The sequence below is a fragment of the Puma concolor genome, chromosome A3 (assembly GCF_028749965.1).
Source record: "Puma concolor isolate L17-30 chromosome A3, mPumCon1.1.hap2, whole genome shotgun sequence".
NCBI lineage: Eukaryota > Metazoa > Chordata > Mammalia > Carnivora > Felidae > Puma > Puma concolor.
The window spans coordinates 137,017,885-137,148,988 of record NC_141669.1 but is presented as its reverse complement, the minus strand read 5'-3'; the positions used below and the strand labels follow the sequence as shown (position 1 = coordinate 137,148,988).

The 131,104-nt window shown below is 48.5% G+C and overlaps 5 protein-coding genes and 1 long non-coding RNA gene across 11 annotated transcripts; 4 read left to right on the top strand and 2 right to left on the bottom strand.

Moving 5' to 3' along the window:
• Positions 1-19,074: 19,074 nt before the first annotated feature.
• Positions 19,075-28,667, top strand: PRELID3B (PRELI domain containing 3B). The gene is made up of 6 exons (XM_086702601.1): positions 19,075-19,227; positions 23,058-23,226; positions 24,430-24,519; positions 24,954-25,024; positions 25,147-25,249; positions 26,902-28,667. Exons 1-6 carry the CDS (start codon positions 19,196-19,198, stop codon positions 27,019-27,021), a joined length of 585 nt encoding a protein of 194 aa, XP_086558727.1. The 5' UTR covers positions 19,075-19,195; the 3' UTR covers positions 27,022-28,667.
• An 804-nt stretch (positions 28,668-29,471) lies between these two features.
• ATP5F1E (ATP synthase F1 subunit epsilon) lies at positions 29,472-32,983 on the top strand. Its single transcript, XM_086702600.1, has 3 exons — positions 29,472-29,631; positions 31,228-31,354; positions 32,828-32,983. Exons 1-2 carry the CDS (start codon positions 29,600-29,602, stop codon positions 31,349-31,351), a joined length of 156 nt encoding a protein of 51 aa, XP_086558726.1. The 5' UTR covers positions 29,472-29,599; the 3' UTR covers positions 31,352-31,354; positions 32,828-32,983.
• Positions 32,984-34,810: 1,827 nt separating this feature from the next.
• Positions 34,811-42,277, bottom strand: TUBB1 (tubulin beta 1 class VI). Of its 3 annotated transcripts, XM_025931850.2 has the most exons (4): positions 42,083-42,277; positions 38,457-38,565; positions 37,835-37,945; positions 34,811-37,716 (listed from the first exon to the last, which is right to left on the bottom strand). In XM_025931850.2, the coding sequence occupies exons 1-4, from the start codon at positions 42,137-42,139 to the stop codon at positions 36,620-36,622; spliced, it is 1,374 nt and encodes a 457-aa protein (XP_025787635.1). In that variant the 5' UTR covers positions 42,140-42,277; the 3' UTR covers positions 34,811-36,619. The 3 variants fall into 3 exon arrangements, with proteins under 3 accessions (XP_025787635.1, XP_025787638.1, XP_086558725.1); XM_025931853.2 differs by lacking the exon at positions 38,457-38,565 and having other exon boundaries at positions 42,083-42,220; XM_086702599.1 differs by lacking the exons at positions 38,457-38,565; positions 42,083-42,277 and adding an exon at positions 38,130-38,154.
• A 4,694-nt stretch (positions 42,278-46,971) lies between these two features.
• On the top strand, positions 46,972-51,189 carry LOC147582850 (uncharacterized). 3 transcript variants are annotated; one of them, XR_015249575.1, is made up of 4 exons: positions 46,972-47,695; positions 48,417-48,521; positions 50,153-50,249; positions 51,017-51,189. It is a non-coding gene; the product is annotated as an uncharacterized LOC147582850 (long non-coding RNA). The 3 variants fall into 3 exon arrangements; XR_015249574.1 differs by having other exon boundaries at positions 48,414-48,521; XR_015249573.1 differs by lacking the exon at positions 46,972-47,695 and having other exon boundaries at positions 47,711-48,521.
• Positions 51,190-55,285: 4,096 nt separating this feature from the next.
• On the top strand, positions 55,286-63,985 carry CTSZ (cathepsin Z). The gene is made up of 6 exons (XM_086702597.1): positions 55,286-55,454; positions 55,835-55,998; positions 60,117-60,296; positions 62,051-62,201; positions 62,487-62,649; positions 63,461-63,985. Exons 1-6 carry the CDS (start codon positions 55,324-55,326, stop codon positions 63,569-63,571), a joined length of 900 nt encoding a protein of 299 aa, XP_086558723.1. The 5' UTR covers positions 55,286-55,323; the 3' UTR covers positions 63,572-63,985.
• Positions 63,986-64,045: 60 nt separating this feature from the next.
• Positions 64,046-76,656, bottom strand: NELFCD (negative elongation factor complex member C/D). Of its 2 annotated transcripts, none has more exons than XM_086702595.1 (15): positions 76,506-76,656; positions 72,749-72,864; positions 72,399-72,508; positions 71,447-71,556; positions 70,246-70,353; positions 69,489-69,641; positions 69,143-69,273; positions 68,324-68,489; positions 67,954-68,088; positions 67,384-67,523; positions 66,562-66,676; positions 65,265-65,360; positions 65,045-65,185; positions 64,542-64,671; positions 64,046-64,448 (listed from the first exon to the last, which is right to left on the bottom strand). In XM_086702595.1, the coding sequence occupies exons 1-15, from the start codon at positions 76,623-76,625 to the stop codon at positions 64,414-64,416; spliced, it is 1,806 nt and encodes a 601-aa protein (XP_086558721.1). In that variant the 5' UTR covers positions 76,626-76,656; the 3' UTR covers positions 64,046-64,413. The 2 variants fall into 2 exon arrangements, with proteins under 2 accessions (XP_086558721.1, XP_086558722.1); XM_086702596.1 differs by having other exon boundaries at positions 72,749-72,861; positions 76,506-76,640.
• Positions 76,657-131,104: the final 54,448 nt, after the last annotated feature.

Here is a 131,104-nt window from a genome sequence, read left to right as displayed (position 1 = left end):
TGTCTTTCGTGATCCTCATAATTTTCCATTTTAATGGCTGCAGACTCTTCTGCTGAATGATTGCAACACCGTTTGCTCAGCCACTCGTCTTCTGTTGGGCATTTAGGGGACTTCAGATTATTCATTAAAACAATCACCTTCCTGTAAACATGTATGCATGCATTTGCCCCTCCATCCAATTGGTGGAACATTAATTTGAGCCCCCGTTCTATGCCGAGGACGCAAATAAGGATTGCAAATGCGAGATCTCCTTGGAGGAGCTCTGAGTGCACCACACTCCCAGAACGGCTAATGATAGCACGTTTGTGTTTGTTGAGACCCACAGCATGATCACCACCGGACAAGCTTGTCCCTGGACTCAAGTCCAGTTGGATCACCCCAGTGTGGCCAGCACCTAGGTCAGCACCCCCATGACTACTGGATCCTGGCGGTTGAATGAAAGAATGCATGCATTATCCCAAGGAACTCGCGAAATAGGTATCATCGTCCCCATGTGACAGATAAGGAAACTGAGGCTTGTGGACAAAGGTGCAAAGTGTCACGGAAATGCAGCACTTTTCAATTTCCATGCACACCATTGCATTTAACCCTCCCTGCAATCCTCTGAGATACATATGATAATTTCACCTTTGCAAATGAGGAAACTGAGGAGGAAAAAGTAAACAGCATTCCCAGGATCACGCAGCTTGAAAATACTAGAATCCAGATTCAAACCTAAAATTCCCAACTCAACATTCCATATCCTCTTCGTGAACTGTGATTTTTCTCAGATGTATGATTATAAAGAGGCAGAAACATTTTTATTATTCTATTTTTCATATTGCAAATATATTCCTTTTATTTCTGTTTGAAAGAAAACTACTACATGTAACGTACACAGTTGCCAGTGTAACTGCAGCTGTACCAGCAATAGGCATTATCTTTTTTTTAAGATTTTTTTTTTTTTTTTAAGTAATCTCGACACCCAACCTGGGGCTGGAACTCACAACCCCAAGATCCAGAGTAGCACGCTCCACTTACCAAAACAGCCAGACGCCCCAAAGATTTTATTTTTGAGTAATCTGTACACCCAATGTGAGACTAGAACTCACAACCCCAAGATCTAGAGTCACACGCTCTACCGACTAAGCCAGCCAGGCACCCAATGTTTTAAAACATTTTGCTGGGGTGCCTGAGTGGCTTAGTCGGTTAAGGGTCAGACTCTTGGTTTCAGCTCAGGTCACGATCTGAAGGTTTGTGGGTTTGAGCCCCGCAACAGGCTCTGTGCTAACAGTGCAGAACCTGCTTGGGATTCTCTGTCTCCCTCTCTCTCTCCCCTCGCCCCCCATGTGCTCTCTATCTCTCTCTCAAAATAAATACTCTTAAAAAAAAAAAAACATTTTTCTGATGTGAACTGTTTTAACAGCACCTATAGCTATCTTGCTTAGCATTTCTTTCATTCGTGTGGAAGGCCAACACCTTTTCTTATGTTTGTTTCATCTCCACACTTGTGTACATTGCTCACTTATGAACTTGGTCTCTTTGGTTTGTTTTGTTTTTTACTTTTTTATGTTTATTTATTTTTGAGAGAGAGACAGACAGAGCACGAGCAAGGGAGGGGCAGAGAGAGAGGGAGACACAATCCACAAAGCAGGCTCTAAGATGTCAGCACAGAGCCCGACGTGGGCTCGAACCCATGAACAGTGGGACCATGACCTGAGCTCAAGTCAGACACTCAACCGACTGAGCCACCCAGGCGCCCCCGAACTGTGTCTCTTTGTTTATTGGACTCTTCATCGTATTGACGTATTTAAGTGGCTTCTTTCAACATTAACCCTTTGTTATATTTGACTCCCACATTTTTTCCCAGGTAATTGTTTCCTTTTTTATTTCGTTAATTTTCATTTTATGAAAGTGGCATACAATCCAATAGTCACATGTTCAGTTTCCTGTTTTGCTCAGCCCTTAGAAAGTTGTATCCCTCTTCTAAATAACTAGTTAGAAGCCAAACCTCAGGGCGCCTGGGTGGCTCAGTCGGTTAAGCATCTGACTTCGGCTCAGGTCATGATCTCCACAGTTAGTGAGCTCAGGTCTGCATTGGGCTCTCCGCTGTCAGCACAGAACCCACTTTGTATCCTGTCACCCTCTTTCTCTGCCCCTCCCCCACTCTCTCTCAAAAATAAGTAAACATTTTTTAAAAAGGAAAAAAAAAAAGAACCCAAACCTTATGTTTAATGTGCTAATCCATCCAGAGTTCAACATAGTGTGGAATATGGATCTAAAGTGTATTTTTCCCAATTTCCTAATTTAAGACAGAGCTAAATCAAGTTCACACCCACCTGTAGAGTGACACCGGGTAGGAACGGCCAACATGTGTTCCCATGCACATCCCATACTGTTGCCAATATTTTGGACATCACCTGAGTTGTTACCCAACACCTTATATTAAATTATTCATCCGCTCATCACATTTTTGTGACACTTTCTCATATAGCTAAAATTTACATATCAGTGGACTTATTTCTAGCTTTTTCTTTTTCCCATTCTATTGATTTGTTTTTCTACTTGGGTAAACTTTTAATTATTGTAGATTTATAACATAATATTTTATCTGGCATGGTAGAATGAAATATTGTGGCATCTTCTACAATTTGAGGGAGCTTAACCAATTTGGAGGATGGAGAAATATAATGGAAACACGCTTACTTTTGTAAAATTTACAGAAACTATAAGAACTTAGCTTTCATATCTACTTCTGCCAGCGGGACTAGTTACCACTTATTTAAATTGTTTATATTTTTTGTGGTCTTTTTTTTTTCCTTCTTTTCTTTTCTTTTATTTATTTGTTTGTTTATTTTATTTTATTTTATTTTATTTTATTTTATTTTATTTTAATATGAAATTTATTGTCAAATTGGTTTCCATACAACACCCAGTGCTCATCCCAACAGGTGCCCTCCTCAATGCCCAGCACCCACCCTCCCCTCCCTCCCACCCCCCATCAACCCTCAGTTTATTCTCAGTTTTTAAGAGTCTCTTATGTTTTGGCTCCCTCCCTCTCTAACCTCTTTTTTTTTTTCCTTCCCCTCCCCCATGGTCTTCTGTTAAGTTTCTCAGGATCCACATAAGAGTGAAAACATATGGTATTGTGGTCTTTTTATCCTCATGAATTTTATAATTATTTTCTTTGGTGGTTTTCATTTGTTTGTTCTGTTTAACATTATCTAGGAATTTTTATTCAACTTGGGGAGAATTATCATCCTTGGAAAATTTCTTCTCTTCTAGAACACAGCGTTGGTCTACATCCCATTGTCTGTACTTACCAGGAAATTGTTCATTGCTTTCCATAGTCTGTTTTCCTAAGTAAGAAATGCATAATTTTCTTGTAGTAATTTCTTTATTGTTATAATTAATGAGATGTTAATGCTGGAACGTTAGAATACTATTGATTTTAGACATTTCGTGTATCTGACAACATGGCAAAGCTTATTTGCACTTTTTATCACCTGACATTGAATATTTTGTCTCTATGGGCCCAACATGAATTCTTCTTATGTCTTAATTTTGGTTCTTAATTTATTGAACAGACATTACAAAACAATGTTAAATTAAGGCAGCACCTTAATTTTATTCTGCTTTTAAAGAAATGGCTCTGGGGCTGTCCATTGACTAAATCATTGTCACTTAACATTATTGAAAAAAATAATTTCATAATATATTAATAAAATATACTTTTAGGGGTGCCTGGCTGGCTCAATCACTAGAGCATGTGACTCCTGATCTCAGGGTTGTGAGTTCCATCCCCATGTTGGGTATAGAGATTATTTTAAAAATAAAATCTTGGGGCGCCTGGGTGGCTCAGTTGGTTAAGCGTCCAACTTCGGCTCAGGTCATGATCTCGCGGTCCACGAGTTCGAGCCCCGCGTCGGGCTCTGGGCTGATGGCTCAGAGCCTGGAGCCTGCTTCTGGTTCTGTGTTTCCCTCTCTCTCTGCCCCTCCCCCGTTCATGCTGTGTCTCTCTCTGTCTCAAAAATAAATAAACGTTAAAAAAAATTTTTTTAAATAAAATCTTTAAAAAAAATAAGAAAGAAAGAAAGAAAGAGAGAGAGAGAGAAAGAAAGAAAGAAAGAGAGAGAGAGAGAGAGAGAGAAAGAAAGAAAGAAAGAAAGAAAGAAAGAAAGAAAGAAAGAAAGACTTTTAATCCTCTTGAAAAAAAGTGTGTACTTGGACTATGTGTTGAATTTTTTAAATTACTTTTTAGCATCTATGGAAACGCCTATATATATGGATTTTTATTTAATTCACCGATGTCTTATAAGATGTTGCAATTGAACCATCCTTGCATTTCAGGGATACATTTAACTTTATATTGCAATGCCCACTTTACAGGTTTTATTTAAGATTTTCCCATTTATATTCATTGCATTTACTAGTTGTTTGGGTTGTTTATACTTATCAGAAGTGTATTCTCTGCAGGAATACTCTTTGTAACATAGTATTATCTATTTCTTAAAATATTTTTTAAAGTTGCCTCAGAATTCAGAGTTTTTTCCTTGACATTGTAATAATTTTTTATGACTTTCTGATTTTTCCCCTCTCATCAATCTATGAAGATTTTCTTTGTCTTGTATCAACTTTAGGAATTTTTATTTTGAATGAAATTACCCATGTTTTTAGAGTTACAAGTACAATAGCATACTTATAGATAGTTATTTCTTACAGTTATTTCAATACATTTCTATTTCTGTTCTAATTTCTATTTTTATGTGTTGTTTAGTTTTTTCCTATTAGGCTTATCAGAAGCTTGTCCATATTAATAAAAGTTAAGGAATCATCTGTTGCTTTTGTTGACTTTATTTTTTACTTTCCAATTTATGACTTTATCTTTTTATTTCTTTTATTGTGTCTTTTATTCTCTGAGATACTAAGTTGAATAATTTATTTACGTTCTTTTTAATTTAACAATAAAACATTTAAAACTTTCACTAACATTTTCTCTAACCACTGATTTTGGTATGTAGTGTATTATTCTTATTTTCTAAATCGTTATTGAGTTCTTGACTTTCCCATTGTCCCATTTGCTCTTCAGGAGATTATTTCAAAGTATCAGAATAACTTACAATTTTGTCTGTTTATTCTTAAGACTTCTAATTTCAATTTTTAATTGTATTTTGGTTAGAATGTAGCCTATAAAACCTCTGGTGAAGTTTATTCACTCAATTTTATACAAACTAGCAAGGGATAAGATTAATAAGTGTTCTTCAAGTAATTCTGAAGACACTTTACCTCATGTATAGACTACAGAATTTTGTCTACTTTACTTGTTCTGGTCTTGATTATAAGGAACTTAATGCTCCCCTGTAACTGAATTTTTCCTAGTTTCTACAGGAAGTTCTTACATTCTTTGCTTTGTGTGTTTTGTTGCTATGTTATTAGGTGCATATAAATTGACAATTATTATTTCCTAAGTATGTACTTAAGTGTTTATCTTTCTATAACTACCCATTTATTTCACTTAATAGTTTTTATCATGACTTATTTGATATGGTTATTGCAAGCTTTGCTTTCCTGTATTTATTATCATTGCCATATCTTTATGAAAACTTTTGATTTTAGGTTGTCTGTACAACTTTTTATAAGTATGTCATTCTTGAACTGCACAATGTTGAAATATCTTTTAGAATCCCCTTTGAGCATCTTTGCCTTTTAGAGCAATTTCCACACAGTGTTTGTCTTCTTATTTTAGTTTTATTCTTTTTCCTTCTACAAAAGTTTTTTAACTTTTGGTTGAATTTGATGCATCTGAATAATCATTTCCATTGCGATTTTTTCCTTTCTTCTAAACCACATTGTTAGCATTTTAAGAGAATTAAAGGGGAGAGGATCCCTGGTCCTCTATATAGCATCATTCCAAAAGATCACAGCATTGTCTAATGAAATGTAAGCATCTTTAAGTTTCCAAACTTCCCACCACTACAAATAGCTCTTTTTCTACTTGGGTTGTGTTTTCTTGAGTTCTATACCTGTTCATTTGTCTTCCATCAAATGCTGATTTCTACTTCTTAGGTTTTGATATCAACACTAATTATTCTGGTACAGTATTTTTAGTTATCATCTTCCTATTATGAATTTACCATTCAAGTTCCTTTCTGTCCCCAAAAATGCCATATACAAAATCATCTTACTTTCCCCTCAATTCTTCTACACAACTCCACAGTTTTCTGTCCTTTTTTTTTTTTAATTTCAATAAACCATAGCATTTTATTAATTCTGTTTCATGAAGAACTTTAAGGGGAAAAAATGTTCCAAACGCCAAATCCTTCTTGTTAATGAACCCTTTGTAAAATATCCATTCTCTAAAGGTCACTATTATTCTTGCTCCAATTATAGTATTAGTGTTCCCATAAATCATCAAATTATCGCCTCCATTTTTTTCTAGTCCTTTCTCACCTATTCTGATGGAAAATTTGTCCTGAGTAAATGACAAGCACAATTTAAGCCCTCCTCCTTTTACCACAATTTCTTAAAAATGTCACATTTACTTTTAACAACTGTAACAAGTAACAATATTAGATTAACTCTTTTTAAAACCAGTTTCATAACTGGTTGTTTTGAGGCATTACATATCCACTAGCAATGTGTGTGGCAGCGAGAAATGAAAAATTGTGGGGGATAGATAGCAAGGAGAAGGGTGCAAAGGAGGTAAATAGTACCCAGGACGAAAAACCATAAGATTAATAAACAAGCATTCTTCTTTATTAGTATTGGAATTTCCAGCATTGGTGCACCCCCTACTGACTGAAGTCCAAATGAGTCTGTTTTAAAATATCATTTAAAGCATGCCATAAAAAAAAATGAATCAACCCAGTTACTCAGGAAGAATCTTTATTACTTTTCTTCCTAAGAAACCCTGCTGGATCTTCACTGGCTCTAGAGTAACCCCAGAACTCAATAACATGTAACTCAAAGCCACTCAAGATCTGAAAGAAATCTATTTATTTATTAACTTACAGACGTTTATTCAGCACCTAGTAGAAACTGGGGAGGATGTATAAATGACCAACACAGAATCCCTGCACCTTAAATTCTCATGGGGGAGGTGGACAATTCCAGAGGAGCTTCTGAGCCTCACTTTCTCCCACTCCCCCTACACGCCCCACCTCAGCCATGTCCAAGCACGCTGCCATCTCCAAATTGGCCACACAGTGAATTTTCACACACCCATGTGAAAATTTCACACACACCTCACCCCTGCTCTTCTTTTTCCTGGAACTTTCTTTCACCTCCTCCCTCCCCTCAAAAGACTACTTCTTTTCCTTCATGACCCAACCAGTAAATCCTTCTCTGAGCACTCGAGTTTTTCCAGTTTTACATTACTGCAAATAATTCTGAGATCTAGATCTTTGTCCAGATCCCTGGATATTTGGCAACAGTAGATTTCTGCCTTGGGAATCACCAGGGCAAAGAGGAATGCTTAAGGTTCGGGATAATATTGCTAAATTGCTCTCCAGAAAGATTGGACCAATTTGCACTTGCAACAGAAGTGTATGAAAGTGCCTTTCTCACTTCACACTCACCAACTCTGAATAAGAGCTATATTTTAGTTGTTGCTAATTTAATAGGCCAAACAGGGCATACCGTTTTGATTTACATACGTTGGATCACCAATACAGTTGAGCATTTTTCAGACCTATTAACCATTTGCACCTCTTCTATGAATTGTCTGTGCATGGTATTCTTATTTTCTAAAGAGTTTTGAGTGACTTTTTAATAGTTCTATGGGTCTTTAATGCATTAGGAAAATTAGCTCTTCATCATATTTGTGATAAATATTTTCCTACATTTTCTTCCTAATTTTGTTTTTGATGCTTTTCAGTGTTTGTGAATCAGTCCTACTTATTCAGTTGAATCCGTATGAATAATTAGATTTTTAACATTTATCTCTTTAGTTCACCTAGAATTGGTTTAGGTATATAGCCTGAGATGATACAACTTTCTGGTTTGTTTGTTTTTTTTTTCACCCAAATACTTAAGGGACTATCCTACCACCATTTATTTGCTAATCTATCCTGTCCCCTTGGATTTGAAGTGCTAATTTAAATCAAATGACTAAATATCATATATCCTAAGATTAATTTTAAGACTATCCATTTCCTTCTCTCCATTTTTGTCCAGTATCTACTTTTTAAGTACTTTTATACTTTTATATTCTATTTTCCCAGTATACTATTTTAGCTACCGTAGCTGGATAATATGTTGTAATATTTGGTAGATCAAATTTTCCTCCTTTCCTTTTCAAACCTTCTCGGATATTCTCACCTATTTATTGTTGCAAGTGAACATTGGAATCACTCTATGAGGTGTGATTGTGGCAAAAAAGCATCCTGTTGGGATTTTGATCGCAATTCCACTAAACTAATTTGAGGGAAATTGACATCAAAACATTCCGTCTTCCAACTCAAGAGCACGGTCTTCCTTTATTCAAGTTTCCTGTTATATTCCTCTAAATGTTTACGATTCTCTTCATATAGGTCCTATATACCTCTTGTTAAGGTTTCTTCCTAGGGGGGCACCTGGGTGGCTCAGTCAGTTAACCTTCTGACTCTTGACTTCAGCTCAGGTCATGATCTCACTGTTAGCAGCATGGAGCCTGCCCGGGATTCTCTCTCTCCCTCTCTCTCTCTGCCCCTTCTCTGCTCTCTCTCCCTTTCTCTCTCTCAAAATAAATAAACATTTTTTAAGAATTCTTCCTGGGTTGGGGCGCCTGGGTGGCGCAGTCGGTTAAGCGTCCGACTTCAGCCAGGTCACGATCTCGCGGTCCGTGAGTTCGAGCCCCGAGTCAGGCTCTGGGCTGATGGCTCAGAGCCTGGAGCCTGTTTCCGATTCTGTGTCTCCCTCTCTCTCTGCCCCTCCCCCGTTCATGCTCTGTCTCTCTCTGTCCCAAAAATAAATAAACGTTGAAAAAAAAAAAAAAAGAATTCTTCCTGGGTATCCCATATTTGGGGTAATTTTGAGTGAAAATTCTCCATTATTGCTAATAAATGATCTTTGCTGGTGTGAAGGAAAGCTGCTGATTTTTGTATTTTTCAATTAATTTTAGGTAAAACTTAAAAGGGTCTGTATTAGGTTTTCAGGGTATTGCCCAAAGTAAAATTTGAGTGGATATACAACCAGTGCTATGTGCTGATAAATCCTGTTAAAAATGTAAATATCTGAATGTGCTGAGACACCAGTTGGCTGATGTAAATAACTGAAATGATTTGAGGATTTTGTCTTATTCAGAGCTATAGTCAATGCCATTTGAAGAAACAGGAAACTTCAGAAATTACCTCTCACAGAAGGCTTTTTCAACACTATTACTCTCAGTGATGAGACAGCTCAGAAAAGGAAAAAGCCTGGATACACAGATAGGGTTTTCCTTCACCGCATCCCCAAAATTGTCAACACGTGAGTTCTGGTGCCTCTGTTTCCCCATCTGCTAGGTGTCTGAAATGTTTGGAAGAAAGGCCAACGTGAATTGCAGGGGCTGACTGGCCACCTTCTCATTGATCATTCGGGCACATCTTCTAACAGGGCCACGCACTGATTTACTAAGGACATATGGCTCAGCGGTTTTTCCCCAGCCTTAGGTCCAGGCAAACAGCTGTTCTTTCAAATGAAGGCAGTTTCGGCTGTGGGCACATCCCTCCCTCCAGACCTGCTCTGAGCCACCAGCTGGGCTCCTGTCCCTGCTTCTCTCTGCTCTGGCCTCCAAGACCAGTCTCCGAGACTGACCCATAGCTCTGCTGGGGGTACTGCTCAGACTGAGGCACTTGCTCAGTACCCTTTCGGTGTTCTTTCTGGCTTACGGACCTTCAGGTTGTGCCTTGCGAGTTCCCGATTCTGTTTTATAAGTCTGTCTATACTTGCGGTGGCCCCACTGATAAATAAGACATTGAATCATGGCTTCCTATCATCCCTTTATATCAACAAATGCTTACTGAACAGCGAAGCGATGTCTGGCACTGTGCTTGGTCGTAGGCACTGGAGATTCAGCTGTGACTGACACAGGCCATCTCTTCAGAATGCTCCTTCTGTCCGGTGCTCTCACCAGAACCAAGATCAAACCCCTGCATTCTTGCAAGCCTCTGGCCCCCTCCCATCTTAAATACTGGGGTTTGGTCTGCTTCATCATCTACGTTGGTATGTGTTCATCTCACACTTCATGGAAAACTCACTTGGCAAATTTCCAACATGATGCCGGAGCATCGAGATGTGAATAGACCTTCTGTTCTCTCAGTCAGTCAGGAAGCAGGCCATAAAGATAGAAAGGACACGTGCTTTTGTTTTGTCTGGTTTTGTTTGGTTTTGTCTGGGAGGCGGCAGAACATATGATAGGAATGGAAGTCGATATGTCATCTCTCCCTAAAGGTTTTCCAACATGGTGCTCAGCTGCATAGAGGCTATGCCTACACACTGCCAGCAAGCCTGGCCCCCAGTGTTCTGGTTTCCATCTTGGATGCCAATAATCCAGTTTAGTCATCCTTTCATTAACTGCCTGGAGTAACCAGTCTGGGTATCGTGGCATCACAAAAGGCAACAGACTCACAGGTGAGTAGAGGAGGGGCCCCTGCTGGGCCCATAGGTACTTGCTGTTTGTATTGTTGACCCCCAAGGCTTTGTTAAAGTACCATCTGAGGGGCGCCTGGGTGGCTCAGTCGGTTGAGCGCCAACTTCGACTCAGGTCACGATCTCGCGGTCCGTGAGTTCGAGCCCCGCATCGGGCCCCTGTGCTGACAGCTCAGAGCCCGGAGCCTGTTTCAGATTCTGTGTCTCCCTCTCGCTGACCCTCCCCCGTTCATGCTCTGTCTCTCTCTGTCTCAAAAATAAATAAATAAACGTTAAAAAAAAAAATTTTAAGTACCACCTGAATATTCCCGTTGGAGCCACATTCAAGAACCTTCTACCCGCGTGCTCTTAAGCTCTTCAGCGCACTCCACACCATTATGCTACCTTCCTGTACCAGGAACTGAGTCTTGATAAGGAAATAATGTATTTTTTTTTTTGAAAGGGCCAGATCAGCGCTTACGAGACGGTTCGTGGCAAACCACTGACTTCTCTTCCGCCTTTCCATCCTGTTGTGTTTGGTTTTCATTACAATTTTTACAATGTACACGAAACGTCACATTGCTGCAGAACGGACCTCTTAAGACCATAATAAAGGAAAAGTTGCCTCTCCCCCCCCTTGCTCTGAATAGAATCCACGGGGTATTTTGTGCACTGCCGCTCAGGTTTACAACATTCGAGCGCAGCCACCTTCTCACAGCGGGAATGAGGGTGACCTGGGCACGTCGTATTCTGACTGCAAACGTTTGCGCTCTCCCGTGGCCGGACCCAGACAACGAGGAAGTGCGGTACACAAGTTCTGTCCCCACGCCGTAATGTAACGACGAGAGAGTTGGGCTGGGGAGAAGAAGGCACCTGTGACGGGACAGACGGGGCTGTCTCTCGGCTTCCATCTCCCAGCTGGAACAATGGCCCCCGTCTCCTCCCTGCGCAAGGTGTCACCCTGGCCAGTGAGAGAATACGTGTGATGTGCCCTAAGCTCAGAGCTTGGAGAAAGACCTTGGAGAAAGACCAGATATTTCTCCAACCTCACAATACGGCCTGGCACTCATTATTGAATGGGACGGACCCCAGGGGGCTGGTCTTTTGAAACCGTAGGCAGCTGAACGGCTTTCAGGACTCTGGCTGTAATCGTTCTCTCCCTCGGTGTTCACGCTGCTGGCCACCGAAACGTTACATCTGAAAGGCCATCGAGATGAAGTCAAGCCAGAATAGGCCGTACAAAAAAAGGAGCCGTCTGAATCCGACCCCAGCCAATATGCAGCTGCATTTGTAATTCCTTGCTTCCCGGGTCCCCTGTGGATGGGGGTACTTGGCAGGGGAGCCCCCTACAGGGCCTCATCTGTCTCTGGATTGGTCCATTGGCCTCCAGCAAAGCTAGAGAACTAATTTGCCTCCAGCAAAACGCGGGAGATTGCCAAGCTCCGCAGACAACAGAAAGCCAGGCTGTCTCCCTTCGCAAACCTAATCATGCCTCTCAGAGAGACTGTGCCTCTCAGCACAGACCGTAGGCCCTCTCCCTTTCTGATACAACAGGCGAGGAATTGGTTTGCCATTTTTTGTCGTGGTCATCAAACGACAGACCACCGTCTGGGTGACTTCAGATAAAAAAAAAGGTCTTTCACGAGGGTTAAAAAAAAAAAAAGGAAAAAGCTCGTAAGTCTGCCCGTGAAGATGCTACTTTGGGGCTTCTTTGGCCTCCAGAACCTCGACTCATGGCCAGCGCACCCCCTCCACCTTCCCGCCTCCCGGCGTGGTAACAGGGGCCAAACAAAGTACACCTGGCGAATGCCAAAGGACTGCAGAAGCTGCTTGTGTCCGGGCACACGTGCGATGGTGACATTTCTGTTCTCCCGGGAAGGACCCCGGGCCAGGCTTTAGACCTTTGTGCGAGGGTCTGTGCAAGGAAGTCTCTCCAAGGCAGAGGTGCTGCGCACGGAGTTATGCTAATTTCGATAGGGACTGCCTGGTGAGGGGACGACCGCAAAGAGGACAAATCGATTCAGCTTGAAGAAATGACCTTTAATTTCTCAGGATGAGGAGTTACTGGAATAGTCAAAGTCCTCCTGGGAGAGATTCATTTCTTATGAGAGATTCATTTCTTGTGCTAGGAATGTAGGCAGAGCTCAGTGAGACACTGGGGTGAATAAGAGGCGGGGGTGAATCACGTGGGTAGGAAGTTCAGAGCAATTACCCGAAATCTTCAGTCGCTAATGGGAATGCAATTGAATTTGACTCGAGACACTTGTCCAATTACAAGTAACGTGAGATCCCTGAAGGGGAGGAGGGTGCTGGGCTCCTCCTGCTCTCTCTCCTCTCCCTTTCCAGCGCCAGGGGAACCATCAACCCCACCCCCCAACACCTAACCCTGCACCGGAGAGGCCGTGGGACATCGTAGTCTTCAGCTTGAGTTTTGCAGGCCACATGCAGACCCTGGCTCTCCATTTTGTGAGGGTTGTTCAGGTCACTACGTGGAAAGCTGAGAGTCTGTGCAAGGCCTCGGGCAACAGCGCTTCCCCAAAATGCCACCCGCCCCACCCCACCTCTGCCCCCGCTGCTTGTCACCCCGTGGACTTCTGCATCTTTTTCCTAGCCACACCCCTCTGTCAGGCCCAGACCTGAGGGTTTGAGAAGGCTCTCCTTTTTAGTGTATAATTGGCGCCTAACAAGCCCACTGACTCCACTTAAAACCAACACCAAATTTCATAGTAACTAATGAAAAACGAAGTGTGTGGCTGAGACTTTATCCTGAAAAAGGAAATATAAAATGATGAAAGCAAGTTTTTACACATACACACATGCACATGCATATATGCAGTGATACATATACATATGATTATATATTCATATGATATATCTGTGGTGATACATACACATATGATTATATATTCATAGATGAGATATATATACACACATATACACATGCATATATGCGGTGATATATATATATATACATATGATTATATATTCATATATGAGATACACACATATACACATGCATATATGTGGTGATACATATACATATGATTATATATTCATAGATGAGATATATATACACACATATACACATGCATATATGCAGTGATATATGTATACATATGATTATATATTCATAGATAAGATACACATACATATACACATGCATATATGTGGTGATACATATACATATAATTATATATTTATATATGAGATATATACACACAGATACACATGCATATATGTGGTGATACATATACATATGATTATATATTCATAGATGAGATATACACATATACACATGCATATATGCAGTGATACTTATATGTATGATTATATATTCATAGATGAGATACACACACATATACACATGCATATATGTGGTGATACATATACATATGATTATATATTCATGTATGAAATACATATACACACACACAACTTAAGCTAAAATTGTGAGTCTATGCAAATTCTTATTACACAGAATGAATCAAGCGCTGGTTTTTACCACAATCTTCCCCACCAAACGGTAAGAGCACTACCCAACCCATCCGGACTTCACAGCTCAATCACAGGAACAGAGCTCTTTGCAGAAATAGTCAATGAGTTGATTAGCTTCCCCATGGGTGTCTCCCAGGCTCTAGCTATTTAAATTACTCCCTTAGGATGTGCTTTTGCTTTGAGTTCCATCCCTCGTCAGCTTTCTCTTCTCAGTTGTTAGCTGCCTTCATTCACATGAAGTCGTCCCTCGGCGGTTTCATGTACGATGGAGGAGGGAGGTCTCAAGCATCGCCCTCTGCTATCTGCTGAGACCATGCATATTCTCCAAGAGTTTCCTTTTTACTTTCCAGTCATTTGTGGTACACTTTTAGCCATGGACAGCCAGTGAGAGACTGACCAGCAAACCCTGGGGCCCAACAGGTGAGGCTCCAGGCTAGCGTTTTCACACGGCATCACGTCTGTAAGTACTTGGTTTGGTAGTGAATGTTTTCATGTTTTGATGATTCTTGCTTCCGTCTGCAGCCACGTTACAGCAAGTACTCAAAAAATGGAAAGTTAAATAAGAGGTTCCCAGTCCCTCTAACACAGAAGTTACTATAGTTTGAATGGTTGTACCCCCCCAAAATTCGCGTGCTGAAATCTTTTTTTTTTTTTATGTTTTTTATTTATTTTTGAAAGAGATAGAGACAGAGCACAAGCCAGGGAGGGGCAGAGAGAGAGGGAGACCCAGAATCCGAAGCAGGCTCCGAGCTGTCAGCACAGAGCCTGACGCGGGGCTCGAACTCACGAACGGCGAGATCATGACTTAAGATCATGAGCGGGAGTTGGACGCTCAACCACCCAGGCACCCCTCATGTGCTGAAATCTTAATGCCCAGTGTGATGGTGTGAGGAGGTGGGCCTTCGGGAGCTGCTTACATCACGAGTCCTCGGAAATGGGATTAGCGCTCTTACAAAAGACACCCGAGAGACCTCCTCACCTCTTCCACCGCTGGAGGACACAGCAAGAAGTCAGCGACCGGAACCCGCTGACGTCTGGTCTCGAACTTCCGGAGAAATGTGAGAATAAACTGTTGTCTATAAGCCACCCACTCTGTGCTACTTTGTTCCAGCAGCCCGAACAAACTAAGTTGTAGACACACACACACACACACACACACACACACACACACACTACAATCTGAGGTGCCTGTGCCAACAGGAACCCCAAAGCAGAAGCAAAGCGCTGTGCTGAGCCGGGGAAGAGGCGTATCAGTGAGGCCCTCGGGGCAGTGGAGTATTTGCACAGTCTCAAGACGTGAGTAAGACTCTTCAGGACAGGCAGGGGGAAAGTGCATTCTGGACAGAGAACACCATGCACAAAGTTCAAGGGTGTGGAAATGCACGGCCTGCTGTGAACAGCAAGGAACGGAAGCAGCCACAGGGTTCGGTGGAGTTGAGGGATGGAAGGACAAAAGATTGAGTCCAGATGGGAGGCCTGGACCAGATTCTAAGAGCCTGTTAGGGACGGCACAGGCTTTCCACACTGCAACACTGTGGACATTTGGGGCCAGCTACTTCTTTGTTGCAGGGCACGGTCTCCGTCCCGGGCACTGTAGGGTCTTAGCAGCATCCCTGGCCTCTACCCACTAGCTGCCAGCGGCAGCCCCTCCCTGTATGTGACAACCAATAAGGTCTCCAGACATTGTCACACATCTCCTGGAGGAAATCGCCCCTGGTCGAGAACCCGCTGATGTAGGATAAACTCCGCCTGGATAGGGATGGCCTCCAATGGGTGATCTGGGGCTATTTGTTAAATGAATAAAGGAAGGGAGCAAAGGCAAAACGATGAGAGAGAGAAAGAATACATTCGGAGTCCAGAAGACATACGGAAGAACACAAACCATTTTAAAGAGAAGTGGAGGAGGGGCGCCTGGGTGGCGCAGTCGGTTAAGCGTCCGACTTCAGCCAGGTCACGATCTCGCGGTCCGGGAGTTCGAGCCCCGCGTCAGGCTCTGGGCTGATGGCTCAGAGCCTGGAGCCTGCTTCCGATTCTGTGTCTCCCTCTCTCTCTGCCCCTCCCCCGTTCATGCTCTGTCTCTCTCTGTCCCAAAAATAAATAAACGTTGAAAAAAAAAAAAAAAAAAGAGAAGTGGAGGAAAGCGACAGGAGCTCTCATTGAATTCGGAGATAAAGGTCATTGCTGAGAGGTTCAGAAGAAAAGGTGGGTTTGGAGTTTTCAGAGGATGGATGAGAGTCACAAAAGTATAGAGAAAGCTTTAAGGGAGACACACAGTCCTGGGATGTATGAAAGACAGCGGAAGCCCACAGGCTTACTGTTTTACATTAATAGTAAGGCGTTTAGGGTAGATATTAAAAAATACCCATTCTGTTGACAGTAGTAGCCATTCAAGGCTTCGTTTAAATGTACTCGCAAAGAAGCTGATACAAAACATTAAGTCATCATGGGACAGGTTAGGCAGGCAAACTGTGAAGATGGCACTGTGAAGGACTGAGGTTTGGAAGGACATAAAAGGAGCTGGGGCCCAGCTGAAGCTGAGATGTGTGACTTCATCCACCTGTCCTGCCGGCCCTGTCTCTGCGTGCCCACACCACCAGTCCCCAGGAGCCTGGTGCTCTGCCCACCGTCCTCCACGACGCCTGCCCCCGGGACTGCGGTTCACGGCCATGATCTCTTCGCTCCAAACTCCTAACCTTCACTTTAGGTATCTTCTAGTCATCTCTTGACTTGTGTTTTGGATCCTCAGCCAGAAGCACCTTGACGGTTGGAATTACACTCACATTCCTCCCTCCCTGGGCCCACCCTCCAGCCCCAGACACAGGGAAGGGTGTGGAGACCTGGGGATTGGCTGTCACCCTGGGGCAACTGCCGTGAGGGCCAGTCACCTACTTAATTTCAAGTTAAAGTTATGACCTGCTAATAGTTTCCCTGTTTCTGTGACAGGCACAGTCAGTGATGCAATGCTTAGGTATCTAAAAACCAATCATTTGTTTCCTCCGGGGAGATAATACGTGTAAAGGTCTTGCTCTCTAAATCCAAGTGCAAGGTGATATTATTTGTACCTTGGGGAAGTGCACAGAAAAGACCATCGGATCCTAAAGTCCCACTCTCCCATGCCCCTGTCCCCATAACTCACTCCAGAGGCAGCAAGTAACATCAATAGACTGATACCGTGTGAGTGGGAGATCGGTGTACATTAATTTTCCTAACTTTGAAGAACAGAAATCTCGAACGAGGGGGAAGAATGGTGTTCTTTCAAATAAACAGAATAGGAATCCTGGATGGCGAAGAGCTCCGTGGAGCTCCAGGAATAGCAGGGACAGGTTGTTCTGTGCTCTCGGGTCCTGAACCAGTGTTTTAAACACCCGGCAACATTAACTTTGCATCTTAATCAAGGTTGAGCCACTCTGGGCCGCCTTCAAAGCATTACCTCCCCAAGAATTCACTCCAAGTACCACAGAGCTTTTTTTTTTTTACGTCCTAGGCACCACAAATTGCACTTAGCAACTACCCAACCATATTATTTCCTTCCTGCCTAATGTAATTTTTCTGTTTTTCTATATAAAGGACTTGAGCTATTTTTAAAAAATTATCCTCCCTCCTAAATGAACCTGGCTTTTATTTGTTTTTAACAATCAAACGAGCTAAGAACGAGAATGAGGCACTGCTTCCAACCGGCTTCTAAGTAACCAGATGTAAAGATTTTGTCCACAGCCATCATTTAAAATGGCAAGCTGTACCTTTAGGGACAGGGGCAGGAGGGGCAGGGGGGAAGGGAGGGCTTAGCCTTTTGTTCACTGGGCAAGGCTCACCTGTGTATGACATCACAGGCCATTCCTGCCTGGCGCTTGCTTCTTAGTGACTCACTCGCTTAGGCAGCCAATAATTATTACGTAGGGATGAGGGAATCATGGAACAAGTCTGGCAAGAGCCTCACCCTCAAGGGCTTACAGTCTAGTGGAAGTTAAACAGATACACCCGATGATCTCAGTAATTCGTTCATTCCACAAATTATTATTTCATTTTTCAATAAATAATCATTGAACCTTTACTATATACGAGGTGCTGAGAATCATTTATTGGGCAAAACAGGCAAGATCCTTGCCTTCAAGGGCTTGCATTCAAGTGGGAGTTAAACAAATAAGACAGTCTCATAGAGTGATGCATGCTAAGAAAAATGTAGTGGGATGTTGTGATGGAGGAACTAAGGGTTGGAGGATGTCTAAGGAAGGGTGATGAGAGAAGGTGTCCCTCAGGGGTGACATCTGAGATAAGACCCATCTATAAACCCAGGGCCATGAAGTTTTCTCATCTGTTCCAACTAGGACCCATTCTTCCTAAATGCACCTTTCATTTGGGCATCAATCACACTGTCTGATGTTAGTTTCTCCGTGTCTATATATCTTCTGCCCACCTGGGGGTCCTAACCGCGTGGAGGGCAAGAAGCATAAGCACAGAGCTGATTGGCTGGTGGGTTGGTGGGATTACTTTGGGGCCCCCACAGTCCGGGTAGAGACAGGAGGCGGCTGGTTGTTTGGTTGGATGACTTTGGAGACCCACAGTCCGGGTTAAGAGAAGAGTTGGTTGGAATTATCTAACGAGGTGCCATGACAATTTGCTCACGCGCACACCACAGGACCGTCCGCGTGTGCGGGTTTACTGGACCCGTCTACAGGCCTGGCAGCATAAGGCGAGCCAGGAGCCGGGCGGGAAACCGCAGGCGAGGCGGGCAGGGCCAGGGCGCCCAGGCACCCGCTGGGCCCGGCCCAACTCTGTCCAGAGGTCAGCGCTCCCGGCGACGCCCGCGAGGGGGCAGCCGGCCGGTCGCATGCCGCGCCTGCGCAGCACAGCGCCTACGCCGGCGGCCCCGGGCGCTGCCCCCGGAACTGCGCCGGCGCGTTGCGCCCGGCGCTAAGGGGCGGGGTTTCGTTGCGCCGCGCGCAAGACTGGGGCAAAACCCGGGCCGGGATAGGGCGTGGGGCAGCGCGTCGGGACGTCCCTCGCGTCGGGCCCGACGGCGCGTGCGCGCTGCGCGGCCGGCGGTGAGGCCTGGGGGGCGGGGCGGGGGCAAGTGTGGCTTTTTTGCCTCATTGTCCCCTAGCGCCGCCCGGACATCGCGCAGGCTGCCGGCACCATGAAGATCTGGACGTCAGAGCACGTCTTTGAGTAAGTTTGAGGAAATTGGGCCGGTCGGCGGGGCGCACGGGGCAACTGCAGGGTGGGGAGGGCAGGTTGGGCCGGGAGTGGTGGCGAGGCCGGGCGCCCCTCAGGAAGCTTCCAGGCGTCGGGCCTAGTTGGGGGAGCTGGGCCCGAGCCCCGAGGGGCCCCGGGGGCGGGGACTCTCGGTCTGCCGTCCCGGAGCGGGTCCCCCGAGGAGGGAGCCCTCGGACGCCCAGTCCCCGCGGCCGCCCGGGCTGTGGGGGAGGCCCGGGATGGGCACTAGCGGCCCGCCCCCCAGGGAGGCCCCCTCCCCCCCCCCCCAGGCTGGTGGGGGCGTCGCCGGGCACGAAGTCCTCGACTGCACTCGGGTGGCAGAGGGCCCTGCTTGTCACATCGGCCTTGCCAAACCCGGTGGGACGGGTCCCCCCACCCCGGCGGAACCCAGCGGGAAGGCGTGGGCGAGTCTCCTCGCCGGGCCACCTCGCCCGGCCACCTTTCGGGAGGAGGATGGTACCGGGTGAGGTCGGACGACCAGGAGGCGAAACTTTTCCGGCAGCTCGAGACCTGAGGAACAGAGCCTGAAAATTGGAGTCCAAGGTCCAGCTCTGGTTCCAGCAAACTGCGTGACCTTGGGTTCCCGTTTGCACCGGAGACACGGAAGATGACGGTGCCGTCAGGGCCTGCCACCAAGAGATGTGTTTGAGGCCACGCTCAGGGACATCTCTTGGTTGGAAAAAGTTCTTAGTAACAAAATAGGCCTTGACCCCACGTGGATGTTGGGAATGAAATTCCCTTTTGGTCCCGCGATTCCATATACAAACGAAGCAGGCGTTTAAGCAGCTATTATCATTTTTTGGGAAAAGAAACAATGCTAGTAGTTAATCCAGGGAAGCACTCCTCAGCAGGCTAATGCGTCTTGTCACTCTTCTGAAATGCCACCGTTGTCCTACACACTGTTGTGATTTTACATTTGAATCCACTGCTGAGCTCTCTGCTCTCTGTTCCTCTGATCTTGTTATTGCCGCCACACCGTTTTAATTTTCATAGCTTCAAAGTATGTTTTAGTTCAGCCATTTGATTGTTTAAACCATGATTCCGAGGGCAGTTTTAAAAGAAGTTGTAAACTTTTTGCATCCGCGGTGACCCACACCCATCCAAGAGTCCACCGGGTCCTGGAATGTATAGAATGTTAGAATCAGAGGGGAGATTTCCTCTTTCCCCAGTGCTGGCTCTCCTGGGTAAAAAAGACCCTAGATTTGTGGCCTTTCTGCTGCTCCCTACCTGGTAACAGCCTTTACTACTCTGTTTCAGCCCTTGGCATCACGGATGGTGTTCGTTTGACGGTCTGCTTCTGGATGTCAGTGCTTCAGAAGTTCTTTGAAATTTGGAGTCCCCGCGTCTCCTTAGAACTTTCTTCTCTCTGTCTTCCCTAACACTCCTCTCTGCTACCGTTTCTACTCTTTCTGCTCTTCTCGCCAGTGTTTCCCCCTCTTCCCCTAAATGTTCAAGGAGGTTCTGTTATTGGCCTTCTCGTCTTGCCATTTCAGCGATTCCAATCTTTGTGCCACAGACCTCTCTGAGATTTGATGAGAGTGCTGGGACTCTCCTCCCAGAAGATAGACGTGTGCAAATAAAGGCTGTACGTGTCCTGGGAGCAGCAGCCCCGTCCCTGATTCTCCCCAAATAATCCAGGCTTTTCGGTCAGGGTCCCAGCCGATACATCCATACTTAGGACGCCCAGATCTGTACCTTGGGCTCCAGCCTCTCTTGAACCTCAAATCCTCATCTTCAGGTCTTCACCAGGCATCTCTGCTCACACGTCCTGTGGGCTCGCCAAACTCCGCCCTGAACTGGAAGTTACCATCTTCCCGCACAGATCTTACGTTGCCGTGTTTCCCATCTTGAGGGCTCTACTGTCTACAGTATCGAAAGTCATCATTCCATGTCTTGCCCATATTTGTCCAGCACTTCCTTCTGAGACTTCACCTATAGTTGGCATCCAGGTGAAGCCATCCATTGACTCCTTCAACAGATAGGAATGTCTCCTATGTGCCTGGGCTGTTCTTTGGTTACATTTTGGTAGATGAATCAAGACATCGTTGCTGCCTGGCTGGAGTTTTGTGTGTCCTTAAGTGTCTGCCCACCTCATTTTATAGGTGAAGGACCTGGGCAGGTGGGTAAGGTTCTGCCTGCCCTCTGGTGCCATTCTGAGTGTCTTTTCACATAATTATTGGTAGGGTTCAGATTAATTGCTAGAAGACTGCTAGCATGCATCCTTTGTAATGTTTGAGCTGATTATGTTCCATAAAGCAGTCTCAGTTCAAGTTAAGTCAACATCGATGTTTTCAGGTTGGCTCACGGAAGAGAAGGACTATATTACACATAATACGTAACCACCCTGAAGCCATGCAATTATTAATTTTTTGGAGGGAATCGGGGGAAGAGATAAGTGCAAGGAAGCCAGCTAACCGTGGTATATGACTAGATGGAGACAGGGACAGGGTTCATCTGATTTTCATTTTAGATAGTTGCCTTGGTAACCATCTGAGTGCTCGGCCTGTATCACTTCTGTGTGTGCGGACCGTTGAGATTTATGAAGTAGCTCCCCTTATATACCTGCACTGTTTGCCAAATACAGCTTGAGATTAAAAACAGAGTGGGGTTCATTTATACAATGGCAAAGATGAAAACGTTAGAAGTAATGTCACCGGTTGTCCAGGGTTCTGGGAAATGCATGTTGACGACATTTCCCTTCTGTTGGCAGGGAGGCGGCATCAGGCTTGGTTGTCTGAAAAGCTGAACCAGATTAATGGCCTCCCTCCCTCTTCTGCTTTTAGAGAGAGAAAAAGTAATGCTGTGTGGTTTATGGGTAAATGTGGTGAAACATCATCTCCAGGCCTCTTTTTCCTTTCAGCGAAGACAAGCGCACAGATAGGGTAGCATCAGACTGCCGGTGGGCCCGGTCACCTCTCACTCCCCCCCCGCTTGTCCTTAATAAGGGGCTCCTTGGAGGAGGATGGCTCCTGTAGCAGCATCACCTTCGTACAGGTTGTGAAGCGAACACGTGTACATCACATTTTGAATCATCCAAGCACGTGTGCTTTTTCAAGAAGACAATAACAGAGAGAATATTAGAAGAGAGTGTGTTAGGAGTACCTTAAAAACACTTTGTGGTATTGTGTGACCTTTTCAAAACAAATCAGAATCACTCCTTTGAGGAAGGCAATAAAGAAAGATTGACTGGAGGGGCCACTATTTTTTATTACCTTAATCTAGAGAAGAATACGTTTTTTTTAATATTACGGTATTCAAATCCATAAGGCTCTGGATCTTCTTGTAATCCCTAAAAGAACTTATGGCGTCTATAAGTTCGTTAACTTTTGTTAACTTCTTTATAACTTTGGGGACTTGGGACCAGGCAAAAGAATAAATGGTATGATAACAATTTTTGCTGCTTGTTTTCATAGAACACATTTTGTAAATACATTGTTATGAATCAGTGGTTCTTAGCAACAGGATTCGCGTGTGAAAGTGAACACGGGTAAATAGGAAAGATTGTGTGCGAAACTGTACTGTAATGCATCATCGGCTCTGTTTATGGACATCACTTGTACCATGTAGCAGCCCGTGTGCTCAAAAAATACTGATTTCCGTACATGTTTAAAATGTAGATTGAGCTCCCCAAATCATCTTTCGCTCGGTGTTTCAGAAAATAATTTTCCCTAGTTAAATTAATTAAACTTCAACTGTAAAGAATGATTTGCTGGGTTATGAAAATGGTTTAGCTTATATGCATATGTTTTCAAGCATTTGGTTTTCTTGGTTCCTGTCCACAGCCACCCTTGGGAAACCGTTACAACAGCTGCAATGCAGAAATACCCAAACCCTATGAACCCGAGTGTGGTTGGGGTGGACGTACTGGACAGACATATAGATCCCTCTGGAAAGTTGCACAGCCATAGACTTCTCAGCACAGAGTGGGGACTGCCTTCCATTGTGAAATCTGTAAGTGCGTCTTTATTCCTGTGGAAATGTGACTGCTGTAGAGAAGTTTTCTAAACCACATTATAATTTCAAATAGGTTGTGGGAGCCGATTCTGAGTGTCATTTTCGCATCAGTTCAAATTGTATTATAATAAACTTGAGTTATGAGTATATAATGAATTGGAAATATTATTACAGTTTTCATGAAGGCACCCGATAAAACCTTCTGAAGGAAGCCGGCTAATGCTCTGTAATCTAAAAGGAGTTCTGCTCTGCTCCTCCTGCATTGGCCGGCAGCTCCAGGCCCGTAGTAAGGTCTGGAAGCGGTGGGCTGGTGGTGGTGGTTAGCTGTGCTCGCCGTGGTCAGTGGTGGCTCGTGCACATTGAACGAAGAGCCTATCCTCAGACTTTGCTCTCGCCACCTTTCTTCCAAGGTCTGACACTCCTCCCCGTATGTTTAAAAACAGAATTCTATTCCTTTACTTGTGAGCAGGCTTTCAGTAAGAAACCGGAATGCCAGATCATTACAGTGTGAAAGAGTTCTGGCATAATGAATGGACTCTGTTTCCTTTAGAGTTTCTCCTTATGGAAGATAGATCCACTCAGAAAACCGAAGGACCCATTTTTAAACAGGAATGTACTGATGGCTTCCTTGGTACGAACCACCGTGTTCGGTAGTGAGGACACAGAAATGAGCAAGGTCGGGGGGTGGTCTGGGGTCTCAGCCCAGCGGGTGATGTCGGATGTGATGCGTTCTCCTCCGTCACAAAATGGCCATTTTTCTCCCTGGAGAACCAAGCCACGGCACCATCTCCCTCAGACTGCTCTAGCAAAGCCTCGACAGAGACTCTTGAGCTCTCTTGTTTCTAGACGCCGTGTTTACCCAGATATTCTGATTTCCATGTTTCGGGCTCAGTGCTCCGTTGTCACACCTTGGTGGTTTCAGGGTCTGCTTTATACTGAGTGCATTCTCCCTGGGCTGGTCGCTAATTGCCTCTGGGAAGGGTTTTGTGTGTCTGTTAGTCCCCTCTCATTCATGGCGCATGAACTCTCGTGACCCTCAAACGGGCCTCCTTTCTGACCTTTGTCTGATTCCTCCTGTTGTTTAGGAAGCAGATTTTTCAGTTCGAGATGTTAACAGGTCTCTGCCTTGAAATAAAACATTGGTTTACTTGTTAAGAAACCCTTCCTCCTCTGATTACTAATTGTGAATGTTCTTTTTAGCTTATTGGTGCAGCAAGAACAAAAACATACGTGCAAGAACATTCTGTAGTTGATCCTGTAGACAGAACAATGGAACTTAAATCTACTAATGTAAGCTTGAGCTCCCTTTTAATTTAAAACTATTCGGCTTAATGTGGGGGGGGCGGTGGTCTCTGTTATAGTTGATACACAGGCGCATGTATACTCTTCAACAGGAAATCAGTGCTCATGTGCTGCATTGTCTTTCCTGTTTGCAGCCTCGAGCTTTCCTGCTCCCATGAGCCCACTGATTATTTCTAGGGGTCAGCACTCAATAAATTGAATTTGGGATCATGTGCATATTGTGACGATAATACTTTTGTTATATTATTTTTTTAATGAAAAGAAAGCAGTGAATGGTGAAATTTAAGTTCCGGATTTGCAGTATATCAGAGTGATTTATTTGTGTATTTACCTAGCAAGATTTGGGCTTGTGAGTTAATTTGGGGAATGTTTTTAATCTTGGTTTCCAAAATGGTTTGATTTTTTTCTTTTTCATTCTGTAGATTTCATTTACAAATATGGTTTCAGTAGATGAGAGACTCATATACAAACCACATCCTCAGGACCCAGGAAAGTGAGTAAAAAAATGTTATGACAAACTTATTTTACAGGGTGTTTGAATTTTTTATTCAAGTCATATATTTCTTTGAAAAATGCAAGGTCATCCTGAAGCTGTGTGGATGTGTTTTGTTCCAGAACTGTTTTGACTCAAGAAGCCATAATCACCGTGAAAGGAGTCAGTCTCAGCAGTTACCTTGAAGGACTAATGGCGAGTACGATATCTTCAAATGCTAATAAAGTAAGTCAGGCTGCTCCCTAGTTGCTGTTACTCCTGGGTTTGGGTTTCCTTTCTTGGAAGAGCTTGGTACCGAACGTGTGTCTGTCCTGGAAAACGGATTCTGAACCATGATGCGGTGAGCATCCGTAAAGGCCGTTTTTTGCACAGTAGGGTCTAGCCGCACTGGGCTTACGTGCAGGCTGTAACTCTTACCAGCCTTTCAACCTTGGACAATTAGGTTAACCTTCCTGTGCCTCAGTTTCCCATCTGTGAAGTGGAGGTCAGTTAGCCATCTTAACCGGGTTGGGCATGAAGAGTAAATGAGATGAGACAACATATGGAAAGCGCATGTGGCCCAGGGCCCAGCGTGTGGGAAGTGCTTGATGATGTGTCACTGTGTGCCATTGTTTAAAACACCCAGTTCTCAACCCTTTTCATTATTGTCTCCGCCCAACAACCCCCAGGTCCATCACAGACCTTTTTTTCTCTAACAGCCACCAGCTCATGAAAGTATTTAACACTCAACACCATGGATAGATGGATATGCTGTGTACCTAAAAAGAGTGAGATTTTTCCACCTCCCCCAACCCCCAACTGATTTTTGCCCCTTGGAGAATGCATGATTTAAAACAAAATAAGTTTAGAGAAAGAGGTACATAATGCACTCTTCTATAACACATGTTTACTATACTTACTTGGCAGTCAAAAGACATTTCTAGCTGCATTCTCCGTGCCAGGCAGAGGGCTAGGCTAGACTAGGGATACAGCAGGGGAGAAAACAAGTATGGTCCCTGCCCTCATGGAACTAAGAAGAAGTCAACATTAATCACACGTCATTAGGAAAGGAAAGGTACAAAAAGACATGAGTATTTAATGAGTGTTGTGTTGAGTGCTGAAGGAGGAGCATGTTGGTTGTGAGGGGGATGCTAGGAAGCATCTCCAGCAGAGGAACTGCATGTGCAAAGGGCCTGAGACAGAGGAAGCATGAAGTGCCCCCTCTTTTTCTCAAGGAACTGCATCAAGCACCAGGAGAGAATGGTTGAAGAAAAAGTCAGGGACCAGCTCTTTCAGGGCCTCTTGCAGGATTTTGGTTTAAAATAATGGACATAAAAAGAAAAACCGAGTTTGACCTTTTGGCCCCCAAGAAAGGGACCGCTCTAATCAGAAATAAGTAAACCATCACTATCATTTAATTGTAGGTTCTTTTGAGAACATCTTTTGCATGCAAAAGAAAAAGCAGTTTATAGATCAATCTAGTTGCCCAAAGCATTCGATAATTTGGTAAATAATATTAAAGAACAAAAAGTAAGGACGGGGCGCCTGAGTGGCTCAGTCGCTTAAGCCTCCGGCTTCCACTCAGGTCACAATCTCACGGTCCATGAGTTCAAGCTCTGCATCAGGCTCTGCTGACAGCTCGGAGCCTGCTTCGGATTCTGTGTCTCCCTCTCTCTCTGCCCCTCCCCTGCTCATGCTCTGTCTCTCTCTCTCTCTCCAGAATAAATAAACATTAAAAAAAAAAAAAAAAAAAAAAAAAGCAAGGACAAAAACGGTCCATCCCGGTGAGGTTTAGTTACATTTGTAATGCTCCTTGTTACTTCCTGATGTGCCATTTATGTGATACGTGCCTTCGCTCTCACTTGGTGAGAATAGATGTATTGAATTTTTTTTTTAAGGGCCGAGAAGCGATGGAGTGGGTAATACATAAGTTAAATGCCGAGATTGAAGAATTGGCGGCTTCGGCGAGAGGGAGCATAAGGACACCGATGGCAGCGGCGGCATTTGTAGAGAAGTGAGGATCGAAGCCCCCACGCTCCCCCCAGGTCTCTGCAAGCTGGCAATGTATTTATTTGTTATTTAAAAAAATAAAACTATATTTTAGGTAGGATTTTTTTTTTTTTTTATTAAGCTGAAGGAAAGCTATGTGACTTTGGATCAAAACAAAGAGGTGCGGGGTTTCTAAATACAAGGGATCATCCAGGACTAGTACGTACGGTTTGAAGTGACCATCTAATTGTGAAGATTCTAGTATTTATGTGAAAATTTAACAATTTTTGAAAAGTACTTGGAAAATCTCATTGGCGCGTTAAATCTCCCTTAAGGTAGTATTTTAAAGCTTTTTGTGCGTTGGAACTCTACCTAGCTTTGGACCAACCCCAGAACAAAGCAGAGCCGTCTAAGTTCACGCAGTTACCCCGCTGCGGTAAACTTCGCGAGCTGGCGTGAGGGGGTGCGCTTTAAAAGGAGAAATTACATAGTTTTAAAAGGACATGCTAATTTGTGTAAAATAACTTGCTCTGCTATAAACCATCATTAAAAAATCACAGTGTTTGGTTTTGGTACTTCAATGACATTTTCGGAGTGAAAATTATCACTAAAAGAATACATGACTCCCAACAGCAACAGAAAGGATTTCATCGTATTAAAGAGTACTGTGTTAATTTGCCAAAGTTTTGTAACTTAGGGAAAGGTATTACCTCCCTTGGATTTGTACTTTATGACTTGGCGTGCTCTCCCGTGGGCTGGTGATGTTCACTGAAAAAATAAAGTCATTACCGAAATCCTGCAGCACTCCAAACTGAAACAGAACAGCTGTACACATCTTCTAGCATTTCACATTTGCCTAACTTACAAATTGCCGTGTGTCAAAATCCTGGCTCCGTAATTGCTAAAGCATGATATGTCAGGTTATTTGAATATAATTACTTTTTGAAGTACTTGTGACCACAAAACATCTTTTTTACATGAAGAGCTGTACGTCATTTGAAATTACTCAAACCGATGTCTTCCTGAAGCATAAATCCCGGGTACTCAGTGTTTTTAGTAATATGGTGGGGGCGGAGGGGAAGAAAAAAAGAATAATAATGAGAAAAGAAGCATTGACCTAAACCAACCACTATGTGAATTGCTTTGCAGCTTTTATTTATGGGAAATCCTTACTTTGGATACCACGGGGCAGCTGCGGTCTGAAAATGTATTTCCCATTTTGTAGGCAGGCAGTTCCCAACCAGTAAATAATATCTTTGATACGTGCAGTTGTTGCATACAGAGTATTTTTCTTAGAAGGTGATTAGCTCTTGTCTTTATTTTACAATGCTTAATGTAATAAACTCCTCAGGTTTCCTGGAAAAGAAACCAGTTAATATATGTACATAAACCACAGAAATACTATAGCAAACTATTTAAAAATTAGTGTTTTTCTACTCAAAGTATTGTTTAGCTTAAGACTTCTTAGGACTTTTGTAAAAGCAACTGAAATCCAATAAGGTTTTTGATTATTTTTTGTAACCGGAGATGATTTTTACAATTGAAATAACATTTCAGTTAAACAAAACATTGGAAAATATTGATATTTGATTTAAAAGTTGCCTTGTATAATTTCTGTAAATTATGCTTGTAAAAAAGGTGTAATGCCCTAATGATAAAACGATTTCTGAACAAATTTTTTTCCTGTTTGATTTTTTTTTTAACTCTGACCTAATGATAAAATTCTAGAAATTTTCATTTTCCAGTGTAGTTACTTTCAGTGAAATAGCTGGTGGTTTGTGGCTTTTACCTTTTAAAATACAAATATACAGCAAGTAGATGTGTTTGAGAGACTAAACTGGACGGTGTTCGCAGATTAGACTCGGGGACCATGGAGCATCTTATCCTATTTAATATTAAAAATGGAAGTTATATTAAGAAAAACCTTTCTTCCTGAAAACTTTTAACTATGATGTGTTTCCTGATGATAATTTCTTTTTAATCACTGTGAAGCGCAAGAGAGATTTTGTTCCTCCTGCGAATGCACTGGGTCACCTGCCCCCACCCCCCCCCCCACCTCCGTCCCCGCGCGCCGCCAGCAAGGCCCTGGGCCGGACCACCCCGAAAGCCAAGGCTGTGTCAGGGCCGAGGTTCGCTTTTGATCCCTGCCTCTCGGGGGTGGGGGCTTAAGGGTTCCGTGCCGACGTCCGGGCGGGGCCGTGACCCCGGCGGGGGGGGGGATGTTGAGGTGGGGGCCGTGTCCCGCGCTGCCCCCAGCTGCCCTCTTCACCCGGCCGCGTCGGCCGGGGCACTACGGAAGCCCGCGGGGAACACGCTCGGGACTCCCGCGGAGCCAATCGGGGGGCGCTGCCGGCCGTCCCGCCCAGGGATTGGCACGCGAGGCCCCGGCCGCGCGTCCCCATTGGCTCCCGGCGTCGGGGGGATTCCGCGGCGGGGCAGCAGGGGCTGCTCGGGCCGGCGGGCGGGGCAAGAGGAGGCGGGATTGGCAGGTCCGGAGTCCCGCCTCTTCCGGTTCACAGGCTTGACCTTCCTGCAGCTGGGCCGCGCACCGGGCCGACATTGAGGCGTCCTCGCGACTTGGCCCGACTCGCCCACTCTCGCGACATCATGGTGGCGTACTGGCGACAGGCTGGACTCAGGTAGGCCCGCGCCTGGGGGGCGGGGGCCGGCGGCGCGGCCGGGGGTCGGAGGTCGCGCCAGCGCGGCGGGGGTCGCGGCCGGGGGAGCGCGGCTCCAAGATGGCGGCCGGGACGGCCTCGAGCGTGCGGGGCGCGTGGCCTGTGCCGCGGGCCGAGCACCTACGCTCGTCCCCTTGGGGGTGCGGCCGCGCCCCCACGAGCGCCCCGGGTGAATGCGAGGCGCGCCGACGCCGGGACCCGCGTGCAGGGTCCTCGTGCCCCTACCCGACGCTGCCAGCGCCCCGGCCCTGTGCCCAGCACGCACATGCCTGTGCTTCCTGCCCGGTGAAAAGGGGGAAGGCCCCTGTACACTGGAGAGCGCTGCACGCAGGGGGGCGGTGCTCCTGCGAGGCTCACGTACTGACGCGACTGAAGACACGACCTCTAGTGACATGGGGGCACCAGCGGTGCGGCCTTCGCACCTGAGCTCTTTGTGCCCTCGATGGAGCTAGCGCTTGTGACTTGCCCAGAGGGATACCTTCTAGTGGGCCCATGACTGGGACAGCTGAGCAGCCCAGCAGGTGCCTGACCTGGGGGGGGGGGGGAGGGGGGTGAGCACGGATCTGTGGCCTTGGAAGGATGATAGTCCCAGTAACGGGTGCCATTGAATCAAGCACCTACTCTGTGACAGGTGTGCTGGGCCCTGCCCTTCACACTTGTGTCTCCTCCCATCCACCAGTGGGGCCAGTAATATTAGTCTTCTAGTTTATTCTCGTTTCTACAGGTGGATAAAGTAGCCGGAAAGATTAAGCAGCCCGAAGGTCAGCCCAATTAGTCACAGTGCAGACAGGCGTTGGAACGCCTGCTTCTGGCCCAGAAAACAAATCTGAAACATGAGAAAATAGCAGCAGCCCCCCCCCTCCCCCTGCCTTCCTGTTTTCAAAAAGTATAAAGACTGAACTGACATCTTTTGGAAAATAAGATGTTGATGGGAGTCCATCTACCAAACAGGAAGCAGGCTGTTAGATCTTTTGTTAGAATTGGTGATGTTCTCAAAGAGCTTTTAGGTTTAATTTAGAAACCTTGATTGGGAAGTATCTTCAATGGCAGACTTATGAAACAAAATCCAGTATTCTCCAGAAAACCTTTAAATAATTACTCCGAGGAAGAACTGCTGAATTCAAAATAGTTTTTTAATTTTACGTATTTTACCTTGTAAGAATAACATGCGTAAAGAAAAAATCTCGAGTAGAGACATGGGGGGAAATGCCCCTTCTATCAGAGCCTCTCATAACATTTTAGTCTATTTCCTCTGCTATAGGATTTTTTAAAATACCTGTGAGTCTTTTATTTTAAATGAACAGGTATTAAATGGGTACAAAGAAGAGAAACCAAGATTACCCATCCAAACACCAAGATTAAGACTTTAGTACATTTCTTTCTAGTCCTTTACTCTGTATAGATTCCTTCTGGCACTAGTGAATTTTAAATCCAGTTCCACTATACTGTACAACCAAACCAAAAGTTAACGTATGGGAAGAAAAAAATCACAGTAACACAGCCAGTCCGGCTGGATCATTGGTAATTAATTGTATGTTGTCTCTGATTTCCTCCCAGCTACATCCGATACTCCCAGATCTGTGCAAAAGCAGTGAGAGATGCGCTGAAGACAGAATTCAAAGCAAATGCCGAGAAGACTTCTGGCAGCACCGTAAAAATTGTGAAAGTGAAGAAGGAGTAATCTGTAAGTTACTGACTTATTAGAAGACCTGCATCTTAAGTTCTTAGAGCACTTGAAACAACAGTAATTTTAGTTTTTCAATTCTGCCCATTTTTTGTCCAACCAGTACATTTAGGTGTTAGTTCGTGGGGTAGTAATTTAAAGCACAGAGGTGATACAAGTGCCGCGGCATCATAAAAGAATCTCGTTTCAGGCCCTGACAAGCAGAAGTAATTGGCACATTGATTTTCAGCTCATTTAGCCATGCTTAGGTAGAGAGCCATCTTATTTTAATTAAGCCTGTTTCATTTGTCTGCACAACATCAAATAATTTGGAGGATAAACTCCCCGCTTTTGTAATTGCCGTCAGAGTTATGTAACAGTTCAGGGGCATGACAAATTACAGTGCTCTGCGTCTTTATTTCCCCCACGTCTGCCAGCGTTCTCACAAAGGACTGCTTCCTGAACATCAGGGCTGCAGGTACAGGCCAGGGTCCTGCTAAGTTATCGAGCAGCAGAATCCAAGACCCTGCAGTGAAAACTGCTTTTGCTGAATGTATTATTCTTTCTGAGTGCTTGGTTCGTTTTACTTTTCCAGAGATGTCGGTCATGTAGAGTTACATCCTGTGCAGTAAAAGACAGTTTCGTACACTTGATAAGTTCTGACTCTTCGCTCCAAACTGCTAAAGTGACGTGATCTCTCAACCTTTTTCTTGACGTTGTTATTTCAAAGATAAACAAGGCAAATAACCAGAGAGCTGTTTTTCAGACTTAATTTTCTTGTTTTGCTTTAAAAAAGGCTTCAGACCTGCAGTAGCAGAGAAATGTGATAAATATTCATCCTTTGGCAGCTTGTGGTTATGAGCAATTTTACTTATTGGAACGGTCTCCCCTAAGCACTTTTCATTTTCATTTTGAATTAGTAAATATTTTATCATGAGTCTGGAGATGCGGTGTTTTAGCCCTTCTTCTAAGCCCTTCTTCTAGGGGCTTTCTGTCTCCCCTCATAATTCTAAGTAATGAGACCTGGTCTTATGTTGGGTTGTTCTGTCTTAAAAGTGACCTGGCTGCCAAAGTCACTGAGCCTCTGCAGCATGGCCAAGCCACGCTGCGCATCACGCTCCCTTGACCTTGTGGTGTCCTTGGGGTCAGAAAGTAGTATCCAGATCCAGTAGAACAAAACAGCTCTCCCGAGGTCCTGCAGGGGATGACCCCAGCCCATCAGCACAGGGGGCTTTTAGTGTCTTTTGAAAGGCCGAGTAGTTTCTTTATTGCTAGGAGAGAACTTGGTTCTACTTAGAAGGGAAGTTCCTGTGCAGCTGAGGCAGTGCACGTGAACCAGCACTTTCTACAGCCAAGAGCCAAGGGTCAGCATTAGCCACGTGAAGTGACGCCAGAGTTATCTTAGCTCATGACAAGGAAGTCACTGCCACGGTCGTGCCGGACAGTTAAAACACAAAGAACTCGCAACTGTTGCATTTTCTTTTTTCCTCCCAGACCCGCCCAGAGCTTGAAATGCTGCATTTTCAAGGTGAAGATGTGTGGGTATATGCTATGGCCGACTGGAAACCACCTCCCTTCGTCAAAAAACAAAACAAAAAAAACCCTGTCTTGTTCTAGATGGACGATGCCAATAAATTGAAGTATGGTCCACTCCTGCTGTTGGTGTTTGTTTTCCTTCAGGCTTTTTCTTCAGAGGGACTCTGCGTACCTGCAGCATATGACCTCACGAGCCAGAGTCTCTTAAGTTGGGGCAAGCAGCTGTGGTATCTAGTGAGCTGAGGGATGCCGGAACCATGTTTTAAATGTCTCGGGATAGAAAGTTCTCTTTTTGGTGATGTCACTTAACAAAAGGAGCCTCTTGGTGAGGCTTTCACCGTCCCTTATCTTTGAACTACGAACTACGAAATCACGTCAGAGTGGCGGATGGGTTATAATGAAAATAATTGCTAAAAGCATAGATTAGAAGAGAAAACACTACAGTGTGGTCTTTTTTTTTTTTTTTTTTATTGTACACTTAACACCTGTGGAGAAGAATTACTAATGTCGGGATTTAAGCAAGAAACGTGCTTCACATGGTCTTGTGGGTGAATCTGTGTCCTGGGAGCACTTCGCACGGGGAGTGGGGCAGAGCCTTTCAGTAACTCGCTCCTCAGAGCTGAAGTTAAATCTTGTAAGATTCTTGCCTGCAGGTCTCGGGGCGCGGGGATGACGACAGCTCGGTGGCGTTTGCGTGGTGACTGGCTTACTCATTAAATACTCAGGCATGAAGACTTGTTGCAAATGTTTTGTTTTTATCTTCCTTTGAAACTTGGAAGCACTTGGCTGAGTAAAACACCCACTGCAAAGTTCATTGCTTGATTTTCACTGTTTTTGGAGAACGGAGAAATCAAATGTGAACGGGAAATTTTGAAACACTGTTCAGCTTCTCTGCCAGGACCGGTTCTCACCACGGTACTTAAGCTGACAATAAGTTTTCGGGGCCACTGAGCAGGGCCGAGGAGGAGCCCGAGAAAATGTCTTTGTTCTCGGCCTTCTGGATGCAGTTTCCTGCCCCCGCCCCGGGACACTTGACCTGTAGGTTTTATTTCATTCTTGGCCCAGGGCACTCAAGGAAGAGCTCCAGGATGAATGGGGGGGGGGGGGTGGCCGCGGGGCAGTAGCCACTCCAAGCACCCCCCCCCCATTCGTGAGCTTTTTCCCTCAGGGCTGTTGTGCTGTTCTAAAGTCAGGGCACCCCAGTTCCCAGCGCTGAGGTCCCCAAGGTCAAGGCACTAGGAAGCATCTCTCATTACAGGGACAGGAATAAATGAATCTCAAGGCCATCAGGCCTTTTTCATAGACGAAGCTGATGGTCAAAGGGCTGAATTCTTTGCAGCTGAGTAACTAGAGAGAAGTCCTCGGTCAGCTTGGGAGGTAATGAAGGTGAGACTCGGGGCCAGGGCTGCTTCTAGGGAAAGGGGGAAAGTAAAAATAGCCAGGTTACCACCCAGCAAAGAGTCTTTAAACCTCTTTCTCTGTAGTTAAAAATCCTGAACTGATCACCGTGATAAAGTAAACTTCCTGCATCCAGACCTGGGGGCTGGGGGTCAGCTGGCAGGACTACTGTGTCCAGATGACCAGGGGACCCTGATCAGACCTAGTGGTGGGTATTTCACTAACCATGTGAGTGATTTCTGAGGGACTCATCAATCTCTGCTCGCGCAGCATTCTTGGGAGTGAAGTGAAGGAACCGGACAAGCTCTCAAATTCTGATCCCGGGTCTCTCGTCTCTGAGACCATTGTTGCCATGGCAACTGTACCACTGAAGGACTAGGCTCCTCCAAATCTGAGGGGACAGATTTCTTTTGGTTTCTGGTGGGCTTGTGTGTGTGTGTGTGTGTGTTGTGTGTTTTAATCTATTCCTACCATAGAAAAGAGTAGGATGGTGAGATACATTTTGAAATATTTTTAACTACTCAAATTAATCAGTCTGGGCGGTTAGGCTCCAAGAAAAGGAATTTATTTAGTCTGAAATAAAGCAATTTAGCCATTTAAAATTGAATTTCCTTGTATTTTAATGATTACTATTGAGCAACAAAAATCTTGACAGTAAGATAAATCAGCAGGTTTTTTGGGTTTTGGTTTTTTTAATTTGGGTCTGTATCCTTCCTTGCATCTACTTGATTGCCTTTTCGGATTTGAGAAGGAAAGTGCTTGCCAGAGGAAGTGTGTGTATAAATTCTTGTAAACTCAGAGGTCGTAAGTCTTTTCTGGCTTCTAAGAAGTTATGAACTTCTGAGAGTGGATAGGTAACAGCTTATTAAATCGGCTTTTGTTTTTAGTGCTTGAACCACAAGGAGAAAGTGTATACAACTTTTTTTTTTTTAAGTTTTGTAAATAGAAGGCTTGTCATGATACTGACAGCAAGACTTAGTTTTCTCTCCGTACGTGTCTTCGTTATTTCCTTACAATGCATATGGGAAGGAGTGAAGTTTTTCTGAAGGAGGTACTGTCATCCGTCCACCTGCTACTGTAGTATTGCAGGTGACAAAAACGAATCGGGAGAGGAGAACCTGGTGGCCTGCAAGTAAATATTTCCTGCAGTGAAGGTCGGAGCATCTTCCCATTGCTGACTGACCACGGATCATATAGTATAGCTCAGTGGTCGTTCCAGAAGGCCATTAAAGCCCTTATGGGCCCGGAAGGGATGGCTGTGCTGTATGTCAGAAATAGGTAAACCTTAATTAAAAAGTTATGGATGATTCGATTGCACTCTTGTGTATTGCGTCCTGTTGTAACGTGAGCAGATGAAAATCGTGTAACGGTGAAAGCTGTCTCGTCGTGCCGACGTTTATGGCGACTTCGGCAAATTAATTTGAACTGTGAAAGTTCCCTAATGAGACGGCGTCCTCCTAGAACCGAGAAGGACACCGGCCAGCCCGGTGCTGCCTCCTTCCTGCATGGGAATGGCTGCCCAGCGCACCACGCCGTGTGCCCTTTCTGAAAGAGCAGAGGCCACAGAGCATTTTCAGAAGGTGATTACTGACTGAAAGTGAAAAGGGCATTTTGAAATAGCCTTTACAAGGGAAACCGAAGACAGTGATTCATGAATTCCCAGAACCCAGCACTAAGAAGGAACCGACAGTGTAACCGTGTATGTTAAAAGCCAGCTGTGCAGCAGTAAAGAGCAGAGGTTTGGAGTTGGTGGGTCTTGCTTGCTTGGGGGTGTCTTTGGCCAGGTGTCTCAGTGGATCAGGCACTGCCACTCGTTCTGGTCCTTCCCTTTTCCCTTTGCGGCTAGTACTCTGACAGGCACACACGAGGTCTGCACTATTCGCTAGTGGATGCTGACTCACATTTTGCCTTGGCTGCAGAGCTCCCCACGCACCAATTAGTCACCTGGCTTTTCCGGAGGCCAGCAAGTACCAGGAGGTAGGGTGCTGGGCAGAGTGCATGGCAGAGAAGCCGAGGTAAGACACCTGGCAAGGATGCCGGGCAAGGGCTCCCGGGTGCCGATGGGCGACCCGAGGGGGTCGAAGGCGAGCGTGGGCTGCAGAGGCCGCACACGAGACCCAGGCGGGGGGTCTCGATGCCTGGCACGGGGCCGTGCGCCCAGCAACGGCCCAAAGGGAGCAATTCCCCCACGAATTCGCTTTGCTATTTCAAACCAGCTAATAGAGGGTGGGTGCACTGAACGTCGGAGTCTGGAAGGTCAGCAGATGCCAGGCGGAAGGCCCTGAGGTCCCTGCGGTCGCGCGGCCCCGGGGCGGCCCCCGGCGAGAGGGGGGGGCTCCCTGCGGCCGCCGCTCATACGGCCCCGCCAGGTGCCCGGGGCCCGTCTTCCGGTTCCATCTCTGCCTCCCCCACGACGTCTCCGTCTTCCTCGGGAACCGCTCTGGCGTCTTGAAGCTGCTGGTACTCGGACACCAGGTCGTGGATGTCGCTCTCGGCCTCGGCAAACTCGCCGACGTCCATGCCCTCGCAGGTGTACCAGTGCACAAACGCCCTCCTCCGGAACATGGCCGAGAAGTGCTCGGACACGCGGCCGAACAGCTCCTGCACCGCCGTGCTGTTGCCCACGAAGGTGGCGGCCATGCCGAGCCCCGGCGGCGGGATGTCGCAGACGGCCACCTTGACGTTGTTGGGGATCCAGTCCACGAAGCAGGCGCTGTGGCGCGTCTGCACGGCGAGCATCTGCTCGTCCACTTCCTTGGTGGACATGCGCCCGCGGAAGAAGCAGGCCACCGTCAGGTAGCGGCCGCGGCGCGGGTCGCAGGCGGCCATGGCGTTGCGCGCGTCGAACACCTGCTGCGTGAGCTCGGCCACCGTGAGCGCGCGGTACTGGCGGCCGTCGCGGCTGGTGAGCGGCGCGAAGCCGGGCGTGAAAAAGTGCAGGCGCGGGAAGGGCACCATGTTCACGGCCAGCTTGCGCAGGTCGGCGTTGAGCTGGCCCGGGAAGCGCAGGGACGTGGTGACGCCGCTCATGGTCAGGGACACCAGGTGGTTGAGGTCGCCGTAGCTGGGCGCGGCCAGCTTGAGCGTGCGGAAGCAGATGTCGTACAGGGCCTCGTTGTCGATGCAGAAGCAGGCGTCGGCGTGCCGCGCCAGCTGCCGCAGGGACAGCACGGCGTTGTAGGGCTCCACCACCGTGTCCGACACCTTGGGCGACGGCAGGACGCTGAAGGCGTTCAGGATGCGGTCGGGGAAGTCCTCGCGGATCCGGCTCAGCAGCAGCGTGCCCATGCCCGCGCCCGTGCCGCCGCCCAGCGAGTGCACCAGCTGGAAGCCTTGCAGGCAGTCGCAGGCCTCGCTGGCGCTGCGCACGGCGTCCAGCACGCTCTCGGCCAGCTCGGCGCCCTCCGTGTAGTGGCCCTTGGCCCAGTTGTTGCCGGCCCCAGAGTTACCTGTGCGGGAGGGGGGGGATGGGGAGGAGGCCGGTTGCCTGGCCCCCGGGGGGAGGGGGACGGGACGCCCGCCAGGGGGCACCCTCACGGGTCCCGGGGGCCTTGCAGGAAAACCTACCGTAGATGAAGCCGTCCGGGTGAAAGAGGGCTCCCAGTTGGCTGGAGCGGATGCTGTCCATCGTCCCCGGCTCCAGATCCACCAGCAGGGCCCGCGGCACGTACTTCCCACCTGTGGAGGAAGGTCGGAAGAAGTGGGCAGACTGCCGCGTTTCTAGAAGTTAATGTTCCGTCAAAATAGAACCCTGTGACACCGGCCAAAGGAAATGGCATTCTTCTAGAAGGTGTCTCTGGCAAAAAGACATTTGAAATAACGTCCTTGATGCCTACGGCGAGGGCACACATCTCTCAAATACCTCAGAACTGCTTTTCCCATCGTGCTCTCTTTTGCCGTCTCGCCAACCACAGAGATGCTGTCCCTCGTGGAAGGGACTCCGGTTTTTATTTAAAAACTAAAAAGGAAACTTGGTGCCTTAACCTGCTGGTGTTGAGACGCGCCCTTCCCCCCCCCCCCCCCGCTACCCCCCCCACCCCCCACCTCCCCCCCAGTGACTTCTTCCCGGGTCCTTGCCCTGCACAAGGCCTGGGGACCTGTCACCCTCGGGATCCTGCTGCTCTGCAGACCTTGCTGCGACCGTGCACCTGGGGCTGGTGACCACGGCCACCCGTGCACAGCGTCCTACCGTGGGCCTCGTTGTAGTACACGCTGATCCTCTCCAGCTGCAAGGCACAGTCACCAAAGTAGCCCCCCGCCGCGTCGATCCCATGCTCCTTGCCAATCACCTCCCAGAACTGAAAACGGCAGGAGGGGAGGTCAGTGTACGGAGGGACCCCAAAAAAAGGTCCAGAGAGGCACCCGTGAGCCAGCAGATTGGCCAGAGACGGACAGTGAGCGCCCTTGGGCCTGCTTGGTGGGGTCTGTCTGGCCGCCCTTTCTCTCCCCGGATGTTTTTGGGCCCGTCTTATGCCCGCTCCACCACTGTATAATTTCCTCTTGCCCCCACTAAACAGGAGTATGAAGACTGTGTTTTCTCCCCACCCGAACCCCTTAAATAAAATGCCAACGCATAAAATATTAAAATGGATTTTGCTCCTATTAAGTGGAGGCCATTGTATACATTAAAGCTGTTAATTTACAATTTCACATCCGACAGTGAGTGTATCTCTAATTTCACCGTATAGTGCTTCAAGCTAGTAAAGTATAGATCCCATTAAATGAAAATAGACTGAATTCTTATCTGATTTCACAGTAATATCTCCTTTCACTTGGGGATTTATTTTCATGCAGTGTTCCCAAAAAGCCCATAACTAGGACATCTAGGCTTGGTTTTTAGCAATGTGCATTTTTCATGATCAGGTATGCATACAATTCAAAATTACGTACAGCTCTTGTAACTGTTTGAAACATATGACAATTTCAATCACATATACAGTATTTATTAATATAGCAACGCGCACAGCTCTTAATATGGAAACAGTTACTGAAATGGCCCCTTTCATTGCCCTGGAGAAGCACATATGTGCAATGAAAATATATTCATTTATGTTAAAATCCTCAAGGGTGTTTTCCCAGCCATGTCTTATAAGCGATGGCTCTGCTCGGGCCTTGGTCTCATTAACCAGACTCTATTTCATAGTAAATTACCTGCACTGTTCTGGGTCTGAAAGAATAAATAAATTTAAGTCTCTTACAGTTCTTATGACCCCAAGTAATCAGTAGTCGGTGCGGCTGGAACTGCCAGACAACATGATTGTGGAGTAAGTGCTCAGACCCTATCTGGACCCCGCAATTCCTCTCCCGAGCCTCCCTCCGGATTATCTCCCCATTTCAGAGCAGTGGGGCTGGGCCTCCCACCTCTCCGCGTGCTTGACTCAGGAACAGCTCATCGCTGTGGCACGGGAAGGTGGCAACTCCTTTCCAAGCAGTGATATTCTTTGCCCCGGGTTTTAAACACCCACATGAGAAGACTTTCATTTTTCGTAGCTGCATTACTCGCCATAGCCAAAAGTTGGAAACGACCCGTGAGTCCATCGACGGATAAACCGGATGAACCAAACGTGGTGTATCCACGCAATGGACTATTATTCGGCCTTAAAAAGGAAGGCGATTCTGACGCAGGCTTCAACATGGTTGAACCCTGAAGACGTTATGCTGAGACAAATAAGCCAGACACAGGAGGGCCGATACTGTGTGATGTCACTTTTGTGAGGTCCCGAGAAGAGTTCAAATTCTTAGAGACAGAAAGTGGAAGGGTGGGTGCCAGGGGCTGGGGAAGGGGGTGTGGGGGATTAGTATTTACTGGGGACCGAGTTTCAGTTTTGCAAACGGAAAAGCACTTTGGAGATTAGATGCACAACACGGTGAATATACTTAACACTATGGAACTGTGCACTTAAAAATGGTTAAGATGGATGGGGCGCCTGGGTGGCTCAGTCGGTTAACTGTCTGACTCAGCTCGGGTCATGATCTCACGGCTCATGAGTTGGAGCCCCGCATCGGGCTCTGTGCTGACAGCTCGGAGCCTGGAACCTGCTTCGGGTTCTGTGTCTCCCTCTCTCTCTGACCCTCCCCCACTCATGCTCTCTCTCTCTCTCTCTCTCTCTCTCTCTCTCTCTCTCTTTCTTTCTCTCTCTCTCTCTCTCTCTCTCTCAAAAATAAACATTTAGGGGCGCCTGGGTGGCTCAGTCGGTTGAGCCTCTGACTTCGGCTCAGGTCATGATCTCACAGTTCGTGAGTTTGGGCCCCGCAATGGGCTCTGTGCTGACAGCTCAGAGCCTGGAACCTGCTTCGGATTCTGTGTCTCCCTCTCTCCCTGCCACTCACCCACTCGTACTCTGTCTCTCAAAAATAAATAAACATTAAAAAAAATTTTTTTGAATGGTTAAGATGGATGGGGCCCCTGGGTGGTTCAGTGGGTCAAGCATCTGACTTCAGTTCAAGTCATGATCTCACAGTTTGTGAGCTTGAGCCACTTTGAGTGAGCCCTGCTTCTCCCTCTCTGTCGCTCTACCCCTCATGCGATTTTCTCCCTCTCTCTGTTTCTCTCACCCTCACTCACTTGTGCCCTCTCAGACAGACAGTGCCAGAAAAAAAAAAAGTGGTTAAATGATAAAAAAGGTGGCTAGATGATAAATTGTACACCGTATTTTACCACAATTTTTAAATTTTTTTAATGTTTTATTTATTTTTGAGAGACAGAGCATGAGCAGGGAAGGGGCAGAGAGAGAGGAAGACACAGAATCCGAAGCAGGCTCCAGGCTCCGAGCTGTCAGCACAGAGCCCGGCACGGGGCTCGAGCTCACAAACCGTGAGATCGTGACCTGAGCCGAAGTCAGATGCTCAACTAACTGAACCACCCAGGCACCCCAGTTTCACCACAATTGTTTAAGAACTTAACGCTTCATGCAATTACATTTTTAATGCAGTTCATACTAGTGAAAGTAATTTCGGAATGGCAAAGGGAACAATCAGCTGTTACACAGTACAGTTGTGTAAGATTAGGATTCAAATTCAGGTTAGAGACCTGTTAGGCTGTATCATCTGTTTTCATAGTGTCAGCCATTGAACCAGGCACTTTGTACAAAAATTTAGGTGGGGAGAACAAACACGCATTCGTATTCATTCCAGAGACTGTATTTTAATTGTTTCTGCTACTACACCCCAAAACTTCTAGGTTTGCCTCCTTAGTTTTCTATTTCATACTAAATCAAACATGTTGATTTTTTTAAACTTTGTAGTATAAACATGAGAGAAGGAAGGCATCTTAGTAATATGCTGTAAAAAGTTGCCCAACAAACTGGAAAACTGTTTTGAGAAAATTACTCTTTTTTTTTTTTTTTTTTTTTTTTTAATTCTGAGAGAGACAGATGTGAGCAGGGGAGAGGCAGAGAGACGGAGAGAGAATCCCAAGCAGGCTCTGCACCGTCAGCCCAGAGCCCGACGCGGGGCTCAGACTCATGAGCCGTGAGATCATAACCTGAGCTGAAACCAAGAGTCCCGGACGCTTAACCAAGTGAGCCCAGCATTTTCATATCTTTAGATATGAAAAATTCATTGCTAAAGTCATAAAGGTAAACATGGGTGGCATGTAACCGATGACGAAATTAACATGAATTAAATTGACGCTTTAAGCCTTTACTACTTCCTGTGTCTCTTTAACGAAGGGTGTGGTTTAAGGAGGCAAGTATTCAGCAAGTGCTTCCTTCCATCTGCTGACTTGTTGTCTCACCTGCTGACTTAAGATATTTCTTTGTCGGCTACACCTAGGGGCAGTAGGCAAGCTGGTCCTAGGAATAGAACTTTCCTTACCTTGGCTCCGATCTGGTTACCACACTGGCCGATCTGAATGTGTACAATTTCACGCATCCTCGCTTCCCGTCCAAGTGTAAGATCTTCGCAGAACCTTCCGTCTCTGGAGCCGCCCTTCACTGGTGTGACCCCCACACACTCTGGGCACTGCGGTGATGGGACCAGCTGACCCAAGCCCGTCCCAGTGTGACTGCTCCAAGGGTGTGTCCAGCCCAGGGACCCAGCCCCCACTCTGCTATCATCCTGGTGAGAGGGGTGTTTCTTCCTCTCCCAACACAGAATATTACCCAGTCACTTCCTAGAGTTTAAGACCAGAGGCTGTCTTTGTGCACAGCGCCCGGTGGTCTAACAGCAGGTGTGGGTCTTGCCATGGTGGACTCGGGGCACCAGCGCTGGCCCCGGGCTCACGCTATGACAAGCTCCCAGCTCCCAGATCGGGGGGTGACCGGACCACCTGTAGGGAGCTTTCCCTGACCAAGCCAGTTGTGTTATTAAAAATCCTTTTGTCCAGGGGCTCCCGGGTGGCTCAGTTGGTGAAGCGTCCAACTTCGGCTCAGGTCATGATCTCGCGGCTCATGGGTTCGAGCCCCGCGTCAGGCTCTGTGCTGACAGCTCGGAGCCTGGAGCCTGCTTCGGATTCTGTGTCTCCGTCTCTCTCTGCCCCTCCCCTGCTCACGCTCTGTCTCTCTCAAAAAATAAAACGTTAAAAAAAAAAGAAAAGAAAAGAAGAAAGAAATCCTTTTGTCTAAGCCCATCACATGACAGATGAGGCCACAACATCCCAGAGCATGAAGTGACTTCACCGTAGCCACAGGACTGGTGAGACATGCCCCTACTTTGCCTTAGGAACTGGCCATGGCTCCCAGGCTCTTCAGCTGTGATTCCTAAGGACTGGTCTGACAGCCACTGGCAGCACAGAGGGGCCCTCGGGGGTGGACCACGAAGGGACAGTTTTTTATTCTTACTTGGTCTACTTTAATGTTAATAGAAAAAAATAACCAGTATTTATAATAATAAAATGGTAAGAAGAGAAAGTGTCCTTTTGAACTTGGCCAAAGTTGTGAAGGCAACATGTGATTCTTCGGAGTTGGGGAAACTATCAAGAGATGAAATCTAAGGGTGCCTGGGTGGCTCAGTCGGTTAAGCATCCGACTCTTGGTTTTGGCTCAGGTCATGATCTCACGGTTTGTGGGATCGAGCCCCACATTGGGCTCTGCACCCATAGTGCAGAGCCTGGTTGGGATTTTCTCTTTCTCTCTCTGTCTCTCTGCCCCTCTCCCGCTTGCGATCTTTGTCTCTCTCTCTCTCCAAATAAATAAATAAACTTTTTAAGAGAGAGAGAGAGAGAGATTAAATCGAAACTCCGTGGTTCTCCACCGAGGCCTTTCTCCACGTAGCCCCAAACTTCCTTTCCAGCCCCTTTCCTGGACTTCACTCCTTGGCAAGGATGCCGTCAGAGCTCTGGATGCCTCCATGTGGGGCCATCGGCTTTGTGGCCACCTCCCTCTCCCGCCACGCTGGTTCACGCCCTGCCTTACACGCCAATCCCTGCCCTTCTGAGGACTGTAGAACTTCTCCCAAGCCGGGGCCTCTCTCCTCAAGCCCCCGGGAAGCAGGTAACCACCCCGGGCGAGCACCTGCTTCTCCAGGCCTCTCTCCAGTGTTTGCCAGGCTCCCCAGGCCCCCATTCTCTGAACAGCTACAGACAGGGACCTGCCATATGCCGGGCACACATTGGGAACCAGGGATATGGAAATGACGGAGACAGATGTGGGCAGTCCCTGAACTGGTGGAGGAACTCTCCATGGAAGCCACAGGCCCCTGGACGTGAATTCAAAGGCAGAACTGAAAACCGGTCCCCGGGCCCTCCTGCCCTTACCCCTGCCCCTGCCCCTGCCTCTGACAGGTGACCTTGACCAAGGGGTCTGCCTTGCCTCGGCCCAAGCCCCACCCTGACAGTCAGCTCCTAAACCCTGTGCACTTTCTAGGAGCCAGGTGAGGCCCAAGAAGGGAGGTCAGTGATACGCTCGGGAAAGTCATTAACTGCTTTTTCGTGGCCTTTTTGCTGGAAAATAGCTTCTCTTTCTCCCAAGGAATTCAGCCACAAAGTAAGAGCAGCTGAACAGCACCCTAGGAGAGAAAAGCCACATGGGAAACAAGGACTTTGTCCTGCGGATGCCGGCACCGCACTCCTGTCCTCCGCTGTCCAGTGACCTCACAGGCAACGTGCCAGCCAAGAGCACCCAGTGCCCCTGGGTCTGGTCTCGGGCCAGGAGAGAAGTTGCCGTAAGGGACGGTCCCAGGACAACTATGAGATTTGAATACAGACTGTGTGGCTTGGAGAATCACAGTGTATCCGCGTTACAGGTCCTGAATTTGATCATGGCCAGGGTTACACAAATGAAAATTCTTGCTTTCAAAAGATACTATGTAATATTCAGGGTCCAGGGTCTTCTCACACAGTTGGGCAACAGCAGCAACAATGTGGTAAATGGAGAGAGACAAGTTCAGCGCATGCGGCCAAATGTTAACAGTCGGTGAATCTTTGCAAACCGAGTGCAAGATGAATACTCTTGCAACATTTCTAAGTTTGGAATCTTTTCCTACTCAAATCCGAATGACCGCCTGATTACGGACGCTTCTGGTCCAAACCCCGCCAGCCGCAAACAGAAGAAGTGTGGTGCAGAGAAGTACAGAGAAGAAAGTGTAAATTCAAGAGGAGGAAATTTGCATGGAACTAGCAGTCTTTTTTCACAAGGTACAAAATGCAGGCAGAATGAGCCTTTCAGCTCCCATAGAAGTCACCCCCCCATCCCCCGCCGGCCCCGAGTTTGCCTTTGCTCGACCCTTTGCTTTTCCTGGTGACCCCTCACCGGCCTTCCCCGCCCTCCCCCTGTTCATCAGAGCGCAAAAGCCCAAGGCAGCCCGTGGGCTGTGCCCCAGGAGCCCGTCGTCCCGCTCGCAGCTCCCTGGGTCAGGGACCCCGCGGCCTCGCCAGCACTGAGCGGACAGTGTCTGCACGTGGCTGTGTTTGCTAATTACTTATGCCCCTGCCTCATCTCCCCGCCGGCCCTGTCACCTCACCTCTGAGTCCCCAAAGTGCCCGATCCATGAGGGGGCCTCAGTAAATGTTAGAGCGCACACCGACAGCTGGGCAGGGCTGAGGCCATGCTCAGAATGGCAAGTTTCCTTTTTTCCTTTTTTTAATTTTTTTTTTTTTTTTTTTTAACGTTTGTTCCCTTCTGAGAGAGACAGAGACAGAGCACACACGGGGGAGGGGCAGAGAGAGAGGGAGACACGGAATCCGAGGCAGGCTCCAGGCTCGGAGCTGTCGGCACAGAGCCCGACGCCGGGCTCGAACTCAGAGTTGCAAGATCATGACCCGAGCCGAAGTCGGATGCTTCACCCACCGAGCCACCCAGGCGCCCCAGAATGGCGAATTTTCTTAAAGCCCATGATGTATTTCTTCACCAGTATGTCCTGGTGGGCCAGGTGGGGGCGTGGTGCCTGAGGACCTCTCTCTCTGGCCCCTAAGAGGTGGTCTAGACTGGAAGTAGAAACTGTTCCAAGAAAACTGGGTGCCAGTAGCAGATCGTGGAAGGAGCGACCGCACGAGCTATTACGGGAAGCAGAGGCCGGCAGGGCTGCTGAAAGAGCCCGTGTTGGCTGCCGCAGGGACCGCCGGGCCGGGCCAGGGGGGCATTTTTGATCTTCCTGTGTTCATTCTTTGCTGTATGAGCAGGAGCCAGTGTGTTGGGGTCCCCCCCCGCCCCCCGCCGCCAAACCTACACCCTGGAGCACATTCCCCTTGGTCATCTCAGTTTGCTCAGGGAGGGAAAAGGCCAGCTTTCCAGATGGGCGCTTAAAAGGTTTTTCTGTTAATGGGGCAGTTGGCAAAAAGGGGAGGGGGGCAGAGGAGCCCTGTTTGCTTTGATTCTGGGCTCCACCGGCAGTGTTGACTCAGTCTGGGTGGCTGTCTGAGCTTCGGATGCTGTGAGGGGCACGGCAGATCTGGGCAGGGACACTTTGCGGCCAGGGGTGGGGGGAGGGACCGGCCCTGCCGCTCGAAAGGGGGGCCCACCTCCTCCCCAGATCTGAATTTTCTCAGCTGTGAAATGGGATGATGGTCCTGAGTCCCGGGTCTGCAAGGAAGACAGAGTAGGCAGGGGCGGCCCCCCAACACCCCTTTGCAGGCAGTGTTTTTCACACGGGCGTCACAGGCTGGAGGCAGATGCGTGGACGACGCCCTTCATTCGGCACCTAGGAACTGCGGGCCTACTGTGTGTCAGGGGCACAGACAGACGGCTCCGCGCTGGGCTTGAACCGTGTGGAGGGAGCCCAGGGGAAAGCGGTAGGTCTGATGCACAGACCCCACCGCCTCCGCTCTGGGGTCCTTCTTTACCAAGGTACCTGTTCCCCCGAGGAAAGAGCTCTCCTCGGACGCCCGCTTAGCAAAAAGCCAGGGAAATGGCGGATGTGTGTGCCTTTCTCAGACTAACAGAAATGGTCCCTTCCCGGGACGCAGGTGAACAGTGGCCCTTGAGAGGCCACCATTCCCCGTGGTCCGTTCTCCAGCCCGGCTGAAGGCGCCCCCCGCCCCCCCCCCCCCCAGCCCTGAACAGCAGCAGGGATTCAGAGCGACGGTCTGTGATGAAGGAGAAAGTCATTTTCTGCCCACGAAGAAGGGCTGTGGCAGAGGCTGGTTAGAGCACCGCCCGAGAAGGCAGAGGACAGGAGCAAAAGCCTCCCTGCGACTGCGCGGTGGGCGATGCCACAGGACAGGGACGCCGAGAGGGCAAAGTACGACCAGGCCGGCCCTGAGCCGTGACACCTTCTCCCTGGCAGGCCGAGGCCATCAGTCCACGAGAAGAGGCAGTGGTAGCCGGCCTTTTCCTGGATGACACTTGACTCTATTATGGGAACAGCGCTAAGACGATAAGGAAAACCAAGTGTCACCCAGAAACCCCCAATCGGCCGCTTCCAGACTTCCCCCGGGACATGCCCCTCAGTGGTCAGATCCAGCCCCACCCCCACCCCCGCCTCCATCTGGCGAACGAAGTTGAGTTAAGAGAAAAGCACGGTACTCAGAGATTTCATCGATTTCATCCCCCCCTGATCCTTCCACCTCTGAGCGCATTGAAGTTCCTTGAATAACTCAGAGAAGATTGTTGAATTATAGTGTTTGCTTGTGATTCAGAAGCAGAAATTTTTCCAAATGTCTTCGCAAGAAACTGACATCTGAGGGGCCATTATGAGTGAGTCAGCGGGTGTGGGCAGATCATCAGATGAACTGAGTTCTACTTTTCTTGTACTCCGCTTCTCTGCGTGTTCTCTTACTGTGAAAGAAAGTTCTGGGAGGATGAATAAGTCAGTGGAAGAGGAGAGAACCGGGAAGACATCGCTGGTTTCCACCAAAGCCGGGCTGCCCCGCTGCACGGAGGAGGGCAGCCCGTCGCCCCCACCGCCGCACCTCGTGGGACTCGCCTGGCTGCCCTCCACCCCCGTCCAGCCTCTGGGCCCGGGTAGAGTCAACGCTGTGCTGCGGGTTTGCAGGAGGAGACGCACACGCAGGTGCACGCACATCACGTCCCCTGGGCCGCAGTGACCCTGGAGGTGGGTGGCCACGCTAACCTCAGACGAATGTCTCCCGTCTCCCAAGGCATGCAGCTCCTGGTCAGCGTTATGCCGTGGCAGGAGCAGAGATAAGCACCGTGTGTATGGCCCAGTACCCGGAGCCAAAATCAAACAAGAACACGTACGGCTCAAGGCCCCATATTTGCCCAAGAAACCTCTGCTGTAAAGTCTCAGAAATCCATCCGTTTACCCAACAAATATTGGCCGAGCACCACGTGGGGGCTTGAGGGACCTCCGGGAAGAGGAAGGTTTGGGCCCCACACCCCAGAGACGGCACAGCACCACCCCCTTCCTGCTGGCCTTCGCCCAGCTCTCTGGCATCTTGGGCCCGCCTTGGAGCAAGGTGCTCTCCACATGCGGTAGAAACAGGCTTGGAGAGGGAGCCTCCCAGGAGAACATGGCAGAAACGGAGATGGGGCCCGGGTCTTTGGACCCTGACATCTAGGGATACGCTTCGAGGTCGGGAAGGAGGCCGGCTGGGGCGCCTGCGTGGCTCCGTCAGTTATGTGTCCGACTCTCGATTTCGGCTCAGGTCACGATCTCACAGTTCAAGCCCCACGCTGGGCTCTGTGCGAACAGTGCGCAGCCTGCTTGGGAATTCTCCCTCTCCCTCTCTGTCTGCTCCTCCCCTGCTTGTGCTAGCTCTCTCTCTCTCTCTCTCTCTCTCTCTCAAAATAAATAAACATTACAAAAAAAGAAGAAGAAGAAGGAGAAGAAGAAGAAGGCTGGCCAGACGGCCTCCAGCTGGGCATCTGAGGCATCTGGACCGTTCAGCTCAGCTCACCTTCCTCCTCGCCTCTGGTCGGTAAGTGGGTCTGTCCACCTCCCAGGTGCGTGGTCGTATGCGTCCACTGTCACCACCTCTCCGGGAGCACCCACCCCCAATCGCCACCAGCTCCACCATCCACGACCACAGGACCCCTGGACCTCCCCATCCCCCCCCCCCCCCGTTCCTGCCTCTTTCCTTTCACCCTCCCCATGGTCACAAGATCTCATAAAACAGAAATCAAACCTCGCCCACTGCCTTCCGGGAAACTAGCAGCAACCAGCGTAAAACCAACCTTCTTCACCCTCGTGCCACAGTTGATGTGTCGTCATTCTGATCCCTGATGGGAGACACCTGTCAGGGGCCTGTGGGGGGAGCCGGAGCAGAGCCAGGTGCAGGCCTGCCCTGAGAGGGGGGCAGAACCGGGCAGGCTCTCGTGGGAGCATCGCCCGGGGTGCAAGGTCGAAGCTGGGGTCCCTGTGGCTGTGAGGTCTGGGAGGTGCGCAGAGGGTCCCATTTGCTCTCCAGTGACTTCACCCCTGCCTACCTCCGGGCCACTCACGACCCCCACTGGATTCTTCCAGTTGGTCACGCTTACCAGTGTGTTTGTATTTCAAGGCCTTTGCATACATCCTTCTGTTTTAAGAGTCCAGCACTTTCCATGGCTATGTCCTCATCGTTCAATCCCAACAACCCCTTGGATAGCTAAAAGAACCGTCCCAGACCAAACTCCCCAGAGGACCCCTGTCTCCAGCATGCCCCAAGGACTTTACCTCTGCTGTATCCCCAGGGCTGGGACGGTGACCTGCCACAAACCACTGACGGCCTGACTGTAGGGAGGCCGCAGGCTTGATCAGTCCTTCAGTGTCCGGGACCCCTCTGGTCACGGGCCAGCTCCCGAGTGGGCTGTATGTGGCCTGCCCAGCTGTGCCCCGTGCATTCTGAAGGTGATGCTGGGGTCAGCCTGCCGGTGGGGCCCCAGGGAGCCGCGTTCCCTCCCGGGCGGACGGGTGCAGCCAGGAGAGGGTGTGGTGACGAAGGCACTTGGGGGCAGGGGCAGGATGGCCTGTGCACCTGGCCGCCCCTCGGAAAGGCCTTCGCTGCAAAGGTGCCTGGGAAGTGAGCGTGAGTGTGGATGTGCAAGGAGGCCGCGGTGCCCCGCAAAGCCAGGCTTGCCTACTGAGCACCGAGCACCGTCGGCACCCAGCAAAACAGACGCCGGGAGCCAGGATGTGGCCACACTCGGGAAAGTGGAATGATGGGAAATGTCCGCAGCTCGGCGGGCGGGAACCAGACAACGCGGCACAAAAGGAGGAAAGAAAGGATTTTGAGGCAACCCCAGATTAAACGAAAGCTCATCCTGTGTCCTTCTTCAGGTTGCGAGGGCAGGCCAGCCCGGGCCTAACTGTAAGGTTGCGTGCTATTCGTCACAATGAGGGGGGGAAAAAATCACCCTTATTTTTAGAAATGAGCAGGCTTTTGTGTTGGGGTCTTGGGTCACGTGTTTGCCGGGAGATTTTTTTTTTTTTAATGGGGTTAAAAAAAAAACCAAAAAGGGTTCTCAAACCTGCCAGCGACAGGCCTCACGCTGACCGTGGGTCTCTCGACCTCCTGGAGCCCATCTTCCCACCTGTGAAATGGGACGATGGCCTCTGACCCCCACCTCCCAGGACTGTGCCAAGAATCAAGTGAGGACAGACACTTCCCAAACTGTAGAGTCTTCTGGAATGCCAGCACCCCTGCCTTTAAGCACCACCGGGGGAACAGGTATGACTCTGGTCTCATCCAGGAAGAAGGGCCTCGGGCGCCCAGTCAGTTCCCAGGAAGGCCACTTTGTAGCGGTTTCAGGGGAGGCTCTGAGCTCTCACATAGCTTCTAGACGCTGCCCCAGACTCCTTGCCGGTGGCTTAACCACAGCTGAGAGGGCAGCGGCCAGAGCCAAGCCCAGGCAGCGGGGGGCCCAGAGATGAGCTGGGCTTGGGGCCCTGCCCTGAGCCTCCTCCAGCCCAGGCGGGTAGAGTAGAGGAATCATTATCTCGATGATGCCCTCAGGCAAGCCGAGTGGAGTCGAAACCGAATGGAGTCCGGTTTGCCGAGTCCCCAAAGCTGCTGGTCCGGTGGCTCTGCTCTGAAGAGAGCAGATCCTGAGGGTAGATTCCACCGGGACCCAGGGCAGCCACTGGGGGAGGTGGCCAGTTCAGGCAGGTGCCTTCCTCTGGGTCCGAGTTGATCTGCGTGCCCTTCCGAGGGCTCCGGGGCCAAACCCGCTTCACCAGCAGCAGTTCATCCCAACACTGCTCTCGGCACAGCCGCTGGGCCGAAATGGGGTTCGCCTGTGTCCACAGCCACCCCCTCAATGGAACGTGTTTTGGAAGCGTCGGCGGAAAGGAGTCCCCCACCCAGTGGCTGCAGGATTCAGTGGGCAGAGAGGGAAAGATTAGGGCCTGAGGTCCCTGGCGGGAGTGGGGGAGGGGGAAGACACCTATCTTGGAACTTAAGAATGGAACAGACCCCACTTCCTCCCCTGCCTCCAGGTTGCCCTCGGGAATTTGACAAAAGACCTAAGGCCACAGACCACCCTTTGTACAATGGAAACGAGCCAATCTGGAAGGACAATCCAGTGCCCAGAGCTGTCAAGCCAGTAAGGGTAGAACCTGAGAAGGAACCAGGAGGCAGGGAAGGGGGCGCTGACCAGAACGTTATAAAACGAGGACCCTGGGTGCCTCATTGGGTTGGGCGTCTGACCTCGGCTCGGGTCATGCTCTCACGGCTCGTGAGTTCAAGCCCTGCATCAGGCTCTGTGCTGACGGCTCAGAGCCTGGAGCTGCTTCGGATTCTGTGTCTCCCTTTCTCTCTGCCCCTCCCCTGCTCACGCTCTGTCTCTGAAAAATGAATAAACCTTAAAAAAGTAAAATAAAGAAAAAAACAACCAAGGATCCTCGCCTATAGTCCTCAGGCATTCACTTTCGGAACATCCCTTCTCTGTAGAGAGAGCTTTCCTACCTACTATTCTGTTTCTGATCTTACAGTCTAAGAAACTTCTGGCTGCTGCTCATTTTGGGTTCACCTCTTCATTCTTCGAAGCAGCAATGAATCCCGGGTATTGTGGTAAAAAATCCTGCCACACCAGTAACCCCCAAAGTGATGCAGCCAGTCTGCTCTGATAGCGGTCAGCCAGGCACACAGGCGCCCACAGACCACAGCCAAGTTCAGAGGTGAGAGAGAGCCCCCACGTCCGCTTGGCTCCCCGGGTTTGAGACATCACAGGGGCCGAGGCGACAGGGTGATCACATGAGACCTCACTTCCTTCTCCTTGCCTTGAAACTTGTGGTTTTAATTTTTTTGAATGTTTTAGTTATTTTTGAGAGCGAGAGATAAAGAGAGAGAGACACGGAGTGTTAGTGGGAGGGGCAGAGAGAGGGGGACACACAGAACCCAAAGCAGGCTCCAGGCTCCGAGCCGTCAGCACAGAGGCCCACGCGGGGCTCGAACCCACAAGTCTCGAGATCATAACCTGAGCCGAAGTCAGACCTTAACCGACTGAGCCACCCAGGCGGCCTGAAAGTTGTGATTTGAAATGTCCGAACTCCCTACCCCTCCTCCCGTCCGGTTTTCCGTCATTTTCCGAGCGTGAGCTGCTTCTTTGTCAGGAAGATCCTGGGGTGTCCCAACTTGCCACCTCCTGAGGTCCTGTTCGTTACCCTGCAACCTGCCTTCCACAGGGCTGATGCTTCCAGACCTTTCCACCTGACTTTCCACCTGCAATGTCGTGATTTATAGGAACTTCATATTTGGTCACTTGGATGACCAAAATCTGTTTATCCCAGGTATTCGGTCTTTGTCCACAGTTTCTAGCTCACAGCAATTTAAAGCCTTGGAATTGTGAAAGCGTTCAGGGCGATAAAAGTCTTTTGTTATGTTAATGGAGGCGGGGCGGGGAGGGAGGCCTCTGGAGGGGACCTGGAAGCCCCGCCCCCTTCCTGGGTACCTCGCCCTCCGTATCTCTTCATCTGGCCATTGATTCTTATCCTTTAATAAGCTGGTAAATGTAAGTATTTCCCCGAGTGCTGTGAGCTGCTCTGGCAAATTAATCGAATGTAAGGTCAGGGGGGGGTGCGGTCTTTGGAACCGCCAATCTGTAGTCGATGGGCCAGAAGCACAGGTGACTGCCTGGGGCTCACAAGTGGCCTCTGATGGGGGCGGGGGGGTGGGGTGGGGGCAGTCTTGTAGGACTGGAATCCGGCACCAGACCATGTCAGGATTTGAACTGAAAAATCAGACACCCAACTGGTGTCTGAGAACTGCTTGGTGTTTGGGGGGGGTAGCGGGAAGGGGACCCACGTCTCAGGCTAGAATTGGGTCAGGGAACCTTAAAACACCACCCCTCTGTCTGACCCTGACCACCCAGGGAGGCCTAGTGAGCAGTCAGGCCCAGCAAAGAATTTGCAGGGCCTGGAGCAAAATAAAACCCGGGCCTGGTGCAAAAGCCAGTGTCACACCGAGCGGGGCACCGGCTGAGCACGGGGTCACATGCTTGCGTCCGCAGTGTCTACACCCAGCGCATCTTCAGAGCAGCCAGCTCGCCCACTGCGGTATGAGTGATGTTGGGAAGCAAGAACTCCCGTCCCCTTTGGGGCACCCGGGTGGCTCAGTCGGTTAAGCATCTGGCTTCGGCCCAGCTCATGATCTCGCAGTTCGTGAGTTCGAGCCCCGCGTTGGGCTCTGCGCTGATGGCTCGGAGCCTGGAGCCTGCTCCGGATTCTGTGTCTCCCTCTCTCTCTGCCCCTCCCCCGCTCACTCTCTGTCTCTCTTTCTCTCAAAAGTAAATAAACATTAAAAAAAAAAAAGGTCCCCTTCAAAGGTTGTTCTAGTTGGAGTAAGAATCGAATTGACATGAGGCAGAGTAACAGGAGAAAATCACATTTAATGGCGTGCGTACCGGGAATCCACGCAGACAGAAACTCCAAAGATAGTCAGGCAAAATGAGGCATACGTGACCTGAACTAGGGGGACGGGGTCTGGGACTTGAGAGGGAAGCAGTGCCCTTCACGCGGAGATAAGAGCAGAGCAGGGAACTAGACGTCGACAGTCCTGCCACACAGATGTGTCGCCCAGATAAAATGTATCTCTGCCAGTAACCTTTCTTCCGGGAAAGACCCGCAATTTGGATTCTTTGATGGAGTTAAGGGAGGGGCAGATGTTCCTTCTGAGCCCGCAGGGTCTCAGCTGCCTTCCACTGAGAGTAACCTTCACGCCAAAGCGGCCACTTCGGGTGACCTGCCCTCAGCCCCTGCGGTGGAAAAACTTACAGGTCAGCACATTTTCACCCATTATTAGGGATGAGGCCTCAGACCTCACAGCCTAGCCATCAGAGGGGAAGCACTGAGTGAGCCTTCCCCATCCTGGACCTTCGGATCTGATGTTGTAAAACACGTGACTGGCGTCTGGACCGTGACCGTCTGTCGCGATAAGGGTCTCCACGATATTTGTCACCCGCCATGTGAGCACTCTGGCTGTCCCGAAGCAGCGATGAACTTCTAGCTTTCTCTTTAGAAGGTACCAGAAGTCCACCTTTCAGGAATACCCCACCCGGTGACATGACAGGGACAGCCACTGGCTTTCTTCCCCCACGTGGGTGACCTGATTCACCTCAGTGGATGTGACGCGGCACGGGAAGCCTGTGCGACACATTTCCTACCCAGAGTGGAGCAAAGGGCTCTGAGGCCAGGCCTCGGGACACGTGCTGGGGCAAACCAGCATCTGGAGGCCGGGTTTCAGTTGCCCCCTCCCCCCAGTGCAGTCTTGAGCGTGATCTCGAAGAACCAGGAGGCAGCCCCATCCCACCCCCACCCCACCTCCCAACCAGGAGCCGACTTCGCAAGAAGCTAAAGGACACGTCAGTGGTTAGAGCCCAGGTCCGCACGGTGCCTCAGCGAACGGCTTTTCAGGAGCAGGGACTAAACTTCTGGACGGGTAAAGCCGGGCGGACGTTGCCTCTGCGGCCCGCCGGGCTCCGACAGGCTCTGCCAGACAGGCTTCCCGGCTCTGCCGGGATTCCCCGACCACCTCAGCGCTTCCGAGGGTGGTCTGGGAAGTTGCTGGAAGCCCACGAGGCACGCGTGTTCACGTCTGATGGCCGGCCTGGCGCGGGCAGAGGGAGGGGCCGCGGGGAGGCCACGGAATGCCCATTGGAGCCCCGCAAGAGCAGCGTGAGCTCGTCCGTGGCCCCCACGGCCCGTGAGGCCCCTGGCGTGAAGCGCCTGGACCTCTTCTTCCCGGAGGAAGGCGGCCGCCAGTGGGCCTGCTCAAGTGACTGCCACCCACGAGGAGCAGGAGGGAGGGAGGCACTGTTAGGTCGTAAAACCAGGGCCTCGGGGACCCACTTCTGCTTTCGGTTCCCCTTTGACCCACGACGCGTTTTGTTAGCAGGAGAGCTTTCCAAGCATCTTTGGAAGTTGGAATGTAGAGGTAATGATTTCTGGGCCGGGTGGAATTTCTCCTCGGGGCGGGTGGGGGGGGGCGGGGATCTTCTAGACGGATCTCTCGTTCCTTCTCTGCATACGGGGAGCGCCTCTCCGGGGAGAGCCCGGGCCTCCGGGGAACGGGGCCGGGAAGGCCAGGCCCGGGGCGCAGACCTGGGGCCGCGCGCGGGCCTAGCGGTGGGATGCGCGCGCGGGATGCGGGGGCGGCTGCACCTGCCGGGCCGCGGGCCGGGCGGCGGGGCGGCGGGCGGGGTCGGGGCCAGCGGCCGGCCCCGCCCCGGGGGTGTGTCGCCGGGCGCGGCCGGCTTAAGGCCCGGGCGGGGCGGGGAGGGCTGGGAGAGGCCGGCGGGCCGGGAGCCATGGCGCCGTCCGGGCCGCTGCTGCTGCTGCTGCTGCTGCTGGCGGGCGCGCGGGCCGGGCCCTACTTCCGAGCGGGTCACAGCTGCCGCCTGCCCCTGCGGGGGGACCAGCTGTCCAAGCTGGGGCGCAGGTCGGCCGCGCGCGGGGCCGGGCCCCCCACCCCGGGCTCCCCCGGGTTCCAGGAACCTGGCGTGCTGCCTGCCTCCCGTGACCTTTGAGGGTCAAATCCAGATCCTGTGTTTTTTGGGGGGGATCGCTCTTTTTCTTTACCTTTGGAAGGTGGGACAAGCCTCACCTGGGGGCCTGGGTGGGGGCGGGGGCTTGCCGGGGAAGCCATGTGGTTCCCGCATGTGGGGTTGCGCTGCCTCCTTCACGACCCCCGGGGGGGGGGGGGGCTGGGGTGCCCCCTGGGAGAGGGGCTCCCCTGGGGGTTCGGGCGCCGACTCCCACAGCCTGTCATTCTGGGGAGGGGAGCGGGCGCTGAATCTGTTCGTGCTGGTCTCTTCCCAGGACATACCCCCGGCCTCACGAGTATCTGTCCCCGAGGGACCTGCCCAAGAGCTGGGACTGGCGGAACGTGAACGGCGTCAACTACGCCAGTGTCACCAGGAACCAGCACATCCCCCAGTACTGCGGCTCCTGCTGGGCCCACGGCAGCACCAGCGCCATGGCGGGTAGGTGGGCTTCTGCAGCCCCTCCGGACCGCGGGCCACGAAGGCCTGTCCACACTGCCTCCTGGGCGGCACAGGCAGCCACCGGGATTCTGCGCCAGGGCTCAGCGTGGGGCGGGAGGTGGCCGAGCCGCTCCAGCCTAGGGGAGCTGACCTGTGACCTCTGCGGTTCCTCCCCGTGGAGGGAAGTCCAAAGTACTGCAGGCTGGACTGTGCGTCCGCCGGGGGCCCGTGGGTGGCAGACAGGACGAGGGCCAGCCGCCCCGTGACATGCGGCTCCCAGGTGCCGTTTCTCCCCCACAGCTTGTGACCCCGGCCCTTTGGGATCAGACCAGAGGTGAGACTCACCCAAAATCCCCTGCCAGTATTTGGGGACGAGGAAGTGAAACTGCTTTGCAGCAGCAGTTAATATTTGAGCTGACGCCCATCCTGGGTTTGGAATATTGAGCAAGGCTGGCCGGTTTTCTCTTCTGGCCCCTGGCCCCGGTGAGGGGACGAAGGAGGGGAAGCTGAGGGCCACACCACCCACGAGGGCTGCTGGGCCTTGCCTTGGGAGAGCAGGGAGCAGAGACCTCCCCCAGCCTCCATTCAGCCCCAGGCTGGCTTGGGAGGTGTGGGAGGGGCTCCGCCATCTCCAGTGGTGGCCCAGGAGCCTCTAGTGACGGGAGAGTTCCGCTGCAGAAGGGACTGTCTGGCTGGGGGGGGGCAGGGGACCACTGCCTCGTCCCCGCGGGGCAGCTCACTGGGCAGGCCTGGTGTACTCGTGGCCTTGTGTTAACTTGATTAAGAACAGGGAGGCTGCTGCCGCTTCTGAGGCTTGGTGGCTCCATTGAAGCCTCCGAGCTGCCCTGGGACTGTTCCCACTTTGCAGGTGAGGAAGCTGAGGTCCCTGGCAAGGAGGTCAGGAGACCCGGGTGTGGTGTGAGTGGCAGCTGGGAGTAGAGCCCAGAAGCCTGGCCTTTGGGCCAGGACTTCTGCTGGGTGTCTTTGGGTCGAGGAGTGGAGGCGGTGGTCTGGGGCATCCTTCTGGCCCTGCCGGAAGGAGGAGGAAAGGGGGGCAGATAGGCTGCGGCACCATTGCAAGGTGTGGGAGGCTTGGGAGGCCCCCTGATTGGGATGTGGAGCCAGAGGCTTAACCCCTGCAGCCCCTGCAAGGCCTTGGGCCGGGCGGGCAGGGTGTGGGCAGGCCCCAGGCGGAGGGTCGGGGCAAAGGCCTCGGCGGGCATGGTGCTCACAGCGTGGAACTGAAAGAGGGCCTTTGTGGTGGCCCTCGGGGTGGGGGATGGACAGAAGAGCCACAAAGGTCACCAGGGCGAGCCCTCGACCTGGTTCCATTTTCAGAGGGTCAGCCCTGCCGCATCTCCGGAGCGGACTCTCCGGGGCAACCGTCTCCTCCAATGACGCTCTCCCCCAGCAGCAGGACCCTTCTTCCTCTTTCACTGAGAAAACAGAAGCCCTCAAAAGGGGACTTCCAGGGGCGCCGGCCCGGCTGGCTGCCACCTAACACAGCCGGTCGTGGTCTGCCTCTCCTCCTGTCCCCGGGTCCTTTGCCCTGTGCTTGGACCCGGCCATCGCCAGGAGCACATGAGCAGGAGGCCTGGAGCCCATGCCGCCCCAGCCACTGCCCCACTTGCGGGCCCCTTCATCCGTCCTCAGACCCCGTCCAGCCTCACTTCACCTCCCACTCGGCGCGAGGGGCCGCCACGCCGGCAGGTGCAGCCGTCAGCCGCCGGGCCTCGCCCTCCGTGGTCGCGCTTGATCACCTGTCCCTGGCGCGCTGTCCCCGCCTTTCACCGCACACTACGGCTCTTCCTGCTTCCTGGCTGCGCCTCCATATCCTCTGCCAGCTCCTCCCCCTCCCCCTGAGCACTGGGTTCCCCGGGTCTCAGCCTTCACCTGCGCCTCCGTGACGCCAGCTGTCCGTTGCCCTCCCTCTGCCCGGACACCTCACGCCTCAATCCCCCCACCCCCCACCCCCCACCCCACCTGGCTGAGCCACTCATCCTTCCCGTCGCTCCCGTGGAAGCCTAGCGCCGCCCCTCGTACGATCCTGGGACGGATCTTGTCCGTTTCACCTTCAGGGTATGTTCTGAACCCCTCTGCTTTTTGCAGCCCCCATCGCTGCACCCCTACTCTGAGCCCCAGGTGCTGGCACCGCCTGGTCTCTGCCCCCTCGCCCCCCTGCCGTCCCGTCTCAGCCTAGACCCGTCTACTGAGCCCCAGGTCGGACTGTACTTCCCTCCCACTGGAAACCCTCCGCGATTGCACGCAGAGCGAGCACAGAATGCTTGCTTGACCTACGAGAGCCTCTGTACGCGGGCTCCCTGTCCTGTGTGGGGACCCCACGGGTCGGGGCTTTGACTGTTTTTGTGTCCAGCGCTGGGTTCCCAGCGCGGAGAACAGCCGGGAGCACAGCAGGTGTGGACAAGCACCTGTGGGTGATGGAGGAAGACAAGCGGGTGGAGAGGAACTTCCAGTTACGTTCGGGCCACGCGGGGAGCGTCTTTGACCCCCCCCTCCCCGGGGTTGGGTCAGGGAGGGAGGGGACGCCTGATCCGGGGGCAGGGGAGGCCAGACCGGGCCGCGGATGGAGCAGCCTTGCTGCCCACCGCTGCCGGGCAGGGGCCGGAGGAGACGAGGCTGGGGAAGTAGGCCTCAGAGTTGGCAGCATGGAGGTCCTCGGCCTTCCAAGAGCAGCTTCCTCAGTGGGGAGGAGACCCCAGCCAGGTTGGCCCGGCACCGAAGGGACAGCGGGGCTGGGAATGGAGACCCGGAGGGCTGCCGGGAGCCTCACGAGGCAGCAGAGAACTGCGGTGTGTGGGGAGGCGCGTGCGGGGCTCAGGGGCCCTTTGCCGATGTCGGGGGCACCTGGGTGGCTTTAGCATCAGAGTCAGTTAAGCTCAGGTCATGACCTTACAGCTCACGGGATCCAGCCCCACGTCAGGCTCTGCGCTGACAGCATGGAGCCTGCTTGGGATGTTCTCTGCCTCTCCTCCTCAGTCTCTCAAGATAAACATTAAAAAAAAGAAAGAAGGACGAGAGAGAAGGGAGGGAGGGAGGAAGGAGAGGCAGGTCCACATGTGTGTGCAGGTACTGATGGGGGAGAGAGGGCCCAGGGCCCACTTGGGCCTCGGGTGGGCGGGCAGGGATGTGCCACAGAAGGTGGGTGGGGGGTGCAGAAAGCCTGTACACTGGGTGGCAGGGAGTCGAGGGACCTGCCTTGGAGTTTTCCAGTGGAATCTGGAGAGCCCTCAGATGGGTGGGGGTTGGGGCTGAGCCTGAGGGCAAACCCTCCCGTGCACCAGCAGGCATCAACCCAAGAACGGGGACACCCTTACCGCGGTGTGGAAGGAAACCGAGAGGCAAAATGGCTTGGAGAGGGCAGTAGGGCGAAGGGGGCCCTCACCTGGCCCGCAGGACCTGCACCGTGGGGTGTGAGGCTGGGGAACCTCCATCAGGAGCTGCCAGGGGCGTGACCTCCCGGGGTCAGCAGCCAGGGCCGGGCTCGGGTCAGGAAAAGAAAATTCGTCCCCTCATTTACGCGGCTGGTACTTCGTGAGCCCCTGCTGCGTGTCAGGCGGCATGCTTGGGGTCTGGAGCTGAGCCCTGCGGGACACGGGCCCAGGGAAGTACGTGCAGTCGTCAGCAGGTGAGGTGGCGGCAGCTGCTTGGAGCCGGAGCGGCCGGGGAGGCCCGGGAGCTGCACAGGGGTTCCCCAGGGACAGCTCTCTGGGCCAAGGAGCGGCCAGGGAGCACGGAGGAAGGGGCAGCGGGCACAGATTGACGGCGGGTTTCTGAAGGCATGGGGCTGGTCAGATGAGTGGAGGTCTGCGCAGTGACACCAGGGAGGTGAGGGGGCCCCGGGGCTGCTGTGGGGGTGGCGCCTCAAGGGGCAGGACTGTCCTGTCCCGCGCTCTTGTCTTGGGGGCTGGCGGGCCCTTCAGCAGGCCCTTCTGAGGCGCGGGCAGCGGGGCAGACGGACCTGGCCCTGCCCGCGTGGCACCGGGTGGCCAGTGGTATGGACAGATATCTCCGTGCCCAGAAGGGCTGGGGCGGGGGGCCCTGGAGTGCGGAGACCCTGAGGGGCGGGCGCTGACCAGGTGCGCGTGCTGCCCTCGCAGACCGGATCAACATCAAGAGGAAGGGGGCCTGGCCCTCCACCCTGCTGTCCGTGCAGCACGTCATCGACTGTGGCGACGCGGGCTCCTGCGAGGGGGGCAACGACCTGCCGGTGTGGGGGTATGCCCACGAGCACGGCATCCCCGACGAGACCTGCAACAACTACCAGGCTAAGGACCAAGGTAGGTGCCCGCCCGCCCCCACCGTCCCCCTGGGGAGAGCGCGGCTGGGGCGCTGGGGGAGGGCAGGACGGAGCGGGGAGCCCCCCCGCCACCTTGAAATTGAACCCCATGGGGCTGGGGGAGCGGGCAGCTGGAGTCCACGGTCCTTCCTGAGGAGACCCCCAGAAAAAACCTGGGGCGGGTGTCTCCAGCCTCGTGTCCCCTGTGGCCAGGACTGGCCACGGTGCTTGGGTTCTGCCATGTTGGCATTTTGGGGGTTTCCTGGGCATCTGTAAGGTGAGCCCTGCAGAGGGAAGAGAAGGTTTTCCAGGAGTGGGTGAGGAAAGCAGGCCTGCAGGTAGGTTGCGGCCCCAAACTGGAGGCACGAGGGCCCAGCTGGAACACAGCATCAGCTCGTTCCCCGGCCTGGGCTGTGAGCACACGGGCAGGGGTGGGGCCGAGTGGTCCTGCAGGGACCAGCAGAGCCAGCCTGCCTGGAGTCTCGGGAGCTGGCACAGCCCTAGGCTGCTTTCCTTGGAAGCCGAAGGAAAGAAGGTCCAGCCCGTAATTGGCCGTTAAGTCACCTGTCGCTGTCAGAGCTCCCTCTTGGCCAGGGCGGAGAACTGGGATGAACTTAATGGGACATTTGAGACCGCAGTGTTGGAGGAAGGGGGAGCCCGAGTGCGTTTCCGCCCCTGCCCTCTCCCTCCATAAAAGGGTGAGTTCCGGCAGCACCCAGTGCCCTCTCAGGGCCCGAGCATACTCTGGGCCACACCCACGGTGCCCTCACGTCGCCTCCGGAGCCGTAGTGCCCAGCCAGAACGAATTCCCCCAGACTGGTTGGGTGAGTCTTGTTGAAGTGGTAAATACAACAGGGGTCAGAGAACCAAGGAGAGGGCAGGTGAAGGGGAGAAGGCTCTGCAGAATGGGGGGATCAGGTGGTCCCTGGGGCCCTGCCCTCCCTCACCCTGCACTGGTCTCGTCCAGCCTAGGCCAGGCCCCTCCAACCCACCAGTGCCACTGAGCAGAGCCGACTGTTTGCGGTACACAGTCCGCTCTTTGTATTAGCAAATGTGGCCACGGATCTGTCCCTTGCCAGTGATACTGGGCTTGGGGCACTTGGTGTCCTGGGGACAAACGAAACCAGCAGGTTAGGCCTCAAGGAGTCTGTGGTCCTGGGGGAGGAATCTGGACGGCTGGGAAATTGTAACGAGTAGGTAACACGAGAGCCGTAACAAGGCAGGGTGGAGGGGTGCAAAGTGGGATGTTGAGGGCCCGGGGACAGCGCAGGGGATGGTGTCTTCTTACACAACTAAGAGCCACACTTGGTCTTTTTTTTTTTTTTAGCCTACTTCTTGAAACCTCCTCAAACCAAAAAAAAAATAAATAAGTAAGAAAATGCTTGATTTTTTCCAAATGTATTGGCCTGTTCACTAGCCAGCAATACAATTATCTTATTAAAAGCTAATAATTTAATTCCACTCCCTTCAGCTGTATTGTGAAAAGACCCTGCTCTTGGCCTTTAAAGGAGAACAGGCTCGCTCTTGAGTGCCTACTATGAGCTGATTAACCTGCGTGCTCCTTCCCTGCCGAAGCCTGGGGACGGGGTCCTCCCCGCTCCCTCGCAGCCGGAGGAAGAGCCTAGTTCGGCAGCACCTGTCGGCAAGATGCTTCCCGGTTGTTAGTTCAGCGTGGAGAGGGCGTGTGCACGTGCTTCTTTGTTCGCGGGTCCCCGAGGAGCCCGTCTCACGCCGACTTCGCGTGCTGTCCCGCAGAGTGCGACAAGTTTAACCAGTGTGGAACCTGTACTGAATTCAAAGAGTGCCATGCCATCCAGAACTACACCCTCTGGAAAGTCGGCGACTATGGCTCCCTCTCCGGGCGGGAGAAGATGATGGCAGAAATCTACGCCAACGGCCCCATCAGGTGAGGAGCCGGAGCCCCCTGCCAGCTGGGCACAGGGGCCCCAGTCAGTGTCACCCCCCCCCGCCCCCTCCCTGGGGCCAACTTCCCTGTCTGGGCGTGTGAGGGATCGTAGGGCGTCTGGGATCGTAGCGAGGGTGAAGCGCACGCACACGTGCGCACACTCAAGTGAGGGACAGAAGTTCGGGCAGGGTCGTCCCGATGCACGACCGGGTTGGGTCCACGGGACCGTCTGTAAGGGGGGTGAGTCCTTCCCGCCCGAGTGCTGATACAAGTGCTTGCGCTCAGCTGCGGTATCATGGCGACGGAGAAGATGGTCAACTACACGGGAGGCATCTATGCAGAGTACCACGACAAGGCCTACATAAACCATGTCATTTCTGTGGCCGGCTGGGGTGTCAGTGACGGCACGGAGTACTGGATCGTCCGCAACTCCTGGGGAGAACCGTGGGTAAGCGCCCTCCCCCCACCCTCCCCCAGGCTCCGCAGCCGGGAACTGCAGCGCTGAGCGGGGGCTGGGGGGCTCCTTGCTCCGGCCCAGGAGTACTGGTGACATCTAGGGTCAGATCCTTCGTGGGGGGAGGGTTGTCATTCCCCCTTACCCCTTAGACGCCAGTGGCTCCTCCCCGCCCCACGTGGCCACCAACAATGTCTCTGGACTTTGCCAAGTGTCTCCTGGGGACCCCGCCCTGGGTGCAAAGCACTGTTTTGGAACTTTTGGTTCAGCCCGATTGTTCCTCTACAACCATCTCATCCTTTCTGCCGGCACAGTTTCGGCTCTCTTAGGAGATACGCCCCAATACGGCGGCATTTTTTCAAAACTACTTTTGAGTTGGCTCAAAAATCCAGGGGAGATAAATTAACTGCCAGAATTTTCATTTCTAAGGCCTAGTATTAACCATTAACAGCTGAAGACACAAATTCATTACTATGAAGTGGGGGAGAGTGATTAATGTCGAAGTGATGAACTCAGTGTTTTTATTAAAAGACCATAAACCGGGGATATTAATAGGTAGTTAACTCATCCGGCTTGAAGAGTCAACATTTTAGTTACATTAATTTTCTTTGGGCTCACAGGGCCATGTACCTCGCTTGTTAAATATTAACCAAGCCAAAGTATTTCACAGAAGGTATTTCTGAGTAGGGGTCCCGGGAAGGGCAGGCACGGTGCCCGAGACGGTGGCGGGGCGGCGCACGGGCAGCGGGGGGCACAGGAGACGGGGATGAGCGAACGTGTGGTGCCCCCCCCACCCCCCCAACAGGGTGAGCGAGGCTGGATGCGGATAGTGACTAGCACCTACAAAGACGGGAAGGGTGCCGACTACAACCTCGCTATCGAGGAGAACTGCACGTTCGGGGACCCCATCGTCTAAGACCCAGGCCTCTGGAAGAGCGGGGGTTTAAGAGATGGTATCGTGAGCCCTCGTCGGGGGGGGGGGATCCCGTCGCCGAGGGCGCTGGGCCGGGAGTGCCGCCGTCTGCAGGAACTCGGGGCTGACCCGAGCGGACGGCTGCTGGGCTGGCGGGGAAGCCATCCTTCAAGGGTCGGAAATGGGAGGGCGGAGACCCCGGGGCCGGCAGCACGGTGTGCCCGGCCAGAGTGTGGTCTCCATTCTCCTCAGTACGTGATTTGGTGTTTTCTATTTGGCAACGGTGGCCTATAATGTGGTAACCGAGGTCAGACTGATCACCAGTTGCTCTGTCACCTGGAATCCGTGGTGGGGGTGGAGAAGGCCATCTCAGATCACCCGAGTGGTAATGAATAAAATACACGACTCCCCACGGGAGTGGAGCCTGAGCGTGCCTTATTTACACACGAGAACACCACCAGGATCTACACCTGCCGATCCAGCAGAAAGACTTTTTAATTTGTTCTTGGAAAATTAACATGACAAAATGTCAACCAATCGGGTTCTTGTGAGAAAAGTCACCTCGGAAGGTAGTTCATCTCCGAGTCTCTGGTCCCGAGCTCGCTGCAGCCCGCGGGAGGGACTCCGTTCCTCCGCCAGGGGGAGAACACGGGCAGCAGGGTCTGGGGGCAGCGCGAGCCCCTAGGAGAGGGGGCCGCCCGTAGTAGCGGCTCCACAGTCCCCACCTCCTCCCCCAGGGCCCGGTCCCAAGATGTGGACGGGGCCTCTTCGGCAACGGCTCCTGGGAGGGCTTTCCCACAACTGGTCTCGGAACGTTCTGCGTCAGCTCCGGAGGGTGCACTGAATTAGTTCACCAGGATGAAGTTAGACTTGCAGTGAGCTTTAACACAGAAGGAAAACAGGCACGGGGTTAGAAACAGGAGGTGAACGGTGACAAGGTCGCGGCAGAGGGACACGTACGCCCCAACCCTACCTATAAATTCCGTCACGGGGTCATGTTCGCCCTCTGTTTTAATGGTGCCTGCGATGCTGTCGTTTTCCAAGATGGGGAGGAAGAGCTGCACGAAGTCAGAGGTGTACGGGGGAGCGATAACGTCCAGCACCTAGGACGAGAGAGCACCAGGTCGTTCCCCACACAGCCCACGAGCGGCGTCCCACCATCATCCGATGAAATGGCAGACAGTTTGGGGACAGTCACCCTCCCCTCCCCGCTCTTTGCTCCCTGGTGACAATACGAGCCTCCAACGTTAAGACCCCAGGTGGTTCTATGGGCAAAACGTAATATGGCTCCTGAAGGTGGGATGTGCTAGGTAAATGGTATGTAACCATTGTCACCACCAGTAGCAGAGAGCACAGTTCTCAGAGCTGGGCACAAAATAAACTAATTAAGCCAAAAGGCGCCGCTAGCGTTAACAGTAGAAACGTGAAACAAACAAACAAACAAACAAACAAACAAACAAACGGTGTATTGCTGACCTCAGTTACAAAATAGCGAATGAGCGAAATGTCAGTGTCCAGCTTCTCCAGACACTTTCGGATGTAACTGACAACAGGAAGTACGTAACCTCGACTCAGTAGGTGAACCATCCTGTCCAACAGGGTCTTCTTCAACTCAAGCTACAAGGGCGGGGGCAGACAAATCCGTCACAACGGGTCCTCTCCCCAGCCTCCAGAAGCCCGTGGGCCGCCTGCTCACCTGCTCCATCACGTCCAGCTGGGAGTGCTCCGTCTCAAAAAGCTTAACAAGCAGCTGCAGGACCTGGGGGTGCAGGAGCTGGTGGCAGGTGCTGATCTACAAACATGCCAAAGGGGGCCTCGCTGAGCACCGCGGCCGGGCCCCCGGGCTCACCGTCGCGGCCGGCAGACAGCGGGGGGCTAATGACGGCAGCCCTCGCCCAAAGCCGGTCAGCTTCCGTGCCTTTGCTCGCCCTTTCGGGACACTTGCTGAAAACTGAGAAATCTATGGAGCCGATGAAACAAGTTCCTTCTTTAAGTTTTCTTTTTATTTGGGACCCTCGGGAAGCTCAGTGGTTAAGCGTCCAACTCTTGATTTCAGTTCAGGGCACGGTTTCATGGTTCCCGAGTTCGAGTCCCTCACCGGGCTCTCTGATGGGAGCACAGAGCCTGCTTCAGATCCTCTGTCCCCTTAACTCTCTGTCCCTCCCCAGCTTGTGCTCCCTCTCTCAAAAATAGGGGCGCCCGGGTGGCTCAGTCGGTTGAGCATCCAACGTTGGTTCAGGTCATCTCGTGGCTCACAAGTTTGAGCCCCACATCGGGCTCTGTGCTGACAGCTCGGAGCCTGGAGCCTGCTTCCGATTCTGTGTCTCCCCCTCTGCCCCTCCCTCTCTCTGCCCCTCCCCTGCTCGTGCTGTCTAACTCAAGAATAAATAATAGGGGCGCCTGGGTGGCGCAGTCGGTTAAGCGTCCGACTTCAGCCAGGTCACGATCTCGCGGTCCGTGAGTTCGAGCCCCGCGTCAGGCTCTGGGCTGATGGCTCGGAGCCTGGAGCCTGTTTCTGATTCTGTGTCTCCCTCTTTCTCTGCCCCTCCCCCGTTCATGCTCTCTCTCTGTCCCAAAAATAAATAAACGTTTAAAAAAAAAAAAAAGAATAAATAATAAACATTAAAAAAATTAAAATAGATCAGGAAACATTAAAAATTTTTTTCTGGGGGCAGGGGGAGGAGCAGAGAGGGAGAGAGAAAATCCCAAGCGGGCTGCATGCTGTCAGTGGAGAGAGCCTGGTGGGGGGCTCAATCTCATGAATGGTGAGATCACGACCTGAGCCAAAATCAAGAGTCAGACGCTTAACAGACTGAGCCATCTGGGCACCCCAAAACCAGTTCCTTAAAAGGAAAATCCTCCCTGAGGATAAAAAGTCACTAGCTCTGTACCGAGTAGCCTGTGGATTCAGTGACAGATGTACTGGCAGGACAGGCACGAGCAGGATAAGGCACGGACACGGAGTGCCGCCCAAGGCCCCGCAGCCCCCGTACCTCGTCCAGCAAGGCCAGGTGTACTGGGGTGTGGTCGGTCTGTAGCTGGAAGTATCTCGGCTCTGACACAGTCCAGTCCACCCACTTGAGCACACCCATGGCCACCACTGGGAACCTATGGGAAAATGGGGCACAATGCTTCCTTTAAATGAAGTTAAAAAAAGAAACGCCACCACCCCATCTATCCCAGCAAGTGGCTCTCCCTCTGCTCTGCCAAGGAGATGCTGGTCAGAGAGACGGTCTCAGGAGGCCAGGATCCTCTCAACGTGTGCTACAGGGACCCAAACTCAGTTACTGGCTTATTTTCAACCACTATTGGTTTAAAAGAAGATCGTTAAGGCAGAACTCTCAGGGAGCCTGGACTGGGCTGAAGTTTTATTTGGCAAACCCTCTCTCTGTCCCTAGTAGAGACTACCAGGGGAAAGCCTCAAACACCTAAGAGGACCACCCTATCTGTAAGCCTGTCTGATCAACGCAGGCGTCTGTATCCTTGCTGTGATCACGTCACTTCTACACAAGCAACACTTCGTTGGCCTGATTTTTACGGTAAATAGACCCTTCCCTTCAAAGCAGCTTTTGTAATTCTGGTTGGTCTTCCGTTTCCTTAGGCTAATTCATGAACAGACTTCTGGCAGATAAGCACCTGAGAAGTACTCGTGCTGCTGAAACAATTTAAAGTCCTCTATATACATTTTACAAAAAAACTGAAATCAGTAAGTGTCTCTGAAGCTTTTGTTAAATACATAAGCTTTTAATAAAATGAAAATTCAACCAACTTCCTCCAGAAGGATCAAGTTCAGAACTAAAGTTTAATTTGCTCACCTAATGCACTGATAAAGTGTACTGAGCTCGGCCACTAGCTCGGAGGCCCCTTTGTTTTCATTACAGCACAAGTTGTGAACAGTCTCCACGGCTTTTGACGTTGACTTCAGCTCATCTTTGTTGATGCCCACGCGCTTGTTCTGAACACACACACACACACACACAGAGTTAGTGAGTCCCGGTGGCCTTGCAGTTGGGGTCATCTGCTACAGGCTACCCCTCTCTGCAAACCCCCTTCCCTGTCCCTGGAGTCGAGTCCATTCGGCTGCCACCCGTCAGAGTCGCCCAGGGTGCAGGAACAAGCCAGTGAGGCTGGGCCTGTGGCAGAGAGGGACCTGCTTATTTCTGTAGTCGCACTTCAAATTCCAGTGTGAAAAGTATCAACAGATGCTATGCACGTTCTCTTGAGACATTCAGCACTTTGACTATTTCATGCACGAACACTACAAACAGGTTTCTGACACTAGTTGGGATCACGACTTCTTACACAGCCCAAATTCCCAAATAATACCAAAGAGAGGAGGTTACTTGTCCCCCTAAAAGTGCATCGATCCTCAGAACTGATGGTACCTTTTTCCAGGTCTCAACCACGCTGGCAGCATACGCCAAGATGTGGATGTACTTGTGCTTGTGGTCCTGGTTGATCCGGGCCCCTGGTTTAAAGAGCGACTGCATGAACAGGTCCAGGAAGGCCGGCACCCGGATCTGAGGAGACACACACGGCTCGATGAAAAGGAACGCGCGGAGGAGACGTCAGGTCAGTCCATATGCGCTTACGGCAGGAGTGAGGGCACGCCGAGGACGTGACGGGGGAGGATGAGGAAAAGGACAGAAACGAATTTGTATTCAGGGACTTAGGAGAAACACAGGTTTTCCAAAATAACCCTTCTAATCGGCATGGAGGGGGTCCCACCTTATTATTAAAATGAAAGCAACTTACAAGTTCAACAGGAGGCGGGTCCATGCTTGTGAACATCTTGAAGAGGACTGTGATGTCGGCCGGATTCAGGGCTCCTTTGGACAACATGGCCCCAAGAGCCTGACAAGCCCTGGGGTAGGAGGCAGCTGTGCCCAGCGCAAGTGTGATCTGACTGGCATCATGACCTCTGGGTGAGGGAAAGCACAGATCCCACTGTTAGGAAGGTGGCTCCCTGCCGTCTCCTTCCTTCTCTGCCTCTTTCCTTCCTTTTTTTCCACACCTCATTCTTGGAATTGTTTGGGTCCCTTTTTTTTCATATGTCTGTCATTCACTGGTATCTTGACTGACCCACAAAAACAGCATTTAGAGCTAACTGGGAAAGAAGGGTTGGATACAGCTTGCAGACTTTCCAAGAGGAGCCACTCACTTTTCATGTCTTATTAAGACTCCGTTAGGAGAGAATAAAGCCAGCAAGGGCTAATTTTATTCCGTAAGATATGGACCGCAACAGAACAATTAAACTACTGAACACCTATTTCAGGACCGCTATCATTTGCTATTGATGAATCCTAATATATGAAAACACAGGTTCACAGATCCAGTGAACTGCACAATAATCAAGTACCTTATAAAATACTCATCAAAGCCAAACTTCAGAAAGCAAGCTCTCTCCGTGTATCTAAAACTACCCTGACCTTTCTAGCTCTACTAGACAGAAGGGAGTCAATCTGTCTGTCAAGAGGAGGGCCTAGAGTCTCTGCCAGTGGACACAGGGTGAAGGGGGAACTTTGCGGGGAGCACCTAGTCAGGACCAGGACGAGCACAAACACTGTCTCTCACTTCTCCTGGGCGAAGCGCTGCACCTCCTGTGCGATCCTGCGCACGGCGGAGCCTCCTTGCTCTTCCTGGGCCAGCACGGACATCATGGCCTGGGCAAACAGGTACGTGTGCTCCCCATGACACACCATCTTCTGGAACGTTGCAGGGGGAGAGAGTTTGGGGTTCCATAACTGCGGCAGTGACAGATGTCGACAAAAGAGCCAAACCCCCAACCACTCTGCATGCAAGTTATTATGCTGGAACTGGCCTTCTGACCTGGACATTCTCTCCAGGGAAGAAGCAGTTCACGTTTGAAAACGCATGACCCCGATGCACGGCCACCTTCTGAGACACACAAAGAACTTACGGCAAACTCAGGGAGGTTTTTTTCAAGGTTTTCCTCTCCTCCGTCCAAAATTGTAGCTAGAGAGGTACGGAGCACTCTAGAGAACACTTCCAGCTGCTGGCAGGCTGTGGACACACTCGTTATCTCCCCTTGGTACCCTGCGTCAGAAATCAGCTACCATACAAAAACGAGAGGCCACAGTGTCAACAGGTAGTGACCACACGTTTCACAGAAAGTTGGCTTGTCGTCAGTGTCGTGGGAAGGTGGGACAAGCAAACACCGGTCTCAGGCCTCAAACGCTTATTCTGATCCCCGCCTCACCACTGACTAGGCTTGTGGCCCCGGCTAACCATCCCATCTCGGTCTCTTCGTGTGTAGCATGAAGTGGACGAACGAGGCCTTCTTTTTTTTTTTTTAAACTAATTTCTGTGTCCAACGTAGGGCTCGAACTCACGACCCCGAGATCAAGAGTCACATGCTCCGACTAAGCCAGCCAAGCGCCCCAAACCAGGCCTTCTTAAAGGGTCCTCTCAGCACACGATGGACTCTAAAAATACGTTCCTGCCAAATCCTAAAACACAGTCCACGTTGATCCAAAAACACACATACATATTCTATGCTTTTCTTTCTCACTGTTCAGATTTACAGAGGCGAAGTGAGGGAGACCTTTACCAAAAAGCAAATATGACCTTTCAAAAGAAACAGACCACTTCCCAACTAACATAACTCTCACTCATAAATGCCTTCGCCTTTTCTGTGACACTAGTCCCCTGCCTACCTTAACAGTGAAGTTCAGCATCAAGCAGTCTGGATGGGCTTCAGCCAGTTTGTAAAAAAGATCTCTCCACGTGGTATGTGCAATCATTTGTTCAAGCCAAGCTGGGGTCTGCCAACAAACAAATGGACGGCGAGATAAAAGGCCTCGCTTGAGCTTTAGTGAAGACGGTATCGTATAAACAACCACTGGACATTCCAGTTGGAAGAGCCCCCGTGAGCGTCGAGCTCCAGCCCTGTGGTCCCGGCACAGGAAGCAGACCAGAGCTGGCGATGCCACAGGGCCAGCTGAGCGGCAGCGCTGGAGCCCTGAAAGCCCACTCACGGCTTCTGGAGACTCAACCGCACACCAGAGTCACTGAAAGGCGCTTCTTGGAGCCACTCGAGTCTAGGGAAGTACACGTAGTGTGGCCGCAGCGTAGGCACAAGTAACACATATGCCACATCTTGCCCTTGGCAAGACGAAAAGGCCGTTTGATAGGGCAGAGGTTTTGGCCATCGCCATGTGTGGTGGCCGCGAACACGTGTCTCTCAGCTCCCCTACTGTGTGACTGACAGACCCTCTGAGTCCACCTCCCACCTGTGCCAAGGCCAGCTGCCCGCAGGATACTCCCAGCCACCAATCGAGTACGGCAGGGCTCCCGGCAGGCTGGTTCCCAGGAGACACGGGGCTCCAGTGACAGGGGACTGTGGCCTGAAGATACCCACTGACACTGCTGGAACTTTCTGAAAACTGCCCGGTCGCCTAAGGCTCTTCACCCCCAACCTTCCTTCCTCCCTTCTGCCTTCTGAGCCCAGACCTGCATCGTGGCTCCCCAGCCCCCGCCCATCTTCTCTCACAGGCGTGTTGTTCGTATCTCCTGCACACAGAATCCCGTCCTGGCGTCTGCTTCCTGGGGGACCCGGACGAGTACCCCACACCACTCCCAGGACCGGTGCTCGAGAGTCGACAGAAGTGGGAGGTGTGAGTCTGCCAGTCCTCCTCTCTAGTTCACCACCCGTGTGCCTCTCAGTGTGCAAGAGCTCACTACCCTGCAGAGAGCATTTTGAGGGCAACTCTGACTCTACACAATTTCTGTCTCACACCTTGATTTTAGGACCCAACTTTTTGCCTTACTTACCTAATACGCCACGTTCCACTGTACACGTGGAATGAGCAAAAGATCCTAGGAACTGGCATTAGAAAAAGAAGACAGACTCCTCACCTCTCCTTCTTCGGTAAAAATAGAATCTGCTTTGCGGGGGTCAAAATGTTTGATCAATAAACTCTTCAAGTGATTTTCCACAGTTTCCTGAACTTGCACTGGTTCAACACCTGAAAGAAAATGAAAACAGCCAGATGGAAAATGGCCATCTCTCAATTTGTTATACTACTTTGGAAAAAATAGACAGGTCAAAAGTCTGTATGTGAACCAAAGATCACAGAATTGCTTCTGACCACTTGGAATTCGGGACCTCTCATAAAAATTCAGATTTATTAACCTTGGTCAACGGTAAGACCCAAAAAAGGAGCCCAAGGCAGAACACAGAAGGCCGTCTGCCTTCACGGAAAGTACAGCAGCATCTTGGACGCCTCGGTAAAGACAAGGACAAACTGCCAAAACAGACAGGCAGGAGGACAGAAAGACATACCCGACAGGGTGGAAAGAGAGCAGATGCCAGCCATGAGAGGTGCACTGTGTTCAGGAGCTGGGGCAGCAGGGAACCCACTGCCTTCCAGCAGCACCTACTCCATGACGTCATCTGCACCCAGCTCAGTGGCCTTACAGTGAGGCTCTACCCTGATCAGATTAGCTAAAAGCCACAATCATACCCAGGCCTAAATTATCCATCATCCACCGCTTGCTATAACAGACCTCTTAGAAATGACGCAGTGAGGGTATACAGTCTGACCCCATAATTCTACAACATGGTAGGGAAAACAGCTCCATGAGAATCCCATTTGCAGGCTACCCGTAAACCTCAAATTAGTGAATCAAAGATAGGAATCAAGCAGATGAACATGGGTAAGAAGTTCAGTTCCCACTTACAGAAGTCTTAAAAACCAGGAAAACAAACAAGGCCTTTCTGGTTTATCAGCATTATAATGATCCAAAGGTCTATTAAAAAAAGGTGGGGGGGCGGTGACCAGGCAGGACGGGGCCACCCACAAAGCACCTGTCTGAATGAGCCACTCAGCCAGCAGGTTGACGGTCTGGGCCACGGCAGTGTAGTTCTCAGACAGTAGCTGGATAACATTCTCCGGAGACCCACCTGCCTGAAAATACCTAGAAAAGGTAACGAAAAAAGCTAGGACACTCATAGGAATGTAGGCGGGCATGGGGATCAATGACAAGATAGTCAGGATATTAAGATTTTTAAAGCGGGGGTGGGGTGGGGTGGGGTCTAGAAGCTTTCCATTCCCAAATCACATTATTCTGGCTTTTGCAGATCACCCTCTGGGTCCATTACACACTGTCTCTAAGTTCCCCAGCTTCCTCCCCACACACACGACCTTTCTCACACACCTCTTCAGAGTGTTAAAGATGGAGGGCTCCATTATATAATCCCGGGTAGAAAATTTATGTAGGCATTCTTGCTGGACCTCCGCATCGTCTTCTCCTTCTCCATAATCATCCTCCTGCTGGTGATAAAAAGAGCCAGGCTACTTTTTCATCAACGCAAGTATCCTGCAATCTCACCTTAAATCTGCAGAACCCTGTCCATTTCAAAAGCGTTCCACATACGTTACTTCATTTGACTTCTGTGATCATCTCAGGAAGTGGGCTGGACAAGTAACGAGTGGCTAAGAAAATGGAATCCAGAACCACACCAAGGGGGTTTACATCGCAACTACATGCTGGGGTATCCACTTCCTCCTCTGTTAAAGATCATACCAGTGGCTGCTCCCATTGGACTTTTGGAAGGATTCTGTAATCTAATTTCTGGACGAACCAAGCCTAGCGCCTGACGTTCAGTGAGAGTTCAACAGATGTCAGTTATTGTTTTCATTATTATTATTTCACATGTGCCATTTAATGCTTTCCAACAAAGACTGATGGAGTGATTCTCGAAGGCACAAGCCATCAATACGCTGTTAGGAAGCAGAGATCACAGACTTGCCTCCAATCAGCAGGACTGGCTGGATACTAGGCCCTGTTCTGTGTGGAAACAACCTTAGGCAAGTCACTGAATCTAAGAACAAAGCAGGATGATGTGTGACATCAAGGTCCATCCGGTGTTAACACGGTCATCCCAACTACTAGGCAGATGCTTTTTAGATGCTTACTCTGTACTGAGCACCGTACTTGCCTCTAGAAATCCCCGGAAATAGAAGACAGGATCTAGCTTTTTCTGCCAAAGGACTTTACAAACGAGGAGAGACCAACCTTCCATGCAAGTGACTAACATGATGGTGTAAGAGCTGGACCAGGGATCAGCAAACCACGGCTCAGGGCCAAATCCAGCCCTTCTGTTTCTCTAAGTAGAGTTTTGTTGGAACACAGCCACACCCATTTGAGAATTTTTTGGAATTTTACATATTGTCTATGGCTGCTTTCTCCCCATCATGGCAGAGTTAAGTAGTCGTGACAGGGACCGGCAAAGCCTAAAATGTTTAGTATGTGGTCCTTTACCAAAAAGTCTGCCCACCCCTGGGCAATTCTGTAAGCAAAGCTTTGGGAGCAGATTCCTTCTGCGGGGACTGGGGAGTCTTTCAGACCTGCCTTGTGCGGGGAGCCTGGAGCAAGGCCGTGAAGGAAGGCTGGCCTTCACCCCGAGACTCGTCCTTGTGGGTCTGTTTTCTGGGGCCTCTGTCCTCAGCCCTGCTCTCTCCTGCTACCTCTTCTCTTGGGTGATGCCACCTCCCTGCTCATAAATCTAGAATTTGGCCTGGATCTCTTTCTCTCGAGCTCCAGACTCAAGTGTCGGCAGTTTATTCTCACTGCCCCTCGGATGCCGGCTACTTCTCCAAACTCATTAGGTCCACAACTGACCTCTGAACAGATCTTTGTCCTGCCACCTATGTTTTAGTAAAGGATTCCGTCATCCACCGGGTACCCCAAACTCACAAAGGTGTGAGTCACCCTCAGTTTCTGCTCCCTCACGCCACCGCGCGTCCTGTCGTGAGGACCCGCCCATTCTGCTTCCCACAGGTCTCTCCGTCGGCCCTTCCTCCCGCCTTTCCCATTCCTTATTTTGTGCGTGCCTGCAGGAGCAGTATGTCCCGGGCGGCTCAGCCTCACGCCTCCCTTTCGGTCACCTTCCACGTTGACGCCACCACGGTCTTCACAGGCCGCACGCCTGATGCTTCCCTCTTGCGTCAAGTTTCCAGTCTCCCTCAGAAAGGCTCTCCAACCTCTAGCGTGACTTTAACCCTTCACTTGCCACCTGGCCGGTCTCGTCTCCTGCCAGCCCCCACCGGCAACCCGAAGCCAGACTGCACTACCGGCATTCAGCAGCTCTTAATCGTCATCACCTGGACTTAACGTCACCGTGGCCTCCGTGCGCGTCTTCCGCCTCTCAGGTCCAGTAACGTGGCGTCAAGCGAGCAGACCTGGCGTCACGAAAACTGACCCGCCCCCATCGTTCAAAATCCAGCTCATGTCACCCCTTCGGTCACCTTGCTGGACTTCCTCTTCCTCCTCTGAGCAGTCAGCATGTACGTGAAGGGAACATCTGGTCCACCCCTCTCATCACCGAGAGCCTCTGAGGGTCGGTGCACTGAATGGGGGTCACGACGAAAGTTCCCCAAACGCGAGACTCCCCAGCCTCCTGTCGGCGGGGTCTACGCTTGGCTCTGCCGTTCCTAGCGGCACACACTAGGGCACAAGGTGGACTGTCGGGTTATGAAACGAGGGCCCTGGTCTAGACGGCCCCTGGATATGCCTCAGTGGTAAGGTCATGACTGGAAGGCCCAGAGTGACCAGTGCTGTGACCTTTTGAACAGGACGCTCGGAACACGAAGCCACCACTAAGCTCATTCACGTCCCATTGGTTGTCCAGCGGTGTGATAAAGTGGCGGTGGAGACAAAGGACCTGGGCTGGGTCCGCATTCCTTCGCCAGCTCGCAATCCTGCGAGAGGAGTGAGACAGCGCGAGCACGGGCCGTCCGCTGAAGCTGCCTCCAAACACACGAACCTTGTGCTGTCACTCCCTGCCCCAAACTCTTGAACAAGTCACGTTCAGCAGCCGTCAAAGGCCCTTCAGACCTGGTTCCCTCGCAGACCTCGGGCTGCCGCACCCACCAGACGGCTCACCACCGAGGACTCCTTTCTGCTCCACAAACACAGCACCTGTCTTCGCATCTCCGATCCTCAGCTCCCAAGCCCTCCTTGCACCCCTGCCCCCTTCAACCACCTGCGCCCCACTCCGTCCTTCCTTCAAAGCGCTCGGTATTTCCCACACCTGATGTGCACTCTTGCTAAAGGGCAAATCCCCGGGCTCCCCTCCAGGCCAACCTATCTGTCTCCAGGGGAGGGACCTGAGAAGCTGCATGTTAAACAAGCACTTCGGGTGGGTTTTCAGATTAGAATAAACTTGGACTACACTGGCAGGGCTGGGGCTACCAGGTCGGAGTTCCCAACCCTCCTGGGGCGGGGGGGGGGGGGGGGGGGGGGGAGGGGGGGATGGGGGGACAAGGGAAGACCCCTCCAGGTCAACGATGGAAGGATTGACTGGATCAGACCAAAGCACCGAAAAGTACGTTTTACAAACAGCAAAACACGTGTTACGAAAGCCCAAAGTTGCACTTTCCCCCTCATGATGCTGGTTTGGACTTTCTAAGCGACTTAGTTGTTCAAATTTGGCGCTCTGAGCCCGATCCGCCGTCGAGTTCGTGCCTTGTATGCCTGGCGGGCCGGTAGGCCGAGGCCGGCCCCAAGGGAGTGGCCCCTGGGACTCCGTCGTGACACCACGGGGTGGTCGGCCCCTCCGCGGCCCAGACCCCAGCGAGGCGGCCGCGGCGCCGGGGGACCTCACACCCGGGTCTCCCGCCCCGTCCCCGCCCCCACACGTTTGCAAGGGAGGAAACGGAGACGCACAGAGGCCGCGTGCTCGCCCCTCGACGGGCAGCGGCGCTCTGGGCGGGCCCCGCTGGCCCGGGGACGAAGGCGGGTGGCGGGCGCTCTGGGGGCGCGGGGAGCGCGCCCCGGGCGGGGAGGGGGCGGGGCGGGCTGTGCTTGAACCACTCGGTGACCGCGGGGCCCGGCGCGGCGGGGGCGGGGCCGGCCCGCCGGCGACGGAGACCAACGGTCCTCGTCGGGGGCACCCGGCGCCCCCCCTCACCTGGCCGCCGTCCGCTTCGTCGCCCCACTCGGCCGCGCTCCCGAAGTAGTCCTCCTCCATGATGGCGCCCGGCGCGGCCCCCGCCATCCTCTCCCGCGAGCGCGCGCGAAGACGGCGCATGCGCACGGGCAGAGGCGGGCGAGCGCACGCGCGGTCCCGCGGCTCCGCCCCCCCCGCGGCCGCGCGCCTAGGCCCGGGGAAGGGGCGGGGCACAGAGAGCTGCCCTTCAGTCGTGGCTCCAGGCGCCCGGACCCCGGCGGGAGCCGGCGGGAGGCGGGGCCTGAGCGAGGGGGCGGGGCACAAAGGCTGTCCTGGGCTGGTGGCTCTGGGCCCCCGGGGAGGACAGAGCGCCCCGAAGGGATCCTGGAGCACAGCCTGGGTGGGTCCCAGGGGTTTTAACTCCGGATAGAAGTTAAAGACCAGACTCGCTCTTGTCCTGGGTTCGGGTCCCGGCTCCACTCCTTCTTCGCCGTGACTTTCGGTCCTGAGAGCATCAGTTTTCTCACCTGACAACGGGGCACAAGAGCAGGGCTGACCTATTGGGCCTAGTGTCCAGGGCCCACGAAAACGTTCCCATTTCCTTTAAAATCAGAATAACAATGCATATTGTAATAATGAATCCAGCCTGGATTGTATTAGTATAATTGGTATACCAATCCTACCAGTGGATGCAGTGTAATATATAACATGAAATACCTCTTTATGGAAGAAGGGCCCGCGAAGGCCAAACTGCTCTCAAATGCCCTGGAAACGAGAGTCTACCTCGTGGGGTGGTCGGTAAGGATAACTGAGATGATGCTTTTTTTTTTTTTTTTTTAATTTTTTTTTTCAATGTTTTTTATTTATTTTTGGGACAGAGAGAGACAGAGCATGAACGGGGGAGGGGCAGAGAGAGAGGGAGACACAGAATCGGAAACAGGCTCCAGGCTCTGAGCCATCAGCCCAGAGCCCGACGCGGGGCTCGAACTCGCGGACCGCGAGATCGTGACCTGGCTGAAGTCGGACGCTTAACCGACTGCGCCACCCAGGCGCCCCGAGATGATGCTTTTTAAGCCCACATCATGGTTCCCTGCACGTAGTAGGAGATACCAAAGTGATAGGCTTGTGATCATCATAGAAAGATCTGAGCAGGGACGTCAACACTGTCAGATCTGGGTGCTTGGAGAGAAAGCCCGGGTCGGTGAGGAAGAGCACTAGAGATGTGAGCTCGAGGATATTGATGATAGCGACCATTTCCAGAGTGCTTACCGGGAACTGTGATTTCGTTCATTCCTTCTCTTATTCATTCGACTCCTGTTTATGGAGCGCCCCAATCATCTGGCCCCATGCTACTCCTCCAGCTCACTGGTGAACAAATCAGACCTGGGCTTTGTCCTGGAGGAGCCTACCTTCTACTGAGGGAGCTGAACAGGGAACAAACAAAAGTAATGACAGAAGGTAACAAATGCTGGTGTTCTATGATAATAGGAGGGGCCGACTTTGGACCATCAGACAAGGCTTCTTTGTGAAACTTACATTTGAGCTGAGAGTCATAGGACGAAAGAAGTCAAGCGAGCTTGGACCAAGCAGAGAGCATTTGAGGAGCCACGGCTTGCCATGTGTCCTGGCAACGCAAAGCCCACTGCCACTGGCACCTGGCGAGCCAGGGAGAAGCCTGGTGGAGGTGCCATCAGAACAGCCATGTGGAGAGGTCTTTCAGGTGGCTGGGGGTGGAAGTCTGCAGCTCCAGATTCCATGATTCAAGCTCTAGTTTCTATTCACAAGATTAAAGTGCATTAAGTTAATGAGTGCCCCTGCTGTTGGCTGGTTTCAGCGTTCATTTTCGTTTGCTTTCTGAAAACGTTGCAAAGAATGGATGGCTGTTAAACTCCTACTACGTCTCCCTTTGGATTTTTTTTGTTTTAATAGTGCCTGAATTGAAAGCAGGCAAATTAATATATGGATAACTAATCACTCCTACAGAATCCGGGATTGTTTCACTCACCTCTCGTTCAACCTCAACAGGTGACTCATTATTAACTGGATTAACAAACAACCCTTTAATGAAAGCATTACATTCGATCCGTAAGTCGCAATGATGTAGAATAATGGAGTCTGTAGGTCTTGCCTCCTGAGATATTGTTGACCTGTTGATTTTTGAAAAGCCTCATCTAAAATGTCCACATTAGCTTACATTGCTGAAAGTAAATAAAGCCATTTAAGATATTTTCCCATTGAAGAAAGATTCTGGCGGAGCATTACCATGGAAATGAGAAGTTGGTTCCCCTTAATCCACTCAAGAAATATTTACTGAGCGCCTACTTTGTGTTAAGTGCTGTGACACGGTCGTAAAGCACAGACACAGCCTGCCTGGTGCAAATGGCAGAGAAAAGCAAAGCCATCTCAGATGATAGTGTAGAGGGGAGGGGGTTCAAGGAGAGGTGAAGGAAGGTCTTTCTAGGGAAACTGTGTTTAAGCTAAGACTTCAGACTTGAACCTGGAGGACGACGACCGTGGGGCACAGTTGGAAAAATGAAGGTGACCGTGAAAGAAAAGGACTGGAGGGCAGATGTGGGAAAGGGGGGAGAGAGAGGGAGGGAGGGAGGCCGGAGCCAGATGACCTAGAAACTCGCAAGTGGTTTGGACTTCATCCCCAGGGTAATGGGTGACCATTGAACGCTTTGAAACACAGGAGTGATGCGATCAGACGTAGGGTTTTCCGAAGGTCGTTCTGGCTGCCGTGGAGAAAGGATGTGAAGGACCAAAGTAGAGGCGGGGATGCTGTTAGTGGACTTGACCAGGCGAGACCTGGTGGTAACTGAGAATGAGGCAGGCGTCAGGATGAAGCCAGGACACGTGGGAGAGGCTTAGGAGGCCACACAGTGCGGTTTGCAGGGTCTTACTGGGTGAGTGTAGACCAAATACCCAAGTGTTTAAATTCTCCATCCTCCCATCCCATTCCACCACACTGCTCTCATTCTTCTGTCTCCTTCCTGCTGCTGAACTACACCTGCCAACGCCAGAAGTTTTCCATATCCAAAAACACTTCCCTGTTTTCATCTATTCAATGATGCAAGAGAAACGGGCACAGACAGCTGCAATCCTCTTTTTTTTTTTTTAATGTTTTTATTTATTTTTGAGACAGAGAGACAGAGCATGAGCAGGGGAGGGGCAGAGAGAGAGAGGGAGACACAGAATCCGAAGCAGGCTCCAGGCTCTGAACTGTCAGCACAGGGCCCGACGCGGGGCTCGAACCCACAGACCGTGAGATCATGACCTGAGCTGAAGTCGTTCGCTCCACCGACCGAGCCACCCGGGCGCCCCTGCAACCTCCTTGGAATATTATCCTTTCTCTGCATCCAAGGCACACACTTTCCTGGCTCTCTCCCTACCCCTTCAGCTCTTCCTTCTCAGACTTCTCCCTCTGAGCTGTCCCTCTGCTTGTTCTCTAGATCCTGCAGGTCCCCAGGCACTAGGTGTGGACCCTCCTCTTCTTCCGCTCTCTTCCTGGGGGGCTCCCGCCCATGCCCCATCCTAAAACCATCTGTATGCTGAGCACTCTCAAGTGTGTCTTCTCTGATCTCCAGACCCATGTTTCTAATTGACCTAACTGTCCCTTGACCTTACCATAGGTTTCCCGGTGGGCATCTCCACATCGGCATGAGCACCCCAAATGTGGTCCTCTCACAGGAAATAGGGCTACCAGCTCCACAATGAGCAATGCCAAACACCTGGAAGTCATCCCTGATTCCATGGTGCTGCACACCCACGCGGTGCTAAGGCAAATCCCGTATCAGTTCCACTGTAAGAGCATACAGGCAATCTATCCACTTCTGTCTCCACTGCTCCCACTCGGTTCAGGTCTCCACTAGCCCTCACTCACGTGTCTGCAATAGCCTTGAACAAACCCGACTACGTCTATCCTTGCTCTATTACAGTCCATTCTCCGAACATCCACAAAGCATTTTCTTTTTGAATTTTGCTAAGTCACTTTATCAGAAAGAAAGAAACCCAAAGATAGCAAGGCAGGTACTGAAAGGATTTGGGCAAGTTGAGATTGGAGGAAAGAACATTTTAGGGAGGAGGAACAAGAAGGAAAGGCGTGGGGAAGAAGAATGTCTCCGTTCGGTCGATCCACGGGAAAGGGAGAGGGGCAGCTGGGCCCTGAATTACACGCTACAAGTTTTAAGCTCCGTCCCGTCGGGTGTAGGCAATGGAAAAGTATGAAGACTTTTGAGCAGGAAAATCACGTGGACAGACCTTCATATGATGAGAATAATCTGGCAGCTGTGTCTATAATGATTTAGAGTGTATGGTTTCCACCCCTTAATTTCCTTCTGTTTCTCTAAGGTGACTCATTTGCCATCATAAAGTTCTCGAGTGCTTCTTTCTTCAAGAGATGGTGTTTAATTTTCCCGCTGAGTGGGGGCTGAACTTAGCTATTCACTTCTAATGAGCGCAGTGAAGCAGGGCCACCGTGAGGCTTCTCAGACTAGGTCATAAAAAGACCCTGTGACTTCCATCTCAGTTACACTGTCTTTTGCATTACTCGCTTTGGAGGAAGACCGATGCCACGTCATGGGCAACCCTCTGGGGAGACTCACATGGTGAGGAACTGAGGCCTCCTACGACAGCCAAGGAAGCGAACCTGGAAATGGATTTTGACCCCCAGTCGGGACCCAGGTGACAACTTGACTGCAACCCCATGAGAGAACGTGAATCAGAAGCATGAAGGTAAACTGCTTCTAAATTTCTGACCTATGGAAACTATGAGATAATAAATATGTGTTGTTTTAAGCCAATACATTTGGGGTATTTCTTACGAGCAATACTTAACTAATTGCTTTCTTATCAGCAATACTTAACTATACAAGTATCCAGGGTGTTTTTAAAAATGTAAGTTGGGGGGCGCCTGGGTGGCGCAGTCGGTTAAGCGTCCGACTTCAGCCAGGTCACGATCTCGCGGTCCGTGAGTTCGAGCCCCGCGTCGGGCTCTGGGCTGATGGCTCAGAGCCTGGAGCCTGTTTCCGATTCTGTGTCTCCCTCTCTCTCTGTCCCTCCCCCGTTCATGCTCTGTCTCTCTCTGTCCCAAAAATAAATAAACGTTGAAAAAAAAATTAAAAAAAAAAAAAATAAATAAAAATAAAAATGTAAGTTGGAGGGGGTCACCTGAGTGGCTCAGTCGGTTAAGCGTCCAACTTCACCTCAGGTCACGATCTCACAGTTTGTGAGTTCGAGCCCCGAGCCGGGCTCTGTGCTGACAGTTCTGCTTCGGATTCTGTCTCCATCTCTCTGCCCCTCTCCTGCTTGCACACTGTCTCTCTCTCTCTCTCTCTCTCTCAAATATAAATAAACATTTAAAAAATATTCAAAAAGAAAGTAAGTTGGGGCGCCTGGGTGGTCCAGTTGGTTGAGCATCTGACTTTGGCTTAAGTCATGATCTCACAGTTCGTGACTTGGAGCCCCACATGGGGCTCTCTGCTGTCAGCACCGAACCTGCTTAGCATTCTCTCTCCCTCCCTCTCTCCCCTCCCCATGCACTCTCTCTCTCTCTCTCAATAAATAAGCTTAAAAAATAAAAAAGCTAGACAGGGGCGCCTGGGTGGCTCCGTTGGTTAAGTGTCGTGACTTCGGCTCAGGTCATGATCTCATGGTTCATGGGTTCGAGCCCCACATCAGGCTCTGTGCTGACAGCTCAGAGCCTGGAGCCTGCTTCAGATTCTGTTTCCTTCTCTTTCTGTCCCTCCCCCATTTTCCATGTTCCCTCTCTCTTTCTCTCCCTCTCTCTCTCTCTCCCCATCTCTCAAAAATAAATAAACATTAAAATTTTTTTTTAAAAAGCTGGATAAAACTGTCAAACATAGCCATCATAACCCGCTGGACATTGGTCAAAGTCATACAATAAACTGAGATTTATTAATGAAAATTATAGAACTTCAGTTAAGTATGAAATCTGTGACGTTTTCGCCTGTGGATGTTCCTATTCTTTTTTCTTTTTTTTAAGATTTTAAGTAATCTCTGAACCCAGTGGACTTGAACTCACAACCCGGAGATCAAGAGTTGTAACGCTCCACCAACTGAGCCAGCTGGGCACTCCTGGATGCCCTTACTCTTGAAAGCAATAAGAGAAAGACCAAAAGTGACAAAGACAAGAAAAGAACAGAGAAAATCTCCAGAAACAACAAAAAAACCAAGTAATAAAATGGCACTAAGTACATATTCATCAATAATGACTCTGAAAAAAAAAATGACTCTGAATGTAAATGGACTAAATGCTCCAATCCAAAGAAACAGGGTGTCCGAATGGATTTAAAACAAACAAACAAACAAGCAAACAACCAAGACCCATCCATATGCTGCCTACAAGAGACTCACTTCAGACCTAAAGACATTTGCCGGTTGAAAGCAAGGGGACGGAGTACTATTTATCGTACAGATGGATGTCAAATGAAAGCGACAAGGGAAATACGATTGGTGACTGACTTCTCATCAGAAATAATGGATCCAAGAGCAGTAGAATGACATACTCAACACGCTGAAATAAAACACACTGTCAAGCACGAATTCCATACCTAGCAAATATAAAAAGTGAAGGTGAAACAAATACTTTTGCAGATAAACAAAGACTGAAAGAATTTGTTGATAGGAGATCTGCCTTCCAAGAAATACTACAGGAAGCTCTTCAAGTTGAAATTAGCACCAGACGGTAGTAACTTGAATTCATGGGAAGATATGAAGAGGAGCAGAAACGGTAAATGTAACAGATTCTATAAGTAAATTCCGTCTCTTCTCTTGCCTTTTAACACAATATGAGATTGGGCAAAGCAATAATCCTAACACTGTATGGTTGCGTTTATAATGACGCCAAGGACGGGAAGAAAAATGAGACATGCTGGAGAAAGTTCCTGTATGTAACTGAAATTTAGTATTCTGAAGCAGATTGTGCTAAATTAAAATGCATGTTGGAATCCTTAGAGCAACCACTAATAAAATAACTCAAAAGATAGTACAAAAAAAAAAAATAGACAAGTCAAAGTGATTCATGAAAACATATTTAACATAAAATAAGACAGCAAAGGAGAACAAAAGAGAGACATACGACAGATAAAAAATAAACAGTAAAATGACAGGCATAAATCTAATCATATCCAGTCTTGAATAGACTAAATATTTCAAAAGACAGAAACTGTCAGAACGGATGAAAAAGCAAGACCCAACTATGTGCTATCTATACATGGAAACACCATAGATTGAAAGACACAAATGGATTGAAAGCAAAGGGATAGAAAAAAAGATATACCATGCAAATAGTAACATTAAAAAGCTGGAGTCGGGGCGCCTGGGTGGCGCAGTCGGTTAAGCGTCCGACTTCAGCCAGGTCACGATCTCGCGGTCCGTGAGTTCGAGCCCCGCATCGGGCTCTGGGCTGATGGCTCAGAGCCTGGAGCCTGCTTCCGATTCTGTGTCTCCCTCTCTCTCTGCCCCTCCCCCGTTCATGCTCTGTCTCTCTCTGTCCCAAAAATAAATAAAAAACGTTGGAAAAAAAAAAAATTTAAAAAAAAAAAAAAAAAAAAAAAAAGCTGGAGTTTCTGGGGCGCCTGGGTGGCTCAGTCAGTTGAGCGTCCGACTTCTGCTCAGGTCATGATCTCACGGTTCCTGAGTTTGAGCCCCGCATCGGGCTCTGTGCTGATGGCTCGGAGCCTGGAGCCTGCTTCCGATTCTGTGTCTCCCTCTCTCTCTCTGTCCCTCCACCGCTCATGCTCTGACTCTCTCTCTCAAAAATAAATAAACATTAAAAAAAAAGCTGGAGTTGCTATATTAATATCAGATAAATAGACTTTTAGACAGCTCATGATGATAAACAGTCAATATGTGAGTTACATATAACAATTATAAATGTATATGGATATTATCAACCTCCGTCGATTAACCCAAAGAAATAAAGGAAAGGTTGACTTAACCGAAAGGAAAAATAGACAATCCAATACCGGTAGGTAGAGATTTCAATACCTCACTCTCAACAATTCGTGAACAACTGGACAAAAAAAGTCAGCAAGGGTAAGACTGTGAAACGGTAAGCCAGCTATAGAAAACAATATGGCGGTTCTTCAGAAAATTAAAAATAGTATTACCGTATGGCCCAGCAATTCCATTTCTGAGTATATACCCCAAAGAACTGAAAGCTGGGTCTCAAAGAGGTATCTGTACACTCTTGTTCATAGCAGCACTATTGACAATAGCCAAGAGGTGGAATTAACCCAAATGCCCACGGATGGATAACGGAGTAGACAGAATGTGGTGTATGCATACAGGGCAATGGTATTCAGGCTTTAAAAGGATGAACATAGTACACGCTACCTGCTACAACATGGATGAGCCGGTGGCCATTATGTTAAGTGAAACAAGCCAGTCACAAAGAGATACATACTGTATGAGTCCACTTATATGAGGTGTCTAAAATACTTAAATTCACAGAGGGGCGCCTGGGTGGCTCAGTCGGTTGGGCGTCCGACTTCAGCTCGGGCCACGATCTCTCAGTGTGTGAGTTCGAGCCCCGCGTCGGGCTCTGTGCCGACAGCTCGGAGCCTGGAGCCTGCTTCAGATTCTGTGTCTCTCTCTCTCTCTCTCTCTCTCTCTCTGCCCCTGCCCTGCTCATGCCTCTGTCTCTCTCTCTCTCTCAAAAGTAAATAAACATTAAAAAAAATTAAAATACTTAAATTCACAGAAACAAAGTAGGACGGCGGTTATGAGGGGCTAAGGGTAGTTGCTTTTTAGTGGGTGTAGAGTTTCAGTTTTGCAAGATGAGAAAGTTCTGGAGATCCCTATCTCAACAATGGGAACATATTTAGCATTACTAAACTGTACATTTAACCATAGTTAAGATGGTACATTTTATGGGGTTTTTTTTTTGAGAGAGAGAGAGGAGGAGAGGGAGAGAGAATCTCAAGTGGGCGTCCCGTCATGTTATGTGTTTTTATCACAGTTTCCAAAAATCAACAGGGATACAGAAGATTTGAATAACACTCTCAACCAACTTGACCTAACGTTTATAGGAAAGACCCAAAGGCTAAAGAATACACATTCTTTTCAAGAGCGCATGGAACATTCTCCAGGATAGACCATCAGCTGGACCACAAAACAAGGCTCAAATTCTTAAAGATTAAAACCATACAAAGTACATTCTCTGGTCACAGCAGAATTAAAATGGAAACCCCCACTTGAAAGACACCTAGGAAAACCTGAAGATTTTCAAAATTGAGGAACACTTCTAAATAACTTACAGAGCCAAAAAGAAATCACAAGAGAAGTTAAAAAAAACAACATTGAGGAGAATTAAAAACACAACGTAAGGAAATGTACGGGATGTGACTAAGCAGTCACATATAAATTACGGTGGAATTTATAGCTGTAGGTGCCTATCTTGGAAAAGAAGGCAGGTCTCAAATCAATAATCTAATACAACACATTAATAAAAGAGAAGACAAACCTCCCACTCCTCCAGCTTTCCAGGGTTTCTCCCACTGGTCTCTGGCCTCTCTCGCCAACCCCTCCTTCTCCTCCTCTTGGCCATTAGATGTTGGAGATTCATTTTTTTTTTCCTTTTTTCCAAAACATGTTTATGTATTTTGAGGGGGGGGAGGGACAAAGAGAGAAAGAATCCCAGGCAGGCTCCACGGTTAGCGTAGAGCCTGACACGGGGTTTGAACTCACAAACCTTGAGGTCATGACCTGAGACGAAATCAGGCGTCAGACACTCAACTGACCGAGCCCCCCAGGCGGCCCCTAAAGGTAGGTTCTTAGGGCTCTCTTTAGACCTTCCCTCTCGCTCTGTATTTGCACCCCCACCCACAGATTCCGTCGCCCTTTTGCCCCGTGACTCCCAAATGTAGCTCCCCAGCCCTAAGTCCTTCTCTGTGCTCCAGGCCATTACACATCCACCTCTCTGTCAACAGCTCCTGGGGTCTCTTAAGGCATTTCTTTTTTATTAAAAAAAAAAAAAAAAAAAAAAAAAAAATTCTTTTTTTAACATTTATTTATTTTTGAGACAGAGAGAGAGCATGAACAGGGGAGGGTCAGAGAAAGAGGGAGACACAGAATCTGAAACAGGCTCAGGCTCTAAGCTGTCAGCACAGAGCCCGATGCGGGGCTCGAACCCACAGACCACAAGATCATGACCTGAGCCGAAGTCGGACGCTTAACCGACTGAGCCACCCAGGCGCCCCTCTTAGGGCATTTCAAATGCAACCTGGGCAAAGTTGACAGCATGGGCTCCCTCCACCCATACGAATCTTCGCCCCTGTCCTCTTTCAGCCCTTTGGCGAATGCTTATCGCCGCTTCTGGTCAGGTAAGAAACCTAAAAGGCATGCCTGAAACTTGTCCATTTCACCCCATTTGCAATTCATCACCTAATGCCCCTGACCTTGAATCCTTTTACTTTTCTCCGTCTTCAACGCCACCAACTGGCCTGGCCTGTCTCATCTAGAACGTGCCTCTTCTTGCTGGCTTTTGTTCTACCGCCACGGGAGTTTTGTTCTTGTAGCTGCTTTGTTTCCTTTGTTTTAGTTATCTTACTGTCGCTGATTTGCTAAAATATCGCGGTGGCTTCGCACAGAGCCGAACTCCGCGTGGCTGGGTCTAGCCTTGCCATTCCCTTTTCGGTTCCTCAGCTTGCCGCCGCTGTCTCCAGCCACAGAGCCTTTGCATTTGCCGTGTTCTCTCAATTTGGGTTGTGACGCCCTCTTCCTGGTCCAGGTGACTTCTAGTCATCCTTCATTTCCCCAGGGTAGCCTTTCTGACTCCCCAGCAGAGAGCAGGTTCCCCTAGTGTATTTTCTTGTAGACCAGTGGTCCTCAACCAGGCACATTTTTGCCCCCCCCCCCCCCGCCCCGCACCCAAGGGGACATTTGGCAGAGTCTGGAGATCTTTTTAGTTGTCACAACTGAGAGGTAGGTGGGGTTTGATACTTGCATCTAGTGGATAGAGTCCAAGTGTGCTACTAGATGTCCTACGGCGCACAGGACAGCCCCCACAACAAAGATTTATCCAGCCCCAAATGTCCGTGGTGCTGAGATTGAAGCACCCTGTGGTGGACCTATGTTCCTCTCCTCTGGAGTGTGCATCTCTGTCTATTACTCCACAATCACGTATGCTTTGGGCTTCGTGAGAGCTACAGTCATGATGCCTCGTGTTCATACAGGGCCCTCCGTGCCTGGCACGTCCCGCATTCTGCATAGGTCTAGATACTAGGATGCTGGCCGTACCTTTTTCTCCCTTTTTTTGGTAATAGCATCTCGGTTTTCCTGTGGGCAACAAACTCTTCAATTTCACTCGTTTTTGGTGGGTCCATCTATTGGCTGTTCCCCACCTTACCTAAGTCCCAGTAATGATGTGGGCATGTGACCACCGTGCGCTAATGAGACGCTCTCCTGCTTTTGAAAACCAAGTTGGAATTTTTTTTTAAGTTTATTTATTTTTGAGAGAGAGACCGAGAGCAGCAGGGGAGGGACTCAGAGAGAGAGACAGAGAGAGAGAGAGAGAGAGAGAGAGAGAGAGAGAGAGAGAGACTTCCAAGCAGGCTCCATGTTGACAGCATGGATCCCGACACAGGGCTCGAACCCATGAACCGTGAGATCACGACCTAAGCCGAAACCAAGCGTTGGACGCTTAACTAACTGTACCACCCAGGTGCCCCAAGTTGGAAAATTTCATAAATAAACAAGGAATAACGATTGGAAAACAGCCATGCTCATTCCTTTGTATCTGTCCGTGGCTGCTTTCGTGTACAATAGCAGAGTTGAGCAGTTCCAATAGAGACTCTACGGTCTGCAAAGCTGAAAATATTTACAATCTGGTCATTTGTACAAAATATTTGCCAACCCCTGATCTAAAGTAGTAACTCGTGATTTTTTTTACTGCTGGGACTGCCCTGGACCTTTCTAAAGCCAGCTAGTTCACTTTTCCTTCAATTTTGTCACCTTCCCAGTGATATTCCAGTAACCCCCATGTGTCCCCTCCCCTGCCTTTTTGGCTTACCGTGGCCAGAGTAGGTTGCAAATGTCACCTAAAGAGGCTTAACTAATGCAGCCACCCAATAGATGTGTGTTAAGTAGCTTAACATTGTAGCAGGTTGAAGGGTGGTCCCCCAAAAGAGATGTCCATGTCCTAACCCCCAGAATCTGTGAATGTGACCTTATTTGGGAAAAGGGTCTTTGTAGTTGTAACTCAGTTAAGGATCTCAAAATGAGATCATCCTGGATTATCTGGGTGAGCCCTAAATCCAATGATAAGTGTCTTTGTAAGAGACACAGAGGAGAAGGCCATGTGAAAATAGGGGCAGATATTAGAGTGATTCTTCGGTGGACACAGCCAGGGAATATCAGAGCCAGGTGAGCGTAGAAGAGGAAGGAGTGAGAAAGAAAGGGAGGGAGAGAGGGAAGGAGGGAGGGAGGGAGGGAGAGAGGGAGGAAGGACGGATTCCCTTAAAGTCTTCAAGAGAAGCATGGGGACCACTGGCACCCTGATTTTGGACTTTTGGCCTCCAGAACCGTGAGGAAATAAATTTCTCTTCTTTTAAATCCCTGATTTCTGATTATTTGTTACAGAAGCCATGGAAAATGAATACAACAGCCATCCCATTTCCTAATGCTCTTGGGATAAGCTGCAGTCTCCTTAAATGTTTACAAGGCTTTTCACGGACTGTCTTTTTCTCCCCTGCCCTCCTCTGCCCTCTCCAGCCCTTCCCCTTCCCTCCTTCCTTCCAACCACTTTCTTTCATTTTTAAATAAATTAATTGTTTTAGGTTCCCAGCAGCATTGGAGATACAGAGATTTCTCATAGACCTCCTGCCTCTACTCATGCACAGAGCCCCCGAACATCAACATCCCCCCTCACGTGGTGCATTTATTAAAATGGATGATCCTATGTGGACACATCATTATCCAAAGTCTGTATTACCTTAGGGTTGACTCTCGGTGTTATATATTCTAAAGGTTTGAACAAATTTATAATTACATATCCATCTTTACGGTGTAATAAAGAGTGGTTTCTCTGCCCTGAAGATCATCTGTACTCTGCCTCTACATCTCCCCTGACCCTTGGCAACCACTGATCTTTATACTGTCTCCATAGTTTTGCCTTTCCCAGAATGCCATATATTTGGAGTCACACAATATGTAACTTCTTATACTTAGTAATATGCATTGTGTTTTTTTTTTTTTAACCCACTGATAGGATGGATCACATTAATTGATTTTTGAATGTTGAACCAGCTTTGCATATCTGGGATCAATCTCACTTGGTCGTGATGTTACTTCATATTATTAGATTTAATGTGCTAATATATAGTACACTTATGTTCATGAGAGATGTAGGTCTGTAGTTTTCTCTTGTACTGTCTTTGTCTGGTTTTGGTATTAGGGTAGTAACACTGGCCTCAGAGGCATGAGTTAGAGTATTCCTTCAGCTTCTCTCCATTGAAAGAGATGGGTGAGAATCGGTATGATTTCTTTCTCAAAAGTTTAGTAGAATCGATCAGTGAACCAAACTGGGCCTGTTGCTTTCTGTTTTGGAAGGTGTTTAATTATTGATTAAATTTCTTGAATAGCTATAGGCCCATTCAGTTGTCTGTTTCTTTTTGTGTGAGTTTTGGCTGATCCTATCTTTCAAGGAACTAGCCCATCCACTTCTTCTACGTTATTGAATTTGTTGGCATAGAGTTGTTGATAATATTCCCTGAGTATAATTTTAATATCCATGGGATCTGTAGTGACATCCTCTTTTTCTTTTCTGATATTAGTAGTAATTTATGGCTTCTCTTTTTTTCTTCTTTTTCTTTTCTATTTTTTAGTGTTTTATTTTTGAGAGAGAGAGAGTGAGCGAGCACGGGGGAGGGGAAGTGAGAGAGGGGGACACGGAATCTGAAGCAGGCTTCGGGCTCCAAGCTGTCAGCACAGAGCCCGACGCGGGGCTCGAACCCACGAACCACGAGACCATGACCTGAGCCAAAGTTGAGACACTTAACTGACTGAGCCACCCAGGCACCCCTGGGTCTTCTCTTTTTTTCTTAGTTATCCTGGCTAAAGCTTATTGATTTTATTGGTCTTTGCAAAGAATCAGTTTTTGGTTTTGTTGATTTTCTCTACTGGTTTCCTGTTTTCAATTTCTTTGATTTCTGCACTAATTTTTACATATTTCTTCATCTTACTTTGGATTTAATTTTAATTTCTTTTTCTAGTTCCTCAAGTGGAACCTTAGATGATTGAGTTTAGATCTTTCTTCTCTTCAATATATGTACTCAGTGCTATAAATTTCCCTGTAAGCTCTGCTTTCAGTACATCCCACAAAATTTGAAAGGTTGTATTTTAATTTAGTTCAGCATATTTTATTTATTTTACATTTTAATTAAATTTTAGAGAGAGAGAGAGCAAGCGAGCACAAGCGGGGGAGAGGGGCAGAGGGAGAGAGAGAGAATCTCAAGTAGGCTCTACACCCAGTGGACCCAGACATGGGGCTCAATCCCATGACCCTGGATCATAACCTGAGCCAAAATCAAGAGTCATTCACTCAACCAACTAAGCCACACCGGCGCCCCTCATTTAATTCAAAATATTTTAAAATTTCTCTTGTGATTTCTTCTTTGACCTATGTGTTATTTAATCTGCATATATTTGGAGCTTTCCAACGGTTTCTCTGTTAATGCTTTCTGCTTTAATTCCATTGTGGTCTGACAGAAGATACTGTATGCTTCTATCTTTTATATTCTGGTTTATGACCCAGAGTGTGGTCTATTTTGGTAAATGTTCCATGTGAGCTTGAGAAGAGTCTGCTCTTGTTGGATGAAGCATTCTACGGACATCAATGATATCCAGTTGATGGGCAGGATTATTAACTTTAACGATATCCTTACTGGTTTTCTGCCTGCTGAATCTACCCATTTGTGAGAGAGGGGGTTTGAAGTCTCCTACTTGGACAGTGGGTTCATCGTTTCTTTTTGCAGTTCCTCCAGTGTTTGCCTCAAGCATTTTGATCCTCTGTTGTTAGATGCACACACATTAAGGGCTGTTGTGTCTTCCTGGAGAACTGACCCCTTTCTCATGATGTAAGGGCCGTCTTTCTCCCTGACAATTTTCTTTGCTCTGAAGTCTGCTGTGTCTGAAATCAATGTAGCTACTCCCATTTTTAAAATGAGCATTAGCATTATCTTTATTTACTTTTTAAAATTTTATTTTAGAGAGAGAGAGAGAGAGTGAGTGAGAGTGGGGGAGAGGGGCAAAGGGAGAGAGAGAATCTTAAGGAGATTCATGCTTGGTGCAGAGCCCAATGCAGGGCTCGATCCCAGGACCCTAGGATCATGACCTGAGCAGAAATCAGAGTCAGAGCCAGATGCTCATCTGACTGAGCCACTCAGGTGCACCTCTATCCATTTACTTTTACTCTGTATGTGTCCAAGTGTAAATGGGTTTCTTGTAGACAACATATGGATGAGTCTTTTTTTTTTTTTATCCACAGTGACAATTTCTGTCTTTTAATTGATGTGCTTACATTTACATTTAAACTGATCATTAAGGGGCATCTGGGGGGCTCAGTCAGTTGAGCATCCGACTCTTGATTTCGGCCCAGGTCACCATCTCGTGGTTCCTGAGTTCAAGCCCACATCGGGCTCTGGACTGACACTGCAGAATCTGCTTGAGAATCTCTCTCCCTCTCTCTGCCCTGCCCCTGCTCGTGCTCTATCTCTCATTCAAAATAAATAAATAAATAAACTTAAAAAAATAAAGGGATCATTAGTATTACTGGATTAATACCTATCATATTTGTTCCTGTTTTCTATTTGTTGCCTTTATTCTTTGTTCCTATTTTTCCACTGCCATTCTTTCTGCTCTTTGCAATTTAATTGAGCTTTTTATGTGATTCCATTTTTTTTTCTCCTGTCTCAGCATATACGTTGTATTCCTTTAAAAGATTTTTGTTTTCAGCGGTTGCCCTAGAGTTTGCCATACATTTACTACTAATCCAAGTCCACTTTCCAATAACACTAGACTGCTTTGTGAGTACAGTTATAGATCTTTTTTTTTTTTTTAATTTTTTTTAACATTTATTTATTTTTGAGACCGAGAGAGACAGAGCATGAACGGGGGAGGGGCAGAGAGAGGGAGACACAGAATCTGAAACAGGCTCCAGGCTCTGAGCCGTCAGCACAGAGCCCGACGCGGGGCTCAAACTCACAGACCGAGAGATCATGACCTGAGCTGAAGTCGGCCGCTTAACCGACTGAGCCACCCAGGCGCCCCTAGTTATAGATCTTATAATAAGAAACTATTCCTCATCCCTCCCTCCCATTTCTTGTGCCACTGCTGTCATTCATGTTACCATATAGAAGCACACATAAGATATGTACATGTATCAATACGTAATTGAGCACATTGTTGATGTTATTTTGAACAAACTCACATCTGTTAGATCAATTAAGAACAAGGAAAGTAAGTTTGGATTTTACCTTCACTTATTCTCCAGTGCTCTTCCTTCCTCTCTGCAGGTCTGAGTTTCTGACCTACATTATTTTCCTTCTCTCTAAAGAACCTCTTTTAACATTTCTTGCAATGCAGGCAACAAATTCCTTCAGTTTTTGAGGTTTGTTTGTTTGTTTTCTGAGAACGGCTTTATTTCTCTTTCCCTTTTGAAGGATAATTTCCCAAGATACAGAATTCTAGACTGGTGGGTTTTTTCTCCAAATGCTTTAAATATTTCTTTCTATTCTCTTCTTGCTTGCACGGTTTCTAAGGAGGAGCTGGAGAGAAATCTTATCTTTGCTTTTCTGTAGGTGAGGTGGATCATTCTTCTGGTTTCTCTCTCTCTCTCTTTTTTTCACTTCCCATCCCCAAGCTAGTCCCGGGTCGCCGTTCTTCTGGTTTCTTTCATTTTTTCTTAATCTTTGATTTTCTTAAGTTTGAATATGACATGCATAGGTGTTTGTTTTGTTGTTGTTGTTGTTTGTTTTTTGGCATTTATCCTGTTTGGTGTTCTGTGAGCTGCCTGGACCTGTGCTTTGGTGTCTGACATTAATTTGGGTAAATTCGCCACCATTATTATTTCAGACTTTTCTACCCCTTTCTCCTGTCTCCTCTGCTCTTCCTATTATGGGTATGTTACACTTTTTTTTGGTTGTCCCACAGTTCATGAATATTCTGTTCCATTTTCTTCTCAGGGTTTTTTATTTATTTGTTTTTTTGTCTTTGGTTTTTTAGTTTTGGAACTTTCTATTGTCATACTCCCAAGCTCAGAGACTCTTTCTTCAGCCGCATCCAGCGTACCAATAAGCCCAACAAAGGCATTCTTCTTTTCTGTCACAGAGCGTTGCCTGTCCAGCATTTTACTAGAATTTCCTAGAATTTTCATCTCTCTGCCTACATCCTCCATGTGTTCTTGCATGCTGTCTACTTTTCCCATTAAAACGATGAGCATGTTGGGGCGCCTGGGTGGCTCAGGCGGTTAACCGTGGGGCTTTGGCTCAGGTCACGATCTCACGGCTTGTGAGTTCAAGCCCCGTGTGGGGCTCTGAGCCGACAGCTCAGGGCCTGGAGCCTGCTTCGGATTCTGTGTCTCCCCCTCTCTCTCTCTCTCTCTCTCTCTCTGTGTCAAAATAAATAAATATAAATAAACATTATAGTAAAAATGATAAGCATGTTACTCTTAATTTTTAAAAACTGCTGTCATCTCCGAGTCTGGTTCTGATGCTTGCTCTGTCTCTTAACAGTACCTTTCATTCGGCCTTTTAATTATCTGCCGAGAGCTGGGCATGATGCGCGGGGTAGAAGGCACCGCAGCGAACAGGCCTTGAGAAAGGCCGCGGCCAGGTGCGGGGGACCGAAGCGTCTGTGGCCCACGGGGTGGTCCCAGTCCCTCGGTGACGCTGCGCCCACTTCCCCCCTGCCTCTGCTCCTGCTTTCCCTCCTCAGGCGGGACGGGAGCGCTGGAGCGGCCCCGGGTCGGGGGTTCGCTGCCCCCAGGCCGGCCATGCCCTCTAGCAGCCGGCTGGAGCGGCCTCCCCGGCGAGCACCCACCCGGGAGCAGAGGCACGGAAGGCGCCTGCGTGCGTGGAAACGCTTCCGGCCGCCCTTCCCCCACCGGAAGCAGCACGGAACTTTCTCTGATACCCACAGCCGAGGCCCCGGCAGGCTCCGTGACGCGAACGACAGAAGTGGAGGTCTTCCTAGCTCTGCCCGCCCCCCCCCCCCTCCGGAGTTGTGACCCCTCAGAACAGTGCACACGGAGCCTCCTGCAACTGGTCGACGACAGTTCGGGTGTCCCCGCCAGGCGCTGCCCCCACGCCCCAGTTGCAGGGCTCTCCCCACCTGCGGGCGCCGCGGATTTGGGGGACGGCGGTCGGCCCCGTGGCCTTGTTACCGCCTCGGGGGACTCGCCACGCAACGCAAGTCGAGGAGGGACGCGGCACTAAAGGGAAGGGCCCCGCAGCCTGGCCCCGGAACAAAGGCCCGGGTAGGTTTTCCCCGAAGGCGGAGGCGGGAAAGGGGCGGCTTCCGGGCGCCGACGGGGCGGGAGGGACACCCGGAAGCCGGGCGCACGGGTGCGGTGGACAGAGCCAGGCCCCTCGTGCGGCCACGGCCCTCCAGCATGTTCGATCTCCGGCCCCTGCTCTGTCTCCATCTCACCCCTCTGGAGGATCCCAGAGCCCTTGTCGATTTCTCAGTTTGTTCAGGTTTTTGTGCGGTCTTTTGCTTTAGGATGGAGCGGTGACTTCAAATCTCCTTACACGCCAGGCCACCGGGCAGGAGCACCCCCCCCCTCCTTTTTTTCCCTTCTGTTGAAAACCGTGTCGGCATTTCTAGTTTCTTTGCCTTTCCCTATACGTGTTAGAATCAGCTTGTCTATTTCTACAAAAATCTTCCTAGGATTTTTGATCGGTGTTGTACTGAACTTATAGATCCATTTTTTGGGGGTGGAACTCACACCTTGATAAAATCTAGTCTTCCAGCCCCAAACACAAAGATACAAAATATCTCTGCATTTCCCAAGGCCTTCTTTGATTTCTTTCATCAGTTTTGGGTATTTTTCTGCATGCAGATTTTGCACGTTTTGTTAGATTTTAGCCTACACATGTCATGATTTTTAATGCCTTTGTAACTGGTATTTCAACCTTTTTCATTTTCTAATCGTTTGTTGCTAGTGTGTAGAAATGTAATTGATTGAATCAACATTGCGTACTGTAACCTTGCTAAATTCATTTATTAGCTCTAGAAGTTTTAAAAATTATAATTTTGTATGAATTCTACATAGACAATCATGTCATCCGTGAACTGAGAGTTTTATTCTTTATCACCAATTTATGTGACTTTTTTTTCTTATTCTTCCCTTATTCCACCAGTTAGGGCCTCAAGTATGATGTTGAATGGAAGTGGTGACAGTGGGCACTCTTGCATCGTTCTGATTTTAGGAGAAAGCTAAAACTGTGTTTCACGGTTCAGTACGGTGTTAGCTGTGGATTTTTTTGTAATTGCATTTTTATCAGGGCGAGGAAGTTCCTCCTACTCCTGGTTTGTGGGAAGTTTTCATCATTCATTGATGTTGAGGTTTGTCAAATGCTTTTTGAATTTTTCTTCTCTTTTTTGTATTGAGGTGTTCATACGGGTTTTCTCCTCTGGTCTATTGGTTACAATTAATTGGTTTTTGGATATTGAACCAATTTGGCCTTTCCAGGATCACCTCCTCTACTTTGTCATGATGTATGTATTACTGCTTTTATGTATTGTTGGGTTCGACTTGCTAAGATTTTTTGACAATTTGATGTTCGTGAGGGATAAGGACCTGAAGGTTATTTTTTCTTGGAATATTTAATTCAGGTATGGGTGTTGGATAATGGCCTAAACAAGTGAGTTGGGAAGCAATTTCTTTCCTTCCATTTTCCAGAAGATTTTGTGAGAATTCGTATTATTTCTTCCTTAAATGTTTGGTGGAATCCACCTCTGAAGCCATCTATGCCTGGAGTTTTGTTTTGAAGATTTAAAACTACAAATGCAATTTCGAGGAATCAGGTTTTGGTTTGACCAATTTTTCTCTATAATTTTTCTGTTTTCATTCGTTGATTTCTGCTTTTATCTTTATTATTTGTTTCTTTCTGCTTTGGGTTCAAGTTACTCTTCCGTTTCTCAAGTTTCTCAGATCACTGATTTGATATCTTCTTTTCAAGTATTTAATGCTATTATTTTTTCTCTAAGTATTTTTTCTGCTTTAGCTTCACCCTTCGACTTTTGTGTTCATTTCATTTAATTCAAAATATTTTTAAATGTTTGTTTATTTATTTTGAGAGAGAGAGAGAGAGAGAGCAAGCGAGCATGAGCCGGGAGGGGCAGAGAGAGAGTGAGAGAGAGAATACCAAGCAGGTGCTGTCAGTGCAGAACCCAATGTGGGGCTCAATCCCACAAACGATGAGATTATGACCTGAGCCGAAATCAAGAGCCAGATGCTTAACCCACTGAGTCACTCAGGTGCCCCATAAATTTTTGTTTACTTCAAAATATTTTTTATATAAAAAAATTTTAAAGTTAATTTATTTATTTTGAGAGAGACAGAGACAGCACAAGTCGGGGAGGGGCAGAGAGAGAGAGGGAGATGGAGAATCCCAAGCAGGCTCTGCACTGTCGGCTTGGAGCCCAATATGGGGCTCAAACTCACAAAACCATGAGATCAAGACCTGAGCTGAAACAAAGAGTCGGAAACTTAACCGACTGAGCCACCCAGGCATCCCATAGTTCAAAAAAAATTTTTTTTAATTTTTTTAACGTTTGTTTATTTTTGAAGGAGAGAGAAACAGAGTGTGAGTGGGGGAGGGGCAGAGAGCAAGGGAGACACAGAATCCAGAGCAGGCTCCAGGCTCCCAGCACAGAGCCCGACGCGGGGCTCGAACCCACGAGCTATGAGATCATGACCTGAGCCAAAGTCGGATGCTTAACCGGCTGAGCCACCCAGGTGCCCCTCAAAATATTTTTAACTGCCCTTATGACTTTTCCTTGACCCATGCATGGATTGTTTAGAAGTATGTAAATTTCCAAAGAGTTGAGACTATTTCATGTATCTTTTGTTCTTGGTTTCTAGTTTAATTCCTTTGTGGGCAGAAAATATACTTTGTGTGAGATTTGCTTTATTTCCCAGAATATGGTCTAGCTTGGTCAGTGTTCCTTGTGTTCTTGAAAAAGAAAAAGTACGTCCCATGTGTAGTGTTCTATCCGTGCACTTGGGTGTTCTTCATGCAAAAGCCATTCTAATTGAGTTTTCTGTGTCTTGCCACTTGAAATGTTCCCCGCCCCCCCCCCCCCCCCCGCAAGGAATTATGATTGGCATGAGATTGGCATGAGCCTTTTGCCCAGTCCTGTGACCTCAGGAGCATGGTCCTCTGTTTGGCTCCTCCTCCGGTACCACGTGACTGGAGTTGAGGGTCATTATTCCTCCACAGGCACTGGGGGTACCGGCCTGGCAAAACCAGTGAGCGTTCACTGCCATCCACCCCTTGGCTTTCCCGTGTGCACGCGCACATGTATATGTGGACAGGCACGTGCTCATAATGCCAGCATGTACAGCGTTAAATATCCCCCCCCACATGCCTCTCCCACGTAACTCAAACATCTCACTTTTTCTCCCCAGTGGAGAGAATGGGAGGTCGCCTCCAGTTAAAACCCGGCTCCCGGTCCAGTTCTCTACTGAGATCCACATGCCTTTTGATAATGTCTGAGTATCACTCCTGCCTCAGTAACCAGTGTGCAGGATGATGAATGAGCACGCGCGTACCCCTCCAAGGGTCTCTTGGTGCAGGAAAGCCATTAAACAGATCCGCGGCGCAGCTGTTCCTTCCTGCCTTCCTGGTCTATCAACATGATGCTTTCAGTGAGCTGTCGCGTGAGGTGTCCAAGGGGACCGATTTCTGTCCCAGCGTGAGACAACTTTGAGGAAGGATTGGAAAGGAATAAAAAAGAACATCTGATGCGTGCGCTGAGTCAGAAGCGCACACCGGTTTCCGGGCACTGGGTTGGTTTCCTCCAGCAGGGAGAGACGGGACTTTCTCTACCAGTGGAGAAGCCGCCTGGGGAAATTTGTGCTCCCTCACCGACCTTGTGTTCAGTGGCGGACCGTGGGCTCTGTCGGGGTGTCACAGGGATCGGCGAGCACACCCCTCCCCAGTATTTGGTGGTGATGACCGTCGATAGTTTCCTCAGAGACACAATACTGCTTTTGATTCTGATTTTGGAGGCAAGGGGGAATTGCGTTGGTTTCCTCTTGGCCTGCCTACCGTGGCGGGACTTGGTCCACGCCCTCCTTAGTAAGCCCGAGAGGGGATTCTGATGCTGCACGGGAGGTCCCTGCCAGTTGCTTATGTCGGAATAGAAAATAGCCCTAGGATGGGCCTGGCTTGGGTGGGCCTGATCACAACCCCGTCGATCTCTGGAGCACATACCCCTTCCTGGGAATGGCAGATAATGGTAGAGTTCAGGGTACTTGGTATCCAAATAATTAGCACCCACTGAGAATAAATCTCTGGCAGACCAAAGACTTGGGGGGGTGTGTTTTCTTCGAGCACATGTCTCTTTGGGGGAATGCGAGGAAGAAAACTTAAAACTTGCCCGGGTGATCGTGTAGATCTCAAGGCCACCTGACATCTATTCGAGTCTGGAGCCTCGGAGTGGATAAAGTGATCCGGCGTTGAGAATTAGATAAAACGCCTTGACTTTCTCGTGTCTTGATTTTGTTGACGTTCTGAAGTTGGGCCTGCTGTCATTGGATCTGGACTTACTTTATGAAGGAAAAAAGGGTCATCTGTCACTTTAATTCCTGAGAACCCTGTCATTAATTAACAGCAGCTAAAGATCCCGAGGGTATCCTACTGTCTTGCCAAATGGAGTAGCCATGCCTGCCCTGGTGCCTGTCAGGATAACTGTAGCCAGTGTGCTTCTGGCCGGTAACAGTGGCCGCCTGTACAAGCCGCCTTTCGCTCTCCCCCGTCTCCACTGCAGTCGATCAGTAACCGATTGGAGTGCCTACCACCAGCATGTCCAGGCTAGGAGAACAGTCCATAAAAGCTCATTTTAAAAGACTGACGTCTTCCCCACCCGTCCATTCCTCAAGGCAAAGGTAAACGGAGTCTTTCCTGGCCTAACGGGAGACCTGACGGTTGGGGGTGGGGGGCGGGGGGAGTCCTGGTGAGTGGGAAGCATCGGCCAGTTCCAATTCAGCATTCCTGTCTCCTGAAGTCTTTGAATTCTTTCCTCTATCTTATGCCAAAGTGTTTCTGGCCCTTCCATTTCGTTTTGTACAGAGCAGCGTTCAGAACATTAGTCAGAACAGCGAACTGCTGAAGCAGCCGTCCGTGCCTCCTAAAAGAATGCCCTCAAATCAATAACCTCGTCCCGGGGAAGGAGTGAACTTCCTTCCGTGCCCAGGTGCCCGCAGGTCCGTCCCCCCGAGTGCAGGCGAGCCGTATGCCGATCCAGGTGGGCAAACCCGTGCTGTGCTTTCAGGCTGTAATTCTTTTCCTGCTCGGGTTCTGCCTTTCACTCCCGGAGCCCATTGAGTTTGGGTTCTGGTTACCGGCCAAGCGAGCCTTTGCGGTGGGAGGGCACGAGAGAAATGGTTATCTGTCCCCGAAGGGAGGGATCTTCCCTCAGGGAGGGGAGGCACCGCGGGAACAGCTCCGAATGGCCCCGGGGCTGGGGAATCGCAGACTGTCCCTGGGTGTCTTTGCCCCGTGCCCCTGCTGCCAGCTCTTCGTTTTCACCGGTCCCGTCCCGGTAACTTTCAGTCAAAAGCAGTGTAGGCGCGCCCGCGTTCGACTGTGCTAACTCAGCACGTGGGAGGGGTGGTCTCAGATGGGTCTCGTTTTCAGGGCTCTCGAGCCCACTTACAGGACGGCTCGCAGAATCTTTGAGCACGATCGGAGAAAGGCTCTCCTTGAGGCAAGCATTTTGAGATTGAACCTACCGGTGTGTTAGCTGTAAGTTGGCTGACGCGTCGATTTCAGCGTCTCTGCATTTCTTGTCTCCCTCAAATTGGCCCCGGGGTTAGTGGTGAGGGGAAGAGGCGAGGGGTGCGCGTAGAATATGGAGACATACTTCCTTTCTGACGGACACACACCTCTCGCGCCATGTGACTTCTCTCTTTAAAGTGTACAGGTCAGTGGTTTTTAGTGTATTCACGAGATTGTAGCAGTCATCACCACGATTTAGTTCCAGAACATTCTCATGACCCCAAAAAGGAACCCCGCTCCCATGAGTTGTCACTCCCCATTCCCTTCCCCCAGCCCCTGACAACCACTGATTTATTTTCTGTCTTTATGGATTTACCAGCTCTGGGTATTTCATGTAAATGCAGTCATACGATATGTTGCCTTTTGTGACTGGTTTTTTGTTTTTTTTCCCTTAACCTAATGTGTTCGAGGTTCCGCCTTGTGGCATTCATCAGTTCTATTTTATTTTGTTTTGTTTTATGTTTGTTTTATGTTTGTTTTATGTTTTTGAGAGAGAGGAAGAGAGAGAGAGAGAGCACGCGCGCGCTGGGGAGGGGCAGAGAGAGGGAGACACAGGATCCGAAGCAAGCACGTTCCAGACTCTGCGCTTGTCAGCACAGAGCCTGATGCGGGGCTTGAACCCACAAACCGTGAGCTCATGACCTGAGTCGAAGTCGGACGCTTAACCAGCTGACCCACCCAGGCACCCCTAAGTCATTGCATTTTAGATTTGTGGAAGCGTTAGCTATAGAACTTCCTAAATTACTAAGAACTTTAAGGATATGAAAACATTTATTAACTTACGGCAGGGGTTGACCGCTTTGACCCGCGGGCCAAATCTGGCCTGCCACCTGTTTCTACGTGCCCATGAGCTAATTACTTTTTTGCATTTTCAAATGGTTGAAAACAATAAAAGGAGACTCTTTTGTAGCACATGAGAATTACTTGAAATTCAAATGTCAGTGTCCATAAATACGCTTTTATTGGAACACAGCCGTGCTCATTTGTGTACATGTTTTCTGTGGGTGTTTTCCTGCCAGTGTGGGGGGGGGCACTGCATGCGGCGCTCTCACCACTCTCCCCTGCTGCTCGGAACACGCACGCTGCAGTCACACAGCTATAACCCAGCGGCATCTGAGTGTCACCGGTACCGCACACGGGGGCTTCTTTATTTTTTACCTCTTTATTTCTTAAAGTAAGCTCTCCGCCCAACGCGGGGCTCGAACCCATGACCCCGGCATCAACAGTCGCCCGCCCTACCGACTTAGCCGGCCAGGCGCCCCTCCTGTGACTTCTTTACAACAAAAAATGACCTGTGCGTGTCTTTCATGTCAGCACAAGAAAGGAAGACGAAAGCAGACTGTGACTGTCACGCTTGCAGGGCATGACGGAGCGTGGGGCCTGTCGTTCTCAAATTGCATAGCATCCATCACGGCGGCGGCACGGTGGTGCCACAGCCGCTCTGAAAGGTCCCATACGCGTTGCCGTCGCCAGAGCCGGCGTTCCTGAGCATTCGCGCGTCGCGGGAAGGCAACGGGCGGGAAAGAACCCGGAAGATTTAAATTGCTACCTTGTGGTGGCAGAATGTCTTCACGCGCGTAAAAAATAAAAAAAGGATCTGCCGCCAAGATAAGTTACAAAGTGGCTCGTTTGTTAGCCAAGAGAAATAGCCGTTTATAACCGGTGGGTCCATCAAATGGTGTCTGATGGCAACAGCTGAATACATGTGTGTCCAGGGGCCAAAAACAAAAACAAGAACCGAACTTCAGAAAATTAAGCCTGGCAAGGAGAACAGTTGCTTGCAGAATCCATCACTTTGGGAGCCACGGCCGTTTAAAGACAGGGCAGAGGGGCGCCTGGGTGGCGCAGTCGGTTAAGCGTCCGACTTCAGCCAGGTCACGATCTCGCGGTCCGGGAGTTCGAGCCCCGCGTCAGGCCCTGGGCTGATGGCTCAGAGCCTGGAGCCTTTTTCCGATTCTGTGTCTCCCTCTCTCTCTGCCCCTCCCCCGTTCATGCTCTGTCTCTCTCTGTCCTAAAAATAAATAAACGTTGGAAGAAAAAAAAAAAATTAAAAAAAATAAAAAATAAAGACAGGGCAGAGAGAGGTTACCGCGTGGTGGTTGTGGGTTCGAGGGCTTGATGCAGAGTTAGATAGGGACCGAAGAATCAGCCTCTGTGAATAGTCGGGACTGAACAAGTCCAGGTGAGGGTACCCGGAAGGCTGATAAAAAGCATGGGTGAAACAGGAATCTGGCACAACTAAGATGTGTCCCAGCTGGCGGTGGGGTGTGTGGGGCCGAGCTGGACAGACGTGCAAGGCTCGTGGAGATGGAAGGTGAGCGCACCTGTGGTAATTCACAGATTCATCCCTCAGCGGGCACTTGGAGGCACACATTGCAATGTGTCGTGTTTTCATTGACCCAGTAGTGTCCGTCGTGACCTCCATTTGCTCTGGTGGGCTTCATCATCAGGCCGGTGAGTTCTGCCAGAAATACACAGTGAATATCCTGACTTGTCCTAACATGGAAATTTGAAGGCCTATCAGTAGTAAGGTTTTATCCAGGTGGTTTGAGCTCAGGGCCAAGACTGAAGTTTTTCTTTTTTTTTTTTTTTTTTAATGTTTGTTTCTGAGACAGAGAAAGACAGTGCACGAGCAGGGGAGGGGCAGAGAGAGAGGGAGACGCAGAATCCGAAGCAGGCTCCAGGTTCCGAGCTGTCAGCACAGAGCCCGACGCGGGGCTCGAACTCACGGACCGTGAGATCATGACCTGAGCCGAAGTCGGACGCTTAACCGACTGAGCCACCCAGGCGCCCCTGAAGTTTTTCTGGGTAGAAAGAAAGAGCCTCCTTCAACGACTACTAGAATACATTGAATGGCTTTGGAAGTTGCATTTTGTCATGGACTTGAAAATGCTTTTCGGTACATTCAAACTAACGTTAACAGGCAATACAGTGCTTATATACAAAACTTATATTGTGATAAAGTCATTTCAACTTTGCTAATACGGCTTGAGTCACAAGTAACGTGAGCTTTAGCTACTTCCCACGCTGCCAAAAGTTGAAATTAGAGGGAAGATCCCACTCCTGTGCAAACTTGCGGTACATTTATTTTTTGAGCTCACTCTATATTTCAAGCAGTGTTTTTTAGAACTTGATGCAAGCTCAGAGGAAATCTATATATTTCAAAATCCATTAAACTCTGCAAAGAGCGGCTTCCACATAGCTGTCAATCGGCAGTGATTAATCTGTAATGGAATGACACGCTACAAGACAAATATCAGGAGAAAAACCTAATAGAATTCTGTAACTGCCTTGTATGTGATGAATTTGTTTAATTAAAATCACAGGCTTGTGGACGGGTCCCAGTTTGGGCAGTACCTTCGTGTGTACCCTTTCAAAGATGAAAAACAGAAGATCTCAGTACAGATCAGCGTTAATAGGTGAATACATGTGATTGGTTTTGATGATTGGGAACACTGACTTTGGTCACCAATTAAATGTTATTCCAGCTGTTTTGCTCACAAGGGTTGTTAGTGAAAAATTATTCTGTTCTTATGAGTAGACCTAATAACAAAAAATATATTTAGTATCACATTTCTCATTGTATCAATCAAAAATTTGTGAAGTTAGTTTTCTTTCTTGTTATAGAAGTGCACATTATTGAGTTTCCCCTTCATCCACAGAGCCTAAGATATTTGCTGTGAGGTGTTTTCTTAAAAAGCTTACGTGTTAGACCAGACTTAAGAGGTATAGAAAGCCACTCTACCAACGACAGCTGCGCTCGTGCACATTCTTCTCAAGTGCACGTGGGACGTTTTCCATGATAGACTATATATAAGGCCACAACTTAAGTCTAAATAGATTTAAAAAGATAGATATCATACAAAGGATCTCCGCCAACCACAGCGGGATAAAGTTAGAAATCAATAACAGAAGGAAAGCTGGAGAATTCATAAATTTGTGCAAATGGAAACAACACTCTTAACCAGTGGGTGAAAGAAGAAATAATATAGGAAATTAAAAACATTTAGAGATAAATGAAAACAAAAGCACAACAGGCCAAAACTTACAGAATGCAGTGAAAGCAGTACTAATAAGGAAATTTTTAGCTATAAACGCTTACATTATTAAAAAACAAGAAAGATCTCAAATCAGCAGCCTAAATTTACAACTTGAGGAACTAAAAAGGAGAGAACACTAAACCCAGAGCTGGCAGAAAGAAGGAAATAACGATTAGAGCCGAGATAAACAAAATAGAGAAGAGAGAAACAGCAGAGAAAATGCATGAAACCAAAAGTTCCTTCTCTGGAAAGATCGTTCAAACTGTCACATCTTTAGCTACATGGACCAGAAATGAAAGTAGGTATATTACTACCAATTCTACAGAAACAAAAGGATTATAAGAGATTACGGTGAACAACTGTATGCCAACAAATTGGATAACCTAGATGAAATGGGCAAATTCCTAGAAGCATCAAACCTACCAAGATTAAATGATGAAGTAGAAAATCTGAATAGGCTTATAACCAGTAAGGAGACTGAATCGGTAATCACAAATCCCCCAAAAAAGGAAAGTCCTGAACCCAGTGCCTTTATTGCTGAATTCTACTCAATATTAAAAGGAGAATGAATACCAAATGTTTCCAAACAACTGAAAAGCAGTAAACACTTCCTAACTCCTCTCCTCCCCTCCCCTCCCCTCCCCTCTTCTTCCCTCCCCTCTCCTCTCCTCTTCTCTTCTTGTTTCTTTTATCTTTTATATTTTTTTCTTTCCTTCCTTCCTTCCTTCCTTCCTTCCTTCCTTCCTTCCTTCCTTCCTTCCTTCCTTCCTTCCTTCCCTGGGCAAAAAAATGGTGTGTGTGTGTGTGTGTGTGTGTTATTAAAGCACAGGGATAGGACCCATGGGCAGAAAGAGCTGCACTGTGATTCTGAGGAGTGATTGATTTTCATGAGGCTACCATTACCCCAGTCCCAAAGCCAGGTAAAGCTGCAACAATAAAACGAAACTACACATCAGTGTAACATATCCCATTAACAGATGGAAGGAAGGAAGGGAAAACCTCACATGATTATTGCAATTGATGCAGAAGAAGCATTTGACAAACTTGGATGACCTTTCTTGATAAAAACACTCAGCAAACTCGAACAGAAGGAAGCTACCTTCACATAAAAGCCATCTAGGAAAATCTGTAGTGAGCATCATCGTCAATAGTGAAAGGTTGAAATGTTTCCTCTAAGATCAGGAGGAAGGGATCACTACTTCTATTCAAAATTGTACTGTAAATTCTAGCCAGAGCAATTAGGCAAGAAAAAGAAATAGGGGCGCCTTGAGCGTCCAACTCTTGATTTTTGGCTCAGGTCATGATCTCACGGTTTGTGAGATCGAGCCCCACACTGCCCCCTGACAGTGCAGAGCCTGCTTGGGATTCTCTCTCTCCCTCTCTCTCTGCCCTTCCTCTGCTCATGTGCATGTACCCTGTGTCTCTCAAAATAAGTAAACATTTTTTTAAAAAAAGAAGTAAAAGGCAGCCACGTTGGAAAGGAAAAAGTATAATTATCACTGTTCCTGGCTGATATGATCCTATACATAGAAGACCCTGAAGACTGCACACACACACACTGTTCGAACTATTGCATGAATTCAGCAAAGTAGCAGGACACAAAGTCAACATACAAAAGTCAGCTGCATTTATATACATTAACAATGGGCAACTTGAAAAGGAACGATTTCATTTATAATGACATCAAAAAGAAAAAGACTTAGAAGTTTATCAAGGAGGTGAAAGATGTACAATGAAAACTACAGAGCATTGCTGAAAGAAATCAAAGAAGATATCAATAAAGGGAAACAAATCCCACCTTCATGGACTGGAAGACGTAATATTCCTAAGATGTCCATACTACCCAAAGCCATCTACAGAGTCAGTGTATCCCTATCAAAATCACACTTAACATTTCTGCTTTGCAGAAGTAGAAAAGCCCCATCCTAAAATTCCTATAGAATCTCAAGGAACCCTGAATAACCAAAACAATTTTGAAAAAGAACAAAAGAATTGGAGGACTTGAAAACAGACACAAAGCTATAGTAATCAAAACACTATTGTGCCAACAGACTAATGGAATAGAGTAGAAAGATCTGAAATAAACCCTTACATGTATGGTCGGATGGTTTTTGATTAAGAGGGGCCAAGGCCATCCAATTGGGAAAGGATAGTCTTTTCAATAAATGATGCTAGGAAAACTGTGTAGCCATATGCAAAAGAATGAAGTTGGACCCTTACCTAACACCACATGCAAAAAATTAATTCAAAATGGATCAAAGATCTGTATGTAGCACCTGAAACTGTAAAAACCTTAGAAGAAAACAGGACAAAAACGTCACAACATTGACTTTGGCAATGGTTTTTTTTTGGATATGACACCAAAGGCACAGACAACAAAAGAAAAAAATAAAACAGAAAACCTAGATTTCCTGAAAATTTAAAAATTTTGTTCATCAGAAGGCAGGATCAACAGAGTAAAAAGATCACCCCCAGAATGGGAAGGAATATTTGAAAATCAATAAGGGATGACTATAGAGAACTCTGAAAACTCCATGACAAAAACAACCTGGTTTTAAACATGGACAAAAGACTTTACTAGACATTTCTCCAAAAAAGATACACAGATGGCCAATAAGCACATAAGGATACCCGACATCACTAATCACTAGGGAAATGTAAATCAAACCTACAATGAGATACTCACACCCATTAAGATGGCAGCCATCAGAAAGAAAATAACTAGCGTTGGAGAGGGTATGTAGAATTTGGAACGCCTGTGCCCTGTTGGTGGGAATGCAAAATGTTACAGCCAGTGTGGAAGATAGTGTGGCATTTCCTCAAAAAATTACAAATAAAACCATCCTGTTCATTTCTGGGTATATACTCAAAAGAATTGAAAGCAGGATCTTGAAGAGATATTTGTACACCCATCTATAGCAACATTATTCACAGCAGCTAAAACATGGGGGCAACCCAAGGGTCCCCCAGTGGGGTTGGAGAAACAAAATGTAATATATACATACATTGGAATATCACTCAGCTTTAAAAAGGAAATTCTGATACATATGCTACGACACGGTTAACCTGGAGAATATTGCGCTATGTGAAATAAGCTAGTTGCAAAAAGACAAATTCTGTGTGACTCCACTTACATGAGTTAGTGTAGACAAAATTATAGAGACAGACAGTAGGGCTAGGGAGAAAGGGAAATAAGAAGTTAATTGCTTAAAGGGCATGGAGTTTTGGTTTTAAAAGATAAAAAGAGGGACACCTGGGCGGCTCAGTCCGTTGTGTCTCCACCTTTGACTTAGGTCATGATCTCGCGGTTCACGAGTTTGAACCCCACGTTGGGCTCTATGCTGACAGTGCGGAGCCTGCTTGGGGTTCTCGGTCTGTCCCTCTTCCTCTGCCCCTCCCCCACTCTCTCCCTCTCCCTCTCAAAATAAATAAACTTTAAAAAAGAAAAGATAAAAAGAGTTATAGAGATGGATGGTGGTGCTGGTTGCCCAATGTTATGAGTGTATTTAATACACCTGAGCACACTTAACACTAGTCAAGATAGTACTCTGTGCTGACAGCTCAGAGCCCACTTCAGATTCTGTGTCTCCCTCTCTCTCTGCCCTTTCCCTGATCTCTCTCTCTCTCTCTTCTCTCTCTCAAAAATAAATAAACATAACAAATTTTTAAAAAACTAGTTAAGAGGGGTGCCTGAGTGGCTCAGTGGGTTGAGCGACCGACTTCGGCTCAGGTCATGATCTCGCGGTCCGTGAGTTCGAGCCCCGCATCGGGCTCTGGGCTGACGGCTCAGAGCCTGGAGCCTGTTTCAGATTCTGTGTCTCCCTCTCTCTGCCCCTCCCCCGCTCATGCTCTGTCTCTCTCTGTCTCAGAAATAAATAAACATAAAAAATTAAAAAAAAAAGTAAAGATAGGAGAAGAAGAGGAGGAGGAGGAAGATCTTGCTTGGTGAACCTAACAGCTACTTGCTGTGCCTTCGCTGCACAAGTGCAGGCCTCTGCCCCCAACACACCACAGAGGCCTGTTCTTATTTCCCTGGGCTCGTCTCTCTGATACCCGGAAATACCGTTGACCGTAGAACAACGTGGCTATGAACCCCGCAAATCCACTTACACGCAGATTTTTTTCAATACATGCAACATAGTACCGTAAATGTATTTTCTCTTAAGATTTTCTTAAGCTTAAGCTTTTTCTCTCTAGCTTACTTTATTGTAAGGAGGTAACAGACAATGCATGTACAAAATACGTGTCGTTTGTGTTATCAGTAAGGCTTCCAGTCAACGGTAGGCTGTTCGTCGTTAAGTTTGGGGGAGTCCAAAGTTATAAGCAGAGTTTTGACCGTGTGGAGGGGTTGATGCCCCAAACTCCTGCATAGTTCAGGGGGCAACTGTATCACCCTGAGTCTTCCCGCAGAATAGGGTCTTTAATTCCTTTGAAAAAAATATTAATAGGATACTAAATAGATTAGAATTGATGCAGTTAGAATTGATAATGATGATAGTCACTGAAACCTACTTAGTTAGCCGCAGATGGAGGTTGTTGGAGGATGAACACATTATTTTGAACCCTATTTGGGTAACCAAATAATAGACTAGAGGAGGTTTCTTTTTCTTTTTTTTTTTTTTTAAGTTTACTTATTGTGAGAGTGAGAGTGAGAAAGGGTGCACACGTGAGCTGGGGAGGGGCAGAGAGAGAGGGAGAGAGAGAAGTTTCTTTTTAAAGCAGCATTCCAGCGAATACATGGAAACGGGATGCTACTATTCGTTTTTGACCGTATTTCAGCCCCTGATGAATTGGAATCGGACGGACGTATAATGACATGTATCCGTAACTATGGTATCCGAGTAGTTTCACTGCCCTAGAAATCCTCTCTGTTCCATTTGCTGATTCCCTCCCCCAACGGTGCCTGGCAACCACTGATTTTTTTTTTTTAACTGATCTTTTACCATCTCCATAGTGTCGCCTTCTCCAGAACGCCATACAGCTGGAATCCTACAATATGTAGCCTTTTGACTTAGTAATATGCATTTAAGTTTCCTCTGTGTCTTTTTTGTGGCTTGGTAGCTCCTTTCTTTTTAGCAGTGACTAATATTCCATTGTCTGGACGGTCCCACAGTTGATGTACACATCGACCTACTGAAGAACATTTTGCTTGCTTCCGACATGTGTCGGTTATGTCCAAAGCTGCTGTAAACACTTGTGTACGGATTTTTGTGTGGACATAAGTTTTCACCTCTTTGGGGTAAATACCAAGGAGCGTGACTGGTGGAACGTTTGGCAAGAGTATGTTTCGTTTCGGAAGAGCCGGCCGAACTATCTCGTGGAGCAGCTGTGCCGTGTGGCATTCCCACCGGCGACAAACGAGACTTCCTGATGCTCGCATCCCCGCCAGGATCTGGTCGTCGTAGGGTTCGGGATTTTGGCTGGCCTGACAGGTGTGTGATGTATCCCGTCGTCGTTTCAGTTCGCGTTTCCCTGGCGAGATAAGATGTGGAGCATCTTTCCCTGTGCTTGCTTGCTGCCTGTACATCTTCTTAGGTTTGGGGTTTTTTTTCCGAGAGAGCGAGCCTGTGCACGCAAGTGGGGGAGGGGCAGAGAGAGGGAGAGACAGCATTCCAAGCAGGCTCCACGCCATCAGTGCAGAGCCAGATGCGGGACGCGAGCCCACGAACCTCGAGACCATGACCCGAGCAGAGATCATGAGTCGTTCACCCAACGGACCGAGCCGCCCAGGTGCCCCGGCCACCTGCACGTCTTCTGTGCTGAGTTGTCTGTTACGGTCTTAGGCCCGTATTTTAAATGTTTTTTCATTTTTCTTCCTGTTGAGTTTTAAGAGTTCTTGGTATATTCTGGATAGCAGTCTGTTATCAGATACGTCTTTTGGAAATATTTTCTCCTGTTCTGTGTCTTGTCTTCTCATGCTGTTGTGACACTGCGTTTTGCCAAGCAGCAGTTTTTACTTGGGGGGCATGTGGGTGGCTCAGTCGGTTAAGCATCTGACTCTTGATTTCAACTCAGGTCATGATCTCAGGGTTGTGAGATCAAGCCCTGCATCGGGCTCTGCACTGAGCAGTGGAGCCTGTTTAAATTCCCACCCATCCTCCGACCCTCTCCCCCGCTTGAGCACTAACTAGCTTTCTCTCACTCGCTGTGCTAAAAATGACAAAAAAAAAAAAAAGTTTTTAATTGTAGTGAAGTCCAGCTCATCAGTCATTTCTTCCATTGATTGTGTCCCTGGTGTTTTGTCTAAAAATGCGTCCCTGTGTCCAAGGTCACCTTGGTTTTCTCCAGTGTCATCTCATAGGAGCTTTAGAGTTTTGTGTTTTGCATTGAGATGTATGATCCGTTTTGAGTTAAATTTTGTGACAGGTGTAAGGTCTGTGTCTAGATTCATTTTTCTGCGCATGGACCTCAAGTAGTTCTAGTGCCATTTGTTGAACAAACTGCCTTTGCATTTGTTAAAAATTAGTTGGCTGTATCTATGTGGGCCCATTTTTGAGCTATTTGTCTGTATTTTTGCCACTTCCTGATCTCGATTACTATAGTTTTACAGTAAGTCTCTTTTTCTAATGTTTGTTTATTTTTGAGAGAGAGAGAGAGAGCACAGGCAGAGGAAGGACAGAGAGAGAGAGAATCCAAAACAGGCTCCAGGCTCTGAGCTGTCATCACAGAGTCCAACATGGGGCTCCAACTCACGAACTGCGAGATCATGACCTGAGCTGAAGTCGGACGCTTAACCGTCTGAGCCACCCAGGAGCCCTACTTTACCGTAAGTCTGAAAATTACGTAGCATCAGCCCTCCAACTTTGTTCTCGTTTAATATTGGGTTGGCTTCTCTGGGTCTTTTGCTTCTGCACATAAATTTTGGAATTTGTTTGTCGATATCCACAGAATAATTGCCGAGGCTTTGATTACGACTGCAGTGAATCAAGTTGGGAGGTCAAGTTGGTAGAAACTGACAGTCTGACAATAGTGAGTCTCTTACTTCACGCACAGGGAGAGCTCTCCACTTACTTCGTTCTTTGATTTTGACCAAAGAAGTTTTCTCACGTAGTTTTCCTCACGTAGATCTTGTACATATTTCGTTAGATTTACACCCTAAGTATTTCATTTTGGAGCGCTGACGTAAATAGTATTTTGGAGTGCTAACGGAAATAGTCTTGTGAGTGTGCGTGTACGTGTGAGTTTATCACACTCCACTTATTCATTGCTGGGACGTGGGTAAAGCAGTTTACTTTTTGTATTTTAAATTTGTGTCCTGCAGGCTTGCTATGATTGCTCATTAGCTCTGAGAGTTTGTGGTTTTTTTCCCCCCATTCTTTTGGATTTCCTACATGCATGATCATGTCATTTAGATGCAAACAAAGACAATTTTATGTCTTCCTTCCCACTCTGTGTACCTTTTATTTCCTTTTCTCATCGTGTTGCATTAACTAGGAATTCCAGTAGAGTGTTGAAAAGCAGTGGTGAGAAGGGACATGCCCCCGTTATACCTGATTTTAGTGGAAACGCTTTTGAGTTTCTCTCCATTCAGTGCAAGGTCAGCTGTGGGAGGAATGGGTTGCAGATATCCTTTGTAAAGTTGAGGAAGTTCTCCTTCATCCCTGGTGTACTAAGAGTTTTTATCATGAACGGTGCTGAATTTTGACACATGGCTCTTCCGCACTTATTAATTAATACAGTCATGTGATTTTTTTCTCTACTAATATGATCACGTGGGAATGCATCACATCCATTGATTTTCAAATGATGAACCAAGTTTCCTTGCGCCCCTGGGATAAACCCCCTCAGGTCATAGTGTATAATTCTTTTTATCCATCATTGGATTCGGTAGGCTATTTTTAACAGTTGACCTAGAGTTTGCAACATACGGTTACAACGAATCCAGATCCACTTTAAGTAACACTGTTCTGCTCTACCCCATCACAGGTGGTGCAAGAAACTGTTCCTTAATCTTTCCTCCCATCCTTGTGTTGCTATGCCATTCATTTCACTTCTACACAATCGTAAGTAAGCACATGCATATACATTAACATGCATAACTGAATACATTATTGCTGTTACTGTTTTGAACAAAGTATTAAGATCTATTATTAAGAATATGAAAAATAAGGGACGCCTGGGTGGCTCAGTCAATTAAGTGTCTGACTTCAGCTTAGGTCATGATCTCATGGTTCACGGGTTCGAGCCCCATATTGGGCTCTGTGCTGACAGCTTGGACCCCGGAGCCTGCTTCAGATTCTGTGTCTCCCTCTCTCTCTCTGCCCCTCCCCCGCTTGCGTTCTGTCTCTCTCAAAAATAAACATAATAAAATTTTTTAATAAAAACATGAAAAATAAAATACAAAGTTTTTATCTGATCTTCAGTATCCTATTCTGATGCTCTACCTTGCTGTAGGCATGTCTGACTCTTTGAGCACAGTGGTTATCTTCTCTTTGAAGAACTTTTAGCACTTCCTGCAGGGCAGGCCTACTGGAAACAAATTCCCTCAAGATTTGTTGGTCTGAGAAGATTTTTTAAAATGTATTTGTTCAGGGGCACCTGGGTGGCTCGGTCGGTAAGTGTCTGACTTCAGCTCAGGTCATGATCTCACGGTTCGTGAGTTCGAGCCCCGGTTCGGGCTCTGTGCTGACAGCTCGGAGCCTGGAGCCTGCTTCCGATTCTGTGTCCCCCCTCTCTCTCCGCCCCTCCCCTGCTTGTGCTCTGTCTCTATCTTTCAAAAATGAATAAACGTTAAAAAAAAATTTATTTGTTCAAATTCTAGTTGGTTAGCATACAGTGGTATTGGTTTTAGGAGTAGAACCCAGTGTTGCGTCACTTACATACGACACCCAGTGCTGGTCCCAGCACGTATGTGCCCTCCTGAGTGCCCATCCCCCATCTAGCCCATCCCCCACCTCCTCCCCTCCACAAACCCTGCTTGTTCTCCATATTTAAGAGTCTCTAATGGTTTGCCTGCCTCTCTGTTTTTATCTTATTTTCCTTTCCCTCCCCCGTGTTTGTCTGTTGTGTTTCTGTCTGAGAAGATCCTTATTTCCCCTTCACACATACAGACTTGTAGATCGGTGGGGTTTCTTGCCTCTCAACACTTCGCAACATTTCGTTTTATTCTCTTCTTGCTTGCATGGTTTCTGAGAAGTCAAATCTAATTCTTTTTTTTTTTTTTTTTTATGAGTGGTAAGCTCTTTGGTAAATATACTTTTATTTTATTTTATTTTTTAAAATGCACATCCAAGTTAGTTAGCCTCTAGCACAACGCTGGTTTCAGGAGTAGATGCTTCAGTGCCCCTCCCCCATTTGGCCCCTCCCCCCTCCCACAGCCCCTCCAGCAGCCCTCACTCAGTTTGTTCTCCATATTTGTGAGTCTCTTCTGTTTCGTCCCCCTCCCTGTTTTTATATGATTTTTGTTTCCCTTCCCTTGTGTTCCTCTGTTTTGTCTCTTAAAGTCCTCATACGAGTGAAGTCATAGGATTTTTGTCTTTCTCTGACTAATTTCACTTAGCGTAATACCCTCCAGTTCCATCCACGAAGTTGCCAATGGCAAGATTTCATTCTTTTTGATTGCCGAGTAATACTCCATTGTATATATAGACCACATCTGCTTTCTCCATTCATCCATCGATGGACATTTGGGCTCTTTCCATACTTTGGCTACTGTTGATCGTGCTGCTGTAAACACGGGGGTGCATGTGTCCCCTCGAAATGGCACCCCTGTATCCCGTGGATAAATGCCTAGTGGTGCAATTGCTGGGTCGTAGGGTGGTTCTATTTTTAGTTTTTTGAGGACCCTCCATCCTGTTTTCCAGAGTGGCCGCACCACTTTACGTTCCCCAAATATAATTCTTACCTTTGGCCTCTATAGATAAGATGGGTTTTTCCCTCCAGCTCTTTTAATGATTTTTCCTATTCATCTTTGATTTTCTGAAAATCAGAATTTGAAATGATATGCCCAAGTATAGTTTTCTGTTTTGTTTGTTTGGCACTTATCCTGCTTAGTGTTCTCTGAGCTTCCTGAGTGTGTGGTTTTCTGTCTGACATTAATTTGGGGGAACTTCTCAGTCGTCATTGTTTCAAATATTTTTGCCGTTTCTTTCTTCTCCATCTAGAATCCCCATCACACGTTACACCGTTAATTCTCTTTGCATTTCTGTTTTTGAGGATCCTGCTGAGATGTCCTCAGCTGGGAGACTGTCGTCAGTCGTGCCCAGTCAGCTCATAAGCCCAACAGAGACGTTCTTCGTTTCAGTGTTTTTTTAATCTCTACCATTTCTTTTGGTTCTTCCTTAGGATTTCCATCCCTGCCACACTGCCTACCTGTTCTTGTGCACTGCCTACTTAATCTGATAGTGCCCGTAGCACGGGCACACGTCAGAGGCCTTGTGGGGCTGGTTCCAAACAGACCACCAGTAAAGCGAGTGAAATGAATGTGTTGGTTTCCCAGTGCATATAAAACTTACGTTTATGGTATGACATAGTCTATTAAGTGTGCGAGAACATCACTTCTGCAAAAACGATGCACATACCTTAATTTAAAATACGTCATGCTGGGGCGCGTGGGTGGCTCAGTCGGTTAAGCATCCATTTTCAGCTCAGGTCACGATCTCACAGTTCGTGGGTTCGAGCCCCGCGTCGGGCTCTGTGCTGACGGCTCGGAGCCCTGGAGCCTGCTTCCGATTCTGTGTCTCCCTCTCTCTCTGCCCCTCCCCCGCTTGTGCTCTGTCTCCGCCTCTCAAAAATAAACATTAAAACATGTAAATAAGTAAAATACTTCATGCTAAAAAATGCTAACCATAATCTGAGCTTTCAGCAAGTTGTGACCACTGATCGTAGATTACCGTAACAAACATAATAATAATGAAAGAGCTCAAAATATTTGCAAGAGTTACCAACATGTGACACAGAGACACAAAGTGAGCAAATGCTGTTGGTGAAAATGGCACTGATACACTTGCTCGACACAGGGTTGCCACAAACCTTTGGTTTGTAAAAAAAAAAAAAAAAAGCAGTGTCCACAAAGCACAATAAAAGGAGGTGAGGTATGCCTGTGTGTTTTCTTAATTGTTTAAAATTTCCTGTCTGACAGTTCCAACATCCCTGCTGTGTCTGGTTCTGATGCTCTGTCTCTTCCAAGTTTTTCTTTTTTTTTTTTTTTTTTGCCTTTATGTATGCCTCGTCCTTTTCTCTCTCTCTCTCTTTTTTTTAAGAAACAATTTCTTTTTGACATTCATTTAGTTTTGAGAGAGACAGAGGCAGAGCATGAGTGGGGGAAGGGCAGAGAGAGAAGACACAGAATCCGAAGCAGGCTTCAGGCTCCGAGCTGTCAGCGCAGAGCCCCATGCGGGGCTCGAACCCACAAACCGGGAGATTGCGACCTGAGCTGAAGTCGGACGCTGAACCGACTGAGCCACCCAGGCGCCCCTCTTGTCAATTGGTTTTTAACCTTTACCTTCCCTGTAGAATGTGGACTCCAAGTGGGCCGGGACTGTGTCTGCTTGTTCACTTGTCTTCTCGGGCGCTTGGAGTCGTGTCTCGTGACATGGAACGCTCGAGTCATAGTTGCTGAATGAACCAGTGAATGATACGTAGAGCCAACCTGTCCTCTGGAAAGGTTGGGCCGATTGACACTTCGAGCAGCCATGCCTGAGCACGCTGACTTTTCTACTGGGAATTCAGTCTTTTAAAATCTTGGGTATGCACGTCCTTCACACATGTATCACACTTCCATTGTCCTATCTTTTCAGAATTGTTTGTTTGTGTCATTTTTTCAGACTTCCATCAGGGTGTCCACCTTGTATTCATCTCTAAGAACTCTTTAGCATAAACGGGGTACCAGTGCTCTGTGTGACCTGGGGGTTACAGATCCCCCCGCCCCCACCTGTCATTAGTCCCTTGATCTTGCTTGGAGGGATTCTGGTGGTTCAGCTTATTTTTGCGCTGTGGACGTTTAGTATGTGCCTGTGGCTTTATTTATGACGTTGAATTGTAGTGTCACGGTTGGAAAGGCATTTGCCAACTCTCTAATTCTTTCAGTCGCCAATATTTTTTGCCAGCTCCTGAATGGTTTCCCTCCCCCCCCCCCCAAATCCTTGTCCATATAGAATACATACTAACGTAAGGAATGAGGCAGAAATCTGGCATTTCTGGGTCCTGCCTGTCCATTGTATTTTCTCTCTTTCACGTCCCTGTGGGGCGACCCGTCATTGCAGTGTCGGGTGGGGTGAGCCCATGTAGCACGCATGCTTGATCCACGTCTGATCGATCAGACTGTTCCGTCTCTCGAGCCACAGTGATTGGTCCAGGGAAGGGCTTGTCGTACAGGTTGGGCCAATCAGAATTTCTGCCTACGATTGGATTTTTTCTCTCCTACCACAACGATTAGGAAAGAACCACTGTCTTTAGGCTTAAATCTTCAAGGTGCTATGTGTGTTGGTTATTGGAAGTTACCACACACACATTGGGAGAGCTTCTGGGAGACATGGAAAGAAAGATGGAGATCTGATGACATTATCTGAGCACCTAGATCCAACTGTCCTACTATCCACTAGACTTTTGAGTTACTGGAACCAGTATGTTCGTTCGTTCGTTCGTTCATTCCTTCCTTCCTTCCATTCTTTCTTTTCCCCTTCCTTCCTTCCTTCCTTCCTTCCTTCCTTCCTTCCTTCCTTCCTTCTTTTCTCCTTCCTTTCTTCCTTTCTTTTCTCCTTCCTTCCTTCCTTCCTTCCTTCCTTCCTTCCTTCCTTCCTTCCATTCTTTCTTTTCTCCTTCCTTCCTTACTTCCTTCTTTTCTTCCTTTCTTTACTCCTTCCTTCCTTCCTTCCTTCCTTCCTTCCTTCCTTCCTTCCTTCCTTCCAGAGAGGGTGTGAGTGAGCAGAGGGAGAGAGCAAGAATCCCAACCAGGCTGCATGCTCAGCATGGAGCCTAATGGGGGCTTGGTCTTCCCACTGTGAGATCATGACCTGAGCAGAAATCAAGAGTCAGAAGCTCAACTGACTGAGCCACCCAGGTGCCCCCAAAGCATTCCTTTTTTTTTTCCCCAAAAAAATTAGCCTCAACTGAGTGTCTGTCACTTACAGTCAGAAGCATCCTGGATATATGACCTTAGTTTTTACATCAAACACTAAGCTAGAGATTAGTGTTTAGATTAGATTAGACTAATATTAGACTATTAGTCTAATAGATTAGACTAATATTAGACTATTAGTCTAATAGATTAGACTAATATTAGACTATTAGTCTAATAGATTAGACTAATATTAGACTATTAGTCTAATAGATTAGACTAATCTATTGCTTTGTCTGTCCAGAAGAGTGTCCGTTCCTTCCTCTCCGCCCACTTCCTCCCAACTTGTTCTGGGAAAGTTTTTTCTTCTATTCCTGCCTTGTGGTTTGAATAGAAGCTGTCGGGGGTATCTAGGTGGCTCAGTTGGTTGAGCATCCAACTGGCTGAGTGACCGACTCTTGATTTCAGCTCATGTCATAATCATAGGATCATGGGATTGAGCCCCACGTTGGTCTCCTTTTTGAGCATGGAGCCAGCTTAAGATATTTTCTCTCTCTGCGCCTCTCCCCCACTCATGTGCACTTTGTCTGAAATGGAATGGAATGGAATAAAGTAAAAGCTATCATTTTATAGGTCCACCTTCCCACTCACCTTTGCTTGGTCCAGGAAAGGCTCCTGATTCAAGCCTGGCCTGTCTTCCATTCTTGAGGTTTTTTTTCCCCAAAGAGTTGGGAGATGAGATGCAGTCCATTAAAATAATCGATTACTTTCTGGCAGAACAGGAATATATACGTATTTGTCCACATCCAAAAGATACTAACGGCAGTAAAAATCTCTACAAGCAACTCTTGAAAATCAATAAGAAAGATATAGAAACCCTAATAGAGAAAATATGAACAAGCAATTTAGAGAAGAAGAAACCTAAAATCAATAAACATACAGAGAGATACTTAAACTCATTAGAAATCAGAGAACTACAATTTAGAGCAGTAATAGCTATCATTTTACACCTATTTGGCAAAATTTTCAAAACTGGTTATTGTCAAGCATCGGCAAGATGTGGGTACAAATGCCCGTAGCGTATGCTGGAGCAGCCATTGTGGAGAATGATCTGGTCCTCTTAGTGAAATTAAATACGTGCCTGCCTGCCCAGAAGCCCCACTCCTGGGCGCACGTCCGAAGCGGTGGCCCAGTGGGCCTGTGGGGGACACGTACGGGAGTGTTCATCAAGGTTTGGGGTGGCAGGGGGGTGAAGGCAGCATCAGGGCGTGTGGGACCACTCGCCGGGACCGTCCGTGACTGTTTCGACTCTTTCTATAGCTGCCTGGTAGGACTGAACTTCCCCGCCGTTAACAGTTAGGTAGAACCACGTGACACGCTCTGGCCATCGGAATACTGGCAGAGGGGATGTGTGTCACTCCGGACGGGACTCAAGTCAGTGCCTGCTTTGCTATGTCCTTTTACCTCCGGCATGGCACCTGGCAGCGACAGAGCTGATGCATCGGTCTCTGGGCGATTCCAGTGAGCAAAGCCCTCCTGCGGTCTGTAGTGGGCAGGCAGTATGAATGAGAAGTAAGCCTTTGTGGCTTTCAACCATTTCAGTCTGGGGCGTATTTGTTACCGTCGTGTAAGCGACGCTGACGGGTACAGTGGCCACAGGTAGACGTTGGAAGCTGTGCACTAGGCACACACAGCAGTGTGCATAGGTCTTAGAAAGAGTTCTGGGTAGGGGAGAAGCTGAACGAGATCTCTCCCACAACACCATTTACATCAGTTAAAAATAATGTGCCCCAAACAATTTACGCATTTTTCCCAGAACATGTAACACACAAAAGGCTATGCCTCGAACATACTAGAATTGCTGCTGATGGTGGGAAGGGAGATACAGCCAAGGGGGCACGAGTAAATCAGCGAAACGTGACCTTGCACAGGCCAGTGAGGGCCTGGCTGGGACCTGGGGTGACAGTTAGCTCAACTCTTCTCCCGAGTTCCACTAAAGGGAAAAAGACTTCCCCCTTGGAACCCCCTCCTGAAACCATCTAATCATGCCTTGTTTACTGTGTGTCCTGTTAGGGAGTTTATATCATAAATATAGTGTAGTGTAGAACGATAAGTTATATATACTTTAATATGTAATGTAGCATCTTATACATGTGTCATTATATGAGCTATGTGAATATGTAACAACATCACAATATAACACAATTTAATCTACAGTAAGATGAAATTTATGATGTAGTATAGCGTATAATGTATAATTACATACAAACCATGTTACAGAACTACATCTGTAGCGATGTGTTATGAATAATTTATACTATCTTGCGACATGGCACAAATAGTATTTAAAATCTCTGAAAATCGATAAAAGTATTAAAAAGTATTTGGCCCATTGTAAACACTCAGGAAATACAAAGTTTTACTATTACAGTTGTATGTATATGAGTAGCAAAACACTGAACGGTACTGGCACATGGTAAGTCCTCTGTCAGTGGTGGCTTGTATCACATAGTCGTACCTATGTGAGTCCTTAGCACAGTGCTGACTCAGTAGGTGTTAAGTCTAATTACAGTACACGCAGCGACTATTCTTTGGGGTTTTCCTAAGCTGTGCGATCATATCATCCACAGGTGATGATGGTATTTCCTTCTACTTCCTCAGGTTTTTAATTCCAGTAGTAATTATTATGTTTGTGGAATCATACTGGAAGTGTAACCAGACCTTCCAGAGTGGAATTAAATAGCAGTGATGAGAGCAGGCACTGTTTTCGTTGCTCCTGACTTCAAGAATGGTGAGCATATCACTGGCTGGTGGACCCATGCTCACTTGGGAGATGTATACATGACGTGAAGGAGATATCCCTTTTATTACTCTCCTGCCAAGGGCTTTAAAAAACAACCAGGAAGGGACCCAAAGTTCCCCAATGTCTTTTTAAAAAAAAATATATATATATATAATTAATTGTCAGGTTAGCTAACACACAGTGTATACAGTGTGCTCTTGGTTTCGGGAGTAGATTCCTGTGATTCATGACTTACGTACAACACCCAGTGCTCATCCCAACAGGTGCCCTCCTCAGTGCCCATCCCCCATTTTCCCCTCTCCCCCGCGCCCCCCCCCCCATCAACCCTATTTATTCTCTGTATTTAAGAGTCTCTTACGGTTTGCCTCCCTCTCTGTTTGAAACTATTTTTTCCCCTTCCCTTCCCCCATGGTCTTCTGTTAAGTTTCTCAAGTTTCACATATGAGTGAGAGCATATGATATCTGTCTTTCTCTGCCTGACTTATTTCACTCAGCATAGTACCCTCCAGTTCTATCCACGTTGCTACAAATGGCATGATTTCATTCTTTCCCATTGTCAAGTAGTATTCCATTGTGTATATAAACCACATCTTCTTTATCCATTCATCAGTTGATGAACATGTGGGCTCTTTCCATGATTTGGCTATTGTTGAAAGCCATGCTATAAACATTGGGGTACATATGCCCCTGTGCATCCGCACTTCTGTATCCTTTGGATAAATTCCTAGTAGTGCTATTGCTGGGTTGTAGGGTAGTTCTATTTTTAATTTTTTGAGGAACCTCCACACTTTTCTAGAGCAGCCGCATCGGTTTGCGTTCCCACCAACAGTGCAAGAGGGTTCCTGTTTCTCCACATAGTCGCCAACATCTGTTGTTTCCTGAATTAATTGTAGCCACTCTGACCAGTGTGAGGTGGTATCTCGTGTGGTTTTGATTTGTATTTGCCTGATGATGAGTGATGTCGGGCATCTTGTCATGTGTCTGTTGGCCATCTGGGTCTCTTCTTTGGAGAAGTGTCTATTCATGTCTTTTGCCTGTTTCTCCACTGGATTATTTGTTTTTCGGGTGTGGAGTTTAGCCTCCACTACATCATTACTTTACACCATTACATTACTAGTGTAGTCATCAAGACAGTATGGTTCTGGCACAAGAACAGACACACAGACCAATGGAATAGAATAGAGAACCCAGAATTGGACCCACAAATATATGGCCAACTAACCTTTGACAAGCAGGAAAGAGTGTCCAGTGACAAAATGACATTCTCTTTAGCAAATGGTGCTGGGAGAACTGGACAGCAACATGCAGAAGAATGAAACTAGACCACTTTCTCACACCAGACACAAAAATAAACTCAAAATGGATGAAAGACCTAAACGTGAGACAGGAAACCATCAAAACCCTACAGGAGAAAAAGGGCAGCAACCTCTTTGACCTTGGCCGCGGCAACTTCTTGCCCGACATGTCTCTGAAAGCAAGGGAAATAAAAGCAAAAATGACCTACTGGGACCTCATCAAGATAAAAAGCTCCTCCACTGCAAAGGAAACCATCAACAAAACTAAGAGGCAGCAGACTGAATGGGAGAAGATATTTGCAAATGACCTATCGGATAAAGGGATAAAGGGTTAGCGTCCAAAATCTACAAAGAACTTACCAAACTCAGATGCCTTTTGAACCTTCATTGAGCAGCGTGATGTGTCTGCTCTTTGGACCCATTGATATGGAGAATCCCATTGGCCAGTTTTGCGATCCTGTCCCGTAAACCCCTCTGGCTGTTGTCTGGATCCCATTGTCTCTAATGTAATCCATGTCTCACTTTATAAGTAGTGTGTCAGGCATCAGGGTCAGAAGACAAAGCCTCACTATCATTTTAGGAAGAACCAAATGGGCAAGAAGCAAGCCTAACACGACAGCATCCTTCTAAATGCTGCCAAGTTGTTGAAGCAGCTTTGACAAACGCAAAGCAGCAGTGGAATGCAAAAGAACAATGGTCAGAATGGCTTTTTCTACAAGCGGGCATGGGTGGAAACCTAAATGCATCTGAAAGCTCATCTAAATTTAAACTCTTATATTGAAGGTTCGGGTTTCCGAAGATGCACTGAACTATACCTGAAAAAGCCCTTGCCTTGATCACGTGTGTAGGTGAGTTAATTCTACGTGCAAACTTAAAATTCCTAACTGAAGAAGAAGCAGGTGGCCCGTAAGTAGAATTTTTATTTGAGGTAGGTAGGTATAAAGCAAATCCTGGGTTTTTGTTTCTGTCTTTGTTTCTGTCTTTGTTGGGTAGAAAGAAACGCAAGACTGAGCTGTTGATTTCAGCACAGCAGCGGGTTTCATTGAGGATTGAACCTTGGTCACGTGGACTCTTATTGTCACAGGCACACACTTGGGACTCCCGTGGCTTCCATATTAGTATTACTACTTAATAAGAGTAAAAGCCTTAAGGCAAATGATAAGCTACTATTACAACTTCAATTTATTGCTGAAACTATTATAAGAATATTTGAACCTCTATATGAAGATAATGGAAATGTTTGTAGTTGTGGATGGAAGCAATTATAGAATTCTATATGGGGTAATTTCTCAATTGGTTGTGTAATAAGCTATAATTTTATGGGTAAAGGTTTAATGCTTTGTTACCATGTACTGTCGTTTTGAATTGAACCTGTATTACCTACTGATTTTTAGATTTTCACTTACTAATTAAGGAAAGACCTCTTCTCTTGTGAAACGTATTCATTTCTGTGTTGGACCCGTGTTCCAGGAGACAAATAAGAATTATTCTAGCTATTCCAGTGACAATAATTCCTTTCTGTGTGAAGGCAAGAAAATGTGAATTTTCCCTTAAAACTTTCTGTATTAACAGTCTGGTTTCTGCCTTACCTGTTAACCATTTGTCTTTAGGAGCCTCTGTTTCTTTGATCCACATCTTTGTATGGCCAATCTATTTGTGACCTGTGTTTTCAGTTTGAAACTAAGGAAAAAATTGTAGCACCAAATTACCCAAATGAAACTATATTGAGGGCTCCTTGAACTTTAGGAGTCTGAGACATTTCACACTTGAGAGGCATCAGAAAAAATGTCATTGTGGACATTGCCAACAGAGGCTGCTTAATAACTGAGAAACACAGAACAGTGGGAGGAGTACTGAATAATTGCAGATTTACCAAATACAGTGTGATTTTGTTTTTGCGGTGTGATTTTTTTTTTCAACTTTATTTTTTTTTATTTTTTTTTATTTTTGGGACAGAGAGAGACAGAGCATGAACGGGGGAGGGGCAGAGAGAGAGGGAGACACAGAATCGGAAACAGGCTCCAGGCTCCGAGCCACCAGCCCAGAGCCCGACGCGGGGCTCGAACTCACGGATCGCGAGATCGTGACCTGGCTGAAGTCGGACGCTTAACCGACTGCGCTACCCAGGCGCCCCTTTGCGGTGTGATTTTTAACGGGTCTTCAGATGTTTGCTAAGCACTATTAAATTATAAAACGCTAAAGAATGTAGTTTCACATGCCCTCACTGGCTACTTAGTACAATGTCGAAGGATCCCTAGTTTGAGGGGCTGTTTAGTAATCCCAGCCCTGTGTGCAGTTATCCATTTCTTAAAGTCTTTGTTCACTGAAACCCAATTTAATGGAGACTCTCTCTCTTTCTTTTGAGGTACCCCAACCTTGGTACTGCACAGCATTTTTTTTTTTTTTTTAATTTCTATCCTTTTGGAAAAAGGTGAGGAACCGATTCTTATCTGTGGCTCATGGATCCTTCTGACAGCTGAACTCAGTTGTTCTCAAACTTGAACTTCATCTCTGAAGCAGCCGTGTGTGTGTGTGTGTGTGTGTGTATGGTCTAGGTAAGTGGGGGTTAGGGAAGTCCTATGCTCACCTCCCCGATATCAAGAGCGTCACGTTGACGAGCTTATTCGTTTCACCAGAAAGTCGATTGAAATGCCGTCCTGTTTCTCCAGTGGGTTCATTCCACGACTCTCATTCCAACAGGTAGTCTTTCCATCATTCACGCTCCTGCTAATCCCACCCCCAAGGCCACCCCTCCCAGCCAAACACTCCACTTTTGGTTTGTGTTTCTGGAGAACCTCAGTTTGGAAAGGAAGGACCGAGGTGCAAGGCCAGAGGTCCCAGGCGTCGTCGTAAAAGTCCTGAATTACAAGCACACATTTGGGTCTCAAGATGTGTGCTTTGGGGACATGGGGTGCAGCAGGGCCTTGCTGGGGGCTGTGCCCTGTGCCTGAGCTCCCCTCTCAGCCCCCACCCTCTGCCCACATTTCTCGGCTCAGGCCAGTGTCCCCCCCTCAGGCACACTTCCCTGATCACACCTTCTTTTTTTATTTTTCAAATTAAAAAAATTTTTTTAAGTTTATTTATTTATTTTGAGAGAGAGAGAAAGTGGTGGGGAGGGGCGGGGGGGGGTGGCTGGGGGAGAGAATCCCAAGCAGGCTCCACACTGTCAGCACAGAGCCGGATACGGGGCTCGAACTCCCAAACTGTGAGATCTTGACCTGAGCCGAAATCGAGAGTCAGATGCTTAACTGACTGAACCACCCTTATTTTATTTGATTTTACCCTGATCACACCTTCTAAAGTGATGCAGCCACCACCACATCGCAGGGCTTCAGGTGGACCTGGTGTCCCGCTGAGTCACCTTGATTATTTATTATGTTACCCTTTTACTGTCTGAGTTCTGTCTCTAGAACGAGAAGGCTTTCCCTGCCCTGTTTGCGGCCAGCGGTGCCTACACAGCGCCGGGCAGATAGTAGGTGCCCGGTAGCTATTTGCCGAGCAGGTGAAATAGTCTGCACTGTGACAGACAGTAAAAGCATCTTTGTAAGTTTCTATTCAATCCCAATGGTTAACACGCAGTGTAGTATCAGGTGTACGATTCGATTCAGCACCGCCATCTGTCGCCCGGTGGTCATCCCGCAAACGCGCTGCTTAAACCCCAACCCCTGCCCGCCTCCCCTCTGGCGCCCATCAGTGTGTTCTCTGTAGCTCAGAGTCTGCCTCTTGCTTGGCATCTCTCTCTCTTTCTCTCTCTCTTTTCCCGCTTTGCTCCTTTGTTTTGTTCCATCCATTGATTTACTTTAGAGAGAGCGCGTGCGCGCGCAGGGGAGAGGGACAGAGGGAAAGAGAGTGGGAATCCCAAGCGGGCCCCGTTCTCAGCCTGGAGCCTGACATGGGGCTTTTTACCCCACGACCCTGAGATCGCGACCCGAGCCAAAACCAAGACTCACACGTTCGACCAGCTGAGCCACCCAGGCGCCCTTGCTTTTGCTTTTGAAATTCCACCCATGAGTGAAACCGTACGGTAATTGCCCTTCTCTGGCTTACTTTGCTTGCGCACGCCGATCACTAGCTCCATCCGTGTCCTTGCAAATGGCAAGCGTTCTTTCTTTTTTGTGGCTGAATGCTATCCCTGTGTGTTGGCGTGTGTGCGAACCACATCTTCTTTATCGATTCATCAGTCGATGGACATTGGGGCTGTTTGCAGAACTTGCCAACTGCCGACAGTGCTGCTGTAAACCCGGAGGAGCACGTACTCCCTTGAACTAGCGTTTTCGTATCCGTTGTGTAAAAGCCTAGCAGTGCCGTGCTGGGTCGTGGGGAAGTTCTCTTTTTAACTTTTTTGAGGCGCCCCAGACTGTGCTCCAGAGCGGCTGCCCCGCGTTGCCTTCCACCAACAGTGCAAGAGGGTCCCCGTTTCTCTGCATCCTCACCGACACCTGTTGTTTCTTGTGTTTTTAAACTATAGAAGAAATTACTCTTAACAGATCTATGCAGAGGAACTACCAGAATACCGTGTTGGTAAAAGACTAACCCCAAACTTGATATCAATGGTCCCCTTGATCCTGCTTCACTGAGCCCCGTAACAGTGAAATACCACGTTAGGAAAGTACTTTGCCTTCCTTCAGAGGCGTGCTTCGTGAAGACGGGAGCCACATCTGCCTTGGTCACCGTGATCTGCTCTGGTTCTGGTCTACAGGAGGCACTCACCAAGTTTGCGATTAGAAAACAGTTCTAAACAGTGTTTTGTCAGTGGGCTGCATCACAGAGTTTATTTCCAATCTACCAATTTGGGGTGGTTTTTTAAATTAAGCGGGGTACCTGGCTGGCTCAGTAGAGCATGTGACTCTTGACCTTGGGGTCGTGAGTTCGAGCCCCACGTTGGTCTTAGAGATTACGTAAGGAAATAAAAAAAAATTATAAATAAAAACAAATAAAGTGTCTTGGGTTAGATTTTAAAATCGCAGGTTCTGGGGGCTCCTGAGTGGCTTAGTCGGTTAAGCATCCGACTTGGCTCAGGTCGTGATCTCACGGTTCGTGAGTTTGAGCCCCACTCTGTGGGGCTCTGTGCTGTCAGTGTGGAGCCTGGAGCCTGCTTCCGATTCTGTGTCTCCCTCTCTGCCCTTCCCTTGCTCGTGCTCTGTCTCTCTCTCAAAAATAAACATGTACGTATATATATATAAACTATATATATATAAACAATAATATATATAATATAAATATATTTTTTGCAAGTTCTGGAGCCTGACTGCCTGGATTTGAATCCCGAGTCTGCATTTTTGGCTGTGTGAACATAAACCAAAGAAATTGTTTGGCTTTTTACTCCTCAGTTTCTTCATCTGTAAAACAGGATACGAATAGCCCCTTGCATTATTCCTTGTAAAACACTTAAACCAGGGTGGAGCAGGTCGCATAGTAGCTGTTACTGCAGTCACGGACCACTGATGTGCTCATGCAGTTCCTAGTCATAATTGTTTGCAATGACCGATTGTAACATGAAAAGATTTAAAAATTTTAGGGGCGCCTGGGTGGCTCACTTGGTGAAGCGTCCAACCTCGGCTCAGGTCATGATCTTGCGGTTGGTGAGTTCGAGCCCCGCATCGGGCTCTGTGCTGACAGCTCAGAGCCTTGAACCTGCTTCGGATTCTGTGTCTCCCTCTCCTTCTGCCCCTCGCCTGGTCACGCTCTGACTCTGTCTGTCTTTCAATGATAAATAAACGTTAAAAAAAAAAAAAAAAGATTTAAACACTTTAATCTTGAAATTTAGGGGTTTTCATTTTTTTTTGGAGATTCCTTGTTTTTTAAAAAATACTTGTGGGGTACCTGGGTGGCTCAGTCGGTTAAGCGTCCGACTTCAGCTCGGGTCATGATCTCCCGGTCCGTGAGTTCCAGCCCCGCGTCGGGCTCTGGGCTGATGGTTCAGAGCCTGGAGCCTGCTTCCGATTCTGTGTCTCCCTCTCTCTCTCTGCCCCTCCCCTGTTCATGCTCTGTCTCTCTCTGTCTCAAAAATAAATAAACGTTAAAAAAATTTTTTTTTAAATAAAAAATACTTGTTTTGAGAGCGAGAGAGTGAGTGGGGGTGGGGCAGAGAGAGGGAGACAGAGATCCCAAGCAGGCTCCACGCTGTCAGCACAGAACCTGATGCGGGGCTCAAACTCACGAACCCTGAGATCATGACCTGAGCCAAAATCGAGAGTCAGACCCTTAACCGACTGAGCCACTCAGGTATCCCAAGGATTTGTCTTTTTAAATTTTTGGTTGAAATGTCAGGAATATACAGGATGACATGGGATTGTAATGTATAGCATGGTGAAGATAGTTTACTGTCCTGTATTGTGTATTTGGAAGCTCCTGAGAGGGTAGGTCTTAAAAGTGGTCATCACAGGAAAAGAAAGGTTTTGTAACTATGAGTGGTGTTGGATGTTGACTAAACTTCTCTGATGATGGTTTTGGGATATATATACATATATCAAATCATTATGTGGTGCACCTAAAACGAATACAGTGTTATGTCTGTGATAGCTCAGTAAACAAATTTAGAGAGAATAGTGTAACGAACCCCCATCCGCATCACTCGGTTTCAGCACATATCCAGTCCCAGCCCGTCCCGTTTCGCCTCTGCCCCGTTGGTGACGTGCTGTAGCTGGGTCGCCCCGTCTGCCAAGATCTCCTCCCTTCCCAACACGGGCCCTTGCTCCCTCTCCCACCCTGCCCTCCACCCGGCTAGATTATCTGGGAGCATCGTTATTTTCTTTCAGTGGGTACACCTAAAAGATTAGAATTCCTTCAGACCTTTAACTCTAATTCCCTGTCACACATAAAAGAGGTCATTTTTTTTTAGAATGTTTTATTTATTTTGAGAGAGACAGACAGAGGGAGGGAGGGAGACAGGAAGACTGAAGATGAGCAGGGGAGGGGCAGAGAGACAGGGAGACACAGAATCCGAAGCAGGCTCCAGGCTCTGAGCTGTCGGCACAGAGCCCGACGTGGGGCTCGAACTCACCAACCGGGAGATCATGACCTGAGCTGAAGTCAGACGCTCAATCGACAGAGCCCCCCAGGCGCCCCAAGGACTTCCTTCTTTTTTAAGACTGAGTAGTATTCTATTGTGCGTCTGTGCAACATTTTCTTTATCCGTTCATCTCTAGACAGACTTAGGTTGTTTCCTTGTCGTGGTTATTGTAACACCAGTGAACACGGGAGAGTAAATCTCTCTTCAAGATACTGATTACATTCCTTTTGGCTCTCTGCCTAGAAGTGGGGTTGCTGGATCATGAGTTCGTTCTGTTTTAATTTTTGAGGTTTTCCGTAACGGCTGTACCAATTTACATTGCCATCAGCAGCGTACAAGGATTTCCTATTCTGTACATCCTCATCAACACTTATCTTTTTGCCTTTTTGACAACAGCCGTTCTGATAGGCGTAAGGTGATGTCTTATGGAAGTTTTGATTTGCATTTCTCTGGTGATCAGTGATATTGAACACCTTTTATATACCTTTCGGTCATTTGTGTTTCTTCTTTTGAGAAATATCTATTCAGGTCCTTTGTCTATTTTGTAACTGGGTTATTTGGATTTTTTGCTATGATTTTGGATATATATTTTGGGTATTAACCCCTTATCAGATGTATGGTTTGCACATACATTCTCCCGTTCCATAGGTTGGTTGCCTTTTCACTCTGTTCGTGGTTTCTGTTGCTATGCAGAAGGCTTTTAGTTTGATGTCATCCTATTTGTCTCTTTTGTGCTTTTGCTGCCTGTGCTTTTGGCAACATGCAAAAAATCATTGTCCAAACCAGTCTATAAGCTGTTCCGCTATGTTTTCTTCCATTAATTAGAATTGCTCCTACATTTATGTCTTCAATCCATTTTAAGTGGATTTGTGTATATGGTGTGAGATGAGAGTCCAGTTTCATTCTTTGGCATGTGGATATCCCGTTTTCCCTATACCCTTTAGTAAAAAGATTGTCCTGTTCTTCATTAGTACTCTTGTCAAAAATCAATTGACCATGGATGTGAGGATTTATTTTGGGGCTCTCTATTCTGTTCCATTGGTCTATATGTCCATTTTTATGTCAGCACCATAGTGTTTTGATTACTGTAGCTTTGTAATATGTTTTGAAATATATTTTAAAGTGTGATGCCTTTAGCGTTTTTCTTCTTATTCATGATAGCTTTGATTATTTTGAAGTGTTTTGTTCCACAATAATTATAGGACTTTTTTTCTATTTCTGTAAAAAATGCCTTTGGGATTTTGCTAGAGAGTACATTGAATATGTAGATAATTTGGGGTAGTACAGACATTTTAACAATATTTATTTCCCAGTCCATGAACATGGGATGTCTTTCCATTCACCTGTGTTGTCTTTAATTTCCTTCATTAACATTTTATAATTTCAGTGTACCAGTCTTTCACCTCTTTGGTTAAGTTTATACATAAGTATTTTATTTTTTGTTGTTGTTTCTGTTGTGAATGGGATTTCCTTCTTTTCTTTTTTCTTTTCTTTTCTTTTCTTTTTTGCCAATGTAACATTTTTAATACCCAACTTTTTAAACATAAGGCAAAATAGTCTTAGGCAGGCAACCACTGCAAAATTTTTAAATGTCCATGGTGATTACACAGGTACGGATCACATGTATTTAGTGTATGGTCAAGCTAATTAAAAAGAAGTCGAAAACAAAGTTAAGAAACAATACTGCTTTGAAAAGCTTCTGATGTTAATTTACTTCTGGACAAATAAGTGGGAAAAGCCATCAGTAGGAATCTATTTTAATTTTAGTCTCTATCCTTAAAATTGCCTAAAAGTTCTTAGAACACAGAAAAACTAAATTTGAATGCATTTGTAATAGCTTAACAATTTATGTGCCTTATATTAAGATCCTTTAATTGAATGTTTTGAAATCAATCATAATTCACTGCAATGATAAATTAGAAAAAGGAAGCATTTTTTTTTTTTTAATTTTTTTTTTTCAACATTTATTTATTTTTCGGACAGAGAGAGACAGAGCATGAACGGGGGAGGGGCAGAGAGAGAGGGAGACACAGAATCGGAAACAGGCTCCAGGCTCTGAGCCATCAGCCCAGAACCCGACGCGGGGCTCGAACTCACGGACCGCGAGATCGTGACCTGGCTGAAGTCGGACGCTCAACCGACTGCGCCACCCAGGAGCCCCAAAAGGAAGCATTTTTAAACAGCATGTTACTATGGCCTGGCCAAAAGTAATTATCGATTAGTAACAACACATACAACAGATTGGGAAACTAAATGCTCTGCTATATACTTTTAAGTATTTTGTCAGACTTGAGAAATGTTTCTGTCAATAACATTCATTTCCCCACAAATGCAATTCTTTTTTATTTTTTCTTTTTTTTTTTTTTCCAACGTTTATTTATTTTTGGGACAGAGAGAGACAGAGCATGAACGGGGGAGGGGCAGAGAGAGAGGGAGACACAGAA

Coding starts and splice junctions, on each gene's coding strand:
- CTSZ (XM_086702597.1), top strand. CDS start 55,324: ATGGCGCCGTCCGGGCCGCTGCTGCTGCTGCTGCTGCTGCTGGCGGGC. Junction 55,999..60,116: donor CAGCACCAGCGCCATGGCGG/GTAGGTGGGCTT, acceptor CTGCCCTCGCAG/ACCGGATCAACATCAAGAGG. Junction 62,650..63,460: donor ACTCCTGGGGAGAACCGTGG/GTAAGCGCCCTC, acceptor CCCCCCCAACAG/GGTGAGCGAGGCTGGATGCG.
- ATP5F1E (XM_086702600.1), top strand. CDS start 29,600: ATGGTGGCGTACTGGCGACAGGCTGGACTCAG. Junction 29,632..31,227: donor TGGCGACAGGCTGGACTCAG/GTAGGCCCGCGC, acceptor ATTTCCTCCCAG/CTACATCCGATACTCCCAGA.
- NELFCD (XM_086702595.1), bottom strand. CDS start 76,625: ATGCGCCGTCTTCGCGCGCGCTCGCGGGAGAGGATGGCGGGGGCCGCG. Junction 69,642..70,245: donor TGCTGAACTTCACTGTTAAG/GTAGGCAGGGGA, acceptor TTTGTATGGTAG/CTGATTTCTGACGCAGGGTA. Junction 65,186..65,264: donor AGCTGGACGTGATGGAGCAG/GTGAGCAGGCGG, acceptor CCGCCCTTGTAG/CTTGAGTTGAAGAAGACCCT.
- PRELID3B (XM_086702601.1), top strand. CDS start 19,196: ATGAAGATCTGGACGTCAGAGCACGTCTTTGA. Junction 23,227..24,429: donor TGCCTTCCATTGTGAAATCT/GTAAGTGCGTCT, acceptor TGTTCTTTTTAG/CTTATTGGTGCAGCAAGAAC. Junction 24,520..24,953: donor TGGAACTTAAATCTACTAAT/GTAAGCTTGAGC, acceptor TTCATTCTGTAG/ATTTCATTTACAAATATGGT.
- TUBB1 (XM_025931850.2), bottom strand. CDS start 42,139: ATGCGTGAAATTGTACACATTCAGATCGGCCAGTGTGGTAACCAGATC. Junction 38,566..42,082: donor GTAACCAGATCGGAGCCAAG/GTAAGGAAAGTT, acceptor TGCCGTTTTCAG/TTCTGGGAGGTGATTGGCAA. Junction 37,946..38,456: donor GTACTACAACGAGGCCCACG/GTAGGACGCTGT, acceptor CTTCCTCCACAG/GTGGGAAGTACGTGCCGCGG.